At 38.4% G+C, this 144,179-nt stretch overlaps 3 protein-coding genes across 3 annotated transcripts; 1 reads left to right on the forward strand and 2 right to left on the reverse strand.

Annotated features, from left to right (window-relative positions):
* Positions 1-8,829: 8,829 nt before the first annotated feature.
* On the forward strand, positions 8,830-22,146 carry LOC134851349 (stabilizer of axonemal microtubules 3-like). Its single transcript, XM_063867394.1, has 7 exons — positions 8,830-8,946; positions 9,967-10,076; positions 12,658-12,843; positions 15,059-15,229; positions 16,506-16,726; positions 16,865-16,981; positions 21,628-22,146. The coding sequence occupies exons 2-7, from the start codon at positions 9,981-9,983 to the stop codon at positions 21,818-21,820; spliced, it is 984 nt and encodes a 327-aa protein (XP_063723464.1). The 5' UTR covers positions 8,830-8,946; positions 9,967-9,980; the 3' UTR covers positions 21,821-22,146.
* A 5,596-nt stretch (positions 22,147-27,742) lies between these two features.
* LOC134851357 (HEAT repeat-containing protein 4-like) lies at positions 27,743-31,311 on the reverse strand. The gene has a single exon (XM_063867407.1). The coding sequence runs from the start codon at positions 31,038-31,040 to the stop codon at positions 27,777-27,779; it is 3,264 nt and encodes a 1,087-aa protein (XP_063723477.1). The 5' UTR covers positions 31,041-31,311; the 3' UTR covers positions 27,743-27,776.
* Positions 31,312-40,166: 8,855 nt separating this feature from the next.
* On the reverse strand, positions 40,167-66,717 carry LOC134851363 (protein TBATA-like). Its single transcript, XM_063867418.1, has 7 exons — positions 66,150-66,717; positions 44,739-44,908; positions 44,428-44,476; positions 42,258-42,374; positions 41,759-41,904; positions 40,660-40,741; positions 40,167-40,352 (listed from the first exon to the last, which is right to left on the reverse strand). Exons 1-7 carry the CDS (start codon positions 66,385-66,387, stop codon positions 40,279-40,281), a joined length of 876 nt encoding a protein of 291 aa, XP_063723488.1. The 5' UTR covers positions 66,388-66,717; the 3' UTR covers positions 40,167-40,278.
* Positions 66,718-144,179: the final 77,462 nt, after the last annotated feature.

The raw sequence follows: 144,179 nt of genomic DNA on the forward strand, positions 1-144,179 counted from the left end.
ATTTTCTGTAATAATCAGAACTGAAACTTAAGCATAAGCCAAAACTGATTCAAGTTTTGGGACCGTTTGATTTTAAAGGATTGTGAAGACTTCATGAGCTTCAAGCATTTGAGAAGCTATTGTCTACATCAAAATTTAAAAAAAAAAAGCTTGAAGCAAAGTTTCTTTGGCTGCAGGGGCGGATCCAGGGGCGGATCTAGGATTTTCTCGAGGGGGGGGGGGGGGGGGGGGCAAACTTGCAAAAAATTTGGTCGACCTTTTTTTTAGGTCGAACAGATTGATTTTCTGAGCTCTCCCAAAGCAGTAAAAAGACCCTGTTTTGGCCAAATTTTCTGCGCCGCAGGCAATTTTTTTGAAAAAACAGGTCAAAAAAGCCGTTTTTGGGCACTTTTTGGAAAATTTTGACAAAAAAAAACGCGTTTTTTTGGCGCGCGCTCCCCCTCAAAATTAGTATAAATTGGCACCAAAGGCGCCTTTGGAAAAATTTTAGGGTCGGTCGGCCAAAAATGGATTTCTGAAAAGGTACCAAAGGGGGGACCCTTTGGGTCGGCAGGGGGTCGAATCCCTGAGGGGGAGGGCGTAAGCCCCCCTTCGCCCCCCCCCCTAAATCCGCCACTGTTTGGCTGTTTTCTTTTTCGGTCCACATTACACAAGCATCAATTTAATGGTGTAACGAGGAATTATACATGTATGAAGATCAAATATGTTTGACCTAATTAGTCTGCGTGAAAATTTTTGTATCAATCGGTAAAACCTCACAAGTGGGGGAGAGGAAAAAAGCCGTTTCTTTCATTTTTTTTAGTTTCACAGATGCGGAACTGAAAATGAAAAAGAAGTAGAAAAAAATCCTGATTACTTTTCCCGGTTATTTTGGTTGTTTTCAAATTGATTTCAACAATTCACCTGTACTTGTATTTAACGCGCAATTTTTTAGTCAAATAGGTCAATAATATCTTCTCAATTTATTCATTGAGTAACTGCTGTTAGCGCTTTTATCAACATTGAATTTTTGACAAATTTCTAAAATGATTGCAGCAGTTTTAATTTCAATTGTCTTGTTTGCGAATTCGTTTTCCTTTGATGATTTGGAGGCCAAACAGGAACAAAAAAGAGACCAAGCTGGTTGCATGGCTTGTCAAGTTGGGATGGGATTAGCACTTCGTCTGATCACCTCTTCTTCTTATTTCCTTTTGCCAAAATTATCTCATTATTGTGAAGCGGTCACGAACAAGGACGCCAAGAAACTATGTCTTCAATTCGCAGAAGAATTCGGAGATTCCTTCTTGGAGATTGTCGAAGCCATGCTAGACCCGGATACTTTTTGCGGTGCTGTTGGCGCTTGCCAGAATAAATAGTTGTTATTTAGTGATAGAACTAGTTTATAATTCTTATTCTAAAATCTTGTTTTTTTTAGGAACTAGAACCGCTTGGAACACAGCATACTGCAAAGTGCTTTTGTGTCATTCAAAAATAGTTGTAAACAGAGTTTCGTAGTCTTTCAAGTTTTTGGGGTGCTTTTCTGAGGTTAAAGAGGGTGTATTCTGAGGTTGTATTCTGCGATGAAATTGTCTTTATAATTAAAAAAGAAATTGTTGGCTCTTTTTCCTTCCCCCCCCCCCCCCCACCTCACACAAGCATCAATTGGCTCTTTTTCCTTCCCCCCCCCACCTGCAAAATTTTATTTGAAAAATTATGTTCACTTTGTTCGATTGTTATGAAAATTAGCATACGGACTAACTAAGTGATGACAAACATTTTTGGTCTTCATAATTAACCTTGTAAAGCCACCCGGTACACCATAAAATTCATGTTCGTGTGAGGTGGGGGGAAAAGGAAAAAGAGCCAAAATAAGGCTTTATGTAAAATTGTTGTATAAATCAAAGTGCTGTTGTAATTTTATGGTCTATGGGATGGTTTTACAAGATTGATTATGAAAGATCAAATATGTTTGCCATGGTCTAATTAGTCTGCATGTCAATTTTCAAGACAATTGGACAATGTGAACATTAATTTGAATTATAAAAATTTGCAGGTGGGGGGAAAAGGAAAAAGAGCCAAATTGTTCAATTGGAAACACCCTTTCAATAAGAATAAACCTGTTTAGAACGTTTGCATAAAGTTTTTCATGATAAGGTGATCAAAGGGCCCAATTTTTAAAATGATTATGGTCCCTTAGTCATTACAGATTGAAATGGACGCAAAAGCGCCCAATTAATTAATAGCCCAATACTTAAAAAATTGGGCTTGAATTACTGTTTAATTTGGTCAATTCAAACTAAATTTAGAAAACCGAATAATTCTAAGTCACTAGCCGGATAAAACGAAGACCAAAAATGAGGCACAAATTGCTAAAAATTGAGCTCATTGAGCTCTTTTGGTTCCACCCCCCTTGTAAAATTACAAAACAAAGCTGTTCATAAAATGATCACACGGCAATTTGCATGTTAGAAATGTTATAGAAATTTGTTCACCTGTTCACGCTGACACGTTTTAATGCAGTTTATAACATCAAAAGTCATTTTAAATAGACTTTCATTTAATGGATTTCAGAAAAAATTAAAGGGGGGACTGGAAAAGAGCCCAGTTTCAAAACTGGCAATTGCACCAAACATTACGAGGGCAAACTGTGCAATTTGTGAATTGTAAGCGGATTCCGTAACAGGCAAAAATCAGATTAGTCGCGGAATCCGCAACATTGCTATTTTTCTTTAATCTTCCCTGCTGTTTTGGATTCCACGGACAAACACTGTAGCTTAAACACTGTTGCTTGAAATCGCTCCAAAACAGGCAACTTTGCAGAATCCACAACAAATTGTGTGGAATGCAGAACCAGTTTGCGGATTCCATGAACAACTAAAAATTGCGTTATTGTTTAAATTTAATAAATTGAACACTCTAATCGGAAATTTAAAACTAGCCACCTGATGCAAGTGTGAGTCGAGCAAAGTTTTTCATTATTACAATCAATTAAATGATACATTGATATGATAATTATAAACAGACTGGCATTTCATATAAAATCAAAAAATGTTTCTGAAACGTTTTTCGATAGATTGCCGTAAAAGGATTGTCACTGAAAATAAATAAGATAAGATCTTCTCGAAAAGTAAGGTTTTTTATGTAAAAATGTTGTATAAATTAAAGTGCTGTTGGTTATATTTGCTTTTTTTGCTTCAATTCAATTTCAAATCTAAAAATTAAAAATTTGGATATAACAGCCGCTGAATCTTTCTTGGAAAATTATTTTCATGGTTTTTAGTTATCATCAATTGTGTTGTTTTCGTATTTGATTCAGATAAAAATGATAGTAGGCTTTGTTTTTTATTTTTCCAGAGTTGGCAGACTAGTTTTCAATCAAGAAGTAATGTGACTTGTAGAGCTTTAAAGTATTTCAGTTTAAAATCAGAAGAGTAGTCAAATTTTATTCTGTCAGCGTATGTCTTAAATGCTCAATTTCTACATTTTTTTGGCAATTTTTTTTTAAAAAGGCGGTATAGTGTGAATGGCTTATGACTACAGCGTCTAATGACATTGGTCGGTTTGTAATTACCAGCGGTTTCTTTATCATTTGGAAGTCTTGGACTCTGCGGGCATCTTTCTTAACAGATTTGTGACTGCGCCTTAAAAAGTATGGAATTGATCAAGAGTTATTCCAAAGTATTTTAATCGTCAATTTCAAAAATATCTAGTATAATGTTCTGGTATCGTGGCTTTTAATTTGGCGTTTTCCAATGGATACAAGTATTACAATTTTTTTTTTGAATTTTGGAAAGTGTCCTACAATGTAAAAGAGACAAACTTTGACAAGATTGGTGTAATAGCTTTAAACGGTTTTCAAGCTGTTACCATCGCAAAAGAGTAGTGTTTTGTCTGCATGTTTTCTCAAATTACACGTTTCCGCTAAAGGTACTTCCATCTTTAGGAACTCAGGCTGGAAGATTGGAGGGTTGGAAGCTCCGAATGGCTTATTTGCTCTAAGGTTGGTTAGTGCTCTTCAACGTTTATCTTTACTTACAAAACAGATATTAAATTTCTTTTTTGTTGTTGTTTTTTCGAGATTGTGTAATTGCTGGTTCAGCAAACACCGTTACTGGTATCTTTTTTTCTTAACGGAAAACTAGTGATTCAGTAGATTTGTCATCTTGAAGTTGTATGTTACCCTTTTCTCAAAAGAATATTTGAGGAGTGAGATTTCTTAAGAAGTATTGTTTTTTAACTTTCGTTGTCAGTTATAGTTATCTACATCTGTCACTCAGTTGTTTTTTCGGTTCAAAATTTACGTTATATTATAGCAACGTTTGTTTAACTTTTGTTTCGTTGTTACTAACAAAAACTGTTTTCAATAGTGCACGCGTTGCATCATAGCTGACACATTTTTCAGGGCTATTTTCCTGTAAACCTTAAAGTTTAAGGGAAATTTTATTATGTATCAGAATTTTTTGTTAATTTTTATATTAAAAAGCGTCAAAACTGTATCCAAAATTCCTAATTCAAATTAAATTATATGGTTGCCCGGACTGAATAGGCAAATCATGTTCTTCGATAATTCAGTTTCTGTTCTGTTCTGTTGGCAAGGTTTGGATTATAGGAAGAACCTAGAGAAACTGACCTTCATGTCTCGTGCGTAAATTCTGTCCTATTGCTGTCATGCTTTTAAAATCTTTTAAAATGATGCATTGATATGATAAAATAAAACATACTTGCGCTTCATATAAAATTGAAATTTTTCAAAATGTTTTTGGATAGATTGCCGTGAAAAGATCTTTACTGAAAATAAACAATATGGGATCTTCACATAGCATAAAGTAATTTTTACATAGATTTCTTTTTATAAATTTTAGCGATGTTGGTCATGTTTGCTTTTACTGTTTCAATTCATTTTGCAAAAAAAAGATAAAAATTTGGATATAACAACCGCTGAATCTTTCTTGGAAAATTATTCTCATGGTTTTTAGTTCTCATCAATTGTGTTGTTTTCGTATTTGATTCAGATAAAATTGATAGTAGGCTTTGTTTTTTATTTTTCCAGAGTTGACGGACTAGTTTTCAATCAAGAAGTAAGGTGACTTGTTGAACTTAGTATAGACTTGTTATAGAAAAAACTTTGAAATCGAGCATCAAAAAAGGTTTATAGAAAAAACTTTGAAATCAAGCATCAAAAAATTATTTGAATAGTCTGTTCTGATGTGGTAGTAAGCTTTTCAAAAAATTGTTCAGCTTGGAGTTGAAATATGTACTATTTTAATCTATCATTGTTTTCAGATGCGTTGGTGTTGATTTTTTGGTCATTTTTATATTGAAAAGCGTCAAAACTGTATCGAAGACTTTACTTCGTCAGTATTCTAAGAAAGTGTAGACTACTAAAAGAACAATGTATACATTTTATGATTTCCCAAACTGAATAAAAAAGCTTGTTCTTCGTAATTTTGTTTCTGTTCTGTTCTGTTGGTTATATTTGGAATTGAGGTACAATTAAGAAAAGTTGATATTTCGGTGCCTCAAACTCTACCCAATTGCTTTCATGTTTTTGGTTGAATTGGACCAAATATGCTCAAGTTTAGGGTTCAAAATTTTTGGATTGAGCATCATGTATTTTCCTCTTTTTTGTTTGTCAATGCTGATCTATCCTACCGGCAAGCGACAAAATGATCCTTATTTAGATTTCATCAGTAGTTTCCTTTCCGGTCATTGAACCATGACTCGTTTTCTGTGCTCTACTTATGTTTCTATTATGCTCGAACTATGTTTTGACTGTCTGTGCTCAACCTATTTTTCGACTGTGCTGTACTTATGTTTCCACTAGGCTCGACCTATGTTTCGACTGTGCTCTACTTACGTTTCGACTGTGCTTGAAATATGTTTCGATTGTGCTCTACTTATGTTTCGACTCTGCTCGACCTATGTTTTGACTGTGCTTTACCTATGTTTCGACTGTGCTCTACTTATGTTTCGATTGTGCTCAGCCTATGTTTCGACTGTCTGTGTTCGACCTATGTTTCGACTGTCTGTGTTCGACCTATGTTTCGACTGTGCTCTACTTATGTTTCAACTAGGCTCGACCTACGTTTGGACTGTGTTCTTCTTATGTTTCGATTGTGCTTGAAATATGTTTCGACTGAGCTCTACTTTTGTTTCGACTGCGCTCGACCTATGTTTCGACTGTCTGTGCTCGACTTGTTTTTCGACTTTGCTCTACTTATGTTTCCATTAGGTTCGACCTATATTTCGACTGTGCTCTACTTATGTTTCGACTGTGCTTGAAATAAATTTCGACTATATTCTAGTTATGTTTCGATTATGCTTTACTTATGTTTCGACTGTTATTTACTTATGTTTCGACTATGATCGACCTGTGTTTCAATTACGCTCGACGTATGTTTCGACTGTGCTTGACCTATGTTTCGTCTGTGCTTTACTTATTTTTTGACTGTGCTCGACCTATGTTTCGACTGTGCTTGATCTATGTTTCGACTGTGCTCTACTTATGTTTCGACTGCGCTCGACCTATGTTTCGACTGTCTGTGCTCGACCTATGGTTCGACTGTGCTCTACTTATGTTTCCACTAGGCTCGACCTATGTTTCGACTGTGCTCTACTTATATTTCGACTGTGCTTGAAATTTGTTTCGATTGTGCTCTACTTTTGTTTCAACTGCGCTCGACCTATGTTTCGACTGTCTGTGCTCGACCTATGTTTCGACTGTGCTCTATTTATGTTTCCACTAGGCTCGACCTATGTTTCGACTGTGCTTGAATTTTGTTTCGACTGTGCTCTACTTTTGTTTCGACTCTGCTCGACCTATTTTTCGACTGTGCTTCACCTATGTTTCCACTAGGCTCGGCCTTTGTTTCGACTGTTTTCTACTCCTGTTTCCACTAGGCTCGACCTATATTTCGACTGTGCGACTGTGCTCAAATTATGTTGCGACTGTGCTTGAAATATGTTTCGATTGTGCTCTACTTATGTTTCGATTATGCTCTTCTTATGTTTCGACTGTGCTCTACTTATGTTCCGACTCTGCTCGACCTATGATGTTTCAATTAAGCTTGACCTATGTTTCGACTGTGCTCGACCTAAGTTTCGACTGTGCTCTACATATGGTTCGACTCTGCTCGACCTATCTTTCGACTGTGCTTGACCTATGTTTCGACTGAGCTCTACTTATGTTTCGACTGTACTCGACCTTTGTTTCGACTGTCTGTGCTCGACCTATGTTTCGACTGTGTTCTACTTATGTTTCCACTAGGCTCGACCTATGTTTAGACTGTGTTCTTCTTATGTTCCGACTGTGCTTGAAATTTGTTTCAACTGTGCTCTACTTATGCTTCGATTATGCTCGTTCTATGTTTCGACTGTGCTCGACCTATACTTCGACTGGGCTCTACTTATGTTTCGACTCTGCTCGACCTATGTTTCGACTGTCTGTGCTCGACCTGTTTTTCGACTGTGCTCTACTTATGTTTCCACTAGGTTCGACCAATGTTTCGACTGTGTTCTACTTATGTTTCGACTGTGCTTGAAATTTTTTTCGACTGTGCTCTACTTATGTTTCGATTATGCTCTACTTATGTTTCAACTGTGCTTTACTTATGTTTCGACTCTGGTCGACCTGTGTTTCAATTATGCTCGAACTATTTTTCGACTGTGCTTGACCTATGTTTCGACTGTGCTCTACTTATGTTTTGACTGTGCTTGGCCTATGTTTCGACTGTCTGCGCTCAACCTATGCTTCGACTGTGCTCTACTTATGTTTCGACTGTGCTTTACTTGTGTTTCGACTCCGCTCGACCTGTGTTTCAATTGTGCTCGAACTATGTTTCGACTGTGCTTGACTTATGTTTCGACTCTGCTCTACTTATGTTTCGACTGTGCTTGACCTATGTTTCGACTGTGCTTGACCGATGTTTCGACTGTGCTCTACGTATGTTTCGACTGTGCTCGTTCTATGTTTCGACTGTCTGTGCTCGACCTATGTTTCACTGTGCTTGACCTATATTTCCACTAGGCTCGGCCTTTGTTTCGACTGTGCTCATCTTATGTTTCGACTCTGCTCTACTTATTTTTCGACTGTGCTCGATCTATGTTTCGACTGTGCTTTACCAATGTTTCGACTGTGCTCTACTTATGTTTCGACTCTGCTCGATCTATGTTTAGACTGTGCTTGACCTATCTTTCGACTGTGCTCTACTTATGTTTCGACTCTGCTCGATTTAAAATTGCTTCTCGACCGTAGAACTTCAGAGGCAAAACTGCACGTGCTCGTTTTTCAAAGTCGAAACATAAGCCGACACCTCGACCAGGGAGGGTGCAAACTTCATTGTAGGGTACGAGACGTCGCGATATCGGGCAAAATGATTTGAAATTTTTGATTTGAAACCTGTTTGCGGCTCTTTTTCCTTCCCCCCCCCCACCTGCAAATTTTTATATTTGAAGTTACTGTTCACTTTGTTCAATTGTTATAAAAATTGACAGGCAGCCTAATTAGGCCATGACATACATATTTGGTCTTCATAATTTACCTTGTAAAACCACTCGTTAGACCATAAAATTCATGTTTAAATGAGGTGGGGGGGGGGGAAAGAAAAAGAGCCCTGTTTGCTTTTGAATACTGTTTGCGTCAAAAAATGACTTCTCGTTGCTGTTTTCAAAAATTTTTCTACGGACAATACTTTTACTTGCAGAAAATTCGCAGGTTGGGGAAAGACAAAAATAGCCAAACATTTTTCTCTCAGAAAAAAAACGGTACACTTTCATGCTGAGAGCACATCTGTAAAATCTGATATTATTGAAAGCAGCATTACGTTATTTTTCAACGTTGATTATGTACACACCATTTAAACACAATTACAAAATCTCAACCTTTTATGCATGTAAAAAAGCTCACGTGCGTTTGAAGATATATTTTTCATTTTATTTTTCGTTTCGTGTATTTTTGTCAGCAATCAGGTAAATATATTAATTTTTTTATGTTTTTCAAATTTCTGGTAATTCCACAATTTTGTGGTATTCCCATTCACAGTAGAAAAGTTAATTTTCTGCTAAATTATTTACACCAGCTCATGCGCAAAAATGGTTAAGAAAATTTAAAGTTCTTTTCCTAACTCCCCGCCCCTACCTTTCATTTTCAATTATGAAAACTTACTCTAGCATTGTCATAACGTAACGGGATATGGCAAGGTGAACAAATTAAACTACTGTGATCATATAACTTGTAAAACAACTATAAAAAGTAGAAATTATTTTGATTGGTGGACAACAAATAGAAAAGGGCCAAGATTAATTGTAATTTGTATTTTTCTGGCTCTTTTCCAGTCCCCCCCCCCCTGGTTTTTGCTGAAATTCAATGTTTGAAAGTCTATTTAAAATAATTTTTCATGCTATAAACTGCATTTAAACATGTCAGCGTGAACAGGCGAACAAATTCTTACAACGTTTCCTACATGCAAAATGCCGTGAAAACAACTTTTGAACAGCCGAATTTGTAATTTTACGAGAAGAGGGGGGGGGGGGGGGTGGTAAACTGGAAACGAGCCCTTTTTCTAGCCAGCAGTAATTGTTGCAACTAAGAAAGCAAGAAAGAAAAAAAGAAAGAAAGAAAGAAAGAACGTGTTTCTCCAATAATAATTTTGTCGCAACGTATGTATAATATAACAAACTTGGAGAGTACAGACAACGAGATCTTCGGATCCACCGGCTCTTTTCCAGCTTCCCCCCCTTTCAAAATAACGAGTTTTATGTTGGTTTTACGTGTTATTACGGCTAAATGCGTGATGTTACGCTGTAAAGTATGAAGAACAAATCTGTTCAGAATTGTCGATTTGTTCACCACGCCAAATTTCATTGCATTGTGACAACGTTAAATAGACTTTTCAAAATTGAGTTTGAAAGGGGGGGAACTGGAAAAGAGCCGATCCACCAAGTGTCTGCCACTATAGGAAGATTATAAATGAAAAGTTTTGTTTTAAGAGACAGTAGAGAAGATGGCACCCGAGAGGAGATTCGACACTTGGCAGACTAGCAGTGGGCGGGGATTGGAGTACCGTCCTGGCGACTACTTCCCCGACCAGGGGTACAGGGTATGCACTTATCACTGTCACCGCCAGGGGCGGATTTAGGGGGGGGGGGGGGTTGGGGCGGACGCCTTCACTTCAGGGATTCGACCCTCTGCCGACCCAAAGGGTCCCCCCTTTGTACTATTTTGAGATATCCATTTGTGGTGACGGACCCTAAAAATTCTTTAACGGTGCCTTTGCGCCAATATATACTTACTTTGAGGGGGTGCACGCGCCAAAAAAACGCAATTTTGTTGGTCAAAAATTTCTTAAAAGTGCCGAAGAAAACTTTTTTGAAAGTCCAACCCCCAATCCCCCCCCCCCTCGAGAAAATCCTAGATCCGCACCTGGTCACCGCGATCAGTCAGTAATTAAGGGTATTCCCCATAATACCCCCTTACTCGTTGATTTTAACGTTATGGTGAAGGGGCAATATTATGCTGAGAAAGATTTTGTCAATGAACCAGTTTTTAATAACCTTTTCGGATTTTCAGCGTTCTCCCACCTCTTATGTAAAAAATTACTCGTTAATTTTTGGACTCTTTCCCAGTTATCTATTACATTTTTTGGCTCTTTTCCAGTTCCCCCCCCCCCCCTTTCAAATTCAATTTTGAAAAGCTTAATTAACGTTGTCATAATGCAATGAAATTTGGCGTGGTGAACAAATCGACAACTGTGAACAGATTTGTTCTTCATACTTTACAGCGTAACATCACGCATTTAGCCGTAATAACACGTAAAACAAAAATAAAACCGGTATTTTGAAAAAGGGGGGGGGGAAACTGGAAAAGAGCCCATTTTTTTCGGAATTCAATATATAAAAGTCTGTTTTAAAGGAAATTTTATAATAAAAACAGCATTAAAACGTGTAAACACGACCAGGTGAACCAATTTTAACATTACTTACATGCAAAATGCCGTTTGAACAGCTTTTATTTGTAATTTTTAGACTGGATTTTTTATATATCAATAGACCCTATCGAAAACTGGGCTCGTTTCCAGTGCCCCCAGCTCAACACTCACAACACTCGTCGATTTTTGTTTTAATGCAAATTACATGTTTTCAATTCTTATATTAATGGCGAAATGGCTTTTTCTCAAATTGAATTCAAAATCAGGTCCGAGTGTAAAACCGAATCAATTGGACAGCGAACGTTGAGTTTGAAATAAAAAACTCATACCGCAAACTATGTTGCCTTAAATTATGTTTTGTTAACCTTTGCTAACTTAAATTAATTGAACTTGAAACAAAGATATTTGGTTGTTATGCAAGTGACACAGACATTTCCGAATAAAAAAAAAGAAAAAAAACTAATTTGTAACCCCCCACTCCCAAGAAAAAAAAAATTAAGGATTAGTGTCTTTTTGGTGGGTGGTATCATTTGTGAACTGTACGATTGCGTATAAACTTAGTGATTTAGGCATAATCGACAATTTTTGTCTCCAAAATTTAAAAAAAATCAAGAAAAAACGAAAAAAAAAAATTTTCTATTTTTTTGCCCAATAAATTTAATATTTTTTACAGATTTTTTCCTTCTTCCTTATAAGTAACTTTCCATAGACTAAAACCAGGTTTTTTATCCTTTTAGTAAAATAAACTTAAAGGTTACTTATAATCTTGATAATCTCTAATCAGTTTTTTCGACACCTGGAATTTTATTTGGTAAATTATTAGTGTTTTTCGAATCACGACTGAAAAGACTTTAACATGATATATCACTGAACCATTTCCAATGATGTTTTGTGGTGACTTATTTTAGAGGAAAACAAAAAAAGAAAAGGAATGAGGTTGGCCGGTTACTGTTTAAGTAGCGCAGAATGTTCCGATCCGACCTTAGTCTTAAAAAATACGAAAAAGAAAAAAGTTTTTTTTTTCAAATTAGATTAGTTTTTTCTTTTGGTTTAGTAAATAAATCTGAAGTAAAACTAGATTTTAGACATACTTAGAATCCACAGTAAAACAGGCAAATTGGACAACAGTTTTTTCTAGAAAAATGACAAGAAAACACTTTTTTTTAAAACATTGAACTTCTTCCAAATTTTTTTTGCCAAATTTTTTGAAATTTGGATCACCAAAAATGTGCTAAAATTTTTTCAAAAAACTTGAATCCTTTGCGTAAATTTAAGTTTTCAGGGCTAAAATTAAACAAAAATAAGATATCGTTAGCCTGCTCGTTTGCTTTATTTGCTCGAAATCGATCTAAAATTCAAAAATTAAAATTTTAAACCAGTTTATCTCAATACTGGGATACGTTTTTGGAAGTTTTTTAAGATTGTTTGAATCAAGGCTAAAAAATTCTCAATTTGGTAAATCAGACGAACAATTTCGATGATAATTTTTGGTACCTGATTTTGCGTGGAAAACCAAAATTAAGAAAAAAACTAAACACATCTGAATACAAAGTTCCTCTTCATTTTTAATGACCGAAACAAAAACTAAAAACTAAAATTCCTCTCAATTTTCATTAGTCGGAACATTGAATAATGCTTTCTTCAAACTAAGAAGCGTAACCCATACTACTTTTATTGCAAGTACAATAATTGCAAAAATAACCACCTCATAGATACGGGTAAGTACTCTAAAAAGAACTGTTTTTTTTTCCAGGAGACCCGTCCAGATCCTCTGCCTCCTTCACTGCACCGAGACCTGCCAGAGATGATCAACCCATACGAGACCACAACTGGGTCCACACATGACATGAAGCACGGGGGAGGGACCCTGGCCAACGAGAGGTACCAGAGGGCGGGAGCCAACTGGAACGTGCACTACGGAAAAGAACACATTAGACAGGTATGAAACTTTCATAGATTGAAAATAATCAACTAAAATGGATTTTTTTGATTTGACAAAAAATAAGACTTTAATCCAATTATAATCCATTATAATCAATTTTTTTTTATTCTTATAGAGACTGACAACCAAATACGGGTAGATGACTAAAATGGACAGAAAAAAAAACAAATGTGATTTTACTTCCAAATTTTTGTTGATTTTCCAAACTAACTTGACTTAACTTATGGCGATCGACCAAATCGCAGCTAGTTAGAAAAAGGGGTCTTTCTGAATGAGGTTAAGACTTTCCTATTCTGATTCAACAGACAAAGTTTCTTTCACTCGTAAATAAGTTTATTATTTCAAATATAGGAGACACACATCAAATATGAAATATGATAGTGATAGTGGTGGTGATGGTGATTTTCGCTTGGCTTATATACCGTACATTGTCATACTTTCAACATTCCATCTGTTGGTTCAACCAATCAGAAAGAGACAACATATGTCGTAATCTTTGCTTTTGGTGATATTTTATCAACTGAGCAAACAGATAACTTCAAGCTAGCATATGGTAAAAGGTTAAGAAAAGTGTTTCTGATTTCAATTCAGAACATGCAACCATCTTATATGGTGATTGTTAAACGGCGATGCCAGTTGATAAAAAAAATTTAAAGTCATAATAAATGATTTAAAAAACATCAAAAAATTTTAATTGAGTTTGCGTAAAGTTTTTTGTTTCTGATTTTGACAGTTTGCTCGTAAATTTTGGCTTGTAGTATAGCCGGTCGATGAAGGGCTGCTTATTTTGTAGTCGCTTTGTAGGATTGCGCCTTGTAGAAAAGGTGCATGTAGCGTAGAGCAGTTATTTGTACAGTTGCGATACGTTGCGGCCAAAATCACAGCTGGATTTTTTTTTAAAATATAACATCAAATTCATTTTTTCAAATTTGGTTTGGCAAATATACTTATCGGTGATACTGGACTCTAGTTGTAGAAGCATACTTTGTAGGGTGGCGGTGGCCAAATCACAGTTGGATATAAATGAATACAAAGTTAAGAAAATAAAGGGACGGAAGTTAACAGATAATCTTGAAGCTAAAAGTTTCCTTCCACCTTGGTTTTTAGGCTCAAATATTTTTTGCTGAGATCCTTTTTTTACCCGGAGAGCTGTTATGGTTTTTTGCGTTTGGTTGATATAATTTAAGTAATTTATATAATTCTTTTGCACTTGATCCGAGTAGGAGTCAAGGATTGGAGTTTGCATTTGGGCGGTTATAAAGGCTGCTGGAACATAAATGTGTTGATGGGGGAGTTGTGGATTAACCAGACGGTAGGCACCGTTATCGTTTTGGTAAGGTTGATAGATTTCTATCTTAAATCGGTTAATAAAGGGAGAGAGTGCATATTTTAAACTGGTATCAAAGTTTGGCGGTTTCTGGGGTTGAGGTTTTGTTCCTTTTTGACTTGGATCGCGATTTTGTTTCAAGTTCTAGAGAATTTCCTGATTGGTGAGCTACTATAGTTTCAGAAGCTAGGTGTTCCCGAATTGACGAAGAAGGGAGAATTTTGAAAGGTCGGATAATAGCTGGTCTTTTTTGAATGCCATTAGAGTGTTTCACTTTTGGGATTGTAGAACTGGTATTCTATTGTGGCTAAGTAATCGGGTTGATTATTCAGGGAGGCTTTTCCATAGTGTCAATTAAAGACAAAAGGTTTTCGAAAACAAGCAAGTCTTCTTCAAGTGGAGTCTGAAGAAGATCAGCGGGTATATCCTAAAACGTAAAAGAAATTAGATGTGATAGTGATAGTGATAGTGATGGTGATGGTGATTTTCGCTTGGCTTATATACCGTACTTTTTCATATTTTCAACATTCCATCTGTTGGTTAAACCAATCAGTAAGAGACAACATATGTCGTAATGTTTGTTTTTGCTGATTTTTTATCAACCGAGCAAACACATAACTTCAAGCTAGCACATGGTAAAAGTTTAAGAATTGTGTTTTTGATTTCAATTCAGAAAATTGAATCAATAATGAAGTAAGTTTTTTTCATATTTTTCATACAAATCATTCATACGAAACATATTGAAACAATAATTTTCCCCATTTGCGGATCTCAGGTTGTCACTTTATTCTATAACAACATTATCTATTATGTATGGATGACCAAATTTCAAAATCAGTTTCTGAATTAATAAAGAATTCCAAAAAAAATGTGTTTCAACTTCAGCTGGAGGAGCGCCGGTGGCGTCCAGAGTTGACGATGAAGAACCAGTCGAGTGAGATGCGGGACAAGTACAGAGGCGACACAGGCACCAAAGACGTAGACTTCGAGGACACTACCAAAATAGGACCTCAGGGTTTCCTACTGGAGAACCACCACAAAGAAGGACCCTCAAAGGTAGGGCAAAAACCAAAGAACACAGGTCAAGTGTTTTTGTGTTTATAATTTCAGGTGGCTTATTGAGAGAGCAACTATTCTCAATAGGCAGTTATAACCAAGAGAATAATCAAAAGAATACATCTTCAGTGTTTTTTTTCTTCCGATTGAATTAGATGTAAGAACGTTGACTTCAAAATTTGTCTTCATTCAGTTCATTATTGATTCTAGACCAAATTTTGACTAACTTGTCAAAAAAGGAACGTAGAAAGGCGTAAAACTTCTAGATAATGACTTTTTGGTTTGACTTTAAATTTGAGCTCACTGTCAATTCTCAACCAAAATCCAACAACCATCACAGAGGCTTGGCAAAAAAAATTGCAAAACAACCATCACAGGGGCTTGGCAAAAAAAATTGCAAAACAACCATCACAGGGGTTTGGCAAAAAAAAACTGCAAAACAACCATCACAGGGGCTTGGCCAAAAAAATTGCAAAACAATCATCACAGGGGCTTGGCAAAAAAAAACTGCAAAACAACCATCACAGGGGCTTGGCAAAAAAAATTGCAAAACAACCATCACAGAGGCTTGGAAAAAAATGCAAAACAACCATCACAGGGGCTTGGAAAAAAAACTGCAAAACAACCATCACATGGGCTTGGAAAAAAAAATGCAAAACAACCATCACAGGGGCGGCTTGGCAAAAAAAATTGCAAAACAACCATTACAGGGGCTTGGCAAAAAAATTGCAAAACAACCATCACAGGGGCTTGGCAAAAAAATTGCAAAACAAAATTGCAAAACAATTGTTGGAAACGGGCCAGAAAAAAAATCAAAATTTTATACGTTCATTGGCCGCAGCCGATCCTAGCAGTTCGATTTATTTGACTTTTGCTTGGAAGGGCTTGCTTGGCTGTCCGGATTTGCTCAGCCCTGCTGAAGTCACGCTCCCTCTGCGGGGTTTGTAGGTGAAAGGTGTGAACTCTTTTGAAAGTCAGGCCCGGGCCCTGCCTGGCTCGTTGCTGATCCAGCCCGGGCCCGGTTCCTGATCGGAACTTAGCCAAATTTAATCGAACACGGTTAAGTCTTATCTCAACTTGGCCTAATGTTTAAACCGCACTCGATGATAAATGCTCATCTCTTGCGCTACCACATTATTTGAATTTAAGTTTCATAAGAACTAGTAGTGATTTATCATTTTTAGAGAAATTATGAAATATATGTCTTAACTATTTTTATTTCAAAGGACAATTTATAACCAAAAAAAGTCATTTTTAGTTTCATTGTTTGTTTTAGACTGGTCAGGCATCGTCGACAAATCCAGAGCTATCGGGTCAGCCGTTCTACGTGAAGGACCAAGGGATGTTGCGGGAACTAGATCCCTACATGAGCACAACGTACAAAGACCACAGGGCCTGGGACGACATGGAGCTCACTCGGTACCCGAAGAAAGACCAGGCAACTTTCTGGGCATGCGAGGAGTACCCCAAGGCGTGGGGACACGGACCCCAGTCTAAGTAAATAGAAAAAGGGTGTTTTGTTCAGATTCAAAAAATTTCTTTATTTACAATTGTTTTGAATCTAATATAAAAATAACAACACTGAAGCAATGAAAAACTTAAAAACTAGGAAAATTTCAAACTCTGTATGTTTAGTCCTCTACCAAAACAGACAGTTCCGAGGGAGAGACCTCCGATGAGAGACGCCACCTTCTTCAAGTCCCAAACCAGAATACCCTTCTGGCCCAAGAGCGCAAAGCCAGTACCTAACGGGTGAGCAAACTAATACAGCTTTTATATCCTTCTGGTTTTTTTTAAACAAAATGAACTAATGTGCTAACTAAACTAAGCATATGAAATAAACAAGACTGCTCGTACATCAGGGCAAAGCCCTGAATGTCCCGACTAACCCTTTACTCATATCGAATAATTTTTGGAAAAAAAATAATGAAAACCTATAAAATTTGGAAATTATCAAAGTGTGAAATGTTGAGTTGGATGAAAACAATACGATCGACCAGCTTGCCTCAATTCAATTTGGAACAATTTTGTTGAGCGTGATAATTAGCCACGCATAGATAATTCGCGTTACGCTCTCAGCAATATGAATAAATTCTTCAAAGCGCGCAAATTTAGTCCAGAACATTGCCAATTTGGCAATTTTCAAACCCCCAGAATTTTATGAAAAATAATTGGAGGTGAAGTATCTTTTTAAATTTGAACTGAAGAAATTGATATCTTCAATGAGGCATAAAAAATTTTTGTTGAAAACTATTTTTTCGATCGGCGAAAACCGTCTGAATAAAAAAAAAACCACACCGAGCAAAAATGTTCTGTTTTCTTCGAAAGTCGGAACAACAAGACTGATCGTATTGGGGCGTAGCCATGATTTTTGACTGCCTTTTAAGGTCTATTGAGTAAGATTCGCTGTAAAAAAATGATAACATGTTCAAAAAAGTGATGAAAAAACTTATCAAGTGATGAAAAAAATGAAGCTTAGACTTATTTGAAACCAACCCCCAACACGTTATCTACACTACAAAGTCATATATTTTGCATAACGAAAAGCGTTAAAAAGACAAAATAGCATGCCTATAAATTGAAACATTTGCTAGGACAAATTAAATCTCCACTTAATAGCACGAAATATATCGCGAGTTAATTGCCCCAAATTTGCACACTTGAAATATTTTTCTAACTTGAGCTCACAATAACAATACCTTTTGAAAGATAAAAAACAATCTGTCAAAAATGGTTAGTTAAAACGTCGAAATTTGTCTGAAGAAAAAAAACCATCTCAAATACAAATATTCCGTTACTTTCGTTACAAAAGTCGGAAAGTTCCTTCAACCAATTTGGAACAATTTCTAAAACGAATTAAATCTCCGCTTACGCGTTAATAGCGCGAAATATATCGCGCAATAATTGTCTCAAATTAGTCAAAATTGCAATTTTAAAACGACCATAACTTAAGAAAAAATATCACAGATAAAATATCGTTTCAAGTTCAAGCTCATGACAACAAAACGGTTTCAAGGCCATAAAAAAAATCCTTCAAAAATGACTAGTTAAAAATTCGGAATTTGTCTGAAGAAGAAAATACCCACCCCGAGCACAAATAATCCGTTACTGTCATTACGAGAGTCGGAGCAATAAGAAAGTAGTTCAAGCTCATGACAACAATACCTTTTCAATGCCGTGAAAAAATTCCATCAAAATTGGCTAGTTGAAAATTCGAAATTGGTCTGAAGGAAAAAATACCCACACCAAGCACAAATATTCCGTTACTTTCGTTGCGAAAATCGGAGCAATGAGAAAGTAAAAAAGAGAGCTCAATTAAAATGTGTGTTATATTTAATTTACAGCGATAACATTGATTTCGCTCACTCTGATGGAGATCGCTAGCAAATGTTAAGGTCGTGGACGACCTGTTGGAAACAGTAATTGAATAAACAAAATAAACAATCGCAATCTTCTATGCTAATCTCTTCGACACTTGTCATCAAAATTGATTTTTCCAAACAAAAATTCAATAAAGCGTCTATATTCTTCTTTTGTTATTTACCTATAATTTTCCTTGACACTTTTCATCCAAAATTGTTTTTTTTTTAGATTAAAAAGTCAATAGTTGAATGCTCATTTGACCGAACTTACTAACCGATGATTTTTCTTTCGTTGGCACCTTTAACAGGCCGGTAGCTAAGGGTGACTACTCAAAGCAGTGATATGACACGACTAGTGTAACTATATCTGCATATCATATTTCTTGATCCATGACGTATTCGAATTTATTATTTCTTTATTTTAAAAATTTTAGACATTGAATCGGTAGAATAAACGAATAGACTAAAACGCTAGCTGTGATTTTCTTTGACCGCAATCATTGATCGCAATTTAAGAGGAACTTAGCATAGCTGTAAGGCATTCACCTTGAAATCATCCGATCGTGTTTTCGATCCCATTCCTTGGCAATGATAGTTGGTGAGGATGAGCTCTAACTTGACCTCTAGCTTCATACTTACCATAGCTTGACCAATTAGTTAGGACCATAGTACCACCTGAAAGTTCTAGATGCAAAGAAAACGGCCTTGAGTCGCAAACATAGAGCTTCGCTCAACAAAATAACGCAGTCTTGGATGAAGGGAGGTAATAAAAGTGGACTGTTAAGCTCCTCTGCGATTTGCAGGAGCCATATTATTATGTATATATTCTTGAGTTAGTTCCAGGAAAAAATTATACCGGTTGAACGCATGGTCAATGAAGCTAGTCATAATTGAGACTACTCTAAAAATCTTTGAACTTGATTTATTTCCCATGACATTTTTTTTGGAACTATGAAAAAGCATCTTTATGCAATGAGCCATAGGGTAATCCAAACTACCTACAGAGTTAAAGACTCCAAGAAGCTTTCAAGTCTGGTTATAAAAGAAGCTCAAATGGATTTTGGGTCAACTAAGCAGGAAATCTGCATTGATTTTGGATACATCAGCCAGATGACCCGGGGCTCAATGCATAAATTCGTTCTATCTCTGAATTCCAGAGCCGCAATTTTTTAATTCGATTTTTTTGCTACCAGGCTATCCTTTTTCAATTAGCAATCGCTCCTGAAATAGACCCTGTATGGAAAGATGTTTCCAGTCGAATAATGGATTTTGCATATTTCAAAAAGACTTATGAGAAGTAAAACAAATTGAGTTTACACTTTGAAATGGATGAAAAATGGCGTACCAACGCACTGTTTAAGAAGAAAAATTACCGTGTAGAGTTGCATGAATAATCAGAACAGAGTGGAAAAGCCATTTAGACTTTCTGTAGCAGCAGCCATAGCCATGCAATTCAGGGAAGTTATATAGGTATTCTTATACATAAGTCTACCCTTCTCGATTCTGATCAGACTCAACTCCCTAAAAATTGTCGCAGCCGTCCCGTTGCTGGGATAATCAGATTTCCAAAAACAGGGGAATATACCGCCCGCATTATTATACTTATCTATGTTGATAATGACAAAATACACAGACCAAGTCACATATATATCCAACTTCAATCTCCTAGTTCAGTCAATTTTTTATGAAGAATTGACATCTATTTATTAGATTTTCCTATAACTCGGAAGACTAATAAATTTTTTACTCTGAACTTCTTTTTAAGTTTTATGTTTTGTTTTCCTATTTCGTTTTGATTATTTATTCTTCTTTAAAATGTCCGAGTTTGATTAATTTACTTGAAGCTATGGCTGACATGGAATCAATACCTGTGACAACCCAACAACAAATTACTCAGGCCGCTGAGAAATTTTTCCTAGAGTAAAAACAACATGATCAAATCAGCGAAACTTGGATATTTAAAAGCAAAAACTAACACTAACCCGAACTTTTTCGCAAAAAAGGTTCTCTGTTATAATTGGAAAAGCTCGGATTATTAATTTGGTAAAGTTTGGTAAAAAGATAATTCTTAAAATGTTTTCTAAAAACTTTACCTACCCCCGCCTTCTGAAAACTTCATAACTGCCCTGATGACAAAAAAAAATTTTTTTTCACGCATCAAAAAATACATTGCGCTTAACTTAAAATTTGATTTTCAGACGTCGGCCAAATTCCATAACTTGAGTAAGAGTTTCGATTCAGCATTTGAGTAGGAGTTTCGATGTCAATTTGTTTTTTTTTTGCTGTCAGATAGTCAGCAATAATTTTATGGCTCTTGCTTAAAAAGTTTTAAGCATTCTTTTAATGTCTCTCACGCCAAAAGTGTAAAGCCATTCATCAAGAAAGCAGGCAAATTTTTGCATCATAACTTAATACCCTTGAAATTTCAGAAAGCTTGTTTTCAGCAGAAGACTTTATTAGCGGTTTTACTATCCAATTGATTATAAAAAGACCAATTCACCTTTATTTTAAACACTTAATTTTAAAGTAAAAGAGTTTCGCTGATGTCAGAATCAGTCTGGAACTGTTCAAGTTTTTCCGAGAGATCCTCAAGTTCCTATTCGTTCCCGACGATCAGGACTCGCTTCGAGGAATCCTTCTGAAAGTGTTCGTTGTGCTAATAATCTTGCCTGTCTTTGCCACTTACGAGTTCTTCCGAAGCACCAAAATTAGCCGCCATCCTTCAGACTTCTTGGTACAAGAAATCAAATCATCGAGCAGATATAAATTGTTATTTACTATCGGACCAAGAAAAGTCTAATCTGTTTATTATTTTTTAACAGCTCATTGATTATATAGATAACCTAAATAATTAACTAATTACGTTTGTTTCTGATAAAAAAAGATAGTTGTATGTTCAACTTTAAATCGTTTGAAAGTTAAGTTGAGTACGTATTCACCTGATTGTAATACTTGGAAGCACGTCCAAACTGTAGATTTGAAACCGGACTCTATTTTTGTCTACTGTGTGACTTTTTGTTTGTTTGTTTTGTTCAGATCGTACAAATCGGAGACTCAGAGCCAGTTCGTGACGCCCTTGGAGGAGAGGATGAGGGATGCCACCATCTGTCCAGTTGAGACTCCCTACACCTTCCACGAACCCCCTCCCGAGGACCTTAACCTGCCACAACATTACGACACCAGTTACAAGTTCTATGGGAGCGAGGAAAAAGTACAGGTCACCACCTAGTCGAAAGAGAAGAAGTAACTAATACTAGAAGAGCGAATCAAAAAAACTTTATGCGTAACACCAGAAATTATCTCGCGGACCACCCAAAATTTAGTTGCAGAACACCCAGAATTTACTTGCAGAACACCAAAAAGTCTATTTGCTTGCAGTCATGGTAAAATCATTAAAGAAGAAGTTTCGTGAGAATATAAGCATTCTCTTGTTTTGCTCCAGCTGGAGTTCAAAGCTTATATAATAGTGCTATGAAATGAATATTTTATTGAGATTTTGATGAGTTAAAATTAAAATTTAATCAAAATCCACAAAATGAGATTTAATTCGTGCAAGTTTTCGATAAATTGAAGAAGGAATAATTGCCCTGCAAATACGACAAATGGAAAAATTACGACCAAGTTCATAACAAAAAAACACAAAATTGAAGTATTGGATTTAAAATCATTTAGTTGCTTGTTTTGTTTCGACTCAGGGGCGGATCTAGGATTTTCTCGAGGGGGAGGGATTTTCAAAAAGAAATCGAAAATTTTGACGACCTTTTTTTTTAGGTCGACCAAATTGATTTTTTGAGCTCTCCCAAAGCACTGTTTTGCCCCTATTTAGGCAAAATTTCTGCGCCGCATGCAAATTTTGAAAAAAAAAACAGTCAAAAAAGGCGTTTTTAGGCACTTTTTGGAAAATTTTGACCAAAAAACTGCGTTTTTTCGGCGCGCGCTCCACCCTCAAAATTAGTAAATATTGGCGCCAAAGGCGCCTTTAGAAAAATTTTAGGGTCGGTCGGCCAAATGTGGATTTCTTAAAAAGTACCAAAGGGGGGACCCTTTGGGTCGGCAGGGCGTTGAATCCCTGAAGAGGAAGCATCCGCCCCCCCCCCCCCCCTAAATCCGCCCTTGTTTCGACTGCAAAGTATTAGGGTGTCTGAGTTTTTGAGCACTTTTAATACTGATTTGTTTAGTATTTTAATGTTTTTTCAAGGTCGAGAAAAACTGGTTCGAATTTTTTGATTTTAAGACGAACTTAAAATGAAAAATCCCTCCTTATCAAGGATTGTCTCAGTAATCAAATGAAACTTGACCAAGTTTTACAATATTCAAAACTATTGAAAATGAAGAAGTTTCTATCAAGGAAATATATCATTTAGGGAAACTCAAATCAAAGTCAAAGGCTAGCGATAAATTACTTGGTAAAATGAAAAAATACTAAGAACAGCGGAATGCCTTCGAAGCAACTAGTGACAGCCAGAGCGGAAACATTTTGATCATTGCAAAAATTATTGACAGTTGGTTTGCGTACAAAAAGTTGTCAGACACCAAGAAGCACTCACAGAAACAGCGCACCTAACCCAACCAAAAACACTATGAACTGAAAGTTCTAGCAGCGGTTTGAAATAATCTTATTAGGAGGTGCATATTAGTTGCCTAAATTTTGTTTTTTTTTTTAAATTTAGCACTTGATGTCATATGAGCTGACAGGGAAAATCCTGAACTTTTTCATCTGAAAAAAAAATTGAAACGTTACCCCTGCACACTCAAGCTTGATAAAGCTTAGCATTCAACGGATTTATTACTTGTTTTGACAGGGAAATTATCTCAGGACACAGGCAAATTTGGGATACGAAAAAATGTACAAGTTCGAAAAGATGATGTGTTTCAAACGAAAAAAAGAAAAAATGATTAAAATCTTTCAGAAAAAATGTGCGCTAAAAACCCAAAAAAATCTAATTAAATACTTTTAAAAAATAAAGAAAATTCATAAACATAAAAAAGGTTCGGGTTGAAAATTTCAAAGTAAGGCTAAAATTATTTCCTGGAACAAAGCAACCAGCATGTTTTACAGAAAAAAGAGGATACGAAAAGGCCCTATTGGTTGCTGCTATAAATTAAGACAGCTCGGTCAATAGACGACCGTTTCAGGAACACAAAATACAAACATTCTTTTTGTCCAAAAATTGTCAGCAAGAAAGATTCAAAGACATCGCAGCCAAGTCAAATTTGCAAAATAGAAATTTCTGGATATTTAGGAATTTTTTTCAACTTTTATTTGACACTTTGAAACAAGACGCTGTTCCATCATCTTGAATCAATTTCAACCGAACCTGCTCAAACTAAAGCTCACCAAATTACCCAAAATAACTTCACTCATTTTTAGTATTAAAAACAAATGATCTAGAAACTATGCATCTAAAAAAAAGAAAATTAACTGCAAAAAAAAATGTTTCAATTTTAACCGAAAGTTTCCGAGAATACAAAAATAAGGAAGCGAAAAACTAACTATCTCTACCCTCTTGCAAACAACGAAAACAATTTTTTATTAATTTGCTGAATTTGTTTGTTAAATCATTTAAGAGCTCTTTTTCTTTTCCCCCCACCTGCGAATTTTGTTAATTAAAATTACAAATCACATTGTCCGATTGTTACGAAAATTGATTTGCAGACTATTTAGACCATGACAAACATCTTTGGTCCTCAAAATCAACCTTGTAAAACCACTCGTTACACTATAAATTTGATGTTCGTGTGAGGCAGGGTGAAAGGAAAAAGAGCCAATTTAAGCAAAGGGGATATTAAAGCCGGTAATTTGTCAAAAAAACTTTTCATAAAATCTACATCCTAATGTCGGATGAAACTGAAATTCATGTTATTCAACGTTCTAACCTTAAGAAGAACATTCAAATACGCAATGAAAAAAATTGAACAAAATAGAAATAAGCTGTCAACAATCAAACCGAAAACAACAAAGTCGAAAAATTATAGATTCACAAAGATACTTCATTAAAAAATTTCAAATGAAAATATCAGACAAACACTCTTAAGGGATTAATAGACCACTGAGCAAAAAAGGACGCATATATTGCATGAATATGACGTGTGCGTGTATATGATGCATGCATATGACGTATGCAGTCAACATTTCATTCAAAAAATTGGATATAATACCAAAGAAAGTTAATCAAAAAAGCCAACCTCTTCCAGCGCCAAAATTTTACCAAAATTTATCAACTCTCAACAGGCTCCCAAAACGGATACCTAAAACACAGTTACTACACACTACACTATTCATGGTGTAATTGAAAAAATATCAAAAAAAAAATTGATTTTGTTAACATACTTTTTCTTTTCAATTTATCAATTATTTAGCTCAATCGAGCATTAATTATTTATTATACGTACTTATATGACTAGCAAAAGTCTGTAATATTTTATTAAAACACGCGTGTTCAGTATCGATGCAATATTTGTATCGGTGCAATATATTGAAAACTAGGGCAATAATGGAAAAAACACTATTGCAATATTTGAAGAACTAGTACAATGTTTGAAACAATAGTGCAGTATTTAAGTACTGCACTGGTGGTTCAAATATTGCACTATTTTTTCCAATATGAAATTGAAACACAGTGCAATATTTTTCATAAATCAATCAAGCAAAACAATCTTGAAATTTTTATCCCTGCATTTACAAAATGCTTATAATTTTTATCCTACAAAAACATATACAATTTTTCAGAACTTTGTCTCAGTATGAGCACTTTTGTGTGATCTTCTAAAAAAAGCTGATGATAGTTGAACTTGGCCATTTGACAAAAACCCCATTTTTCCCCTAGATCCATTTTTTTTACCAAACTTCCACCACGTAGCGCTACAAACAACAAACACATGTAAAATCAATTCACCTATGATATTGAAGATTTCCTCGATATGGAAAAATAATTTCAGATAATTTTGAGAAGTATTTTTTTCAGGTGAAGAAATTGGTTTTCCGAACTGTTCCAACTCATTTGAACATTTGCTTAGCTTCCAAAAACGGGATGGAGGTTTCCCCATTTTCTGCCTTCAAATGATTGCCGCCATATACCGAAAACGCTAGTAGAAAACCGACTTTATCTATTCCACCTCGCTACCTCTGATGTGATTCAGTTTTACTATTCAGGGTTGAGAAATCTCACAGATAATTAGCATTTATAGATTATTTGAATTTAATGATTCATGACTCATTTCGAACTATGAACAAAAACTATAAGTTTTTGTATATGTCTGGATTTTTTCTTATTTTACAGGTTGAATTTTGTGGCTTGAGTTTTTCGCCAGAATAAAATAGATCTTTTTTTTCGATTTTGTCTCATTTGTGTTTAATTGAGCACACAAGTGATATGAAAATACTTCCCTGAAATTTGGTTTTTTATGCATTTTTTGCAGCATGGTACAGAAATGCTCATCACACAATTGCCAGGTATTGAAATTGAATCATAAGAATTTTTTCCATCCACTCGGTGTATGGAATTGTATGATAAAAATATTTCTTGCATCATTTTGTATAATAACATTTTTCTGCATATAAATCAACCTGGGTTGCTTGCTCATTACTCAAAATGTCATGAAATTCAAATGAAGGAGAAGAAAAGAGCCTAGGTACAGCAATTCATCCCAAGGTACGAAAAAAGCAATTGTTTATGCGACGGGAAAATTGCGACATATTTTTCAAAAAAAAAACAGAATAAAAAATACACAATTGCGACAAGATGCCAACAGCTTGCAAAATTGAACCTAATTTGAGTTCAAAAAAACCAAGTTTTTTTGGTCGAAAACGTGGAAACTCGATGAAATTATTGAAAATGAAAATTGAGAGGAAATAAAAAGCTACGTTAAAACCAACCATATGGAAATCATTGAAAAATATGTAAAACTGGCTTGAACTTTTGCTTGCAATTGATTTTGCAAGTAGCAAATGTGTTAACAAGTTGTAGGAGCAAATTTATTGCATGATCGATTTTAATGATCAAACGAAATAATGACTTTTCGCAAGGAAGATGAAAATTTTATAACAGTAACAAATATTTTGAAAATTTCGGCAGCTATTTACAGATTAGCAAGCTTTATTTGGTGATAGCGTCTGCAGATGGTAATATAATTAGATCAAGAGCAGCCAGTTGCGGTGCAAAGACCTAACAAAATGTTTACAACCTTTTTTTTCAATTTCTGTCCATAGTGACGCAAGGAAGTACAGAAAAATTTAAAACGGCAGTAAATTAGGAACACCCAAAAACATTTGCCGTAGATAAATGAATAGCATGATAAGAAATAATCAAAAAATATCTAAGTTTTTAAATTTTTTTCCATGGAAGCACTACTTAAAGTGCCTCAATTTGTTTACCGGGAACAAAAAGTAAATTTTCCACGGCCTAAATAAAAGTGTTTCCTAATTCAACTCTTGGCTCGCTTTGCATGCTACTGAAAAAAATGTGTTTTTTAAAATTCATCTGAACCAAGACTGAAAAGTGAAAGGGCTTTACTATGGTATATTGCTCAGTCTATTCTGATTATTGTTTGCAGTACATGCTTTCGTGTGGAAAAAAGTAAAAGCAGATAAAAAGTAAACACAAACTAAAACGCACCCAAAAACAATTTCCTCCCCATTTTCAGTGGTGGGAACAGTTATACTATCTACTATCTGATACTGGGTGAATGACAAGAAAAGGGGTCTGATCTAGACAGCGAACTTGATAGCAAACAAAACAAACAAAATGAAGTCATTTTGGTGGGCACTTGAACGCAAAATGCGGTAAGCGAATAATTGTTTCATAGCTTGCTTGCTTTCAAAAGGAATGAAAATAAGACTGCTGTAAATAGTGATTCAATATTCGGCTAATAATTTTTATTAATTGCATGCCATGCCCCTGCGATTTTTGCGTTTTTGGCTCTCATAATTGCCTATTGCCTGTCTGGAGCAGACCCGTCTCCTTGTCAATTGCCTGATACTCAAACAAAAACTGTTCATATTATGAGCCTATAGTTAAGAATTGATAATGCTTTGAAATTACTGGAGGCTTCAGTTGAACAAATTTTTCCAGACTTGCCTTTTTACTATGATGGAACATCAAACTTTTAAAAGAAAGTTTCAGAAAACTTTGAATTAATTTAGGTAAAATAGAAGTAAGAAGAAAGGATTTTTTATAAATTTATTTTCATTCAGTTTTGGTATCTTTATCTTGTTGATCCTTGTTTGAACTTGCTCGAGACAGTGCTAGACTTCGAAAGAAATCTGGTTTTGGAGGACCATTGGAGGATGTGGTTCTGGACGGAGCTCCTTGAGATGTAGTCTTCCCACTTAGAGTGGCTTCTTCTCTGTATTTCAGGGATCCCGAATTAGACTGTGCATCTTGAAGTCTTAGTTTGAGTTCGTCATTATCCATGACGTCATCATCGTCTTCACCTGAATCGTAATCTGATTCGCTGACGACTGATTCCCTCTCGTCAGCTTCTTCTTCAACCAATTCTAGATCTTCGACATCCTCGTCAGGGCCTTTGTCAAGTTCGAATTCTCCTTGAATTTCAGTTTTATTTTGGCCATTTATTGAGGTTCCTGGGTTCAAAGCGGCGCCGAGACTCGAGCCCAAATCTTGGAAACTCTTGTCCTCTTTTGAACTCTGCTGACTTTTTTCAACTTCTTCGATCCCATCAGAACGAACTCCTTGAGCTCCGTCCTGACCCTTGAAGAGCATTTTATCATGGCATGTTTTAAGTTGGTCGTCTTCTTCTAAGACGGTTATCAATTTGATGATATTTTCTTTTGTCGATTGCTTTCGGATTTCCTCTTTCAGCGTTCGGATCATTTCAAGGTCACCCGAAGGGTCATCGCCAAGCCACTCAATCACAGCTTTCAGCTCATCGATCACATTTTGATCCTTCAAACTCAGAAGTCTTTCCTGGATGACGTTGATAACTTCGCCATTTCTGATGTTCAATTTAATGATGGCTCGAGCAGCCGAAATTACAACATTTATATCATTCGCCCACCGCACACACCATAAAATAATTGAGGCTAACTGAGCATTCGACTTACCGATATGCGCTAATGCATCTATGGCTGCAGATTTGACCTTGTCACTTGGGTCAAATTGAGCCGAATGCTCAAGAGTGCTGAGTATCCTTTTTTCTCTTAACATCAAGCCACTAGCTGTGTTGCAAGCTGCGACTCTTACGCTTATGTAGTCGTGCTTAAAACACTTCAGGAAATGCGGCAGCAGTTTTTCTGTCATTATCCCTAATTGACCGGTTCTAACAACAGCGTCTAGAATTGTATCTCGGTCAGTTTCTTTGTACAGTGACATTAGCTTGTTATGAACGTGGGTTCCGAGATGCAACTTACCAATAGCAACGGCCGCTTCGGAACGAACGTTTTGGTCAATGTCATGCCACATTAAGTGAACAAGTTTTCGGGTTATGTCTTTATTCGGCGGACCTCGCAAACTTGGTAGAATTTTACACGCCAGAAAGCGGTACTTCCAACTAGTACTGTTTAACTGTTCGCCTATTAGACAGTGTATAACTCGTGTGCTGTCGCTTAATTTAGCCAGAGAAGAAATGCATAGATCCATTTCGGATTTTTCAGACGCCTGAAGCATACACTCGATGAACACATTCGCGATCTTTGAATTAACATAACCGGAGTAAGTAAGCACCAACGCAGCGATTATTTTCTCTTCAAACGTGGCACTAACTTTGTGCAAATGATCGGCGACAATTTCGTGACTCTTTTCAGAACATTTATCTTGGATCATAAGCGTCAGAGCTGCGCCAAAGCGAACGTATCCTAGCTCATCACTAAGACAGTTTTCGACAAGTTCTAAAATGCTTTCAGGGAGGAATCCTTGATCTTCGCTTTCGATCACAAAACCGTCTCCATTGATTCCGGCGATTCCTGATACTTTTTCCAACCTGTACACACTTGCTTGAGCGCAGACTCCTAAAGCTTCCAGTCTAACTCGACTGTCCAAGCTTTTCAGTTTCTCGAAAATATCGCCGACGTCAGAATTATGCCACAGAGAACCAATTTTGTGAAGTTTCAGCCACCTTTGAACTATTAGTTTTCGATGCTGACCTTCATCATCCAAAGCTACTAACTGATCATCATTGTTGACAGGTTCTAGTTCAGTTTCATCGGCCGCTTTCATTTTCCTTTTGTCCAGTTTCGGTTGAGGTACTTCCTTCCAGCGCGGTTTTTTACCCTTAGTTTGACCAATTGGACTTGTTTCGACTTCAGGATAGATTTCTGTTTTCTTGACAGTATACGTATTTCCGGTATCCAAAAAGACTTCATCGCTAGTTTCAGTTAGAAACACTACTTTGGCACCGTCAACTATTTCGTTCACGTATTTGTGCTCACTTCTATTATGACTCATTAACTGTTTCGCCTTCTTTTTTCGGTTGATTGCGTTGCTCGTAGTTTCAGTGTGGCTAGAAGGTCGCTCTATCATTGCGGTTCGATTCTCGGTCTGGGCAACAATTCTTTTAACCTCTTCATTTTCGTCAGCAAAATTTTGTTTATAATAAAGAGATTTAAACTTCTTCGACAAATTTTCATTGATCGGGTCTCCGGATAAAGTGGTGGGAGTGCGTTTTACCTTAATTTGTTCCAAAAATTTTTGAGAAGTCGGTTCACCAGATACGCTTTCATCGTCCACCGTCAAATCTTCCTGCTCTTTAAATCCAACTTTACGCTCCTCCAAAAACTCTTTCAAGTGCTCTTTTTGCTTCGCAGAGTCGACATGATTCGTGACAATCCATCTAGCTGTGTTTTTGCTCACCCGCGTCAAAATGTATTCATCCCAAGTCATTGTTTTCTTCTTTTTTTCGATATCTTTGAAAATTTTGCTCTGAGTGGCAATATCTTTTTTAAATCCTGTGGATTTATCCAACTTTGAGAGTGGCGGCTTACCAGAAGTACTTCCTGATTGAAATAGACTTTCAGTACCAGGTTTTGGCTTTTCTTCGGAAACTTTTTCTAAAAATTTCACTTTTTGTTTCTTTGCTTCGTGTTTTTGACTTGATGTTATAGCATGGCAGTTTCCATGCGTTTTGACGTTCGCTTCAACGGAGTACATTCGGCCTTGCTCGACCGACGAATCGGTTTTCACGACCCGTTTTTCTTTCAATTCGGGAATTTGATTCGTTCGGTATAACTCGTCAAGCACAATTTTCTTTGCGAGGTCAAATGTTATCGCTTCCTTTCCGCGAGTTTTGACAACATCGAAATCAAAACTCATATCAAAACACGCTTGTTTGATATACTCGTCTCTGATTTTGTGACGGCCTTCGAATAAGTCGACAAACTTCGGCACTTTCTTCAGCATTTCCATAGTCTCTTCGACTGTTTTCAACTCGTCTTTCGTCGGCCCGACAGTCACCCGGGACGCCGTCGGATAAAAAGTCGGGACGGGCTGAGCCATTGCTTTGTTTTATGAGAATTATAATACCCAATCAGCGAAGCAAAATTACAATTTAAACATGCTAGCTAGCTGCTATGCTTGAATTTGAATTGACCAGTATTACGGTTGTTTTGAGGCTTGTTTAACAATGAAAATACGAAAATGTTTGAGAATTATAATACCCAATCAGCGAAGCAAAATTACAATTTAAACATGCTAGCTAGCTGCTATGCTTGAATTTGAATTGACCAGTATTACGGTTGTTTTGAGGCTTGTTTAACAATGAAAATACGAAAATGTTTGAGAGTTAAACCAAAAACGCTCGTGCAAAATAACGGCTCCGCAGCAAGATTGTATATTTTTAATGTGATTTGAAATTAATGTTTTCTAATTCCGCCTAAACTTACACATGCATGATATTTTTTGATGCTCATCAGTGTTTATTAAAGATTCGTATCCTGCTAAACGGGGAAAGGGGTTTTCTATTTTAACTGCCAATTTTTTTACGCAGAGGCGAAGCGCAGCTTCGCACTACTTGCGATAAAACTCAAACACAAGAAAGACACAAGTAAAAAAAAAATCAAACATTGAAAAAACATAAGGTGGACCAAGAAGTGCTATACTGGTGCCACACGAAAAACGAGATTTCAAAAATTGACTTTGCCCATAACCTTAGTTGTTTCTCTACTAAAAAAAGTGATAAGAGTAAAATATTTCCAGATAATCAACTTTCCCAGGAAGATAAGATTTCTCTTACAAAAATTAAGGCTTCGCCGCTTCCGCAGGAACAATTGTCGCAGCCAGATCTTTCAATTGAATTTTTCATCTTAGATTTAAATGTGTAAATTTTAAGAAAGCTCAAAAAATTTTCTAAAAAACGGTCCAAAGACTTTCCAAAATTCATCTTTTTTCCTGCAAGAAGCAGGTTTTCGCCGCTTAAACAAAGAAAATTCCCAAAAACCGGGTTTTTCGGTTGAACACAACCTGAGAATTGACTCGATAGTTTTCACATAAAGTCAAAAATTTTCCAAAAAACTGTCAAATTTGTTTCAATTGAAGTTCATAGCTTTTTCTCAAACAAACTGGGCATAACCAATTACATAGGTAGGTTTTCAACAACCTGTTTGACAAAATTGAAGTCAGTAGAAAAAACGTTATTAACCGAAGTATAATATAAAGACAAAACAGCATTTTTATATCTTATAGTTCTCTGTGAAATGCAATACTTGCATTAAGGACAAATCTTTGCATTCAAATCACCTGTGCTATCCTGCCACTTAACCAATGCGTTCCATTATTTTAACACACTTGGTTGCTCTGATTTTTACAGAACACTTAAAAAAATATATTGAAGTTTTGTGCATTTGTGGAAAATTGTTTATTATATAAACTTATACAACTTTTGGTAAGTTGGAAGTGTATGACATTGTACTATAACCACTTTTGGTCACCCCTGGAATGCATAAAAATGCGCAATGAGATTCCCATAGGCTTTAAACGCATCGAGCTTAGTTTTGGACAAAAAATCAATTGCACCAAAACTCAAAAACAATTGCATCATCAGAAATCTTTATTTTCGATAAATAATTTGACAAATTAAAAATTTATACAAGCACCGCCACCGCAGCCTTCTGATCGATGAAAGCCTCAATATAGGAAGCTTTGAAATCGCGCAATTTTCGAAAGTACCTGTTTCAAAAAAAAACATGCAGATTGTAGCACATCTACAAATTGTTCAAAATTTTCAATACTTTCAACGCCATAGAAACTTGAATCTGATTTTTCATTTGCGTAGAGCTATATTTTATCTCTAACAACTTTCTTTTAGGTAAAAAAGATCGACAATTAGCTTGTCACAGCTTAAAAATTGAGAAAAAGTTAGAAAAAGCAAAACAAAAATCTTTTTCCATATTTCCAACTTTTAAACTTCAATTCCATTTGTCGTCTGTTTTCTAACGTTTGTTTTTGTTAATACACGGTTTGCATTTTAAAAGCGGGAGCTGAAACATTACTGAAGATTAAAAACACTTCTAATTACAATGAAACTCCAAATTGGAAATAACATCATTCCAAAACGTTTCTGATAAATTCTTCCTGGGAAATAAACAAGCTATAAAAAAAAGCAGAACAAGCCTCTAAAATAATTTTCAATGTGGAAGCGAATCACTGGAAATGTAATGTCAATCAAGACCCACTTGTCCGGTTTTTTTTTAAAAAAAGGACGGGCTAGAGGGTGGAAATGACCCCTTGTATAGCTTTATTGTGAAAAAAAATATATTTGAATGCCGGCGATTTTGGGATACACATGAAAGAAGTCATGAATCTCGCGGAGCCGGCAAACCCGCGCGCATTGGAGATGCAAGTCTTCAAAACCGAATTCTCATCAAAGGGTCTTTCAGTTGACTTGTTTCTGGGGAGCAGTCGGCCAACCAAATGACTTCCAAACTTCGACCAAAGAAGATGCACTATAATTGAGAACTGTCAATTGAAAGCAAAATTACACAGGGGCGAAATGGAGTTTCGCATCACTTGCGATACAACACAATCATAAAAAAGCATCAACCGAAAAAAAAGAAAGAAAAATGAAAAAACTAAGTGAACCAAAATTTTCGTATGTCTCGATGAAGGACACCTAGGGCTCAGCTAAAGCTGGAGGTACTTTTTAAAAAATTTTTGAATTTTTTATACTGATGCGGGATGAAATTCGTAACTTCAAAAATTAGACTTTGTCCAAAACCTTAGTTGTTTCCCAACTAAAGTGAGAAGAGTGAAATGTTTTGGAATTTTCCTAACGACCTAGCATTTCCGTACAAAAAGTTAAGGAGTAGCCGGTTTTCTCCGGGCAAATTTGCGCAAACTTTTTACTGCTAAAGCAGGTGGTGGTGGCCGGTAAAGTAGGGAAGATTCCCAAAACCGTAGTTAAACCTAACCTGAGAATTGGCAAGTAATTTTCGAGGCGATTTAAAAAAATCCAAAAAACAATGCAGTTTTTAAAAAATTACACTTTTTTAAAAGGTATGACTTTTTTCCAGCAGAAACTGGCGTAGCAAATTCTGAAGTTAAGCTTCCAACAACCTGCTGAACGATTAAATCTATCATAATTGTTTTGGCAGGATAGTTATCGAGAAGAGAGCAAAAACCGGTCAACAAATCAGAGAGTTGGAATTTCCGAGAAGCATAACTTTTTGTTTTCGAAAAATTGGCCGTAGCCGCTTAAGTAGAAGAGATTTTCACCCAATCTATTATTTCGATTGACTTCAAAGGTGTGGCCGGGCAGTTCTCGAGAAAGTCAAAAAGTTTCAAAAAACGGTCGAACAATCAAAATTGTGACATTTACGGGGGCTATAATTTGTTTTGTGTAGAAAACTAGGGCGTAGTAGCATACGTAAAAGAGCTTCACACAGCCCGTTCGTTAGGTTGAACCCAAAATTTTAGCTATAGAAGGGTATTTTTTGATTGAGTTCAACAAATTTTGAAAGGAAAACGCTCAAAAATCAAAAAGAAAATGACTTTTTCGAGGACTATATAATTTTTTGTGTAGAAAACTGTGAATGGCACTACTAATGCAGGAGAGCGTCACAAAACCCGTTATCTCCATTGAACCGGAAAATGGGGTTCGGGAGGTTGATTTTGAGGAAAAATTTGAAAACGATTTAAAAAGCGGTCAAAAAAGTTAAAAACTTGATTATTCCGGGGTTCATAATTTTATGTGCAAAAAAATGTGGGCACAACTGCTTGTTGAGGGAAGGTCTCCAATTCCATTCTATTCATTGAAACCTAAATATCAGAATTGATAGATTAGTTTTACAGAAAACGAAAAAATTATACATCGGTCAAATCTTCCACCAACAGACGTTTTCGAAGGCTGTAGACAAAAAGGGAACGCAAATGTATACCAAGAGAGTATGCAGGCACACAAAAATGTAGGCGGTCTTGCTATGTATACCCTTTTGTGATTTTCAGTGGAAAAGCTACTAGGAGAAAATACTTTTTTTTGCAAAAAGTATTAAAATTTTCCAAAGCGTCTAAATAGAAAAACCCTTATTTTCATAATCCCTATTTTTTTCGAATGTTAATTTCAGGCAAACAAGCCAAGCAGCAAATTGAAAATCAAATTACAAAATGGACAAAACTTACGAAGCGGAAACAAGGCCGCGGAAACAATTTTTGAGCAGACACCAGTTGAGCCGAAAAAAAACTTACTATGAAAAAACTTTAAAAAGTTTTAAGTCACCCCTGAGACTACCCTGTAGTAAATATTAATAAGCCAGTAGTTAAATTTGAATTGGTTGCTGCAGAAATGAATGCAGCAGTAATGATTCAACAGATTTTGTTTAACCAGTTGTTAACAAGAAAAAAGTCTAAATTCCAGTTTGATAACGCTTGCTTATCGCAAGCGTAATAAAGACCCAACTTAATCACGCGTTTGTACTGCCATAGACTTGTATTTGTAATCTGATCTGAACTGTCATTGGAGAACTGGTATTACACAGCGGCGAAGCTGCGCGTCGCAAATACAAGTGAGGAAAAAGCAAAAAACAACGCCCTAAACAGGCAAAAAAAAATTGAAATAAGGAGAAGATTATAAATACACTTTGAAAAAAATGTTTGTTGAGACTAGTAATATCACGTTCTCACATCTGCTCCACAACCGCTTGTAATGTTACTGACAGTAGCCACCAGTAAGGCAGCTACAGTTTCCATATAAATAGCCAAGGCTGTCTAGCAAAATTTTGCTAAATTGAGAAATTACTGATTTGTTCTCGTAATTTTTAGACGGAGCCGAGCAATCATCATTGCTTTTTCTAGGAAACTGTTAACTGTAGCTGAACACTGGTTGAACTCTCAAGAAAAACGACAAAAAATCCAACAAAAATAAACAAAAAAAAAGAGAAAACCTCTACAAAAATTGCGCAAATGAAAACAAGAATGTGCTGTGATTCACGTGTTTACTCAAGCTATTCAAAAACATCAAAAAATTCTTTCACACTATACTGAAAACAAATGAGCATTTTTTCGACAAAGGACTTGTAGTATTTCACAAAAGCTGCTTGTCTAACATAGGAGCAATAATTGAAAAAATTTTATTATTTGACCAATTTTTCGAAGGGTCCATCCTCTGGTACTAATTGACATTATGCACTAGGGGCCCAGCTGAAAGCTGGAGAGACCTGTTTGATTATTTTAATATTGATTATTTTAAAATTGTTTTAAAATTTCAGGTTTCTCAAGTCGACAGCGCCCTTCCTACGCAAAAAAAGTGAGAGATGCTTATGCATTCATTGGTAACGCTTTGGTAAAAAGTTTTCATGAGGGAACTTTTCAAGTCCATAGGTGTTTCCCTAGACAATAGGGGCCAAGCTGGAAGCTGGAGAGACCATTTTGGTTATTTCAGAAAAAAACGTTATACAAATTTTTGATGAAATCGAATTAGCTAGCGCTTTCTGTTTTATTGAAAAAACGAGTTTGAAAAAATGTGGGTGGGGGGGTGTAAGGTTAGCGAAATCGCAGATTGATTTCGGATGAGTTTTGTAAACTAATGTAGCAAGGTAATTGTGTGCATCAATCTGCCAGAATTGTTATACAATTCTGCCCAGGGAGCGGGACGAGGACCTGGATGCACTTTGCTCCCCACCCTTCTCACAAATGCAACACTCAAAAACTGGAAGTTTCTGATCAGTCATATAATTAGCGGAAATTTCCCAGTTGTGAGAAGGGCCCCTAGCGGGTATGCTTGCTGGCAAAGACAACATGGTGGAATTCAAGAAAGCACCTGCGACGTAAATCCCAGAAGAAAAAGGTGTTTCTGTGTCGTTGTTGATCAAACAAACTCACGATAGAATCAATTCCGATTGTTATGATAAAATTCCAGTGAAAGTTACTGGCCGTAAGGCATTAAACAATATCCAAGCATACTGGAAAAAAGTGCAAAAAGCACATGACCATCAATGATACTTAAGTGAGCCTTAAGTGAAATTTGGGATTCATCGAACAGAACAAATACTTCATAGAACAGATACTTTCATGATATTATCAATGTAGAGAAAAATTGAAATCACTCAGGATTTGGTGAGGAATGTACCTGATCTAGAGAAAAACAACAAACTGAATATGTCTTTACAAATCTATTTATTACCATCAATGATAAACATAACGTAAATAATTTAAAAATCATGGAAACATTGAAATCTTCCTTCGAAGATTGAAATCACTCAGGATTCGGTGAGGAATGTACCTGATGTAGAGAAAAACAACAAACTGAATATGTCTTTACAAATCTATTTATGACCATCAATGACTAACATAACGTAAATAATTTAAAAATCATGGAAACATTGAAATCTTCCTTCGAAGATTGAAATCACTCAGGATTCGGTGAGGAATGTACCTGATGTAGAGAAAAACAACAAACTGAATATGTAATTACAAATCTATTCATGACCATCAATGATTAACATAACGTAAATAATTTAAAAATCATGGAAACATTGAAATCTTCCTTCGAAGATTGAAATCACTCAGGATTTGGTGAGAAATGTACCTGATGTAGAGAAAAACAACAAACTGACCATGTCTTTACAAATCTATTCATGACCATCAATGATTAACATAACGTAAATAATTTAAAAATCATGGAAACATTGAAATCTTCCTTCGAAGATTGAAATCACTCGGGATTCGGCGAGGAACGTACCTGATGTAGAGAAAAACAACAAACTGAACATGTCTTTACAAATCTATTAATGACAATCATTGATTAACATAACGTAAATAATTTAAAAATCATGGAAATATTGAAATCTTCCTTCGAAGATTGAGATCACTCAGGATTCGGTGAGGAATGTACCTGATGTAGAGAAAAACAACAAACTGAACATGTCTTTACAAATCTATTAATGACCATCATTGATTAACATAACGTAAATAATATAAAAATCATGGAAACATTGAAATCTTCCTTCGAAGATTGAAATCACTCAGGATTCGGCGAGGAACGTACCTGATGTAGAGAAAAACAACAAACTGAACATGTCTTTACAAATCTATTCATGACCATCAATGATTAACATAACGTAAATAATTTAAAAATTATGGAAACATTGAAATCTTCCTTCCTGACGTTTGTGTCGTCTTCTTCACACAGAGCTTCTTCTAACCTGCTCTGGATAGACGAGAATACATTGTCAACAACTTTTTGAGTGTTGTCAATTTCTTTCTGAGCCATTTTTCTGAAAGTGTGACAAGATACAGAATAAGACTATTTAGATTTGCTGTAAACCCACAATGTAATGCAATTAAACCGAGCCTTTCACAGTGCGACAAGACAACCGTAATATGAATTTAACGGGCCTTTCACAGAGCGACAAGGCATACCGTACTAAAATTAAACGAGCCTTTCACAGTGCGACAAGGCAACCGTAATGTGAATTAAACGGGCCTTTCACAGTGCGACAAGGCAAACCGTATCAATCATGGTTACATGCTAAATATATTTAAAATAAAATCATATGCACAATGCTTCAACAATGTGAATAATTATTCAGTAGAATTAAGTGAAATGTGTGTTTCACAAACCAGCTAACATTAATGAAATAAAGTATTTTTCATTTTTCTAACGAGTCTTTAATTTTCGAATTAATTAAGTTTTGTCCAAGCATTGCAAATATGACTATAATATGTTGACTATAACTGACATCACAAAAACGTTCTGGAACAAACCGACCTGATTAAAGAGAACTAGCGTAACTCGTGCAACTTCTCGTTGGACTTCTTCGAACCATACAAAAAAACTCAACAAAAAGCCAATAGCACCAAGCAAAAGCGAGAAAACGTAAGCATAGCGGATTCCATTGTCTAAAAAATACACACAATAAGCATATTGAATCTTTGTTCCAGTGCCAAAAAACTTTAAAAAAAACTTTTCCGAAGTGTACAGCTCTTCCCCGAGACAAATTAAGGACCAGCCGCTTGGGCAGAAGAGTTTCCTACAACCTGGTCTATCGATTAAACCCTTAATCCCAAATCTGGATGGGTAGTTTTTGAAGAAATCGAAAAAGTTTGAAAAAATGACCTAAAAACCGAAAAATTGACTATTCCTAAGTGTATAGCTCTTCCCCTAGACAAATTAGGGACGAGCCGTTTGTGTAGGGGGGTTCCTACAACCTGGTCTATCGATTAAACCCTTAATCCCAAATCTGGACGGGTAGTTTTTGAGGAAATCGGAAAGTTTTGAAAAAAGGACAAAAAAGTGACTTTTCATAAGTCTAAAGCTCTTCCCCTAGGCAAGTTAAGGACCAGCCGCTTGTGCGGGGGAGTTTCCTACAACCTGGTCTATCGATTAAACCCTTAATTCCAAATCTGGATGGGTAGTTTTTGAGGAAATCGATAATTTCCGAAAAAATAGGCAAAAAAATCAAAACATTGACTTTTCCTAAGTCTATAGCTCTTCCCCTAAGCAAATTAGGGACCAGCCGCTTGTGCATGGTAGTTTCCTACAACCTGGTCTATCGATTAAACCCTTAATCCCAAATCTGGACGGGTAGTTTTTGAGGAAATCGAAAATTTCCGAAAAAATGGGCAAAAAGTGAAAAAAGTACCGAGTTGTGAAGCTTTTCTAAGACCGTAGGGGGTGGGGTAGGGTAAAAATTGCCCTAAATTTTATGCAGGCAGGTAGGTGAAAAGCTACTGAATCCATTGGTACCACTTTTATGAGAATCTGACGGGTAGTTTTTTTGGGAAAGCGAATTTTTCGAAAAAGCGTCAAAAAAAAAAAAAAAACCAGATCTCATCTGGAAAAAAAAAACGTTTTCATAATACCTGTTTAATAAATCAAACAGGAATTTCAAGTCACAAAACGCTGGAACATTTGCAGACAATTGTGTCGTTGAAAATTTGCAGACATTTGTGTCGTTTGTGACAGTCTTATTTAATTTAGACGTTTGTGACAGTCTTATTTAATTTCTAAATTTGTTTTCAAAGAGTCTACAAGCTATTTTTTTAATCTTTGGAAAATACGGTTTTTTACTGTTTTTACAAAGCTCGAAAAACAAGTTGTTTTTTTTCTAAGTGAATCCAAAATTTTTCCGAACTTGTATTTCTTCGGTTCTGTCCGAAAATTCTATACACGACACTCAACATAAAAACGAATCTCAATCTAAAATTAATTCATCGTCAATGATTTCAAACATTATTAGGTCAAGTGATTTCTTTTTCCAACTGATTTCCGCTTCTAAAGCTGTTACTTCAAGTGTTGCTCAATTTACTGGTTCGCAGTCCTTCGACCCATTTCCTGTTCGACTACACGTCGCACCATGTCAGCCGCAGTCCTTTTTTCTAAAACAACCCAAAGGAGATAAAACAAAAAAAGCAAGAATTTGAAAAGATGTCACCTCTTGCGCAACCAAATCAGATAAATTTAGTGGGAAATACTCTTCACTTGCATATTTCTGTTCACAGGAAACTTTTTACTAGAGTTAAAGGAGAAAGGAAAATTAATTTTTTGGCATTCATTTTTCAAAAAAATTCGATCTATCTCGAATTGCAAATGAGAAGTCCATGTTTATCAGACATTGGTACTCGATATACGTTAGGACTTTCAATTCCCTTAACTACAAACAAGAAATTTAAAATGAAAAATCACCAGCTTCTGTAGCACTGCAGAGCCAAGTTTGGATTGCTGTGATAGAGGCGGTCCCAAGTTCCTGACTCAAAAGTTCCATAACCTAAGACACGACATGATAGAAACAGATTCAAGGTTAAATGACACGATAGAAACAGATTCAAGAGTCAAGACAAAAAATTATTGGAGAGGCGATGGTGAAGTAGTCATGTTCTCCAATTTCAGTCGAAGGTCGTTGGTTGGAGGCCCACCATGATCCCTGCTCGTTGTCGAAATCAATTTTGACAAATCACTAGTTTTTTAATCATCTTTCTCTGGTAATGGGATCATCAGCATTTCGTACTGCTTTTAATGACATAAATATAATCCGGGAACTTTGCCATCAACTGTCCTTTTTCTGAATGGTTTAAGCCGGTACTTTTTATATCGCTACTCAAACCTTTAAATAAACAAATTTAAAAAATTGCTTTCATGCTAGTAATTAGACAAGCACAACGTTTTCAAACAAATTTTAACGCAGTGCCAAGCCTGAAAGAACGTCATTAGACCAAAATGTCCAATTTCAAAAGTCTTTTCAAGGGTCGTTTTTCAATAATGCTTCATCCTGCACTCTCTTCTGCATTCAAATATGAACTTTCTTAATTTTCTTTAGAAATTTGGGCGATATGTTACAATATGTGGTAATTTTCAGTGTAGTGCATGTATTAAGTTAGAGAACTATAATGCATAATATAGTCATTTTATTTTCAATCAATTATACTACTACTAAGATAGTTTTTATAAATACATTACTCTGCCGGATGAAATGCTATTCAAAAATTTAAAATTTACACTTCTTTTGCCAAAAAACTTGGCTTTTGAAACAAATTATAAACAATGTGCGAAGTATAACAAAAAGCGATCCAGCTATTCAAATTGAACCTACCACCTATTCTAATATATCACCGAAATTTGAACTAGAAATTTCAAGTAAATCAATTGGCACTCTAATACAGATTTTATTAATTTGAGAAACTACGGATTCGTTCTCGCATTTCTTAGGCGGAGCCAATCTAAAATCATTGCTTTTTTCTAGCAGAAAAATAGTACTCCTCATTGCAGATAGAATAATAGTACTTACCAGCGCTTCACTGTCCATTCCGAATTCCTTCTGAGTGTCAATCAATCCCAGTTGACTGGATAGAGTTCCTCTTCCGGCGACTCCGTCTGAGACTCTGGGTGCCATACGGCTCGCTTTTTTGACTTGAGTCGGCTCGTTCAATCTCCCTGCGAATTAAAATAGAAACATGAAGTAATTGAACGTTTTTCAAGACCCAAGAGACATTCCAGTAGAGAATACATCTTTAAACACAGCCTACTTCTTCTATAACTCAAATTAGAATTTTTTTTAAACTTAGAAATGTTGTGTCTGAATAATTGTGTTAATTGATTATAATTTATAAAAAGACTATTTCGACTTTTCAAGTAAAGTTTTTTACACATTAGAGAAACTTAGATTAAAAAAGCTTTCACCAAACGCATTTTCATTTGGCTCGCTTGATTACGAAACATCGCGAAGCAAGAATTTTCTCCATTTAAATTTGAGCAGGGTGATGATCCAAACGGTAGATATTTCTAACCGGTTTGTCGAGAGTGGCTCTTGGGATTCCCTCTGGCTTGAGACTGCGACACGTGATCATCTTTGTCCAGGGTTCTCTGGGTCAGTCTGGACAGCTCTGATCTCCAACCAGTGACATCTAAACAGCGCAACGTTGGCTACCAAAATCTAGCGGACTTTGAATTTTTTAAACACAATTCTGAAGCTAACTAACCTTGATGATATTCTACCCAGTTTTTTTTTCGATTTTTGCAACATTATTACACCGAGGCGAAGCTGTGCTTCGCAAACACTTGCTTGCGAAAACGCGACAAAAGGCAGCTTTACAAAGTGAAAAAGAAAAATTGAAATAAGCCTCGGACCAGTAAAACTTTGCTACGTATCGGATTCGAACCTGCGACTTTGAGAATTGGTTTCTCACGCCCTGCACGCTCGGCCACGAACTCTTAACAATCCACAAACACTAGTCACGAAGAAAGCAGCTACATATGTACATATGCCAAAGCAGCTACAACTGCCAATGCTATGCAGCAAAATTGGCAACAAACACAAATAGACAATCTGGTTGTAATAATTTGGAATATAACAAACTAAGGGCATCCACGCTAACTTAGCATGCTACAAATTAAAAGCCAAATTATACATAAATTAAACTTTTCGAAAGTATTGACAAAATCGAGTTTTTTGTTTTGATATTTGAAGCAAAAAGCTTTTTTCGGTTCATTTGAACTATGAGAACTGCATCAACAGTTTTAACTTATAATTAATTAAATGCATAATTAATCAAATGTCAAAGCACATGCTATCAAAAAGATGTAAAGGTGCCCCAAAAGTGGCACCAATATTTGCGACTAAGAGAAAAAAATCGTACTTTACACTACCTCGCTAAAGTTCGCACGTGTAAAAAACAAAGAAGGATAGCCGGTTACTGTGCAAGCAGCACAAAATGCTCCGACCATAGTCTTAAAATGTTCATAATTTTTTTTCTTCAATTTAGTGTCTTTTCTTTTCAGCGTGGTTTAATAACAGGAGGTGAATGAAAAACTAGATAATAGGCATAATCGACTGTCATAGTAAAATATGCAAATTAAAAACAAATTTTGCAGAAAAATGACTAGAAAAAGAACACAAAAAATGTTAAAAAATAAAAAAAAAAATCCAATTTTTTTTCTAGTTTTTTGACCTTCTGGAGTTTCTGATTCCAAAGAGGCGCCTAAAATACTCAAAACTAACGCTATTCGAGTAAAACTGGGTATTCATGTTTTAAATTAAGCTATTGTAAGCTTTTTAGCCATTAAAACAAGCTATTATATGCCTGCTCCCTCGCTTTATTCGCTCGAATTAAGAAAAACGGAAAAATTCAAACCATTTTTTCTCGACACTGGGGAAATTTGTTTGAATTTTTTTGAGTCGTTCGAATCACGGCTGTAAAGGCTTCAAAATTACAGACCACTCAACTCTCTCTCTCTCTCTCTCTCTCTCTGATGATTGTGGTAGCTGATTTTGCGTGGAAGACAAAAAAGAAAAAACTAAAACACATCTGAATTTAAATCATCTCCCAACTTTTCAAATAGTCGGAACAAAAATTTGGGTTAAACTGGTACCAACCGGTAAATGAACATACCTTTAGAAGTCTATAATGCAAAACCGGCAGTGTTTTTATTTGTTTTTAAATCAAAGTTTGACACTCAACAACAAACTGAGAAAATTTTCACATTAGATTTTAGATTATTTACATCTCGCCAAACAGTGACTGAAAACTTTGAAACAACTTTTTTTCAATTTCGAATTCAGCTAAAATTTATGCAGTTCAATTCCAGATGTTCTAAAAATCACAAAACTTCTGAACTTTTGGCTATTCTAATACTTATTATTCTATTCCCGAAGAACTAAGTATTTTATTTTTCACTGTGTCTTGCTTTGCTTCAATGCAACCAAGAAAACATAGGAATATTCTCTAATTTTAAGAAAAAATACAACACAAATTAACAAAAAAAACATGTGCAAAAATATATGTTCTACTTTTGATTATATTGCCAAGGTAACTGTGGTCGGTAAATTTTTGCAAGATTTACTGTTGTTTTTTAGCAAAAAAAAAACTGTTTTTGCGAATGTTATGAGCTGCTTGCAATGGAACCGGCTGTTTTCATTTCTTGTGAATATATTGTACATTCCTAATGATCGCTGTCTACCTTGCGTGTTGAACTTCATCTGATCTCTTTGTGTTGATGGTAGGATGATTTCCTGGATCAATCAAACTTTCAACTCCTGGATCAATTAAACCATAGATACGCTCTTCAATGGCACACGCAAGGAAAAATTTTAAATGTTTTTTCTAATGAGTTGGTGATTTTTTTCTCCGTCAAACAGCAGCTCTCCAAAGAATTCGTTAAGATCAAAATGACAAAAAGTATTTGCGTATATCTATGATATCTTTGTTCAAAAATCCAAAGCCCCCTAAATTGAAGATGCGGAGCCCGAGGTTTGATTGATCTTATAAGGATTCCTTAGGGTTCTTGAGTCTGAGTGCGATGTCCATGTGGTTGATGCTGCTCCTCCCGTTGAAGTACTCTTTGGCCCTCTCAGGGGTAGAGATGCTCCTGTTGTACAGACTGTTCTGCTGGGGAAGAGGGATGTCGTCGATCACGTGGCAGATTGGGTTGTCCAGCAAACCTAAATTTGAAAAAATTGAGACGAAATTGCGAAACAATCTGTTCAACAAAGAAATGGGATGTAAGTTGAAGTTCTACACAGAGGCGAAGCTGATCTTCGCACCACTTTCGACACAAAGGAAAAAAGTTTAAAAAAAAAAAAAAAAAACTAGATCTATTAAATGAATAAAGCTAGTTTTGAAACAAACACATGCCAAGACAATAGAATGTGTAATAGGCATCATAAGATAATGTACCCAGCGTTAACAAAGCCAAAAATTCCTCGTCAGAAACCTTTTCAGAAGTCGAAAAAAAAAACAACAAGACTTCAAACTTCATAAAAGTTAATAAGTCTACCTCACCCTCAAAACACTTTATTTGCTCGTCAAATGAAAAATTATGAGCCAACTAAACCGATATAATATAGGCCGAAAGCTATTAAGCCCAAAAAAATGAAAATAAAAAACAGCCGAAAAAAAATTTAAGACTAATAAAAAGTTGTAAAAACCGACACGCACACAAAACATTTTTGGCTCGTCGATAGATGCAATCAGTAATTACCACCAGAGTTGCAAAAACCATACCTACGCCTCGCCCATTTCCTTCTGAATTTATGAATCTTTTACCCTTTCACCACTTGCACAGATTTTCAATTTAGTGCAGTTTTTTTGTGCGTGGTGTGACAAAACGATCAAAGGAAAGCATACAGCTTGGGTATATTCGACAAAATAGGCAAAAAGGGCTGCATTTAAATTTTTTCCCTTGTCAGCTCTACAAAAACATCGAATTATAATAGTAACAGTAAAAGATAAAAATACTTATAATAAAAGCTATAATGGTAAATAATAGTAAAAGTAATAATAAGTAATAGTAAAATTTGGCATTTTTTAATAGTAATATTATAAAAGTAGTAGTAACAATATTTATAAAATTAATAATTATAGTAATAATAATAACTAGCACAGTAAATTTTTGAAGACTCTTTCTGCAACAAACTTCGAACCATCATTAAAATAGTCATAGTAAAAATAATTATACTAGAGTAAATCTTAAGTTTTACGGCTTATCTTTTTGTAATATACCTGTTCGCTCGCCTTACTTGCTCGAAATTGTAGTGAAACTCCGAAGTTTTTTATTGTCGTTCGGAATCAAGGCTACAAGGGCTTTGATATGATATATCATTCCAACCATCCCCATGATTTTATGTGGTGACTGCTTTTGGTTGAAATTCTATATTGAGGTAACTGCTTTCTGGCTGTGGTAACTGCTTTCACTTTATTCGCTCGAAATTAGACCAAAAATCAAAAATTCAAGAGGTTTTCTCCCAAAAGTGAAAACAAAATTTGGCATTTTTTTAATGTAGTTTAATGTAATTCCAAAAATTATTTGTGGCACCTAATTTTGCGAGAAAAACAAAAAAAACTAAAACACAACCAAATACAAAGTTGCTCTCCATTTTCAATGGTCGGCGTAAAAAATATATCTACAAAACCAATTTTTGTAAAGGATGTTCAATTTGAGAACAAAAACATTCCAAGAAACACAATCGATAAATCGTTAAATTAGAATTCGTAAGAGAATTTTCTCGAATCTAGTTCTATTTGAAAAAATCATTTTAAGAAACAATCGACAGCGTTATGAAAGCATTCAGAAAATTTCATCGGCCGCCACTTGAGCCGACAAAACGTGGGTAGAAAATAATTCGACCGAAAACAAAATTACAGCAAAATATTTTGAGCTACAAAGTTGTGCAACTCTAAGATACTCCCCGCCCTGAAACACACAAAAGGTTGAAAAACTATTTTAGCCCTTATAACGACAAACTTACGCTCTGAGTTAGTACCGTGTTGGTTAACTCATAGAGTAATTTCGGATAGGGTACACCGTCTGCTCGTCACGCTATCTTATTTTCGGCCGGATAGATTCGTGCAACTTCTTAGTCTAATACCGATCCTAATCTTACTCTTATACTATCTAGTCTCAGGTTGTTTAACTAGTCTCTGCTAGGCTCAATAGATCTAGGGTATACTGGTTTATTGCGGCTGCTGAAGTGCTCGGGAGAGTCCAACTAATTTCTAAGTTAAATTCAAATCTCTCTGGTGCTGAAATTACAAGTAACTTCAGCACTTACAAATAAGTGGGTTGTTAGTTAGATGGATCATGATTGGTTAATATTAAATACTTTACATTGGTAAAATATCTAAATTATCCAATCATAAAATGTAGTTTAGATCAGGTTCCACCCATCCGGGTTTTACAGAGTTTTTTAGAATAGTTCTTCTGCAATTCGAAGGATGGATGATGGAAGTTGGTGTTTGGCGAACATCTTATTTCTTCTGTTTCCTTTTTGTTAAAGAAGTTCCAGGAAGCTGGAGTTAGAGACATAAGACGTTGTGTCTTCTAGTGACAACGACTAAGTCTTCGCAACAAACTCAAATCTGATTTCAGAATGGTTGGCTATGTCAGGTTTTTCTGTTCTGCGTGGAGAACTTCTTTTGTGTCTGGTCTAGTTTGGGAATGGCGTGGAGATTGTGCGTGGAGGGGATGCCTGGTTACTCGGATCTGTACGTATACTTGAACATCGAGGTGGTCATTGGTCTAGTTCAATGAAGTCCTTTTCTGCGAAGTCAAGTCGTACTCTAAATCCTTTGAGTTGTGATTGTGAGTGGCATATCGATTGTGGTTGGTCATTCTCTCTCGAGTGTAGTGGGGTCGTTTTGTCTTTAGATGTTCGTCCTTGGTGTTGTATTCTGATCTATGTATTGCATAATGTAATTTACATTTTATAAAACATTTATTAGTTTAATATTTTTTAATTATGATTTTAGTTAGTTGTTTTCACAAAAGCTTTTTGTTTTAGTTCGGTTATTTTGAAGAGTTACTCACACTTGAGTAGCTCTTATTAAAAATAGAGGTGTGGTCACAAAGCGTGGATGTAGCGCGGTGGGTTAGGCCGGCTATAGAGCATGCTCAGGACGTCCTTCCTGGTGGGTTAGGCCAGGAGTGGGAGTATGATTTCATGCGATTTTTGTGAGGGGTCCTGTTATGTGACAACGTTTTATGTTGGGTTTGTTGTGGTTTTTCTTATGTTTTGTTGGTTGTGTCCTTTTTTCAAATATCAAATTGTTTGTGGTATGGGTTTGTCTTTCGACTTTTTTGTGTTTTATTATTTCTTTCTTAGACTTTATAATAGTCTTCAAAAGAATAAATTATCCAGTTTTAAACTGGGTTAATCCGGTTTGGGTACCGTTGGTTTCCTTTTCTTAGTCATGCTGTTATTCTATGATTTGTGGTATTTAGTAAGCTGCGTTGGTTAGTTTTGTTTAGTATATGATTCCTTTCCAACCGGGTTAAAGGAAAGTTTGAAACATGTTATTATATGTTAGAGTTGTTGAGTGTGAAAACTTGAAACTGAAATTCATTATTTTAAACAATTCTTCGTGGGCGAGCTGTGCGAGTGTGGATAGAATTTCTGTGCGAATGAATGAAAATATCAAAAGGTTAGTACTGCAATTGCATTTTATTAATTTACTGCATAGTATTTGGAAATTTACTGCTAGTTATGGGGGAATTTTAAGTTACAAATTTTCATCATAATTAAATTTACTGCTTGTGGGGAAAATTTTAGAAATGAATTTACTGCATTGGTATTAAATTTATAAATTTATAAGTGTAAGAGATTAATAGAATTGTTGAAGTCTGTTTGATGAAATTTGCGATCTTTATTTGTTTTTTGTGGTTTTTGTAGGTGATCGTCGGATGAAGGCTAAAAATCTAAGGAAAACATGGATAAAGTATGGTGAGTTTTTTAATATTTCAATTAGTTAGTTATATTCATTTAATTCATACTTACCTGTTAGTCGTCGGGGAAAAAACCGTGGGGGAAGATGTCGTGAATTAGTTCTGAAGTTGTTAGTAGTTTAGCTAAGATGCGGATGATATTTTTAGTCTGAAGCAGTGGCCAAAGCAATTGAAGTGCCTTAATAGTGGTTAGTTCTTCAGTGCCAACTGCAAACTCATAAGGTGTGTTTTGGATTAGATTATATAATTTGTGATTGAATTTAGTGTTGTGGATGAATTCTAAAATTGGGATTTCTATGGGTTGTACAAACTCGTGCGGGAGAAGGAAGGGTCGGGATTCTTCGGCGTTGAAGGTCTTGGTGATGGGACAGAAGATGTACATTTGGGTTATGGGGTCATAATTACGAAGAATACCATGAAGGTTAGTATCTTTAATACAGTATGTGAAATTTAGGAAAAATGGTGAAGTGTATTTGGAATTAATGAATTGAAAACGATGGTGTGGTTGTCTAGAGGGTGTGTGTAGGTCAAAGTGATTTTGGATGAAGCGATAATAACTATATGTGTGGGTTTGTTTAGTGCGCAACATAATATCGTGTGAGCAGTGTAAATCTCTTTCGTGTGGTGCAAGGAAATGAAAGGTTAGTGAAAATATTTGGAAGCGTTCTTTAAAACTTTCGTATGCTTGTGTGTCTGTTAGTGCTTCTGAAATAATGTGATCAAACTTTCGGTCGAAGATGTTTAGTGTAAATATATATGGTGTCTTGATGAAAAATTTCTCAGTAATTTGTGGATTAGCGAAGCGATCGTCGTCTAAGAATTGATCTTGGTTAGCTCTGATGATGTTGTGATCATAGTATTCGAGTGTATATTCGTTAGCTCTAGGTGCAGTGTGTGTTTTTAGTGATTTTTTATATCCAACGTAAGTAAATTGTCTAGCGGTTAGTGGTGTAGTGAGTCGATATAGCATGTCCGTATTTCGCTCTATATCGATGTGAGTGTTAGATAAAGGTAAGCAAAGAGGGTTAGTAAAATGATAATATGAGGTCCAAGAGAGAGTGGGCATTAAAACGTATTCATCTACAAAGTTGCGTGTTTCGTTAGTGTCGTGGGGGGTGTTTAAGGTGTATTGTGGGAATGAGGGTAAGGTGATGGCTAAAAATTCTTTTGTGTTAGTATGCTTGGGATGGTTGATGTATTCACGGGCTGTTCCTGGTTTTGCTGGGAAAGGATGGTTGGGGAACTTTCTTTTAAAAGTGCGGTAAGCTCTATTAGTGTTGAGTGAAGATTCAGTTGATGTGGATGATGGTGCTAATGATTCAGTATAATTTGAAGAGGGTGTAGGGGTAGGGGGGTTGGATGAATTTATTGTGGAGATTTGGTTTATGGTTGGGGTATTAAGGTGGTAGGGTTGTTGTTGAAGGGTAATAAAATTATCTAGCTCTGGGGAGATTCGGGGGGTGTCTGGAGAATGAGATGATTGGTCAGAATGGTATGAGGAGTAGGTTGGGGTAACTTGGGAAGCATAAGAGGGTGTGGGGGTGATTGGGTCAGGGTTATTGGATAATATGGGTTGAAAAGGGGGTTGAGAAAAATTAGAAGAGTTATGAAAATTATTGGATGGGGATGGTTCTGAGTCGGCAAATTCATCGGGGGTTTCAATATTCGGGTTATTGAGTTGTGAGATGGAATATAAAACTGAGATGTGTGAATTAGTGTCGGAATTCATGCCTGATGTTACATTACTAGATGGAAAATCGGGTGGCGGAAAAGCAAAAAGTGGTATTATTGGGATTGGAGAGGTAAGATTGGTTGGGTGGGAATTTGATCGGTGTAGTGATCCAAGTTGGCGGCTCATCGTGGGCTAAAAAAATGATTATTTTGAGACTGAAAAGCGGTGGTATGGGGTTGTTCAATAATTTGTTCATAAGTATTATCATCTTGTGACTGGTGTGTCATTATATGTTGAATGGGACTTTGTGATGTGGTGAGTCGAAAATTTGGATTATGTGTGATGGCTAAGTTTCGAAAATTTCGTGGGACTAGGGATAGTGGATGGTTATTTGGTAGGGGTGGTAATTGTGGTGCCGTTGGCGTTATGTCTACATTGTTATGTTCTTCGTCGTATGTATTTTGTCGTGTTGTTATTTTTGTGTTATATTCCTTTATTTGTGCGTCTAAAAGAATTTTGTTTATAGATGTAGAAAAGATTCCAAAAAATCCTGCAAAGAGTATGCGTGCTACACTTGCTTGTCGATTGACCTGTGTGTGTATAGCACATGTGTTGTAGATTCCTTTTAAAAGTGAGAAAAGAAATCCAATAAAGTTAAACATTGCGTATAAAATAGTCAATTTTTCTAAGATGTAGTAGGGCCATCCTAGAAAATCGAGGATCTCATTTTTGAGTGTAACAAAGCTAAAAATGTTAATTGGTGATATATCTTGGGGACGGTATTTTTCACCGTTTAGATATATATAATCTTTAATGTCTTTAAAATATCCGCTATAGTCTTGCGTGTAGATATCGGCAAATCCTGCGGTTTCTGCAAGTTTGCGTAAATTTTGATCTATTGATTGTCTTTGTATAGTGTCCATTTGTGTTAATAATTCTTGGAATTGTTGTGTTCTAATGTGATGTTGAATATCTGATTTTGAATAGATTCCTATTGATTGTAAGTCTATATTTGGGTTTCGAGCAATAGCGCGAATGCTTTCTGGTGAAAATTTTTTGAGTGATTGCATTAATGTGGGATATGGAGTGAGAAGATAATATTTATTTTCATCAGGGTTTAGTTGTACTACATTGTGGCTGTTTTCTGATCCACATGGGACTGCGGTATCCCAGAAATAGGTTCTTCGTGAAAGTGTATCCACGAAATGTACTTTATTCTTATAAAAGATAGGGATTCTTTTATAACATCGTTTATCTTCAAAAACGTATAATGGTGATACTTTTTTAGTACAAGTATAAAACCATAAGATGTTTCCTTCATAGTCTAAAAAATTTGATCTATTTCCAGATAATAAGTATCCTGCATAGGGTATTTTTAATACTGCTAGTGCAAGTGATTGTAATATTTGTGTTCGTTCTAATTCGCATAGGTGGTGTAGTGTTTCTAATTCGGAGAGTGACATTTCTTGAAAAATTCGGCTAATTGTATAATCTAGTTTCATATCTAAATGAATATCATAGTGGATATTACCGAAATATGTAGTATTCATTAGTGATAATTCTTGTAAGCGTGTGCTTCTGGTGTCATGGGGTTTTAGATGTCCACCAGGTTGTCCGTTGCTTTTTTCAAAATTAACTGGTATATAGGATGTTCCTTCGTTTAGAGGATGACCTGTGGCATATGGGTCGATTTTTACTTTTCCAGTGGTCATGTCGAATCCTTTTTCGTATTCAACTAATATTTCAGAATATTGTGTTCTGTGAAGTGGATTCCTGTATTTACATGCAAGTTCTGTTTCTTGATATATTTGGAAACGTGTCAATTTGTTTTCTATATTGTCTATGTTTCTAAAATTAGAACTTAGTTTTCGTGATGGATGGACTTGTTCATATGGAATTGATTGTATAAAATATTTTTCGTGAAATTTTATCATACGAGCGTGTATTTTTGCTACTTGAAATGTTGTACATGTATCTTCGGGGAACCAAACAATTGTTGCTTGTGTTCTCGTTGTAGGGTCGCAATAACCTTGATCATTTTTACAAGGTAATCGGATTCCTTGATAGATCATTGTATTATCTGATAAATCTCGTGTTAGTTGTATTTTTTCGAGTTGTATTTTCCAATCAAAAAACATTATTTCTTGGTATCCTTTATTTTTTGTGTCTGCTTTGCAGTTTGATGGGTCATTTATACCAATGTGTGGTATCCAATGTTTATCGTGTAGGTCATAGGTTAATCGTCCGTGTGCGCCGTTATACGGGTATTTTTCGTCTAGTTTTATATGTCCTTGGTGTCTTTCAAGTTGTGATTGATGTACAGAGTCTGGAAAAACTTGAAAATTAACTAACTTTCTAGCGGAGTTTTTATTTTGTGTGATGTTTAGTCTAAGTAATTCATTTTTACAATCGTCGGGATTGAGATGTAAAAGACGTTCTATATTACTTTGATAGAATGATTCATGGTCAAGTCGGTTTTTGTTTCCATTCGAGACTTGTGAACAATGTACTTTCTTTTCGGAAAATGTTGCTGTGAATTTATAACCTGTAACTGTTGTTGCTCGGGCTTTTGAATAGAGTGTTGCTATTACATCTGTGGTTTCTATAGCTTGTGGTTCTGTTTCACATTGTGATACTTGATTTATTGCATATTTATGTAGTGTTTTTTGTTCATTTTCTTCACAATCGTAATGTGTTACTAGTAAATCTTGTGGTCCTGTACGAGGGGAAGGGTTTATGTTTTGATTTGAGATTACTAGAAAAAGGAGTTGGAGAAAAATTAATAATTTTAGAATATACATGTGTATGATAATCCTGAGTATGGATTATAAAATGTAATGTAGCCAATTGTGTTTTTGGTATATCTGTCGTATTTGTATATTACTTCAGTAGTTATAAACGGTGGTGGTAGTGATTGAGCTGTTATGTTAGGTGGGTTTAATGGGTAGGGATGTTGGGTAATATTATTTAACTTAACTGTGATTTCAAACTTTAATTGTAAACTGTTTTGTTGGAGTATTTGAATATTGTGATCACGGATATCGTTGTGAATATCTTGGCGATATTGTAATCGATTAAGTGCCCAGTTATGAAGGCGGTTACTTTCTTGATGTTGTCCAAATAGTGGTGGAGGTGCTGTAAATGTATTCCAATCTAGTCTTAAAGGAATATTTATTGATGATTGTTCTCGATATCTGGCGTCGAGATTATTTGGAAAATTTAAGTTAAAGGGTGGTGGTGAAAACTGGCTTATTGATGGTGTTGATGGTAGTGATAATGTTTCTGGAAGTGATGAGGATGTTGTTGTATCCGTAGAAATATCTATGGGGTCATTGACTAAATTTGGTTCACCTTGTGTAAATGAATGTGTAGTCCAATATGGGAATCGTGATGTTTGGTTTGGGGGGTTAAAGGGATTTTCACGTATTTGTTCAGATGTTGGTGTTGAACCTAAGTAATCTGATGGTAGGCTTGAGGTGCTACGTTGTGAAAGAAGCGTAGGGGTTTCTGGTAATATACCAATGGGGTTTTCTGGAGTGTTTTGTGATGGGGATTGAGGTATATCAAAATGAACTCGGGGAGTTTGAAAATTTCTGTTTCGTCGAGGATGTATAATTTGTCTATTTATTTCGACTGTATTTTGGTTTTGACTAGAATTTTTTATTCTACTTAGTTCTTGTGGTAGTGTTGGATATAGGTTATATGTTGGTTCGCTTAAAGGTGCTTGTCGTTGAACTGGTTCTAGTGGTTCTGATAAACGAGCATGTCGTTCTTCAAAAGTGTATGGATTGTCTTGAAAAGAAATTCGTGTAGATGTTTGAGGATTTTGAGTAGTTGAAGGTGGTGTTTGGTTATCTTGGGATGATGTCGGTGAAGACTGATTCTGTGACTGTTGGGTAGCAATTTTTGATGGTTTTTTGAATTATTACTTTAGTGAGAAATTTTGTGTTTATTATAATATTCTTCCAAAAAAAGAATTAGAAGGATTGTTGCTAGGGCAAATGTGAGGATTGCTTTCTTTATATATTTACATATTGTCAAAATGAGGGATGATAAGAATGCTATGAAAATTACAAACAATAAAAAAATATCGGTTCTACTGAAAATTGTTCGTATCATTTAGACAAGTTGTATAAATCGTACCTGTGGATATAATCAAGGGTTTTGGAAAGTTGGAGGAATAGTTCGAGAATAGTGTAGAAAATTAAAAAAATGTTACAAAAAATGATTAGGATTATTAGAAAAGATTCAAGTATATCAAAAAGAAATATTATAAAGGTTTCAAGTATTGTAAAAAAATGTTTAAGATTTATGAGTATTTGAGTAACTGATTGAGAGAAGAGCATTTAAGAAATGATCTCTTGGTCGAATATTTTTTGCTGTTTGAGGCGATTTTCTAGTGTGGTCGGATTATTTATTAGTTTTTTGACAAGTGGGTTGAGTTTTGTAAAAAATTGTTGGGGGCAATTTTTATGGTGACTGGGAGGTCGTCTTTTTCTTTATTTTTGTTTGTCAAATGATCCGGGGTATGGTGAGATTTTTATACTTTAGGCTAATTAAAATGTTCATTTTGTTACTTTAGGCTAAGTTAACAAATTTGCTTTGGGGGTATTCGTGGTCTGAGTTGGGGAAATATTGTTGATCTTTGGGTTATTAGATAAGGGAGGGGTACGGTATTATGGTGATATTTATTTTAGTTGTCAAGTTGGAGTGGTTTGCTTATTTTTGACCTGGAGGTCGTAAAGTTATAGTTATAGATGTGCCTGGAGTTCTATATGATTCGTCTAATTGGTCTTAGTTTGAGTTAGAGAAAGTGACGGATTGGATGAATCCTATTGGTCTATTTTGAACTAGAATTATTACGTACTTGTCAGCATGTTATTTTGAAAAATGTAAATGAAAAATGTTTCGAAGGTTTCAAGATAGTGAAGTATAATGTTGAAATTACTTTTGAAATTCCACTTTCTTTAAAATTTTAGATTGGGGGATGAATATTTTATAGTTTTTACGTGGTTGATTTCGGAGTCTTGTTGTTTTTCTATTTTCTGATTTGTCGATTTGTTCTTGGGGTATTATTTGTTCGGTCATTTTTCTATTTTTTCTTTGTTTTGGTGATTCTTTATGGTTTTGTGTATTGATTTTGGTGGCGATTGGTTTTGTGTTTTGATTTTCGGTGGGGTTATCATTTTGTTCTGTGTTTTTCAGATGTGGTTCATTTTGAATGATTTTTAATCCTGTGAAAGAATATAATTGAGTTAATTCGCGGAGTGCGTATTCTTTTGGGTAATAAGGTAATAGGTTGTTTCGATGTTGAACGATTTCTTTTTTGTTTGAGTCGGTAATTTTATATGTGACATCAGTGGGTTTTGCAATTATTTGGTATGGTCCTTTTCGAAGGGGTTGTAATTTTTTAGAAATTCCTTTTTGTGTATTAAAATTAGGTATTAAAACAAATGTTCCAATTTTTAATTCGGAGGCTGGTGTAAAACGTGAATTGATTTGTTCATTAATGTTTTGTCTTTGTAATAACTTTTTTGTTATTTTTTGATAAATTTCATTGTGTTTTTTATCTCTATTTAGAATCCATTCGGTGTGTGTACCGGAGGCTAGTTTAAGAATTTGTGGGTGATGAAAATGATCTTCATCGTGTGTATGTAAAGGTAGGTTATAACAAATTGAGTCTTTATTTGGTTGACAATAACCTTGTGCGTTTTTATGAGAATTCGCTGTAAACATTATTGGTTTGCGTGGCTTTTGGTTAAAAACCATTTCGTATGGTGACATTCCTAAAGTTGTCGTAATTTGTGAATTATATGCTAAGGGAAATAATTTTACATCTGCTGACCATTCGGTATATTTTGTATCATTTCCGTTGATGATACATCTAAGATATTCTTGTAATGAACGGTTCATACCTTCGACTAAGCCGTTTGTCCAAGGTGCATGAGATGTACGTGGTTTGTGTTTAATGTTATATAAATGACATAGTGTGATAATTTCATTATTTATGAATTCTGTACCGTTGTCTGTAACTAAAATTTCTGGTAGTCCGAATTTTGCTATCCAGTGTTCATAGAGTGTTGTGTAAGCGTAATAAGCGTTACAATGTGGTACTGGGTTAATTGCTACATAATGTGTAAATGCGTCAACAATTACCATAATGTAGGAGTTTCCTTCTGATGAGGGTGAAATTGGTCCCTTAGTATCAAATGAGATACGATGATTAAAGTACAAACTTTGTCCTTTAAAATCTTGTTTTTGTGCTATTTGTTTTTGATTTGGGTAAGGTTTATTTAGTTGACATACTATACAGTCATTGCATAGTACTTTTATCCAAATTGGTGCATTTGGGAAATAAAAGTTTTGTATAAAATTTGAATATGTTTTCTCTGATCCAGAGTGTCCTTTAATATTTTGTGTATGTGAAATATTAAAAGCTATAAGAATCATACTTAAAGGGAGACATGGAACTGTAGATTCATTTAATTTATATTCTAGAAGGTCTGTGTTTTCGTTAATTGTTGTATTATTGAATTTTCGAAAATATCGGAGGAGTGTTTTATTTCCTAAAATGGTTGAATCTGCTTTGATAGGTTTAGTTTTATATTTGTGCCATGATTTCAGTTGTCGAATTACTGGGTCAAGGTTTTGATATTGTTTCAGTGTTGAAATTGTAATTGTTTCTGTTGGGGGGAGAAAAATGTTTTCGATTTCTAATGTAGATAAGGGTATTGTATCAAGTGGGTCATGGAGGTCAAAAACTTGATTTATTGTGTATTTTGAATCATTTGTTTGTGGTCCTGATAAATTTATTTTATCAGTTAAATCTTCTTTTTCAATTAGTGGAAAATGGTCTTTCTTAGGCGGGTGTTGTTTTGTTCGTTTTTGTTGGGTGTTATTTTTTAACCATTGAGAATATGGGATTGGTTTGAAAGTTGATGTTCCAAGTAAATCAACTTCATAATGATTATTTTGACAATCTAAATAAAGTGGGAAATGTTGTAAATTATTTATTTGTGATTGTTCAATATCAGTTTTTACTGCATATTTGCATTCCAATCGGGGTGATGTTTCGTTTTCTGCAAGGTAGAATTTTATATTTTTGGGTATTTCAACTGTTGTTTTTCGTGTAAGTAATTCAGGTGGTGTATTTCGACTTAAGGTGTCTGGTAATGCAAGATTTTTTCCTGCAGTCCAAACTATATGTAAGTTTGGAAATTTCATTAGAATTAGTTGAAATCTATAAACTCGGTGGTTTGGATTAGACTTTTGTGTAAAAAGAAAGATGATTGGTTTATGGTCTGTGAATAGAACTGTGGGATGTTTTGATCCAAGTATCAGAAATTCATAGTCTGTCAGTGTATATATTATGGCTGTACATTCTCTCATTAGAGTTGAGAGTCGTAGCTCTGCTTGAGTGAATAATCGAGAATTTGCTGATATGAGGTTCATTTTATTTGTACCATTATGTGATTGTAATAGTGCTGCACCGATGCCAAAGTTCGAAGCATCGCACATTGCATAAAATGGTTGATTTGAATCTGGAATTGTGTTTGAAATTTGTTCAGTTAAAAGTTTCTTTACTTCTTCAAATCGTGTTTGATGTTCTGTGTTCCATTCAAAATTATTTTGTTGTCTAAGGATGTTATAAAATGGTCGTAGATATAATTGCATTTTATAAACATATTTACTTAAAAAGTTTAACATTCCAAGAAATTCTTGGATTTTCTTTTTATTTGTTGGTGGTTGAAGTTTTTGAATAGCGTCAATGCGTGATTTCAATGGAGTGATTGTTTTTCTTTCTATATTATGTCCTAAGAATTTAACTCTTGTCAAAAAGAAGTGTGATTTATCGGGGGCGGCCTTCAGATTTTCGTTCTGAAGTATTTGGTGATATTTTTCTAAAACATTGAACATCTCGTCTTTTGTTTGTGATTGCATAAAAACATCGTCTAAATAGGTGATTGCGTTTTTCTTGAGTATTAGTGGTCTAAAAATTTTGCTCATAAAAGCTGAAAATGCTGCTGGTCCTATGGATATTCCATAGAATAAGCGGTTGAATTCATATTGTTGGTTTCCGATAACAAATTGTGTTAAACGTCGTGATTGTTCATCTAGTGGCATTTGATTGTATGCACTATTCATATCGGCGGTTGTAAAGTATTTGCCGTTTATTTTTGTTAAAATAACTTGTATTGGTTCAATGGGCCAATTACATTTTGATTCATCTATAAGTGAATTGAGGTATCTAGCATCGAGAACGATTTTTAATGATTCTCCTTTAGCTAGAATGATAACGGGGTTGATAAATGTGTTGCCTTTTGGTTGTTCTTCTTTGTTTACTGGTGATATAATGTTGTATTGTTCTAAAATATCGAGTAATCTGTTTACTTTATCATGTAAGTGAATTGGTACTTTACTTGCTCTCTGTTTTTTGAAAACTGCGTCTGGTTTTAACGGGAGATGTAGTGATGAACTGATTTTTCCAACATCGAATTTTGATGTTGCGTAGACTGATGAATATTTACTTAGCTGTTTGGCTAATTTTTCGAATTCGTCTTGTGTTATTTGTGAATGATGGAAATTAAACATTGTTAAAAATTTTTGTTGGTCCTCTGTGTAGTTACTTATGTTGAATGTAGGTTTGAAATATGGAGTTTTTGTGAAATAATCCGTATTTCTGTTTTCGTTACTTATTATATTATTTATAGATAATTCTTCATTAAGAATTGTAGATTGGCAAATATCTAGTAATTGGAGTATATTATTTACGCGATAGGCTTTTTCGTGTATTGGTGATATTGTAGCGTTGGTTTCACAATATCCTAAAAGTCCTAAAAGTAATGTTACTTGGTAAGGTGTGTTGTTATAGACATGTAAGGAAATGATATCGGAATTCGAATTTTTCAAATATTTTATGGATGAGATTGTGATTTTGAAAAATTTGTGAATAGGTTTGAATTCAAATTCTGACATATAAAATTTTTGTCTGTTTTGTTCTTTATCATATTGGTGAACTTGTTTGATTGAAAAATTATAGATATTTCCTGATAGTGGTTTTAGGTGTTTTCTTTGTTGGTTAAATATCGGGTAGAATTTTGAAAAGAATGGTGGTTGTTTATTTAATCTTTGAAAAAATGTTAAGGATGTTTCTTTTGTTTTTGTATATTTATCTTTGATTAATATTTTACTATTTAGTATGTTAATTGTTGGTATATACTTCGAAATAAATGGTATTCCAATGATATTATATTTAATGTCAGTGATATGGAATATTTGTTTAAATGGCTTATTTAAAATTTTGCTTTGTTCCATTGTTCTGGTGGGGAGGAGAAATAATTGGATTTTTCCGTAGTTTATCAATGTTGATCCTTGTGCTGTTGCTAGTTTGCTGGAGGTTTCAAGAGGTGTTAGCTTTGGGTGTAAAGTTTTTATTTCATTCCATGTGGGGATGTTTATTATGTTTGATTCTGCTCCTGAATCAATTAAAAAATCTATTTCAAGATCTGGTGGTTGAAATTCTTTATTTCTTGGGCTTTCTAAGAGAAATGGTATTGTCCAAATTTTTTCTTTGGGTTGTTCTTTTTGTATATTTTGATAAATATGGTTTGTATTCAAGCATTTTGTTTTGGTATTTTTATTGGTTTGATCTGTAGTGTTAATCTCATTTGTTTCTGGCGTCGTTGGTGTGGAATTTATGGGTGTAGTGTAATAATTTTGAAGAAATTCTGATTGATTTTCATATATGTGTGATGAAAAGGGTTGTTCATATATGACAGATTCATAGTCATTTTCGACTTTTATCATATTGATAGAAAGAGTGTTTTCAGTATCACTTTCTGAATCTGATGATGTACAGTTTATTTGATTGAGTTGTAACGTATCAGTTACTGTGTCATCAATACCTGGAGGGTCTGATGTTGTTTCTGGGTTAGACTGTACTTGATTGATTTGTCTTTGATGTTTAGGTGTACTACTTCTGTGGCGATTATTAGAATTATTATAGTTATTATTATTCCGGTGTGGTGATTGGGAATAATTTCTATAACGATTATTATAACTTGAGTGTCGATTTTGTGAATTATTTCGCGATCTGTTTTGGTAATTATTGTTTGGTCTGTTATAGTTCGATCTATTATATGAGTTATTCCTTGATTGACTGTTCGGGTAATTCTGGTTTCGGTTGTTTGAATAACTTCTATTTCGATTATAGGAGTAGTTTCTATTCCTATTGTATGATGAATTTCGTGATTGGTTGTTTGGATAGTAGTTATTTCTTGATTGGGAATTAGATCTAGAAACAAATCGTTGTGTATTTGAATTTGATCTGGAGTAGTTATTTCGACTATTTGGTCTATTGTAGTGATTTTGTGATGAATTATTCGTGTTTCTTCGTTCTGGTGATCTTCCTCTATAACTTGAGTTATATGGTGATTGATTTCTTGTATAATTTGTATTGTTCGGGAGTGGTTTTCCTGAACTGTTGTTGCTGTAGACTGTTTTGTTCGGTAGATTTTGATCTTTTTTCATGTATTGATAGAATGATTTATTTGGTTCTTTATATTTTTGAGGTTTATTTTGATTGTCTTGCTGTTTTTGTCTACATTCGGAAATACTATGTCCGTATCGTCGGCAATAATTACACCATTTTTTGAAAGATGGTTTGCCTTTAAAGTTTGGGTTCTTTTCATAAATATTGAGTATTTCAGTGATTTTTTCAACGAGGTCTGTCTCTGATTCCTGTATATTATTAATATTAGTGGGAGTCGTTTCAATTCTGTTAACGTATTGTAGTTTCAGATTTTCCGTTTCTTCTAGTTTCATCGTGATTTCTGCTTGTTCTAATTTGTCTACTAGTTTTCGAAAATCTAAATCGGGTTCTCGAATTGAAGAAGGATGGGATGCTCTCTTTTTTATTGCTATTTTCCTTAATTGTGGTGTTAAGGTCATCATTAAGATTTCTGTCATCTTTGTGTTTTTATAGTCATGTGTATTTAATGAATATGCTTTTCGAACTAGTGTTTCGATTCGTACTGCTATTTGCTTGATGGTTTCGTTTGGTAATCTGCGAATTTCATTACATAAAACTCTTTGTTGTTGTTTGTTTCTTTCGGAGTCAAACATTTTTGAAAATTCCTGTGTAAACCTTTTCCAGTTTGATTTTATTTCTAGAGGTAGTACTGAAAACCATTTTTGGGCTGCGCCATCTAAGGTTGTTTGTATTAACGCTGTGCGTCGATGTATCCAGTTTTGATGTAGTGGCGTATTAATTGGTTCAGGTCCAATATTTAAAATCAGGTTTGCTGTTACTGCATTTAAATAATCTTCTACAGAGTATTCAGGGTCTGTTCCTGTGAAAACCATTAAAGGTTTGTTTGATGTTATTGATGATCCACCCATAAGGTATGGATTCATTGTCATTTGTAATGATTCTGCTGCATTTGGCATTTGAGAAAAATTTGAAAGTTGGTTTCTTGTTATTTCATGTTGTTGGAGATAATATGGGAGTGGTATTTCATTTTGCATTTGTGATGCTTGATACGAGTGTGCAGTCATTGGATTTTGTTGTTGAATTGGTTGAAAAGATTGTGTATTAATTAGATTTTGTTGTTGAATTGGTTGTTGATGTTGTGCATCTATTGGTTGTGGAGAAAAATTTCTATGATTTGTACGTGTTTTCTGTATTCCTTGTCTACGATATTCTTGAGTATTTGGTGCAAATATATCTGGTTGTAAGAAATCATCATCTGAGGATAAATAATCCATTTGATAAGATGTCTGTTTTTTATTTTTATTTTGTTGAAAAAATGGGTAATTTTCACTGTGATCCTGTGGAGGATTTGTTTGGAAATTTATTGAATTAGGTTGGGTCATTGGGTTATCCCAATTTCGAGATCTTGTATATTGGTTAAAATTTCTTTGTGGTTGATTATATGTTTTTGATGGATGTGTATAATTATAATTATGGTCTGTAAAGTTGTTTCTAGTGAATGTTTTGCGTGTTTTTGATGGTATTGTCATGGGTCTGTATGTTTGGTAATCCATATGTGAATATTTAGGGGCAACCGAAGGTTTAACGGTTGATTGTAAGGTTACCTGTGTTTGTGAAGGATTTGTATTTCTTGGTGTTGTTAAATTTGGGCGTATTGGTGAAATACTTTGTTGTGTAGTTGTTGTGTGTACAATTTCTTCATTTATGAAGTGTGATGGTGTCTGGATATCTTGTTGAGTAAGATTCCTAGTTCCATTGAGGTTTTCATTGTGTATAACTGTAGAGTTTAAACTATTATTTTGTGTATCGGGCAAAAATGTATTATAGTTTAATGGTGTTGCATCAATGGTTAATGGTATTACTTTTACATAATCTCTTATGTAAGATATCGTACTTATTGCTTGACTTGAGATTGATTGTGGGAAGCTTATAAATGCTGGATGAGACCATTCGGGGTCCCAAACATAATCTGATTGTTCTGTGATAGCGGTATCATCGTTCGAGTTTTGGGGTCTAAAATTTTTTCTTGCTTGTGCAATTAAATCAATATTGTGTGTGAAATAATCTATTATGAACCATGCCAAAATTTTTTGTAGATCGTGTTTTGTATGTTGTGAAACGTCGTCTTTCGTGAAATTTTCTTTAATGATGTTTAAATAACTAGAGAGTAGTGTGATTTCATGTCGTACTCTTAAATGTTTAGATGTTTCTGTCGGTGAGACATTTGTTATTGGGATTTCGTTTTCTAATATCGAAATATAACTATATATTATTGCGAAAACTTCATTGGTGAATATGGAGTTTGCTCTTTGTGAGTTATGATATTGGATGCTTTTTATATATTCTGAAAAAAACTTTTGAGAATTCTAAATCAAGATCGTCTGTTTGAATTGTATATTTTCTATTATTATGGTTTGGTGAGGTGAATTCTATGGAGTAGATTCCATACTGTTGTGTTATGTTGCATATATCTTTTAAGTAGTGGTCTATGATTTGTCTTTTGATTTTTATATCGGGGAACTCTGTTTTACATGGACTGATTCCGGGTTCAAATAAATTTACGAGTAAATTTTGACAAAATATGTGTTGTCCTCTATCAGTATCTGCATCTACTATAAAAGGAAAGATTTCATCATCATCTGGAGTTTCTTCACCTGGAGTGTGCGTTGAGCTCATTTTTTCGTTCGATGACTGTTAATATGTAATTATTAATGTGTCGAATTGGTTGATTCCAATTGTATAAATGTACTGGTTTGTGTTTGTACTGCTTTTTTATTCTTCTTTTTCCTCTTTGTGATGAATTTGAAGTTGTTTCTGAGTCAGAGAAATATAATTGATCGTGAATTGGGCAATTTTTATCTATTGATTCTTTTAGTTTGTAAAGTTCGTCTAAACTGTTGGTTTCTGATTCTGAAAATGCGTTTCGATTTTTTGAAAATCTTTTTCGTGTTATTTGTCTTTGTTTAGTTATTATTTTTCTCTTTAGTGTTTGTCGTTTTGTTCGAATGTATCCAACTGTTTGTGTATGAGGTGTGATTACAAGGTCGTATTTTTTGTTATCTATTTCACAATTGTGTAAAACGATTGTCTGTTTATTTCCTAGGTTTTTAAATGACATAAGGTTTAGAATGACGGATGCAAAGGGTTGTTAAATGGTTTCTATTTTCTTAAACTGTTAGTTCTTACGATTTTTTGGTTAGCTTAACCTGGGTCTGTTTGTTCAGGGTTGGAGAGAAAAGTATATCGATTCCGAAGAATGATTTTTTACTTTCTCGTGGCTAGTATAAGTTAAGGTGTTAACTTACTTAATCTTACTTAGGGGTAGTGATTGTGTTCAAGGGTTGGAGAATAGTAAATCGATCCACAAGGTTCAGGTATAATTAGAACGCGAGTAGTTCGTTAGATACTATTTTAAACTTACTAAGTCTAAGATTTATCCTGGGTCTGGTAAGAGGGGGGGTCAAGTGAAGGATGAATAACCGAAGTTCTTCACTGTTTATCCTAATTTGAATGATTAGTTTTGTTTAAAAATTTCTATTAGTCTTAGGTCTTTAGAAAGGGTTGGGTAGTGAATCGACGTTTGAGGTCGTTAGACACTAATTAAGTGGGTGGGGGAGAACAAAGTTGTTCTGTTTGATCCAAGGATAAGCCTTGATGATCAAATTTGAAATTTAATTAAGTAGAAAATGATTTAAGATCCAAGGATAAGCCTTGATGATCTGGTTTTAAAATTAAGTGAATTTAAGTTTTAATAAATTTTTAAATGTGTGTAAAGGAAAGATTTAGTGTTTTGATGATATTAGTGGGTTTATGATTGCTGTTATGTTTTAGATGATGGAGCTGGAACAACAGGGTGATTTATGATTACTAACCATTTATTGTCATGCTACTAATTTTTATTTTTTATTTTTCAATAAATATTTTTCAAACATGTTTTGTATATTACTGCAGAGTTTTAGGAAAACGATCTTAGATCTTTTTATCAATCGTTATTGTATATTAATAATTTTGTTTAGCGCCTGAAATGATTTTGAAGATTAACTTCAAGGTTTTATGTTTGCAAATGAAAATCTAAATTCATTGCCAGTAGTATTCTAAATATAAAAACTTGTTCTGGTTTTTGCCTAACTATCATATAGCTATATGGCAAGTTTCTACTTTGTCGTATGTCGTCTCTGGTTCGAGGTCTTCTTCCAATTCCGGGTAGTTCTGTTATGGTTCGGAATATTGGCTCTGATCTATTGAGTCGGAGAGACATTTCGATTAAATTATTGTCGTATAACATTTTGTAAATGTTTTTGTCTAATTTCTAATCTATTTTGGTTAATTCTAAGCTATTAAGGTCTTGTTCGAGACTTATGGTCGCACCAGATGAGTTAGTACCGTGTTGGTTAACTCATAGAGTAATTTCGGATAGGGTACACCGTCTGCTCGTCACGCTATCTTATTTTCGGCCGGATAGATTCGTGCAACTTCTTAGTCTAATACCGATCCTAATCTTACTCTTATACTATCTAGTCTCAGGTTGTTTAACTAGTCTCTGCTAGGCTCAATAGATCTAGGGTATACTGGTTTATTGCGGCTGCTGAAGTGCTCGGGAGAGTCCAACTAATTTCTAAGTTAAATTCAAATCTCTCTGGTGCTGAAATTACAAGTAACTTCAGCACTTACAAATAAGTGGGTTGTTAGTTAGATGGATCATGATTGGTTAATATTAAATACTTTACATTGGTAAAATATCTAAATTATCCAATCATAAAATGTAGTTTAGATCAGGTTCCAGCTCGCTTGCCGAAACTATTTAAGCCCAAAAACTTTTGAGCGAAAAAAAAACAATTAAAAAAGAAATTGCAAAAAAAAGAAATGAACCAAACTCAGAGGTCTCATTATTACTTATCGCAGGAAAGATTCCTAGCGCTTTTCATTTCTAGCAAACTTCGCAACACGATAAAGGCTTGATTTGTAAATAAGGATGAAAAAACTGCTTATAAACTGATAACGCCGAAATTGTGTTAATCGAGACATTTGAATTAACACTAACGTCTCCAAATGTAGGAACATTGTCTCGAGCGCCTCTTAAGCCGACAAAACGAGGAAACGATTACTTATTACTGCTTTTTATATTAGTAAAAATTGGTTTGCTTGGTCCATGACTTCGCGGTGACACTGAAATTTTGCTATATGAAACTCAAATGAACCAATGCAAGTTAAGGAAGCCACGAACAAGTTCTCAAACCTCAATTTGAAAATTTGATAGAGAATGTGTGACTCAATTTGACTTGCCGTTCGAATTCTCACCTTTCATGTGTCGAACTCGGAACGGATGAGGCGCATGTCTCTTTACAAACTGGCTATAGTTCAGCACTGGTGCCATTGCCCCAGATGTCACTGAGGGTTCCTTCTGGGCGTCCTTCTGGTTGTAAATCTGGTCATAGTGCGTTTGAGAGCTAAACTTGCTGCTAGTCGTCCCGCCATCTGGACCAATCAGAACCAGAGACTTGTTCGGGTACTCCACATCTCTTAAGGACGCATCCATTTTAAATGTTATCTTCTGTCGATTGTACTTTAGCTCTTTCTTGAGTTTTTCTTGTAAGTTGAATTTCAAAATACTTTAAATTTCAGATTGAAGTCTGATTTATACACAATAAGTTGATTAAAAATTCCCTGAATTACAGGACCAATTGCAAAATTTGTCTTTTAGTTTAAGCAATCAGGTAAAAAAAGCAAGGTTAGGAATTTTTTATTGGAACTATTTGAGACTTAGCTTGTTTAACAGCAGCATAATCCAATGAAGCACGTGAGTCTATTAAACTGTTCTATGTGTGCAGCTGATAAATTTTTAAATACACGATATCGTTTTAACAGATTGAAGCTTGCAACTATACATAATTTATACGTCAAAAATCGCTTCAAAGTAAAGAACTTAAGCATATTAGTTCATAAATTTATTTTTTTTTGCTACAAAACATGGGGAAGACGTTTGGACAGCAGATATGGGCAATTCCGGCCCAGAAACGCACATATCTGCTGTTCAAACGTCTGCCTCATCATTTTCGCGCGTTTATTTAAATTAGTTTTGCAAACATTTCCGCAAAAAATAACAACGAAACCCAATAGAATGAAGCAGGAGTGAATCTACGGTTTTTTGAAGACGGCGTATTTAGAAAAAGTCAAAAATTTCCGCGCTCCAATAACACTATAAAGCGCGGATTTCGTAAAAAAATGATTCGCAAACTTTTGAAAAACACGCCAAAAGGCTCGGTTTTGACCAACGATTGCGTTTCTCCGACTCGCTATCCCCCTCAACCTTACTAAATGGTCTAAGATCAGAAAAGGTCCGAGAACAGAAAAAAAATTACTTTAATATGCTAATCGGTACAAACAAGTATTAGAATATTCAATATTACCCAAAAATGAATAGTTTATGCATGCGTAAATTAATTATTTTAATCTTTTTTTTATCATTTTGAAATTCAATAAGAACGTTAACCGAAATACTCAGTTAATTGCAAAACTTTCATTTCTTTGGTAGTATTGATGTTTCTAATAATTGTTTTTATCGATTAACCCGTATATATTTGCGGATTTAGGGGGGGGGGGGGGGGGGGGGGCTTAGGCAAAAAACAGCCTTTTTGCCTGTCTTTTTCAACATTTTGGCAGCGGCGCTGAAATTCTGGTCAAAATGGGGTTCTATGGTGATTTCGGAGATAAAAGAGCTCAGAAAATCAATTTGGTCGACCCAAAAAATAGTCGACAAAATTTCGAAATTTTTTGAACTAGATTAGTACTAAAGAAATCTAGTACCCCTCGAGAAAATCGAAAATCCTAGATCCGCCCCTCTCTCAGACCATTCTGCTCATTAACTGGCCACCAGTAAAATAGTACCAAAGGAGGGCAAATTTAGTGGCGAGTAAAAAAACAGCTGTTTTACATAAAAGTTGGCTAAAAACCTAAAATTTTATTCAAAAACTTTCAGAAAAATTTCGACAATTTTTCATGTTTAATTTTCTTATTTTATTACAAGGAGCTTAAAAGGGTGATAAAGATGTTTCAAAAATTTATCGTTAGACTTCAATTGCTACAAAAAACAACAAAAACTAAATAAAAGAATTAGGAAAATAAGCCCACATAATTGAAGCCCACCGACATCAGTGCCGACAATCTACCAAAAACTACGAAAAATACAACTCCTTACGTAAATGGCACATATTTCACTAATACAGTAACCATTCTATTAAATAGCAATACAGCGGTACAATAACCATGTATGTAGCAGGTATGAAAAATACTGATTACCATTTGACCCTTCTGTTTACGGGAAAAAATCTAGTACCCGATTGCAATATCCTTGCATATCGCAAAGGTCAAAAACCTCAGACTGAATTGGACTTATAATTGAAATTGCTGGATTCAGAAGAAAAGTAATGCTTTAAAGAAATTAGATTCATTGTTTCAGAAAAAAGACAGACAACTCTCACACCTCTAGTTTTCCCAAAAACAAAATCCAGATTTTTAGAAGAGATCCGGATGGGACTCGATCCTTAGAAATATCTTCCGAAGGTGTGTGCTTACTTCTAGACCAGTTGAGAAGTGCGTGGAGGTTATTGAGGTTCCATATTAAAGCAAGGAAAAAATCATTCAGATTTGTACAAAAAGTTGTTTGCCGGAAAGAATCTAGTTTCTTATTACGTAATTACCTTAAAAAAGATCAAAAATGAAATTAGGAACAAAATCTGTTTCGGAGAAAAAAATGTAGTAAATTGTAAATTCAAGTCTCTATGTCTTTGTTATATGTTTCAGTTCAACGGCATTTATTAGTATCCAACAGTTGTCAGTTCGAATTGTTTGTCCAGTCTAATTGGATTATTTTCTACTTGTTGCAGACACGGATGGCATTGTACAAAGTATTCAAAAATGATCCAAAGACAAGAACGGACACACCGGTGAATGAGACTTTCTGAAATGTGGTTCTGTACCAAAATCTGCCGGGAGTCTGAGCATGCCATCTCTGAAGCTCCTTCAGTCTCTTGAACTGTTTGAACGCAAAAGTGTTCGGCTCTCGTGCAGCAGTTTTCGCCACGCCAGAGGCCGCCCGTTTTGCAACAACTAGTGAGCTGGCTCTAATAACATTCATGTCTTAAATAATAAAACAAATATAACTTTTCGAAATGAGGAAAAAAAGGTAAACTAGCGTGTAACGCACCTCCGGTGCTTCGAACTTTTAACTGCTCATAAAAACCACTTATATTGGAAATAAGATCTGCATCATTTGAGTGTACTCTGACAGTACCAAATTACAGGCTTCATAAGTTTAAACTTTGTAAGGTTTTTTATTCAAGTTTTTTTTAATTCAAAATTTGAAAAACCATAAAATTTTGTCGATTTTAATATATGTTCTTTGAAAAAAAAACTAAAATGAACTAAGAAACGTCATATCTCGGAAACAAAAACAATTGAACAGTGGCATTTGAACGCAAGATTAGCATTTCCTGAGATTACTTTTACAGTACCCCACTACAACGTTGGGAAATTCAAATTTGAGAAACTTCAAACGTAAGTTTTATAAAAAAAAGATATTTTTTGAAAAAAAAAAACAGATAAAACGTCACATCTCGAAAACTACCACGACTTGAGCACGTCTTCTTTGAAAGCAATATACGCAATCCTTGACCAAAAGGAATTGGTCATTCCTAATTGGACACCGAATTCGCAGCCCCTGATATTTCTCTGAGAGCCCCCAAATACAGGTTAGGAAGTCCAAATTATTGAAAAAATCACCAAAAACGTCATATCTGAAAACTATCAAGATTTGAGGACTCATTTTTGGAGGCAAAACTCACAACCCCTGAGAGCACTGTAACAGAGAATCATTATAATGATGAGATCTTCAATTTTTTTGAATTTTTTTATATCAAATTTCTCTGAAACATTTTGAAAAGTTTTGGAATTTTTCAAAATCTAAGTTTTTTTTGGAAATTTTTGAAAAAAGCATAAAAACGTCATATCTCGAAAACTACAAGTATTTGAGAAGTGAGATATGGAGGCAAGATTGGTAACCCCTGAGTAAAGTCTGACAGCACCCAATAACAGGTTTCGGAATTTCAATATTTGTAAATTGTTTTCTAAATTGAGTTTTCTGAATTTTTTTTAAAAAACACAAAAATCGTCGTATCTCGTACACTAAAAGATTTGGGCATTCACAATTAAAGGCTAATATCTCAACCTCTGTAGGAATCCTGGCGGCATCCACTATTGGGCTGCTTATTTTAAACTCGGTGAAAAAAAATCACCGAATTCAAAGAGGAAAATCGGAAAAAAATCTTAGCCATTGCAATATACGATATAACGTAAACGTGCAAAAACTCTTTTGTTAAACATGCAAAAACATTACGTTGAAAAAGCTTTAACATGGCGAGATAGTGAAGCCCGCATTTAAATATATAATAGATACCAACCAGACAAGAACCAGTCAAAATCTTCCGGCCAAATTTGTTCTGACTTTTCCGCCTGATTTCTACCTAAGAAAAACATTGGCGACTGATAAAACCGTAATCAAGTCTTTCCCATTCTTGCACAACAGCTTTTCGCGTACTTCCTATTATGTTTCAGCATCCTACTACACAGAGAGGAAGCGGAGCTTCGCACCAATTGCGATACAAACTTTTACACAATTACTAATAAATTTCAGAAAGTGATAAAAAAGGATAGACTTCTTCGATCTTAGATAATAGATCTTATGCACATTCTACAGTCATAGTAAAATACGCCAAATGGAAAAAAATTTTAGTAGAAAAATGACAAAAAAAACAAATCGTAAAAAAAACTTATGTGAAACTAAGTTTTGACCAGGGATGTCGAATACTCGGATTTTTTGATATTCGTTATTCGCCGCGGCCCAACTATTCGATATTCGACTTCGGCCGAATAGTGCCCTTACTATTCGGATTCGGCTTCGGCTTCGGCCAAATGTTACTACTCGAACAACTATTCGGATATTTGGTTATTTTCCCAAAAAACTTAGCATAAAAGTTTGATACAACAAATTCTATAAAAAGTATTGAACATAGCATTTTTCAAGTAGAATTGGGACTTGCGTAATAATGTAAAAATCGCGGGAGTGAGTAAATGTGAAACTAAGTTTTGACGGCTTAGAATACGTATAAATAAGCAATTGTTAGCCTGTACGATCACCTTTTTAGATGCTTTTTAGACGTTTTTAGCCCTTTGTGAGATCGAAGCTGTGACAAAAACCTAAAAGGGTGAAGCAAACACAATCTGACAAAGGCGTTGAGAAGGCCCGAAAGTATCTGAACACAAGGATGAGGTCTACTGGGGGGCAGCCCGCCAGGCTTTAAGGGTTGGCGAAAGTGCATAAAGTGAATACCCCATTAAGACCGGACCTCTCCTTGCCTGGTAGCCCTTTGTGCCATTCTGCCAGATTGGCACAGCGCAACCTTCCGGCGGGACAGAAAAAGACGACTAAAGGCCTTAGTAACAAAGAAGTGCTGCGAAGGAGGGTTGAAGTATTCCGGAAGTTTAAATTTTAAAAATTTCGATTGACGGGCAAGTATTTCTCAGAAATACAAAAAGACGGCCATTTTGACGAAAAAGAACGAAAAAACAGAACAACGACAAATATAGTGAAAAAAGGTTGTGCGGGAAAACGAGAAAAACGGAGCCTCTTATCGAGGCAATAAAACACGATAAGATCCTTAGCAGTGAAAACTATTAAAGGAAGCTTCAGTGGGAAAGGAATATTCCGCGGAACCCTCCCGTGCCACAAATTGGGAGAGATAAGAACGTTATCTCGAGAAGATTACGGGAGCGGAGGCTTGGTCCCCCAGAGATTATTATATGTTGAAGGACTGCAGTAAACTAACTTTTTAGCTACTCTGATGCCATAGATTTTTGAATTAACACCGGTATTATTTGATATTTTAGAATATGAGTAGCTAAAAAAAGGAAAGGGTCAATCCATCTCCAATGGATTTAATATAGAACTGTCACACAAAATCATAATAAAATAGGGTATTCGAGCCGTGTTTTTAATAGCAATCACGTAGTCTGAGGATCCGAGACTCAGCTATGTGGTTGTGTTCGCATGTAAACGAAAGCTGATCAAAAGTCGTTTGACTGATGGCCTAAAAATAGTAACTTTTTACTTAGCCCTAAGCAGACCAGAAAATCAACTGGCATGGTCGAGACGGTGAAAAACGAGTAGGATTAAGGTAACTGACGCCTGCCAGTCGTTAATAGGTACTTTTTCTACGCTCCGTCGCTGTGTAGTATTTGGGCGAATGTTACATAGACGTTTTTATGGCGCTCCTGGGTGGGCTTGTCGAAGGCATAAGACCATCATGATCAGCAAGCGTTTCAGCGACGAACCCTCCGCTCCGGGCGTATGCCCGAGTTAGAGGCGTGAATGACCGTTATTGTACTAGGGGGAAGGTGCGTACCCTCCGCCTTGTACTATTTTGCTTTTTAACTTAGTTAACACCGAAAATTCCGGGGGCCGGAGGGTTAGGTGGGAAGTCATGAGCCCGCTTGTCCCAAGGTCCCGGGACCAAAAACAATTAAAGAGAAAGCGTAAAGCCAAACAAAAATAGAGTATAACCAAGAAAAAGCCAAAAATAAATTTATTTGAAAACAAAAAAGTTCAAAAAAAACACAGTAAACAGTAAAAAAATCCAAACAAGATTAAAAACAGTACAAAACATAAAGTGACAGTTTATATGCTATTTCCGGACGAGATGTGATCTGACCTTCCTATTTGTTGTTGTTTCAGATTGATTTATATCATTTCTGATAGAAAGTTTGTGTGTTTTGGTGAAGGGTTGGATACCCTCCCTTGAGAGTAATGTGAGTATTTAAGCACGTTAATGGTGATTTTGCCGGTGGCCGGAGGGTAGAGTGGCAAGCTGACCTACGTGTTCCACACTCAACAAGGACATCGGGGACAACATCCACAACGACTGTTGGGTATCGTTGAAAGAATTTTGGTATCATTCGGGTACTATTTCATCAAAACTTAAGTGGTGGGGGGCAAGATTGGCGTGGTCCGATTGTACCCTCCATCGATTACAAATTTCCGAGTTAAGGGTCTTAATTCGGGTATTTTGGTGCAAAGGAGGGTATAGCACTATTCATTAACGACTACTAATAGGTTATTATCCTTATTATATATTACTTATCTCCTAATAAGACTCACGAAACACCCAAATCTTGTCGAAAAGTACTGATTTTCGACAAACTATAGACCCCCAAATTTTTGGATATCCGAGCTTTTCCGAACAGCAAAAAGCTTTTATATAGGAAGTAGCTACGTAGTTCGATCCCCCTGACTAAAGAAACCGCGTGAGAAAAGACTCAGTAGAAGTTGGAAAAATTGAAAATTTTTCGATCAAAATTTCGATAATTTTCTGAATTTTGTCAATCTGTTTTGGGGATCGAACTTTTGAGTTTTTAGAGTTAGAGCAATAAAATTTTTTGTGTTAGGAGCGTGCTAGCATAACGTGCTCGGCTGCCAGAAAAATTCTTGAGTAACCCTCCCATTAGCTCCGTGGATAGAGCTAACGACTTAAGGATTGGAATAGGAAGGAATCGAAGGGTCCAAATTTGATAGTTATTGGCCAAATTTTTGTCTCCAAACCATTTTTGGTCCGTTTTTTTTTGCATTATTCCAGTGCCGTACAGGGCTACTACGCTCGTTTCAATTATTTTTAGGGACTTTCAATATGAATTGCGGAAAAAGTTTCTCAGAACCTATGTAGGTGGTGAAAAAAGGCCATTTGCACAAACACGTTTTTGGCAGTTTCTCAAAGACTAGCTATTCGATCGGGATAATTTTGTTACCATAAGTCGACGTTTTGGACCACTTCTCCGGACCGCAACCGTTTTTGGGTTGATAATCTCGGAAAAGAAATTTTTTTTAGAATTTGTTGGTTCGGAGGGTCCAAATTATAGGTAACCCTCCGAGTGGCAGAAAATTTTATCAAATCACCTTTTTATCCTACTGGGAAGGTTGACCGTGTCAAATAACCTATTTTTAAGTCAGGTGGACTATTTTTGGAGACTTTACCGCGGTAAAATAACCCGTTTTCTTGATTTTTGCGGAACCCTCCGGAGTAACCCTCCGGAGTGACTTAAGCCCTTTAGCAACCCTCCTTAGTGGAATTTTTTTTTCGGGATCCTCCGAAGAAGTTAAAACAAACCCCCATAAAGCTTTTAGCTTGTTTTGACGCTTTTTGAAGCTAGTGGAAGACCCCTCTAAGTGAGGTTAAAAATTTTGAAAGTTTTGGAAGAACCCTCCGAGGTAACCCTCCGGAGCATATTAGGCCTCTAACTGACCCTCCTTAGTGAGCGAAGAGGAACACTCCGAAGTCACTTGGGTGGCTAAGGTACCCTCCGAGGTAACCCTTCGAAGTAGGCTAAGTGTCTTAACAACCCTCCGAATTAACCCTCGGGAGAGACTTAAACCTCTTAACAACCCTCCTTGTTGAAACTTGAGGAAACCTTCTGTGGCAATTTGGGAAACGGAAAATATCCATTTAATTGGGACCATATTAGGATATTAGGCGTGCTTATTAGGATCATAGGAGCCCATTTTGACCCGGAAATTCGTGATCAACTTTGGATTCTCGATCGGGTGTATCAGAAGTACCCGAATCAAAGATTTTTTTTGTTTGTGATTTTGGTTGTGTGGTTGCCTTGAGCTACTTAATAGGAAAGCTCGGGCAATCCGGGAACACATAGAAGAAGACCTCGATGAGTGTATTAGGCAGATACACACTCACTTGAGAAGAAAAGTGTTCCCTGCTCTCGTGCACTTGGAGCGTTCCGGGTGTGGGGGAGCTTTTTCATAGACTTTAGAAATTTTCGATCAGAGGTTGCTTTGAGCTACTTAGTAGGACAGCTCGGGCAATCGCAGGACACCTAAAAAAAGACCACGGTGGGTGTATTAGGCAAATACCTATTCACTTGAGAAGACTGTGTCCTGCGCTTCGTTCTTTCGGATTGTTCCGATTCAGGGAAGTCTTTTTCTTTAAGACTAAGTTTTATTGATCTGTTTCTGAATCATCACTGCTTTTTACCAAAGATTGTTTGATTTTAACAAAGCAGTGACTTGATAAGAGTGTGGTGGTAAATTGATACTGACGAAAGGTCGCTGTCACCTGTAAGACATTCTTATCTGATTATCAATTGTGTTTTGTGTATTGATTATATCTTGTGAAAATTTTGTGATACTGTTATACTATACAACGGGGTTGAGTTAGCACTGTAGCAATACTGAGTAGGCCCTGTGTGTAACATTAGCTGAGTCACTAGTATTGTCATTAAGAAATCTAAGAGACATTTTGATACTAACGGAATTGAGTAGGCAGCGTTAAGTAATTTAACTTGATCCTGTTTGCGGTACGTGTGCATCGCCATTAAATTATACGAATATTATGATTTGTTACAAATTATGCAGCGCAGGGACTCGTTAGGATCGACTACTAAGATTCCCAGGCTAAGCAAGGGAAGCACGCAAAAATTTAAAACTAGGCGTAGCCAATCCTCGTTTAGCAGCGCTTCCGACGTGTTTGCTGAAAACGAATCGACTAAAGGTCAACCTGATCTTTCAGTGAGCGAAATGAAACTAAGGAGTGAGAAAAAATCTCGATGGCGATCAAGGGCGGAGCGCTGAGGCCGGACCCGCAAGCGAAACGCTTGTGGACCCCTTTGACGAAGGGGAACGGACGCTTATTCGACCCGACTTTGAGCCGAGCGAGGACATCGAGCGGGAGGAAGTTGAGAGGACGCAGGAGACCTCGGAGCGTTCCGAGGTCGAGCCGCGAGAGGAAGTGTTATTTAGGGGAATGTCCAAATCGGAGACCAAGAGTCATAGTTGCAGGAGAGAATTTCACATCCAGCTAATACCTACTCATCTCTGGCCAAGCAGAGCAACAACACGATGATGTCGAGTATAAGCCCGAGTGAAGAACAACCGGGTTCGAAGGCCAAGAAGAGCTGGAAGTCTTTGTACGATGAGCGCATGGCGTCACTACGAACTGAAGGTTTATCTTCCAGTTATGACCACCCGGAGATAACCCATCCGGATGTGAACTTCACACCGTCCCCAAGGAACGACATGAGCAGGAAGGCGTCGTCCGCCTCGCCGACCAGGCCCATGTCAGATGGGATAACGATGGGAGCGTCATCAACGTTCGACAGATTGATGACGTCGATGAGCAAGCAAAAAGGCGGTGCGTCATCAAGTACCAAGCTGCAGTCGCAGTTGACCTCATCTTCTTTGGGACTAACCCCGCCATATGGGGCAACTGGCGATATAAGTGACATGTTCGCTGGCGTAATGAATGGTCTGGATGAACTGAGACGGGACATGACTAAGAGAAAAGATCAAGTTGACGAGAGAGCTCACCAGGGTCGAGAGAATTTGAGAGACGAACTAACGCACGTCAAGTCGCAGGCGAGGGTTGATCAAGCTCAATTGATTCGCAACACCGATCAATGCCTGGCGGAGAGCCTGGCACAGGTAAACAAGGAGTCAGAGGAAAGAGAAGCTACGATGACCAGAGAGAACGAGCGATTGTTGAACGATCATGATAATACCTACGCCCATACGATGACTAGCCTGGAAAAAAGGTTAGATGCCAAATCTGATTTAATGATGCGGAAGCTTGACGCGATCTTGAATGGGAGCAGTTGGGAGGAGCGTTCCAACCCAAGGGAGCGCTCACGCCATGCGAATGATGAAGATGGTACGGGCAGTTATACCAGGGGCCCAGCAAATCTCAAGAACGAACTACGAACCTAGGAATAGGGAGCGACCAAGGGCAGCCCCGTCGAGGCCTGGCTGGACGAATCCGGTCCCGCCGGAGGCAGATGCCACTCCAGAGACAAGGTTGCCAACTGTGCCACAAGTCAGTTCAGTGCCAGATCTGACTACAGTCTCACAGGACACAACGATGTATGCCTCCATGTTTGAGCCTCTGAATAAATCTCTCGAGACATTCATCACTAAACTCTCGAAGTCAAACGAGAGAGGAGAGAGGTGAAGAAGGACACTGAAAAAGCCGAAGTCATACAAAGACGAGTCAGACGGCTGTATTGATACTTGGATGGAAGTGATGAAGTTGCACTTTGAGGAAGAGAGTCTCTCCAAGAAACAAGAGTGCAGCGCGCTAACAAGCAACCTGGAGGGTACTGCACTAAACTGTGTAATGGCGAAAAGAACCAATGAGAGAGACAGCGCTCGCAAGATATTCGACATCCTGCTGAACCGTTTCGGCTCTGGAGTACAAGGGCACCAGGCTATGGTGAAGTTCGAAAAGAGGCGTCAAAGAGATGACGAATCCATAGACAAATTCTTGGACGACCTTGAATTGCTTAGGAGGAGATGCAATCCCGATGAGAGAATATCCGAGCGAAACTTGGCGATTGCTTCGAAGTTCATGGACGGAGTAAAGAGTGAGGATTTGAAAACAATATTGGCCACACACTTCACCCTGTCACTTGACCAGGTACCCAACCCCGATGATTTGAGTATGAAGTCACGCGAGTATTTACTCGTAAGACCGAGGGCGCAAAACCGTTGCAGCAATTATGGTAACTACAGCGGGACAAACACTGGTGTGAACTCCAGTTGGTACAAACCTCGCGATGACATGGATAAGAGGAGGTCTTGTGCGAATTGTGGTTCGATGTACCATCACGTTTCCGCGTGTTCTGCATACAAACAGAACATGAAGGCAATAGGCTACTTTCTCGACAACGTCGACGCGACCGACGAGGATTAGGAGGAGTGCGTCAGAGGGCTCATCAAGAAATATGGTCCGAGGTGCTTCTTCTGTAATTTGGAAGGACACTTCAAGTCGGATTGCACTCAGTATTGCACTCAGGCGCTTTCGGGTGTCAAGGCCAGTCGAGCACGTCTGATGAACGAGGCCGAGTCTCGGAGAAAGGAGACTACACCGAGCACCTTTACGAATAAGAAGGTAAAAACACTGCATGACGAGGTGGTAGCCTCGAACCTGGAGGCAGAGTCGGCGAGCTCACTCAAGGTGGATTACGGTCTGGCGGCAAGGACATCGGTCTGGCGGCAAGGAGCTAGCCACGAAAGAAGTGGAGCAATGGGTAAGGTCGGAGCTGGAGAGCACAGATCTTCGGGAAAATTTTAATATTCTGGGTAAAACGACGGAAAAAAAAGACAAAGAGGAGCCCAGGAAGCAGGGACTAAAACTGAACGTTATATCTGGTAGAATTTTTGGCATGACGAAGGAGGGGACGAAGATAATGTCCATTATCTCAGTCGCAGGGCACCAGGAGGTCAAGAACTTGAGTGAACCATCCGAGATTACACTAGTCCACCTATACATTTATGCAGACTACCTGAAGGAGAAAGATCCCAAACTGGACTCCAGGGCAGTGCGAGCGCTGCTCACAACAGGAGGTCCCAGGCTGATGAAAGTGGATGGACATTATATCGAAGTCCATGGCCCATACCCGATTCTAATGAATGTGGATGGCATCAATATCTACACAAAAGCTCACGTAACTGATGCGAACGATCAGATTGGCCGGATATACATTGGTATAGAGGAGCTGAAGGTTAGACGAATCGGACACAACGCCATGCTCGAACAAGATGCGGTGCACATAGGTTGCGAGGCCGATCTAGCCGCACACGTGCTGGACGTGCAAGGCAGACAACTTTCAGTAAAGGGACTGCTAGACACGGGAGCAGTGGTTAGTGTCATGCCAGTCAAAACTTGGACCGACATGGGTTTCGAGAGGTCGGATCTAATACCGACAAACATCAGGTTGGCAGCTGCCAATCAGGGAGCGATCTATGTGACTGGACGAACCCCGATCATTTCACTGCAGCTCGGAGGAAGACATCTTTGGATGAGCTTCCTAGTAGTGGAGAATTTGGACGAATCCGATCAGTTCATCTTAGGAAGGGACTTCCTACGCAACTTTGATGTCACGATCGATCTCAATGACGGGTTGATTAGGATCATGGATCCTGAGAGAAAGTATGAAAAGAAACCCCTCAATAAGATCTTAATTAACCAGGCCAAGGTGCCGATTTTTCTGGATCGAAAAGTTAGATTGAAACCAAACCGAGCCGTAATAGCGACGTTTAGTATGAGTAACTTGAATGAACTCAGCAATGACAGACAGGTGTGTCTGGTACCAAATCTAAACAATAAAAGCTCGGCTATTTTAGGAAGAAGCTTCTCACTCACTCAGAGCGGACTGTGTGTGAGTTTGTTGTTGAACACAGAAGCAACAACAGTGACAATACAGAGGGGAAAGAAACTTGGCTATGCCTTGCCTCTGAACACAGACTTTCAGAGTGTGGAGAACTTGAAAAAATTCGATGTAACTAAATGTCCCTTGCATGCGAACCAAGAAGGTATATTGAAGAGAGTAAATGAATTGAAATCTTCTAGGAAATTGTTTTCAATGAAGTCGGAAACAGATGATGGGCTGTCTTGTTGTTCCATCTTTCCCGAGAGGCCGACAGAAACAGAGTTAACAGCGAATAAACCGGTCTTACCTGAGATAGAATATTTGAAGGGTAAAATATCAGACAAAGAACTAGATTCGCTCAGGTGCTAAGTCGGAACGCAGACGTTTTTTCGAAACAAAAGGCCGACATAGGTTGCTGTAATTTTGTAGAACACGAGATTGAGATAGAAGAGGGCTCGGTACCTCATAGGGAAGGAGCGAGAAGAATGACCCCTCACAAGTCAGAAGCGTGCAGGAATGAAATCGAGATGTTAATGGAGTATGACATGATCGAGCCGTCGAAGTCCCCGTGGGCTTGTGGCGTGGTCATGGCGAAGAAGAAAGGGGGGCAACTCAGGTTTTGTTGTGATTTCCGTTATCTGAACGCAGTGACTATAAAGGACGCATACCCGATTTCCCGCATCGATGAGAGCCTATCCAAGCTGGGAGACGCGAAGTTCTTCACGACGTTAGATTTGGGCTCTGCGTTCTGGCAAGTGCCACTCCGAAAGCAAGATCGTGAAAAAACAGGCTTCGCGTGCGAGCTGGGATTGTTCCAGTGGAAGAGGATGCCGTTCGGATTGTGCAACGCGACGGCCAAATTCAAGCGACTGATGGCCCAGGCACTCACGAGCATGACTAAGAAATACGGGAATCTCATCATGTGTTATGTCGATGATGCCGTGATTGCAACATCAACCTTAGAGGACCACATAGAGAGGTTGGATGAGATGTTTACTTGCATGAAGCAGGCGGGCCTGAAATGTACACCCTCTAAGTGTGAAATCCTCAGAGACTCCATAAAGTATCTGGGCCGCCTGGTGGAGAAGCATGGAGTGAGACCAGATCCTGAAGCGGTCGAAGCGGTATTGACCTGGAAGGCACCTAAAACAGATACACAACTGATGAGTTTTTTGGGATTTGCTAATTATTATCGAGAATTTATCAAGGGGTACGCTGACAAAATATACCCCATGCAGCGGTTGATGAGAAACGAGGGCAAAAAGTTCACTTGGACTGATGAGGCACAAGTTTCATTTGAGAACATCAAACGTTAACTTTGCGAGGCACCGGTCCTCGGCATGCCAACAGAGAAGGGGATGTTCGTGCTGGACACGGATGCATCAGTGGTTGCGATATCGAACATACTTCACCAGGAGCAGAAGTGGAACGGGAGAACGGTTCTCCGTCCGATAGCCTACGGGAGTAAGGTCCTGAGTGATACTTAGATGAAGTACGGCGCACCAAAAGCGGAGATGTTCGCGGTAATCACTTTCGTGGAAAAATACAGGGCCTACTTGAGGAGTGCTCCCTTCAAGTTACGTGTGGATAATCGTGCCCTTGCCTGGCTGAAAACCTATTCGATGGACCAAAGTTATATTGGTCGTTGGATCGTGCGCCTAGATGGATACCACATGATCATAGAGCACCGTACCCGTGACAAGCACCAGAACGCAGATAGCCTCAGTAAAAAGACAGAATTTTATGAACGCCTCGACGAGAAGCAGGCTAACCAATCGGAAATCAAAGACGGGTTTTCATTTCTGGACAAGGAAACCTACGACAAACTGCCACTTACTAGGTGGTTAGACAAGTCAAGGCATCCTATACCCGGACACCCTGACCTTCCAGTGGAGACGGCCGCGGAGATAAAGTTTTTAGCCAGGGGCGAGCCCGTTCCGCTGGATCTGCTAGTCCGATCCATTTTGGTACAGCAAGAACCTACCAGGCTGGGTATAAACAGCATAGCTCTATTGAACAGGACGGTGAACTTGGCGCCGGACGACATGGGGAAGCTCCGTGACTTGTTGGACAGGGAAGTGGATAGGCATGATCGCGAGTGGATGGAGACCATGCAGCGGTTGACTGTCACTGAGAAAACAGAGAAGAGGCTAGTGTCCATTCGCAGCCGAGGTGTTGAATGGGATTGCAGGTCGATAGTCAACCAGCTGGTGAGCTCAATGCCGAAGGAGGTCTTCTTGAGAATTTCGTTCACTGAACATGGGACACTGAATCAGACCCAAGCCACTGAAGAAGTCAGGATCAAGTCGATATCTAGCTTCGCGAGGAAAGTGCATTTCACGGATGCAAGAGAAGAATACGAGCCGAGCCCAGATTGTTCGTCCGGGGACGAGACAATGTCCGGGGAGTCTGATACCTTCGAGCCCGTCAAGGACGACTTGCTGAGGAGTCTGACACTTTTGAGCCCGTACAGGACGACTTGTCCGGGGAGAGGTTGTTTAGACAACTGAGGGATAGAATTTTGTCCGGGGAGTCGGATTCGAGGCAACCGAGGGACAGAGTTTTGTTCGGGGAGTCGAGAAACATCTCAGACAACTTGGAATATGGTGTTGGGGAATCAGTCGGCTCAAGGGTTGACTCGAGGCCCCAGTCCTGGGACAACACATCTGAAACAACTTCCAATTCCGATATATCGGAGATCGCGATCCACTCCTTGTTGGTAGACCGAGAAATGGATCAGGATCCAGACAGGGACATGTACACCTCAGATGAAGAGGGCAATGTGGTAGATAATGCCGCCGATGAGCTCGAGCTGATAGCAGTCTCGAAACGCCCAACCAGATTGCTGCCACATGGTACGGTCGTCCGTACCAATCTGGAACCACCTGTGCAGGAGGCGATGCCTTTGAAGAAGATATGGTGTGTCAAGTTGATGGACGATGCTCATGCTCCGGAGATATTGAGCGGGCAATTAAACGTGATAAAGACGTATCTGAAAGCCAGATACCGGCTGTCGGATCTCCTAAGGGCTCAACGAAATGACAGAATGACGAGCAATCTGAAGAGATGGATCGAGAATGGAGCACCTGACAAAGGAGATTTGGAGGAGGACAGCTACAAGATTTTGAAGCAGTTTAACATGAAGAGAAAAGACCTACTGTACCTGAATAAAGACGGAATCGTAGCCTGTAAACAAAAAGAAGAGGACAAGGTCCTTTACAAGTACAATTCGATAGTGTTGCCACAGTTGTACCAGACTGAATTGCTCTTTCGTTCACATGATCAAATGGGCCATCAAGGAGTGGACAAAGTGTACAACAGGATACAAAAACGATTCGAATGGCCGGGATTGAAGAAGGCTTGTGAGAAGTGGATTGCCGCATGCCTGTCATGTCAACAGGCGAAGGATCCCAGGAAACTAAGGTTCCCCCTACAGTCGATAGAGTCGTCGGGATTCAACGAAGTGGTGCAAATTGATCATCAGAAGATCTGCATGACAGCATCGGTGGAAGAAACATGCGATCATTTGATAAACATGTGGATAGCGAGGCATGGCTGCCCCATCACATTCCAATCGGACAATGACAAAGCATTCGTGGGTGATCTCACGAAGGAGTTAATGAAAAGGTCAAGTAGCGTAGGCCCACTCGACCACTTATCACCCGAAAACGAATGGCCTAGTCGAGAGCCAAAATTGCACACTGGTATCCATGCTGAGAGTCTATTGCTCACGCTACATGGATGACTGGGACAAGCACTTTCCGCAAGTGATGGGTGCTTACAACAGCACGGAGCATTCCACCACGGGAATAAGTCCGCACATGATGCTAACGGGTCACGAAAAAGCGCTTCCGTTGACGTTTTTCTACCCTGAATATGAAGGGAAGAGAACAGCACCGCAAACGTACGTGCGGGATGTCATTAGAAGACAGCAGGACCTCAATGAATTATGCAGGAGGAACACGCAACAGGCGCAAATTAGACAAAAAAGGAGGTTTGATAAAAGGACAACCGATGCATAAGCCTACTCAGTTGGCGACTACGTCTGGGTGTTCCAGGAAGTAGTTCCACCAAAAGGAACCAAGAAATTATTAAAGAAATGGCGTGGTCCATTTCAGATAACTGAGGTGCACCAAGGAGGTCATTTTTATCGATTGAGCACTGGAAGAGCAGCTCATTACGAAAACATCAAACCACACAATGCCTCGTCAGAGGACTGGTGCATCCCAGCGGACATGCAAGAGGGAGACTATTTGATAGTGGATCCTGCTTGTGAGGTGAATTAAAGGGGTACTCGCGACAAAAACGACGGGAATGAGGTGGTGGATGATTGCGACCTACCACTGGACCTGAAGTTGACCGAGCGAGTAGAGGTGGACGATGAAACTGTACCTTATGCCGAGGAAGACTGGGACTGCCCGGAACAAATCGAAATTGACAAAGGAATACAGCCTGACTTTCCTCTTACCATAGAAACACGCCAGAGCAAGAGAGGAAAAAACAAGAAGAAATACAATCCATACGGCGAGGATTTCGTCGTAGACAGGATAGTTGTAAGTGATATGATGGACTCGCTGGTAGGACTGGACGAAGTGGCGGTGCTCGAAGAAATCGACTTGGTGAATGACATGGATCAGGACTGGATCGACGATCGATCAGAACCGGAAGTGGAGTTCAAACCAGAAGCGGAACAGATTCATGAGCAAGAACTAACGACATTTCGGGTGCTCGAATGGCTCCATGATCTGCCAACAGACCCAAGAGAGACAATCCTGACGATTCAGGACGTCGATAAAGACGGCATCAAATACGTCAGTCATGACAATACCGAGTCCAACTGGGTCGCGCCAGATGGTCCTCTACGTGTTCCACAATCCAACCTCGATCTCTTAGACTTTGGGCGATCGACGGGGACGTCGATGGATATTTTTGTCCGGGGAGTGGGGGTAAGACTCACCCACACCAAAAATCTGATGTTAAAAAAATCGAAATTGGCAAGAGAAACCGGAGAACTAGAGACAGAGGGCGAGAATGCTAAAAAAAACCACCTTTTGGACGAATTTTTGAATCATATTTTGACCTGCCGAACCATTATTCAAACAATATCGTCATAACGGACAGCGATTTTATTCACGGAACGCACATGCGCTATAGCGATAACCGCGGACGTAAGCTTCAAAACAGCACTAGCGGCTGATTTCAAAAGAGAGTATAAGAACATCGAATTTTTATGGAAACAGAGGCCTGGTGTGGGAGGAATGATTGCGCTGCCCCCTGTTGCATCACAGATACCAGGGAAATATTTGTGTTTCCTGGTTACTAAGGCCACTGATAGGCAACACGTAGATCCAGAGAGTTTGGTATTGGCCTTGACTCGACTTAGGGATTTTCTGGTTGAGAGAGGAGTGGCCTCTCTCTCGTTACCAGTTTATGATCCTAATAGGGGAAAGCTACATCCGAGAGAGTTGTACGCCCTTGTACATGTGATAATTTCAGAAACTGGCATAGAGGTTTACTTACATAAAAAACACTATCTGAGCATATGCTAGGAATTACATTCGGCAATAAGTGGTTTTTATTTAGTTCACTTGATAAGAATTAGGGTCAAGTTTTAGATTAGGATTAAGTTTTAGGTACAATATAAGGGATTATGTTTGTATGTGATAGTGTAGATGTGTGATGTTTATGTGTTATGTTATTGTTATGATATGTTTTATGTTTTGTGTCATAAAAGACCTAGAATACTCCAGGTAGTCAAGGTGACAGCGCTCATTTGTGCTACCTTGACAAAGATACAGGTGGACGATCCACCTTGGTGCTAAATTTTTAAGTCAGAATTGAGAAGAGAATTTCCTTGAAGAGTCTTAAAGATTTGAATGATGTTTTATCCAAAAATGATGGTTTTAAGTCGCGACTTGTTTTTTAGATCTTGATTGATCAGAAATTGTTTATTGAATTCAGTGAATCAAACGACCCGGAAGAAACTACACGATAACAAGAATCAACACGATAAGAAATGGGTGACACGAATGAACTAATGTAATTCCTCTCAGCGAGTCTAGGAGCGGCTCTAGACGAGATCTATCAGCGGCTGATCGATTGTGACTTTACACGAGAAGACCCGGGGCTGGTGATGTTTGTGGTCGCGCTCCTCAATGCGTTAGGACGAGAGGGTCGAGGGAATCGCCCTACAGAAGTGGTGTTGATGTTGGCCTTCGGTGAGTCAGGGACCGCCGAGAGAGGTCGAAACCGACTGATGAGATGGCGGCGTGGAGAAATGTCTGGCCACGACCTGGCTCGTGAGCCAGGACTTAGGTGAACAGAGGGACCACCGGCTAGGTGAGATGCCCTTGCCGATCCAACCTGCGCAGCCATTCATCGGAGCGAAAAGACAACGTGATGGGCAAGGCCCGTCACATTCAGTCGACTCTCCAACAGCCGCTCCTCCTCCGAAGAGAGTGAGGGTGAGCGAAATAGAGATCCAGACGTCGGAGACGATTGAGACGTTGGAGAAGAAAGAGAGAGATCAGAGCAAGCTGTGCGCCAAACTCCAGGAGTATAGGGCGATAGCTCGAGAAAGAGACGAATGGAAAAAGAAGTACGAGGATCTGCAGGTGGCCTACAAGGAGGATGAAATAAAGCACCTGACGGAGCTGTATATGGCAAAGGTGTGCCAAGTGTCACAGGAGGTTCTGGCGACGATGAAGTCCTCGGAGGGATCCAGGGACACACGCCCCAAAACAAGAGTACAGGAGCTGTGTACATCGAGAGGGACCGAGGCTCCTCAGCAGACACAACAGTCTGCTCCCAGTCAGAGGAACACGATACCAGACCCTTCTGACACCTATCTCGCTCCCCACTTCCAAGAATCATTCAACCAAGTGGCCAGAGCAACAATGGATGAGATTAACAGAACCACTGGGCGGAGATTGGGTAGGATCGTCCCTTCCCAACGTCGTGATCATTCACCCAACAGTTCGGAGCGAGCGTCCCGCACGGTAACGTCCTCGGGGACTGTGCATGGCGGAACCTTTCAAAAGTCTCGCGTGGTAGACATTAGAAAGAATCTGATGGCACGTCACCAGTTCACGCAAGTGGCCGCGGAGCATCCTCGAGCCTGCCTGAATGACATGAGCTGCAACCCCGCTACGAGCGACCAGGTAATTCCCCCAGGGAATCGCCACTTGATCATAGGAGACAGTTTGATGAGGGATCTGAATGAGATCTTCGTCTATGGTCAGACTACCGCTCTGTCCTTTGGAGCAGCCTCAGTGGCTCAGGTCATCAAGATGATGGAGTTCCAGAGCAAAGATTACCTGGATACGCTGGTAATAATGCTGGGAACCAACGACGTCTCGAGAGCCCCAGTGACTCCGGAGAGCAAGTGGGAGCCTCTATTGGTCTGCCTCCTGAACGAACTAAAAGAGAAGTATAGGCCCAGGCTTGTGGTGCTGTGCACGATACCACAGAACCCGATGTTGGGCACCGTAGTGGCAGATTTTACGAATGGCAACGTGACCCGGTGGAACGAAATGACCCGCAGTCTGGTGAGAAACAACCCTGGCGAGCTGCGACTTCTGGATCTCGAGAACATGTTGCGCATGATTGATCACATCGCGCTCACCCGAGATGGGATACATTTCAACACTCAACGAGGGAGACACTGGATCAATGACGTATTTCAGACGCAGTTGAGGGAAGTGGAGCAGGAGTCGAGGGCGACCAGTTCACTGGCTTGGACCAGTTCGACCGGAGGAGGTAGAATAAGGGGAAGCGTGCCCGAATCCCTTGTCAACCGCCTAGGGCCCCTGGCAACGGAGACGGCTACAGCTGCACCCATCACTCCGAGCTCAAACGTAAGAGAGTGGCTAGGGACTGCTCCTCCTCCCAGAGCACAACCGCTGGAAAGCCGACTTGGGAGATCGGTTGATCAGAACAGGAATAACTCCCAGACCGTGTCTAGGAGGAATGACCCGCCCGCTACGGCAAACCCTGCTTCAGCAGCAGGACCGTCGACAAGCGCCGTGCCGGCGGAGGGAGTTGAACCAAGCAGCGTGCTGCTTTGGAACCCTCCAGACCCTAGTCATTGGGAACAGTACATGACGGACATGTCATCGAAGTTGAACATGAATACCTTGACGTGTCGGGAGGACGCAATGAGAATGATCGGCGGAGAAGGACCCACAGTGTCGCGACTATATCGAATACCAGGCGTGGATTGGCTGCTAGCAGAGCAGGAGCAGTTCAGCTCCACGACTACGCTCCAGCATGCAGACCTGAACGGATTGCCTCAGGACAATACCTTTGGACCTCTGAATACCCGGTCTCTTACGGACGTCCGCCAGAGAGCCAGGGAACTGACGCCACCTGCTCGTAAGGGCAAGTTTCAGACAGATAGCAAGCCTAACAACAAGCATCACATGATGTACAGGCAGTTTGCTAAACCACCAGGTCAGACGCCTGGCGAATATTCAAGAGACTACCCCCGAGCGACCACGGTGGATGGGGATGACAGGAAATACGAGGAACTGAAGGCCCCAGTTGGTGACGGCCTGTTTGTCGCCTATGATCCCTTGGATATGAAAGCGGCCAAGTACCTGATAGTGGCGAGTTCGGATTATCTCTACACGCCCCGTTTTCTCTTTTGGCCCGACGTGATTTTCTTGACGGCGCATAAATTGGACTGGGGACAGTCAATAGGCATGATGATAAGTGTGCGAAGGGTGGTCAGCATGGAACCGCAGGTGATAGTGGTTGCAGGCTCGAATGATCATCTGCAAAGCAGGGGTTTGTTGTAACGCTGACGGATGGGTCGATCCCGAGCAATGAGGTCATAGGAGAGGCGATAATGACATTGCTCTCGGCGATGGCTGAGGTAGAAACAACAGAAAAACAACGTTTCACCCAAAATGTAGTAAAGGTGGTCTTTGTGTTGTGACCAGGGTACGCTGCATTGCCAGAACCCCTTCAGTTTGTGTACACGATGGTCACAACGATAGCGGACGGACGGTTCAACGTAATAATTCCTGCCCCGAACAGAATGGTAGACCCTAACAATTATTACGTATCCCGATCTGAGCTTCCTGCCGTTTGGGCTGATATTTCCAATGCCATACAGGGACTCAAAGATTGTAGCACAACTCTGTTGGTGTTAGATGAGGTTCTGGGGTTGTAGCTGTCCAACTTCGCCAGGTTGCTGAAGTTAAGACCAGGTGTGGATGACGATCATCTGTTAGTACAACAGGTGGCTGACGATCTCTGGTTCAGACAGATGGATCACGCAGAGAATGAGCAGGGAAGGACAGTCAGGAAAAACATGACATCAGCGGAAGAAGATCTCATGGCAATGGCTTTGCGCACGAAGCCGCACAACAACTTATGGTTGTACTTGTCACCAAGACTGTGCACCTTGGGAGAGGACGCGTTCGAGCATGCGCCGGCAGTGATCAAAGAGATACACGCGTATCTGAAGAACTTGTTTGATGCCCGGGAGTTAGCCGGGGGTATGATGTTGAAATTGATGCAGGATGTCAACACGATGTCGTTGGAAAAGTTCCAAGCTGACGTGCTGGCCACGAGGGCACAATATGAACGATCAGATGCTATCTTGGATGGAATGGGAGTGGGATGGACGCCATCCTTCCTGTCGACGTGCTATCCGAGGGCATCTCGGAACCTGATCGCGAGCTTCGTCAAGGATATCAGGAAGCTGTCAATTGGCCTGATATTAGCTCTGTACGTGACATTTGGTCATGAGAATTTCGTGAAGGGGCCGGCGAACCTCTTCACCCAAGCGTTGGCAGATTTGAGATTGGATGGACTCCTGACTGTGATTGCCATGACCTACGGTCGGCTGGGTGATTTGCCTGTGCTGTTGCGTTACCCCAAACAACTCCAGGGAGCAAGTCGTGAGTTCAACGCGCAGTTGAAAACCGCCTCGCTCAGGAAAATGAAAGACTGGAGGACTCTCCTGCTCCAATATCTCTTGCAACAGAACAGAAGTGTCACAGGAGAAGATAAGGTGGCGACGGATGCGGGTGAGTGTAAGCAGTATTGTGGCACGCCCTTGCTGACAGATTTGGCTGTCATGATGCGGATCGATCCGTTGGCTCTGATTCACGGACTGCGGGAATTCGTCACGGTAGTGTATGGACCGGTGATGTCTTTCGTGTTCCCGGACGTGCAAGTCAAGGCATACAGGAATTCTGTGTTGTATGTCAACCTGGTCTCAGTCGTAGATTGTTCCGTGCTGAATTGGGTAGAGCAGAGGGAGCTGAGAGGGCTGGTCAGTGACGATAGGCTGTTCGGAAGAATAGCGGAGCCGGGTTGGGTGTTGATGGATTTCATCAACAACTTCAATTGCCGAATGGGCCGCGAAGACCTTTCCCACATCCAGTTTAACCCGAAGCTTTGGAATCTGAGACCAGTAGTGAAAGATTCAGGAGCGGTAATGAGAGTCCCACTTTTGCCAGAGGCCTACTCACACGTGAAAGAGAACCAGCAAGCGTGGCTTTCCGGGTCCAGGCCGTTGCCGGGCCAATGCCCCCGATACGCACCGATAAGGAGGATGTTGTTGGGAGTCACATCTCCCGTCATTGCCCCTCGCATCGGAGCAGCTCGTGATGCAGAGAGGAGAATGCTGAAGTGGAGTGATGGGATGGAGCCGCGCTTCATCAGTTGGAACGTTGCAGCCGCGCACACATTTGACTTCACATTTCCTGATGCTTGGAGCAGGAAAAAGATCAAAGCACCACCTTCCAGGAGACCAGAGGTCTCGGCTGAGATGTGGAACAAGGTGTATGCTCCCACAGATGACTTTTCAAGACTGAGGTGGTCAGGAGAAGTTAAAGTAGTGACGCTGGAAGTGGCAAAGGAGTGCAGAGGAGGCTCATACATAACGATAGAGGACCTGGCACCGCATGGCGAGGAGTCCGTAGAATTCCTCGTGAATGATGAATTGTTCTATCACGCAGGAGACCTGACCGTACCGGCGGGGCCGGACTCGGGCATAGACACACGACAAGGCCCTTCAGGACCTAAGCCAAAACCTGATGCGGATGACGATGAATTGATGGATCAGGACGATGACGACATCGGGGGAAAGACAGAAAGCCGGGTGAGACGGATCTAGGAGCGTTGGAGAGAGACTTGCTGGAGTACCGATTAAGGGAAGACGACGACGGGGAAGTCGATGGGAGTCTGTTGCTGATGACGCCATCGTCTTCCATGTCCCCTACAAAGGAGGCGTCGGCCGACTTATCCCCGATGGACCCAACAAGTGCCGAATTAGGGATCCACAAAGATTGCTCCATGAGTCACCGAGGAGGAGAAAAATTGAAGAGTCAATTAGGGTATCCTTCCTGAGTACGCTACCGGAAGAGGAATGGGAGAGATACCAAAGTGAACTAGAAAGCAAGACAGGGGCAACCTGGAACCGAGTGAACTTCATGGAAAGGTCATGGGACGGGATACGACGATATGGGACGCAGTCTATAATGAAGGTGGGATTGAACCAACCCATTATGCGTGAGGTCCTGGAGAAAATAATGAACTCCACAGAGTCTGATGTTCTGACCGAGTCAGTTACAGAGGACAGTGCCGATGATCAGCAGGTCACGAAGAAATTACCCGTCAGACGAGCCAGAAAAGGGCTGAAGCGACTGAAAGGGAAGACAGGAAGTCGAGCCATGAACCAGAGGGTGGTGAACTCAAAAGCCAGAGCAGTGGTGGCCTCTTTGACGAGCGCAGGTCGTTCAGGCGAGAGCGGGCAAGGAGATATTGCGACGCTGACCGGGGGAGAAAAAGAGAACCTGATACCCCCTATGCTCTTGGCATGTCTGACCACAACAGCCACGAAATCAAAGAAGACTGCACGAAACCTAGCAGACACTAAGCTAGAGATGGAGATCAACAGTCAGTGTGGATCTGGAGGAATTGATGATTACAGGCCCTTGCGAACCAACATGGCCAAGATGAAACTGGAGGGACAACTCGACGTGGTCGAGTACAGTCGAGTCACTGTGCCGGAATCGGTCCACATGGGAGATCCAGCAGGGGGTTATGTGGAGATGTTGAAGGCGAGGAACTCCGCGAGAGGGCACCTGATGGCTTGGAGCGAGAAGCGAGCCATGCAGGAATATCTGAAAGGGCTTACGGAGAATTCTAACTTAAATCGGAAAGAATACGGCACGGTAATGTCCTCGGAGGCGAACGAAATCGGGCGGGAAAAACTACTGGAAATCTCTTGGAGGGCGGCCCTCCAAAGATACTTCGACGAGACGAAGCATGCACCTGCGACGGTGGCAGCGTACCTGGCTCACCCGTGCACGAGAACTGACCTGCAAGTACGGTTGGCTTGGTGCTTGATGGGCATCAAGAAGGCGGAATATGAAGCCAGTAATGATTTGAAATCAAAGGAACAGGAGCTGGAGTTGATGGAAGCCCTGCGAGCGTTGATTTCAAAAGACGATTCTGCGATAGCCTGGACTAAGCGTAAGGATGCCCTGTGCTTTGTAAGGTTCGTGGTAGATCGTATCCCCACTCCTGTTTTGGGAGAATGCATAAAGATCATTCGGCAAAAGGGAGTTGACTGCGAAAGAAACTTCCTCAGGGCACTCCTAGAACTATATCAGGATATGCCGTTGGTTGTACCAAATAGGGAGTCGAACGACATGGAGAGCTATCGCAAGTTGGAAGAAGTAAGAAGGTATTCCAACAAAGGATTGAAAGTGAGCCGGGAGTTGATTGAAACAATCAGGGCACAAAAAGACTTTGCAACACTAGGGAAACTGAAGTCGTTCCAATATGTGTCTGGCATACCGGGGATGGCGTATAATCCCTTCGTGAATGAAGAAGCCAGGGTAGCATACTTCGACTATGAGCAAGTCGCAGTGCTCAATTTCTGGGTCGAAAGGATTAAGGAAACTGGAATGCTGATGGTGGAACAACCCAAGCTGGGAATTATTTTGGAAGAACGAGTGGTCGAACCCTCGGTTCCCGAGCTGAAGGGGCAAGTGAGTTTTGATTGTGGTTCTTGGGACGGTCCCTTGAAAACCAGCCTAGTAACCATGTGGGAGCTCATGAAGCCTTCTTGGTGTCCCCATCCTAACGCCGGTTTAATCTGGGACATGACGGCGGATATCACGTTAGACCTGGATGATGACGCGAGTCTACACGATCTGGCCATGATACACCATCTGCTGGCCATGAGGATGACGAAGCGAAAGCGCAACCCATCCACGGAGCCATCCGAGGAAAGTCCATCGAGCAATTGGTTGAGGCAAGGCACCTGTTAAGCTCAACATAGTGGGATGGAAGGACATGTTTGCAACTTGGGACACTGCCTAATTACGCTGAGTGAGCAGCATCAACAATTGGCACGATTGTACGGAAGATTGAGCATGTCGGATAAGAGTGGAATGGAGTTGATCGCGGACTGTCATGGGGTGACGGATCTAAACATGACCACAGCCTTGAGATTTTGTAGCATGAAGAGCTCGATAGAATCGCTTGAGCGCCTGCAGTGTGCCCATGAGCTAGTCACGTCCCTCAGCGTGGAAGAATTCCCTGGAGCATTGCAGACAGAGCAGAAAATTGGAGGCTGGCGAGAAGCGCTTTAAAATGAAATGAATCTGAAAGATAGTGAGGCCTATCATAGACCTACTGGTTCAAAATATCTGGTGGGTTCAAGCTCCGCAACATATTGCAATAGTAGTTATCCTACACACATGGTGGTGATAGATGCGAGGACGCAGCAGGTGTTGATTGACCAACTTTTTTCTGTGCCAAAGTGCGTGAGGTTGGCCAGAATGTCGGAGAGGTCATATGATTTGTTGGCGGAGATCTTTTGGGCAGTCCCGAAGAGATCTGAAGGCGATGTGCAAGACGTAGTGGGTGAAGAGTTCATGAGGTTGAACGAAGGTAATGTGAGCGAGTTCCAGAAGCAGAAAGCGAGTGGAGCGTTACCCACTGAATTCGCCACCATAGAAGAGAAAGACGATTTGCACAGAATTGTGATGGAGGTGGAACCGTTGCTGGGAGCCTCAGGGTATAGGACCCGAAGGAACATATTGAGGACCCATGGGGAGTATCCTTGTCACTGCTTGGCGCAGACGTTATGGTACCCCAAACGCGGGAATCTGATGCTAGTATGGGACGTGGAGGAGTTATACTCTACGGGGTTGCCCGATCAGAATCAACAGGTGTCAATCGTGGTGGTTAGTGCCATGCTGGCAGTTAGGTGGTTGGAAGCTAACGCGGACACAAGTGAACAGGAGACGGCCGTGCCGACTCCTGAGCAGCTGAGCAACGTAAAGATGAGCCGCAAATTGGATCTTTTTAGAACCACCTGCAAGGTTCTGAGAATACCCAAAGCCATTGAAAGAATATGGCCAAGGCAAAGGTTGATGCATTGGTTCCGTGCAGTGATGACGTCATGGATGTATGAACGCGCGAAGCGTCACATGTCGAGGAACACGGAAGCCTATCAATCTTTCGAGCTAGATATAGGACCGAGAGCCTATAAGAGAGCATTCCTGAGGCACAGAAACGCGGTCACCACGGCGGTGAAGCGAGTAGCTGGAGCGCCTTGTGTAACTGAAGATGAGAAGAAAGAGGTCTTAAGAGCTGACCTAGAGAGAAATGTGAGCCTGTGTCTTCACAACAGCTTTTGCAGGAACCGGGAGCAAAAGGTGAATGTGGACTTGCTACCTTGTTGCAAACCGAGGCTTTTGGAACAGGAGAGTTGGGGCACGGCCCGCAACTCCATGGATATGTCGGAAAAACGATTAGAAGACAGTGAAGCTGAAGATCAGGATGGAGAAGCAATGGAATGAAGATGATGGAGCGAAGAGGAGAAGTGAAAACGTGAACAAGAAAGGAAGAGAAGGAGAGAAAACTTGATTGTCTTTGTGTGTAGAAACTTGAACTAATCAACCAAGTTTGATTATTGAACTTGTTAAACTTTTTGTTTTGATCTTGTTTGGTCAGACCAAACTTTGAAAATTGTTGCAATTGTTAAAATTGTTAAAATTGTTGATTTTAGTTATGACTATTTATATATATATACATGGAGAACATAGGTGAGTATATTTACCTATTTAAACACGACTGAAGTTTTTAACCTGTGTAAGACACAATTTCACTGTGTGGCGACATGGTAAGTTTGGGTAAACTTGCTCGGAAAGGGTGAATAACTCAATAACTTTCCTAGCCACAGAGTTTCTTAGTTTTAATATCAAATAGGAGAGCATAAATAATTGATTATACTTGGTGAGTGACGTTAAGGTAATTTTAACGGGTGCGTGGCCGTGCCACGTCCCAACTTTTTAATCACAAAGAGCGAAAAAAAGTTTTATGGCAAGATGACGTGAGTAGTCAGAAAAGAAATTTTATCTAGAACACTCCTCATGGTGCAATTTTTGTGAAAATGTTGGAAGACAGTGAGAGGTAGTACAATGCCATTTGTGACACGTAGTGAGTTGAGGTGGAGTAGATAAACATTTTCTTATGCGATTTGTAAGATTGATTATAGAGAACTGGAACACTACTTGACGATAACCCGGTGTTATGCGATCAATAGGGACATTGATGGGGACTTGTCCGGGGAGTATGTGCCATTCTGCCAGATTGGCACAGCGCAACATTCCGGCGGGACAGAAAAAGACGACTAAAGGCCTTAGTAACAAAGAAGTGCTGCAAAGGAGGGTTGAAATATTCTGGAAGTTTAACTGAATTCAAAGAGGAAAATCGGAAAAAAATCTTAGCCATTGCAATATCGATATAGCTTAAACGTGCAAAAACACTTTTGTTAAACCTGCAAAAACCTTACGTTGAAAAAGCTATAACATGGCGAGATAGTGAAGCCCGCATTTAAATATATAATAGATACCAACCAGACAAGAACCAGTTAAAATCTTCCGGCCAAAAATTGTTCTGACTTTTCCGCCTGAGTTCTACCTAAGAAAAACACTGGCGGCTGATAATACCGTAATCAAGTCTTTCCCATTCTTGCACAACAGCTTTTCGCGTACTTCCTATTATGTTTCAGCATCCTACTACACAGAGAGGAAGCGGAGCTTCGCACCAATTGCGATACAAACTTTTACACAAAAATTAACAAATTTAAGAAAGTGATAAAAAAGGATAGACCTCTTCGATCTTAGATAATAGATCTTATGCACATTCTACAGTCATAGAAAAATACGCCAAATGGAAAAAAATTTTAGTAGAAAAATGACAAAAAAAAACAAATCGTAAAAAAAACTTATGTGAAACTAAGTTTTGGCGGCTTAGAATACGTATAAATAAGCTATTGTTAGCCTGTACGATCACCTTTTAGATGCTTTTTAGACGTTTTTAGCCCTTTGTGAGATCGAAGCTGTGACAAAAACCTAAAAGGGTGAAGCAAACACAATCTGACAAAGGCGTTGAGAAGGCCCGAAAGTATCTGAACACAAGGATGAGGTCTACTGGGGGGCAGCCCGCCAGGCTTTAAGGGTTGGCGAAAGTGCATAAAGTGAATACCCCATTAAGACCGGACCTCTCCTTGCCTGGTAGCCCTTTGTGCCGTTCTGCCAGATTGGCACAGCGCAACCTTCCGGTGGGACAGAAAAAGACGACTAAAGGCCTTAGTAACAAAGAAGTGCTGCGAAGGAGGGTTGAAATATTCCGGAAGTTTAAATTTTTAAAATTTCGATTGACGGGCAAGTATTTCTCAGAAATACAAGAAGACGGCCATTTTGACGAAAAAGAACAAAAAAACAAAACAACGACAAATATAGTGAAAAACGGTCGTGCGGGAAAACGAGAAAAACGGAGCCTCTTATCGTGGCAATAACACACGATAAGATCCTTAGCAGTGAAAACTATTGGAAAAGGAAGCTTCAGTGGGAAAGGAATATTCCGCGGAACCCTCCCGTGCCACAAATTGGGAGAGATAAGAACGTTATCTCGAGAAGATTACGGGAGCGGAGGCTTGGTCCCCCAGAGATTTTTATATGTTGAAGGACTGCAGTAAACTAACTTTTTAGCTACTCTGATGCCATAGATTTTTGAATTAACACCGGTATTATTTGATATTTTAGAATATGAGTAGCTAGAAAAAGGAAAGGGTCAATCCATCTCCAATGGATTTAATATAGAACTGTCACACAAAATCATAATAAAATAGGGTATTCGAGCCGTGTTTTTAATAGCAATCACGTAGTCTGAGGATCCGAGACTCAGCTATGTGGTTGTGTTCGCATGTAAACGAAAGCTGATCAAAAGTCGTTTGACTGATGGCCTAAAAATAGTAACTTTTTACTTAGCCCTAAGCAGACCAGAAAATCAACTGGCATGGTCGAGACGGTGAAAAACGAGTAGGATTAAGGTAACTGACGCCTGCCAGTCGTTAATGGGTACTTTTTTTACGCTCCGTCACTGTGTAGTATTTGGGCGAATGTTACCTTTATTATAACTTAAACAAGGTTCTTGCAAAATTTTTTGAGAAAATTGAGGGCGCAAACATCGAAACCAACTCACTAGATGCGAGAGAAATCTTAGAGAGCACTAATCTTAAGCCCAATGAAAATTTGATATCTCTAGATGTGAAGAGTTTGTACACAAATGTTGCACTGAAAGAAGCAATAGACATAGCTCTGAGAAAACTATATGAGCAAGATGAACCACCATCAATTGCTAGGAAAACCATGAAGAGACTGTTGAACATGGCAGTTAGTCATGTCCAATTCAAGTGCAATGAAACATGGTACGTTCAGAAAGATGGTTTGGCAATGGGGGCATGTCTTGCCGTTATTTTAGCAAATCTTTGGCTGAAGCAGTACGAAACTGCACTATCGAGGGATATTCCCGAAATGTTTTTGCCCGAGAAAGATCTTAACGGAATATGTCCCGAGTGCAATAAAAAAGTCACGTACAGGTCAAAAAGTGTAGAATGTGAATGCTGTTTGAACTGGTATCACGTAAAATGCGGTGATATATCAGATGATGAGTATCGAAATATAAGTGAAACCGTCTGGTACTGTAGAAAATGCATCGCAATAAGAGAGAAAAATAAGTCAGTGCAACAGGCTAAGTTATTTCTCCGTTACGTTGACGATATAGTGAGAACAGTGGAGGGTGATCCTGAAAAAGTGCTACGGGCTGCAAACTTACTACATCCAAATTTACAAGTCACAATAGAGACACCAAACACCAACGGAAATTTGGCATTTTTGAATTTACAAATTAGTATTGACAAAAGCAGGAAAATTAGCAGTGGGTGGTATCAAAAACCAATAGATACAGGTACCATACTAAATTTTAGAAGCTGCGCCCTCCTTCAGTACAAGAGAAGTTTGATTGAGGAACTGTTCACCGGGTTTTCCGCAGTAAGTCAACATGGGAAGAATATGATAAAGCTATGAAAATCAATCGTGAGCAGTGGTTGGATAACCAATATCCGGAAAGTTGGTCGTCGCGGGTTGCATCACATGCCCTTGAAAAGATCATCAGCGAGGGCAAAAACAAAAAGAACATGGCTGAGAAAAAGAAGCCCTGGGATTATAGCAGTAATTCACCACCCATCTTGATGGTCCAATATAGGGGGAATCACACTCAGACATTAGCAAAAAAAAGTGCGCGAAATCACCAATGCGCTGATAATATTCACAACGAGGAAAATGAAAACTTGTATGCCACCTCTAAAATCCTCCTTTTCCAGTGAACTGAAATCAAAACGGTGTACAGACTTGAACGTTGTGGGTGCAAATCCATCTATGTTGGCCAGACGGTCCGACATCTCACCACAAGGATTGAGGAACACCGAAAAGAGGATACCCCAGTTGGACAGCATATAAGGCAGTGTGGTAGTGAGAGTGGTAAGTCTGAGTTTAATTGGAAAATAATCGACCAGGCGTCCAGCAGCATCAAGTTACTTACATTAGAGGCGCTGCACATTAGGAAAGAGAGACCGGCAATTAACACATGCGACGAGTTTAGAAGTAGGGAGCTGACACTAAGGCTATAGTTCCAGAATCGGAAAATTCTGGCTAAATTAACAAAGTTTTGAAACAACTTACATGTTAGCATAAAAATTAGCGACAAAACGAAATTGTGAAAAAAAAAGGATGAACACTCTCAGAAACTTGTGACAAAATCTTTAAAGTTGTTACATAATAGTTGTTACATAATTTCAGTGATATTTATAAAGTTTTGATTGGTTGAATTTTTTTTAAATTTTGAACTAATCTAAATTGATTGGTTGATTTTTTTTTAAATTTTAACTAATATAGAATTTTTAAAACCTGAAGATGCACAAAAATGTGCGAAAACGTTTGTTTGAATTTACTCAAAATTTTTAGATCGATATTAGACCAAAAATTAAACATTTAAAGCCAGTTTTTCTAGACACAGAAAAAAAATTTAAACTTTTTTTTATGTCGTTCGAATCACAACTGAAAGGGCTAGAAAATGTTATATCACTCGATCTATTTCCATAAGTTTCTGGAGCACCTAATTTTGCGTGGAAATTAAAAAAACAACTAAATCACAAAAAACGTCATATCTTGAAAACTACGAAACTTTGAGCAGATATCTTTGGAGGCCAATTTCGCAACCCCTGAGAGCACCGTAACAGAGACTTAATATAATGATGGGATCATCAAATTTTTGTTAAAAATGTTAAAAAACGTCAAATCTCGAAAACTACAAGGAATTTGAGAAGTGAAATCTGGAGGTAAGATTGGTAACCCCTGAGTAAAGTCTGACAGCACCGATAACAGGTTTCGGAATTTCAACTTTTGTAAATTGTTTTCATTATTGAGTTTTCGGAATTTTTTTTAAAAAACACAAAAATTGTCGTATCTCGTACACTAAAAAATTTGGGCATTCATAATTGAAAGCTAATATCTCATCCTCTGTAGGAATCCTGGCGGCATCCAATATTGGGCTGCCTATTTTAAACTTGGTGAAAAAAAACACAAAATTCAAAGTGGAAAATCGGAAAAAAATCTTAGCCATTGCAATATACGATATAGTTTAAACGTGCAAAAACTCTTTTGTTAAACATGCAAAAACATTACGTTGAAAAAGCTTTAACATGGCGAGATAGTGAAGCCCGCATTTAAATATATAATAGATACCAACCAGACAAGAACCAGTCAAAATCTTCCGGCCAAAAATTGTTCTGACTTTTCCGCCTGAGTCCTACCTAAGAAAAACATTGGCGACTGATAATACCGTAATCAAGTCTTTCCCATTCTTGCACAACAGCTTTTCGCGTACTTCCTATTATGTTTCAGCATCCTACTACACAGAGAGGAAGCGGAGGTTCGCAACAATTGCGATACAAACTTTTACACGAAAACTAACAAATTTAAGAAAGTGATAAAAAAAAAAAGATAGGCCTCTTCGATGTTAGATAATAGATCTTATGCACATTCTACAGTCATAGTAAAATACGCCGAATGAAAAACAATTTTAGTAGAAAAATGACAATAAAAAACAAATCGTACAAAAAACTTATGTCAAACTAAGTTTTGACGGCTTAGAATACGTATAAATAAGCTATTGTTAGCCTGCACGATCACCTTTTTAGATCAAATTTAGAGCAAAAAATAATTTTTAAAGCCAGTTTTTCTAGACACAGAAAAAAATTTTAAATTTTTTTTATGTCGTTCGAATCACAACTGAAAGGGCTAGAAAATGTTATATCACTCGATCTATTTCCATAAGTTTCTGGAGCACCTAATTTTGCGGTGGAATTTAAAAAAAACAACTAAATCACAAAAAACGTCATATCTTGAAAACTACGAAACTTTGAGCAGATATCTTTGGAGGCCAATTTCGCAACCCCTGAGAGCACCGTAACAGAGACTTAATATTATGATGGGATCATCAAATTTTTGTTAAAAATGTTAAAAAACGTCAAATCTCGAAAACTACAAGGAATTTGAGAAGTCATATTTAGAAGCAAAACTTTGCATTTCCTGGGAGAACCCTGACAGAGCCTCCCTATAGAGATGGAAACCTCAAATTTTGTGAAATTTTTTTTATCTAAGTTCTTTGAAAAAAATAGAATAATCATATCTCACAAACTATGAGGATTTGAGCTGTCATATTGCGCCAGTCGGTCATATTTGGAAGTTTGACCTTGAGCTGAACGTTTAATCTTGACTTTGGGGAAAAAGTTGAGTTAAGGAGAGTTTTTAGGTTGATCCATCTGAAATGGATCAAAGGTTCACTGTCCGATAAAAACTAACGGTATACGTAATATTCCGACCCTGTTTGTAACGGCGTTTGTGTGTTTTGGGTAATTTGAGATCTGAGAATGAGAGCAGCCTTATTTCTAGAGTGGGTGGTTTCATAGTAGCCTTTAAGCTGTAACATGTTTTGTAGTCTCATGTCGCAAGTGAACCGATTTGGCTCCGACCACTTGAGGTAGAAAAACACAAGATATAGTGTCTCTGACTCTTGAGCCAATGGTTATAGGGCCTATTTTTCTTAAACTCAATTGTGACTTAAATAGACGACTGTTTCATAGTGTTTTTATGGTCCTCCTGGGTGTTTCTACGGCATCAAGACTACGGGATCGAACCCACGTGACACAGCTCCGGGCTACATGCCCATTCTAGGGTGCTGGTGGTACGGTTCAACGGGAACGTGTCCACCTTCTGGTTGTACCGTAATATCTTTTTAAGAACACTCGACAAAAATTCCCGGTGCGCTTTTCGAAACGAGGCCTAGCTAACCGAGTAATGGGAGCCACTAGGGGGACGAAAAACGAGTAAAAGACAAAAAATGAAACAAGAAAAAATGAAAAAGAAAACGAAAGGAACAAAAACCGGTAAAAGATTCAAAAAGGACTGTGGCTTTGGTTTTCAGATGAGATGGATCAAACCTTTACACTAATTAAAATAGTATACCCATACTGTTTTCAATTAAGACCAATCATCTCGATCAAATCAGCAACGTTGAACAGGTGCCCGAGCTAGGGTCATTCAAAGGGTTTTCAGATAGCGTTGCAAACTCAGAAGATCACTGGGAGACTTGACTGGATTAGGTGACGGGGCAAGTTAGAACTTGGCTGTCAGGACTGGGAACTGAGAGACAGAGGAAACGCGACTGGGAAAGGACTACTAGTAGCGTGATCAAAGCAGCACAGCAGTGAGAAGGGATCACAAGGGTGTTCTGCTTGGTCAAACGGGTATCGTTAAAATCCTTTTTATACTTTAGGAGATAAGTGTAAAAGTGATAATGCGAGTCCCCACTGTTTAGAGGAAACTTTTTTGCTTGACCAGAGCTTGGAAACAGGTTCTACGGACTTTCTCTCGAGAGATTTAGCACCCATCGCGCTTAGGGTAACTTTCGGCCTCAGTGGTGGGCTAGATAGGGGGGAGGTTAGCAGGGGTGCTGGTTAAGATAGAGGTTAGTGGTTGAAAATTGTAAAAAAGTAGGCTTTCTTAAAGTAACTAAAAAAACGGATATCGTCGATTTAGTTACATTAGAACAACCTAGTTACAGACTAACAACAAGAGTAACAACGCAAAGATACTCGATAGTAAACACGAATTAAGGTAGGTAACCTGGTCGAACCGAGTGGGGGGATCAAAAATAGACTGTTTTTGGAACCCAAAAGGTGAAAACCTCATAAGACTGCTAGTAGGGGTGAGGAAAAAAGCGTGACAGTCAGGTACATGACATTTTTTTAACGAAAGACGACAATTGTCGCCATTGCATTTTCGGTATACAATTTTTTCTTGGTTTTATTACTTTTCTCATTTGGTTTTTACAGTTTTTGGGCTTGACTTTTACTAAATTTTAGTGAAACAGCAATCATAAAACAAATTTAAACACAAGTTGTATTTCGACCTGCATTGAATCCAGGAAATAAAGGTAATTTTCAGGGGACTCAGAAAAATTTGGTGAAGAGAATTGGGTTTTGGGAAAGTTTCACACGAGTACTAGAGGTGGTACTGGGATAGTGGATTGGAAATTTCAACACTCGAGCTAAGGGGCAGAGAAATTCTTCACACGAAGCACCAGAAGTGGTACTGGGTGATGAACGAAGAGAACAAACACTTGAGCTACAGCAGTGGAAAAGGTAAAAGAGTCTTTGTGGCAGTCCTGGGATAGTGATCGCAGGGTCCCAACAATTCAGTACTAGGATAACGATCTAAGGGTACCAACACTTGATCGAAGCGTCCCAGGACTTTCTCGAAAGGTCCCAAGACTTTCTCGAAGGGTCCCAAAACTTTCTCGAAGGGTCCCAAAACTTTCTCGAAGGGTCCCAAGATTTTCTCGAAGGGTCCCAAGACTTTCTCGAAGGGTCGCAAAACTTTCTCGAATGGTCCCAAGATTTTCTCGAAGGGTCCCAAGATTTTCTCGGAGGGTCCCAAGACTTTCTCGAAGGGTCCTAACACTTGAGCGAAGGGTCCCAACACTTGAGCGAAGTCCCAAGACTTTCTCGAAGGGTCCCAAGACTTTCTCGAAGGGTCCCAAGACTTCACCGAAGGGTCATAACACTTGAACGAAGGGTCCCAAAACCTTAGCGAAGGGTTCCAACACTTGAGCAAAGGCTCCCAACACTTGAGCGAAGGTTCCCAACACTTGAGCGAAGGGTCCCAAGACTTTCTCGAAGGGTCCCAAGGCATTCTCGAAGGGTCCCAAGACTTCACCGAAGGGTCCCAACACTTGAGCGAAGGGTCCCAACACTTGAGCGAAAGGTCCCAACATTTAAACGAAGGGTCCCAACAATTGAGCGAAGGGTCCCAACGCTTGAGCGAAGGGTCCCAAGACTTTCTCGAAGGGTCTCAAGACTTTCTCGGAGGGTCCCAAGACTTTACTGAAGGGTCACAACACTTAAGTAAAGTATCCCAAAAATGCATTTAAGGTTTCTTATTTTTTAGCGCAACAGTTTTGACCAGTTTTTATGAACAATGTACGTGTTTTTTTTCTTACATTTAGATTAGATTTTACAAAAGGAATTTGTACTTATTAGAATTCTCAAAAAAAGAAGTGTGCATATCTGGTTTCCGAGACGCCAGATTATAGCATAGATGGAGCGGAGGAAAAGACGACGGAATCAACACCTATAGTGAATGAGAAGGAACAAGGAACGAAGACAATTGAGTTCTCACCTATAGGCAATGGAGATGAGACTACTAACAACACACCGGAAACGATAAAGGACGATACACAAACTAAGAGATTGTCGTTCACAGAGAGTTTTGCGGCGATGCTCGGAATGAAACCGAGAGAAAAAGAAGAAGTAGTATCAGCGACCGAAAAAGGCAAAAATTTTGGCACGGTTTCCACGATAACGACGGAAACTAACCAGGATAAGGAGCAAGTCACGCAGAAAACAGTGGGTAACCAAGAGAAGCGGGTGACAAAGTCAAGAGCACCTTCGGTTGCGCTGGGAGACTTGATGACAAAGTTTGAACAGATAGACAAAAAACTAAAGTGAAGCGATGAGGAATACCAGGATTTGAAAAAGAACTTCGACACATCAAGAATGAGAACCTAGATAACTACTATGTCCTGGTGAGGGCCACTGAAGAAAAGCTACAACAGATGGCGAACAAAGTGGAGGCGAGCGACAGGGACGAGAGAAAAATGTCAAAAAAAACTTGCAGTAAATGAAAAAACGATATGATACAGTGAATTAAAAGTTGTGGAATCTAGCGACCAGATGGACAAAGTGAGCAGGAACCGAGCAGAAAGTTCTTGTGCCATACAATCCAAGTTGAATGCATTCATGAGAACCTCTGTAGCCCATATCTGAAAGGGCTTACTGAGAATTCTAACTTAAATCGGAAAGAATACGGCACGGTAATGTCCTCGGAGGCGAACGAAATCGGGCGGGAAAAACTACTGGAAATCTCTTGGAGGGCGGTCCTCCAAAGATACTTCGACGAGACGAAGCATGCACCTTCGACGGTGGCAGCGTACCTGGCTCACCCGTGCACGAGAACTGACCTGCAAGTACGGTTGGCTTGGTGCTTGATGGGCATCAAGAAGGCGGAATATGAAGCCAGTAATGATTTGAAATCAAAGGAACAGGAGGTGGAGTTGATGGAAGCCCTGCGAGCGTTGATTTCAAAAGACGATTCTGCGATAGCCTGGGCTAAGCGTAAGGATGCCTTGTGCTTTGTAAGGTTCGTGGTAGATCGTATCCCCACTCCTGTTTTGGGAGAATGCATAAAGATCATTCGGCAAAAGGGAGTTGACTGCGAAAGAAACTTCCTCAGGGCACTCCTAGAACTATATCAGGATATGCCATTGGTTGTACCAAATAGGGAGTCGAACGACATGGAGAGCTATCGCAAGTTGGAAGAAGTAAGAAGGTATTCCAACAAAGGATTGAAAGTGAGCCGGGAGTTGATTGAAACAGTCAGGGCACAAAAAGACTTTGCAACACTAGGGAAACTGAAGTCGTTCCAATATGTGTCTGGCATACCGGGGATGGCGTATAATCCCTTCGTGAATGAAGAAGCCAGGGAAGCATACTTCGACTATGAGCAAGTCGCAGTGCTCAATTTCTGGGTCGAAAGGATTAAGGAAACTGGAATGCTGATGGTGGAACAACCCAAGCTGGGAATTATTTTGGAAGAACGAGTGGTCGAACCCTCGGTTCCCGAGCTGAAGGGGCAAGTGAGTTTTGATTGTGGTTCTTGGGACGGTCCCTTGAACACCAGCCTAGTAACCATGTGGGAGCTCATGAAGCCTTTTTGGTGTCCCCACCCTAACGCCGGTTTAATCTGGGACATGACGGCGGACATCACGTTAGACCTGGATGATGACGCGAGTCTACACGATCTGGCCATGATACACCATCTGCTGGCCATGAGGATGACGAAGCGAAAGCGCAACCCATCCACGGAGCCATCCGAGGAAAGTCCATCGAGCAATTGGTTGAGGCAAGGCACCTGTTAAGCTCAACATAGTGGGATGGAAGGACATGTTTGCAACTTGGGACACTGCCTAATTACGCTGAGTGAGCAGCATCAACAATTGGCACGATTGTACGGAAGATTGAGCATGTCGGATAAGAGTGGCATGGAGTTGATCGCGGACTGTCATGGGGTGACGGATCTAAACATGACCACAGCCTTGAGATTTTGTAGCATGACGAGCTCGATAGAATCGCTTGAGCGCCTGCAATGTGCCCATGAGCTAGTCACGTCCCTCAGCGTGGAAGAATTCCCTGGAGCATTGCAGACAGAGCAGAAGATTGGAGGCTGGCGAGAAGCGCTTTAAAATGAAATGAATCTGAAAGATAGTGAGGCCTATCATAGACCTACTGGTTCAAAATATCTGGTGGGTTCAAGCTCCGCAACATATTGCAATAGTAGTTATCCTACACACATGGTGGTGATAGATGCGAGGACGCAGCAGGTGTTGATTGACCAACTTTTTTCTGTGCCAAAGTGCGTGAGGTTGGCCAGAATGTCGGAGAGGTCATATGATTTGTTGGCGGAGATCTTTTGGGCAGTCCCGAAGAGATCTGAAGGCGATTTGCAAGACGTAGTGGGTGAAGAGATCATGAGGTTGAACGAAGGTAATGTGAGCGAGTTCCAGAAGCAGAAAGCGAGTGGAGTGTTACCCACTGAATTCGCCACCATAGAAGAGAAAGACGATTTGCACAGAATTATGATGGAGGTGGAACCGTTGCTGGGAGCCTCAGGGTATAGGACCCGAAGGAACATATTGAGGACTCATGGGGAGTATCCTTGTCACTGCTTGGCGCAGACGTTATGGTACCCCAAACGCGGGAATCTGATGCTAGTATGGGACGTGGAGGAGTTATACTCTACGGGGTTGCCCGATCAGAATCAACAGGTGTCAATCGTGGTGGTTAGTGCCATGCTGGCAGTTAGGTGGTTGGAAGCTAACGCGGACAAAGTGAACAGGAGACGGCCGTGCCGACTCCTGAGCAGCTGAGCAACGTAAAGATGAGCCGCAAATTGGATCTTTTTAGAACCACCTGCAAGGTTCTGAGAATACCCAAACCCATTGAAAGAATATGGTCAAGGCAAAGGTTGATGCCTTGGTTCCGTGCAGTGATGACGTCATGGATGTATGAACGCACGAAGCGTCACATGTCGAGGAACACGGAAGCCTATCAATCTTTCCAGCTAGATATAGGACCGAGAGCCTATAAGAGAGCATTCCTGAGGCACAGAAACGCGGTCACCACGGCGGTGAAGCGAGTAGCTGGAGCGCCTTGTGTAACTGAAGATGAGAAGAAAGAGGTCTTAAGAGCTGACCTAGAGAGAAATGTGAGCCTGTGTCTTCACAACAGCTTTTGCAGGAACCGGGAGCAAAAGGTGAATGTGGACTTGCTACCTTGTTGCAAACAGAGGCTTTTGGAACAGGAGAGTTGGGGCACGGCCCGCAACTCCATGGACATGTTGGAAAAACACCTAGAAGACAGTGAAGCTGAAGATCAGGATGGAGAAGCAATGGAATGAAGATGATGGAGCGAAGAGGAGAAGTGAAAACGTGAACAAGAAAGGAAGAGAAGGAGAGAAAACTTGATTGTCTTTGTGTGTAGAAACTTGAACTTATCAACCAAGTTTGATTATTGAACTTGTTAAACTTTTTGTTTTGATCTTGTTTGGTCAGACCAAACTTTGAAAATTGTTGCAATTGTTAAAATTGTTAAAATTGTTGATTTTAGTTATGACTATTTATATATATATACATGAAGAACATAGGTGAGTATATTTACCTATTTAAACACGACTGAAGTTTTTAACCTGTGTAAGACACAATTTCACTGTGTGGCGACATGGTAAGTTTGGGTAAACTTGCTCGGAAAGGGTGAATAACTCAATAACTTTCCTAGCCACAGAGTTTCTTAGTTTTAATATCAAATAGGAGAGCATAAATAATTGATTATACTTGGTGAGTGACGTTAAGGTAATTTTCACGGGTGCGTGGCCGTGCCACGTCCCAACTTTTTAATCACGAAGAGCGAAAAAAAGTTTTATGGCAAGATGTCGTGAGTAGTCAGAAAAGAAATTTTATCTAGAACACTCCTCATGGTGCAAATTTTGTGAAAATGTTGGAAGGCAGTGAGATGTAGTACAATGCCATTTGTGACACGTAGTGAGTTGAGGTGGAGAAGATAAACTTCATTTTCGTATGCGATTTATGAGATTGATTATAGAGAACTGGAACACTACTTGACGATAACCCGGTGTTATGCGATCAATAGGGACATTGATGGGGACTTGTCCGGGAAGTATGTGCCATTCTGCCAGATTGGCACAGCGCAACATTCCGGCGGGACAGAAAAAGACGACTAAAGGCCTTAGTAACAAAGAAGTGCTGCAAAGGAGGGTTGAAATATTCTGGAAGTTTAACTGAATTCAAAGAGGAAAATCGGAAAAAAATCTTAGCCATTGCAATATCGATATAGCTTAAACGTGCAAAAACACTTTTGTTAAACATGCAAAACCTTACGTTGAAAAAGCTTTAACATGGCGAGATAGTGAAGCCCGCATTTAATTATATAATAGATACCAACCAGACAAGAACCAGTCAAAATCTTCCGGCCAAAAATTGTTCTGACTTTTCCGCCTGAGTTCTACCTAAGAAAAACACTGGCGGCTGATAATACCGTAATCAAGTCTTTCCCATTCTTGCACAACAGCTTTTCGCGTACTTCCTATTATGTTTCAGCATCCTACTACACAGAGAGGAAGCGGAGCTTCGCACCAATTGCGATACAAACTTTTACACAAAAATTAACAAATTTAAGAAAGTGATAAAAAAGGATAGACCTCTTCGATCTTAGATAATAGATCTTATGCACATTCTACAGTCATAGAAAAATACGCCAAATGGAAAAAAATTTTAGTAGAAAAATGACAAAAAAAAAACAAATCGTAAAAAAAACTTATGTGAAACTAAGTTTTGGCGGCTTAGAATACGTATAAATAAGCTATTGTTAGCCTGTACGATCACCTTTTAGATGCTTTTTAGACGTTTTTAGCCCTTTGTGAGATCGAAGCTGTGACAAAAACCTAAAAGGGTGAAGCAAACACAATCTGACAAAGGCGTTGAGAAGGCCCGAAAGTATCTGAACACAAGGATGAGGTCTACTGGGGGGCAGCCCGCCAGGCTTTAAGGGTTGGCGAAAGTGCATAAAGTGAATACCCCATTAAGACCGGACCTCTCCTTGCCTGGTAGCCCTTTGTGCCGTTCTGCCAGATTGGCACAGCGCAACCTTCCGGTGGGACAGAAAAAGACGACTAAAGGCCTTAGTAACAAAGAAGTGCTGCGAAGGAGGGTTGAAATATTCCGGAAGTTTAAATTTTTAAAATTTCGATTGACGGGCAAGTATTTCTCAGAAATACAAGAAGACGGCCATTTTGACGAAAAAGAACAAAAAAACAAAACAACGACAAATATAGTGAAAAACGGTCGTGCGGGAAAACGAGAAAAACGGAGCCTCTTATCGTGGCAATAACACACGATAAGATCCTTAGCAGTGAAAACTATTGGAAAAGGAAGCTTCAGTGGGAAAGGAATATTCCGCGGAACCCTCCCGTGCCACAAATTGGGAGAGATAAGAACGTTATCTCGAGAAGATTACGGGAGCGGAGGCTTGGTCCCCCAGAGATTGTTATATGTTGAAGGACTGCAGTAAACTAACTTTTTAGCTACTCTGATGCCATAGATTTTTGAATTAACACCGGTATTATTTGATATTTTAGAATATGAGTAGCTAGAAAAAGGAAAGGGTCAATCCATCTCCAATGGATTTAATATAGAACTGTCACACAAAATCATAATAAAATAGGGTATTCGAGCCGTGTTTTTAATAGCAATCACGTAGTCTGAGGATCCGAGACTCAGCTATGTGGTTGTGTTCGCATGTAAACGAAAGCTGATCAAAAGTCGTTTGACTGATGGCCTAAAAATAGTAACTTTTTAATTAGCCCTAAACAGACCAGAAAATCAACTGGCATGGTCGAGACGGTGAAAAACGAGTAGGATTAAGGTAAATGACGCCTCCCAGTCGTTAATAGGTACTTTTTCTACGCTCCGTCGCTGTGTAGTATTTGGGCGAATGTTACACTTATTATAACTTAAACAAGGTTCTTGCAAAATTTTTTGAGAAAATTGAGGGCGCAAACATCGAAACCAACTCACTAGATGCGAGAGAAATCTGAGAGAGCACTAATCTTAAACCCAATGAAAATTTGATATCTCTAGATGTGAAGAGTTTGTACACAAATGTTGCACTGAAAGAAGCAATAGACATAGCTCTGAGAAAACTATATGAGCAAGATGAACCACCATCAATTGCTAGGAAAACCATGAAGAGACTGTTGAACATGGCAGTTAGTCAAGTCCAATTCAAGTGCAATGAAACATGGTACGTTCAGAAAGATGGTTTGGCAATGGGGGCATGTCTTGCCGTTATTTTAGCAAATCTTTGGCTGAAGCAGTACGAAACTGCACTATCGAGGGATATTCCCGAAATGTTTTTGCCCGAGAAAGATCTTAACGGAATATGTCCCGAGTGCAATAAAAAAGTCACGTACAGGTCAAAAAGTGTAGAATGTGAATGCTGTTTGAACTGGTATCACGTAAAATGCGGTGATATATCAGATGATGAGTATCGAAATGAAAGTGAAACCATCTGGTACTGTAGAAAATGCATCGCAATAAGAGAGAAAAATAAGTCAGTGCAACAGGCTAAGTTATTTCTCCGTTACGTTGACGATATAGTGAGAACAGTGGAGGGTGATCCTGAAAAAGTGCTACGGGCTGCAAACTTACTACATCCAAATTTACAAGTCACAATAGAGACACCAAACACCACCAACGGAAATTTGGCATTTTTGAATTTACAAATTAGTATTGACAAAAGCAGGAAAATTAGCAGTGGGTGGTATCAAAAACCAACAGATACAGGTACCATACTAAATTTTAGAAGCTGCGCCCTCCTTCAGTACAAGAGAAGTTTGATTGAGGAACTGTTCACCGGGTTTTCCGCAGTAAGTCAACATGGGAAGAATATGATAAAGCTATGAAAAACAACCGTGAGCAGTGGTTGGATAACCAATATCCGGAAAGTTGGTCGTCGCGGGTTGCATCACATGCCCTTGAAAAGATCATCAGCGAGGGCAAAAACAAAAAGAACATGGCTGAGAAAAAGAAGCCCTGTGATTATAGCAGTGATTCACCACCCATCTTGATGGTCCAATATAGGGGGAATCACAGTCAGACATTAGCAAAAAAAGTGCGCGAAATCACCAATGCGCTGATAATATTCACAACGAGGAAAATGAAAACTTGTATGCCACCTCTAAAATCCTCCTTTTCCAGTGAACTGAAATAAAAACGGTGTACAGACTTGAACGTTGTGGGTGCAAATCCATCTATGTTGGCCAGACGGTCCGACATCTCACCACAAGGATTGAGGAACACCGAAAAGAGGATACCCCAGTTGGACAGCATATAAGGCAGTGTGGTAGTGAGAGTGGTAAGTCTGAGTTTAATTGAAAAATAATCGACCAGGCGTCCAGCAGCATCAAGTTACTTACATTAGAGGCGCTGCACATTAGGAAAGAGAGACCGGAAATTAACACATGCGACGAGTTTAGAAGTAGGGAGCTGACACTAAGGCTATAGTTCCAGAATCGAAAAATTCTGGCTAAAACAACAAAATTTTCAAACAACTTACATGTTAGCATAAAAATTAGCGACAAAACGAATTTGTGAAAAAAAAGGATGAACACTCTCAGAAACTTGTGACAAAATCTTAAAGTTGTTACATAATAGTTGTTACATAATTTCAGTGATATTTATAAAGTTTTGATTGGTTGATTTTTTTTCTAAATTTTGAACTAATGATGTGTATGACACTTTTTATGATCTTTGATCATTTTGGACAGATAGTTTAGAATTTTTAAAACCTGAAGATGCACAAACATGTGCAAAAATGTTTGTTTGAATTTACAATTTTAACGCATTCTCAAAATTTTTAGATCGATATTAGACCAAAAATTAAACATTTAAAGCCAGTTTTTCTAGACACAGAAAAAAAATTTGAACTTTTTTTATGTCGTTCGAATCACAACTGAAAGGGCTAGAAAATGTTATATCACTCGATCTATTTCCATAAGTTTCTGGAGCACCTAATTTTGCGTGGAAATTAAAAAAACAACTAAATCACAAAAAACGTCATATCTTGAAAACTACGAAACTTTGAGCAGATATCTTTGGAGGCCAATTTCGCAACCCCTGAGAGCACCGTAACAGAGACTTAATATGATGATGGGATCATCAAATTTTTGTTAAAAATGTTAAAAAACGTCAAATCTCGAAAACTCCAAGGAATTTGAGAAGTGAAATCTGGAGGTAAGATTGGTAACCCCTGAGTAAAGTCTGACAGCACCAATAACAGGTTTCGGAATTTCAATTTTTGTAAATTGTTTTCTAAATTGAGTTTTCTGAATTTTTTTTTAAAAACACAAAAATCGTCGTATCTCGTACACTAAAAGATTTGGGCATTCACAATTAAAGGCTAATATCTCAACCTCTGTAGGAATCCTGGCGGCATCCACTATTGGGCTGCTTATTTTAAACTCGGTGAAAAAAATCACCGAATTCAAAGAGGAAAATCGGAAAAAAATCTTAGCCATTGCAATATACGATATAGTTTAAACGTGCAAAAACTCTTTTGTTAAACATGCAAAAACATTACGTTGAAAAAGCTTTAACATGGCGAGGTAGTGAAGCCCGCATTTAAATATATAATAGATACCAACCAGACAAGAACCAGTCAAAATCTTCCGGCCAAAAATGGTTCTGACTTTTCCGCCTGAGTTCTACCTAAGAAAAACATTGGCGACTGATAATACCGTAATCAAGGCTTTCCCATTCTTGCACAACAGCTTTTCGCGTACTTCCTATTATGTTTCAGCATCCTACTACACAGAGAGGAAGCGGAGGTTCGCAACAATTGCGATACAAACTTTTACACGAAAACTAACAAATTTAAGAAAGTGATAAAAAAAAGATAGGCCTCTTCGATGTTAGATAATAGATCTTATGCATATTCTACAGTCATAGTAAAATACGCCGAATGAAAAACAATTTTAGTAGAAAAATGACAATAAAAAACAAATCGTACAAAAAACTTATGTCAAACTAAGTTTTGACGGCTTAGAATACGTATAAATAAGCTATTGTTAGCCTGCACGATCACCTTTTTAGATCAAATTTAGAGCAAAAATTAATTTTTAAAGCCAGTTTTTCTAGACACAGAAAAAAATTTTAAACTTTTTTTATGTCGTTCGAATCACAACTGAAAGGGCTAGAAAATGTTATATCACTCGATCTATTTCCATAAGTTTCTGGAGCACCTAATTTTGCGGTGGAATTTAAAAAAACAGCTAAATCACAAAAAACGTCATATCTTGAAAACTACGAAACTTTGAGCAGAAATCTTTGGAGGCCAATTTCGCAACCCCTGAGAGCACCGTAACAGAGACTTAATATAATGATGGGATCATCAAATTTTTGTTAAAAATGTTAAAAAACGTCAAATCTCGAAAACCACAAGGAATTTTTTGAGAAGTCATATTTAGAAACAAAACTTTGCACTTCCTGGGAGAACCCTGACAGAGCCTCCCTATAGAGATGGAAACCTCAAATTTTGTGAAATTTTTTTTATCTAAGTTCTTCGAAAAAAATAGAATAATCATATCTCACAAACTATGAGGATTTGAGCTGTCATATTGCGCCAGTCGGTCATATTTGGAAGTTTGACCTTGAGCTGAACGTTTAATCATGATTTTGGGGAAAAAGTTGAGTTAAGGAGAGTTTTTAGGTTGATCCATCTGAAATGGATCAAAGGTTCACTGTCCAATAAAAACTAACGGTATACGTAATGTTCCGACCCTGTTTGTAACGGCGTTTGTGTGTTTTGGGTAATTTGAGATCTGAGCATGAGAGCAGCCTTATTTCTAGAGTGGGTGGTTTCATAGTAGCCTTTAAGCTGTAACATGTTTTGTAGTCTCATGTCGCAAGTGAACCGATTTGGCTCCGACCACTTGAGGTAGAAAAACACAAGAGATAGTGTCTCTGACTCTTGAGCCAATGGTTATAGGGCCTATTTTTCTTAAACTCAATTGTGACTTAAATAGACGACTGTTTCATAGTGTTTTTATGGTCCTCCTGGGTGTTTCTACGGCATCAAGACTACGGGATCGAACCCACGTGACACAGCTCCGGGCTACATGCCCATTCTAGGGTGCTGGTGGTACGGTTCAACGGGAACGTGTCCACCTTCTGGTTGTACCGTGATATCTTTTTAAGAACACTCGACAAAAATTTCCGGTGCGCTTTTCGAAACGAGGCCTAGCTAACCGAGTAATGGGAGCCACTAGGGGGACGAAAAACGAGTAAAAGACAAAAAATGAAACAAGAAAAAATGAAAAAGAAAACGAAAGGAACAAAAACCGGTAAAAGATTCAAAAAGGACTGTGGCTTTGGTTTTCAGATGAGATGGATCAAACCTTTACACTAATTAAAATAGTATACCCATACTGTTTTCAATTAAGACCAATCATCTCGATCAAATCAGCAACGTTGAACAGGTGCCCGAGCTAGGGTCATTCAAAGGGTTTTCAGATAGCGTTGCAAACTCAGAAGATCACTGGGAGACTTGACTGGATTAGGTGACGGGGCAAGTTAGAACTTGGCTGTCAGGACTGGGAACTGAGAGACAGAGGAAACGCGACTGGGAAAGGACTACTAGTAGCGTGATCAAAGCAGCACAGCAGTGAGAAGGGATCACAAGGGTGTTCTGCTTGGTCAAACGGGTATCGTTAAAATCCTTTTTATACTTTAGGAGATAAGTGTAAAAGTGATAATGCGAGTCCCCACTGTTTAGAGGAAACTTTTTTGCTTGACCAGAGCTTGGAAACAGGTTCTACGGACTTTCTCTCGAGAGATTTAGCACGCATCGCGCTTAGGGTAACTTTCGGCCTCAGTGGTGGGCTAGATAGGGGGGAGGTTAGCAGGGGTGCTGGTTAAGATAGAGGTTAGTGGTTGAAAATTGTAAAAAAGTAGGCTTTCTTAAAGTAACTAAAAAAACGGATATCGTCGATTTAGTTACATTAGAACAACCTAGTTACAGACTAACAACAAGAGTAACAACGCAAAGATACTCGATAGTAAACACGAATTAAGGTAGGTAACCTGGTCGAACCGAGTGGGGGGATCAGAAATAAACTGTTTTTGGAACCCAAAAGGTGAAAACCTCATAAGACTGCTAGTAGGGGTGAGGAAAAAAGCGTGACAGTCAGGTACATGACATTTTTTTAACGAAAGACGACAATTGTTGCCATTGCATTTTCGGTATACTATTTTTTCTTGGTTTTAATACTTTTCTCATTTGGTTTTTACAGTTTTTGGGCTTGACTTTTACTAAATTTTAGTGAAACAGCAATCATAAAACAAATTTAAACACAAGTTGTATTTCGACCTGCATTGAATCCAGGAAATAAAGGTAATTTTCAGGGGACTCAGAAAAATTTGGTGAAGAGAATTGGGTTTTGGGAAAGTTTCACACGAGTACTAGAGGTGGTACTGGGATAGTGGATTGGAAATTTCAACACTCGTGCTAAGGGGCAGAGAAATTCTTCACACGAAGCACCAGAAGTGGTACTGGGAGATGAACGAAGAGAACAAACACTTGAGCTACAGCAGTGGAAAAGGTAAAAGAGTCTTTGTGGCAGTCCTGGGATAGTGATCGCAGGGTCCCAACACTTCAGTACTAGGATAACGATCTAAGGGTACCAACACTTGATCGAAGCGTCCCAGGACTTTCTCGAAAGGTCCCAAGACTTTCTCGAAGGGTCCCAAAACTTTCTCGAAGGGTCCAAAGACTTCACCGAAGGGTCCGAAGACTTTCTCGAAGGGTCCCAAGACTTTCTCGAAGGGTCCCAAAACTTTCTCGAATGGTCCCAAGACTTACTCGAAGAGTCCCAAGATTTTCTCGGAGGGTCCCAAGACTTTCTCGAAGGGTCCTAACACTTGAGCGAAGGGTCCCAACACTTGAGCGAAGTCCCAAGACTTTCTCGAAGGGTCCCAAGATTTTTTCGAAGGGTCCCAAGACTTCACCGAAGGGTCATAACACTTGAACGAAGGGTCCCAAAACCTTAGCGAAGGGTCCCAACACTTGAGCAAAGGCTCCCAACACTTGAGCGAAGGGTGCCAAGACTTTCTCGAAGGGTCTCAAGACTTTCTCGAAGGGTCACAAGACTTCACTGAAGGGTCATAACACTTAAGCGAAGGGTCTTAACACTTGAGCGAAAGGTCCCAACACTTGAGCGAAGGTTCCCAACACTTGAGCGAAGGGTCCCAAGACTTTCTCGAAGGGTCCCAAGGCATTCTCGAAGGGTCCCAAGACTTCACCGAAGGGTCCCAACACTTGAGCGAAGGGTCCCAACACTTGAGCGAAAGGTCCGAACATTTAAGCGAAGGGTCCCATTAATTGAGCGAAGGGTCCCAACGCTTGAGCGAAGGGTCCCAAGACTTTCTCGAAGGGTCCCAAGACTTTCTCGAAGGGTCCCAAGACTTTACTGAAGGGTCACAACACTTAAGTAAAGTATCCCAAAAATGGATTTAAGGTTTCTTATTTTTTAGCGCAACAGTTTTGACCAGTTTTTATGAACAATGTACGTGTTTTTTTTTCTTACATTTAGATTAGATTTTACAAAAGGAACTTGTACTTATTAGAATTCTCAAAAAAAGAAGTGTGCATATCTGGTTTCCGAGACGCCAGATCATAGCATAGATGGAGCGGAGGAAAAGACGACGGAATCAACACCTATAGTGAATGAGAAGGAACAGGGAACGAAGACAATTGAGTTCTCACCTATAGGCAATGGAGATGAGACTACTAACAACACACCGGAAACGATAAAGGACGATACACAAACTAAGAGATCGTCGTTCACAGAGAGTTTCGCGGCGATGCTCGGAATGAAACCGAGAGAAAAAGAAGAAGTAGTATCAGCGACCGAAAAAGGCAAAACTTTTGGCACGGTTTCCACGATAACGACGGAAACTAACCAGGATAAGGAGCAAGTCACGCAGAAAACAGTGGGTAACCAAGAGAAGCGGGTGACAAAGTCAAGAGCACCTTCGGTTGCGCTGGGAGACTTGATGACAAAGTTTGAACAGATAGACAAAAAACTAAAGTGAAGCGATGAGGAATACCAGGATTTGAAAAAGAACTTCGACACATCAAGAATGAGAACCTAGATAACTACTATGTCCTGGTGAGGGCCACTGAAGAAAAGCTACAACAGATGGCGAACAAAGTGGAAGCGAGCGACAGGGCCGAGAGAAAAATGTCAAAAAAAACATGCAGTAAATGAAAAAACGATATGATACGGTGAATGAAAAGTTGTGGAATCTAGCGACCAGATGGACAAAGTGAGCAGGAACCGAGCAGAAAGTTCTTGTGCCATACAATCCAAGTTGGATGCATTCATGAGAACCTCTGTAGCCCAAGATAAGTCGGCGATAGACAAGCAACCAAGAGTGGATTTTGTAGAACCGCAACGCAAGAAAAGAGAAACTACATCATTACCACGGTTTGACAACAGCATAGATTCAGGAGTAACCAGGACTGCTATGAAAGTGGGAGCCTCAAACTCGACGAGGACACCTGCGGATACACGTGCACCTACGGGTGAACCACCATATGCCATGGCATGGGCGAGTACCTGGGAAAAGATGAACAGCACACTTGAAGCTTTCGCCACAAGGAACACAAACTCAAGTGACAGAGGAAATGATAAATCCAGAAAAACCTTCAAGAAACCGAAGGAACTCAAAGACGATTCAGATGGTTGTATTGACACCTGGGTTGAGGTAAGTGGACTACATCTAGAGCAAGACAACTTGAATAATGAGAGGTAGGCCTGCACAGCAAAATTAAGCAGTCTAGAGGGCACAGCACTAAAGTTCGCGGTAACCAAGAAAAAAGAGGAGCGTGATACCGCAGATAAAATCTATGAAATATTGTTGAACGGATTTGGATCAGGCATGAAGGGTCATCAGGCAATGATGAGATTTGAAAAACGAAGACAAAGAGATGACGAATCGATTGACCGATTTCTGGATGATTTTGAGAGCTTGAGGAGAAGATGCGATCCAGAGGAATCGACTAACAGAGAAAACTTTAGCATCGCTTCAAAGTTTATCGACGGGGTGAAAAGTGACGACTTGAGATCGATGGTGGCAACGTTTTACACACTGTCGAAAGATAAGGCACCAACCCCAGAGGAGATGAGACAGAGCTCAAGAGAGTATATGTTAATGAAACCAAAGAAGTACTCGTCTTCGGAAAGCAAAAAACAGACAAAAGGGAGGCCAACAAGAAAGGTTAACATAGTATACGCCAAGAGATGACATGGATAAACGAAGGTCGCGTGCGAATTGTGGCTCGGCAGATCACCATGTAGCGGATTGCACCACATACAAACAAGGTATGAAAAGCTTGAGATATGCGCCTTACGAATAAAACATGAGTCAAATGGAAGAACACAAGTTTTACAGTGGCTTTTTAATCAAAATAGGCGCAAAATGTTTTTTCTGCAATCAAGAGGGCCACTTTAGGATAAATCGTCCCCTGTTTTGGGAAGCAATGAAGAATCAGAGTCACCCAAAACACAAGTTGGCACTTGCTGCGGAGCAAAACACCAGGAAATGACAAGTTAAGAGTGATTTGCAGAACAAAGAGGCAGGAGTAATTGCATCACCATGAAGCTGGTGACCGGAAAACCATTTGGTATCACGAAGATGGGAGCGAGAATTATCTCAATAATCACGGTGGGCAGTCACGAAATAACGAGGAGCCTGAGTCAGCCGAGCGACCAAACACTTATGGACATTGACGTGTATGCGGATTATTTAGGTACAATAAGCGCAAAAACCCCTTCTAGAGCCCTAAGGGCATTACTCATGAGAGGTGGTGGTGAATCAATCAGGATAGACAGCAGATACACGGAAACCTGTGGTCCACATGAGGTCATGTTGAACTTAGATAGAATTAACATCTACACAAAGACGATGATAACATGCGACGAAGATCTAGCCGGTCAGAACTATGTTGGTTGAGAAGAACTCAAAGTGCGAGCGATCAATAGGGCACTGCGCTATGTTGGAAGAAGATGCGATGCATCTGGGAACGGAAGCAGACGTATCTGCACATGTGCTGGATAAAAGCGGGAAGAAGACCCAACTGCCAGGGTTGTTGGACAAAGGGGCCGTCTTGAGGGTAATACCAATCGAAATCTGGGGAAAGAAGGGATTTGACAAAGATGACTTGATAGATTCCAGAAATTGGCTGTCAGCGGCAAACAAGGGGGCGCTGCGGGTTCTAGGCAGAACAACAATACTAGTCCTAAACCTAGGGGAGCGCAATTTATGGATGAGATTCCTGGTGGTGGCGAATCTAGATGAGTCTGACCGACTCATTTTAGGCACAGATTTCATCAGGAATTTCGATGAAACGATTGATTTTAACAATGCGATGTTCAGCATTTGAAACCCGGAAAGGAAGTACCTAATTAAACCGGTAAAGATGATAAGGGCATATGAAAATAAGGTTCCAGTAGTCTTGAATAGAAGGCTAAGGTTGAAAGCGAAGGAGGCTGCAATAGTAAATTTGAGGATGAAGAATTACAATGAACTAAGTAACAATAAACAAGTTTGTGTAATACCGAATCTAAATAGCCAAAGTGCTGCTATTTTAGGAAGATCCTTCTCGACAACCCTGCGTCAGTGTCTTGATGAATACTCTTGACATACCAATCACAATCCAGAAGGGTGAGGAAACTGGGATAAGCACTGCCTGTGAAAACTAGATATAAAATGACTGAAACGTGAAAAAAATGAAGTTCTTGCTGCCCGAATCATAGGAACTGCCCGAATTTGTATCTTGAGAAGATTAAAGAAAATAAAACATTCATTAAGTCTTGTGAAGTCGCTTAAGTCAGAACCAGACGATGGACTTTTGAGCTGTTCGAATTTTCCAGAAAGACCGAGAGGGAAATGGATAAAGCTGTATTACCAGAAATCGAACACTTTAGGGGAAAGGTAATAGACGAACAGCTCGAAGCCATCAAGAATGAGCTAGATAGGAATCAGGACGCTTTTTCAAGACATAAGGCAGACATCCCATTGGACATGAAATAGAGCTAGAGGAGTCGGCGGTATCGCACAGGGAGGGGGCGAGGCGTATAACCCCAAACAAATCTGATGCATGTAGAAAAGAGATAGAGACCCTACTAGAGTAAGATGTGATAGAACCATCCAAATCACCGTGGGCGCGTGGAGTAGTGATGGCTAAAAAGAAAAGAGACCAACTTAGGTTTTGTTATGACTTCCGATATCTGAACTCCGTCACGGTGAAGGATGCCTATCCCATACCTACGATAGATGAGATTCTTTCAAAATTAGGAGATACAATCTTTTTTTACAACTCTTGATCTAGGGTCAGCTTTGTGGCAGGTACCAATAAGGAAACAAGACAAGGACAAAGGGGATTTGCTTCGGAGCTGGGATTGTTCCAATGAAAAAAGATGCCCTTCGGACTTTGCGATGCGATAGCCACGTTCCAGCGACTGATGGCAAAAGCATTGACCAGCGTGACGAAGAAATATGGCAACTTTGTAATGTGTTACGTGGATGACGTGGTGATTGCAACACCTGCCCTGGAGAATCACATCGAACGACTGGATAAGGTATTCGCATGCATGAAGAGAGCTGGATTGAAAAGCAAGCCCTCGAAGTGTGAGATTCTGAAGGACTAGATAAAATACCTGGGGAGGATGGTAGACAAACATGGCATCCGACCAGACCCAGACGCGTTAGAGGCAGTACTGACTTGGAAATCGCCAAAAACTGAGAACCAGTTGATGAGATTTTTGGGTTTTGCCAAATACTACAGGGATTTCATCAAGGGCTATGCGGATAAAGTATATCCAATGCAACAACTCATGAGGCACAAGGGCAAGAAGTTGATGTGGAATAACGCGGTAGAGAAGTCATTTCAAAGAATAAATAGGCATGCCAACAGAGAAATGGATGCATCGGTGGTAGCGATCTGCGGCATACTCCATCAAGAACAGGAGTGGAACGAGAGAACAGTCGTGAGACCAATAGCCTACGGGAGTAATGTCTTGAGCGACACGGAGATGATGTATGGGGCACCCAAAGCGGAAATGTTCGCGGGTGTCACATTTGTGGAAAAGTACAGGGCATATCTAGGCAGCGAGCCCTTCAAGTTACCGGTCGACAACAGGGCACTCAGTTGGTTGAAGACATACTCAACGGACCAGAGCTACATCAGGAGATGGATAGTGCAGTTGGACGGGTAAAACAGGATCATTGAACATAGGACGAGGGACAAACACCAAAATGCCAAAAGCTTGAGCAAGAGGACGGAATTTTACGAGCGACAGGAGCAAAGAGAGACTGATAGGCCGGAGAACAAAGATGGCTTTTCGTTTATAGATAAGAAAACGTATGATAGCTTACCCTCACAAGATGGCTCGACAAGTCAGGCAAACCGATAGAAGATCATCCCGAATTACCCACTGAACATCAAGGAAAAGCAAAACTGGAGAGAAGTTCTGGGATGCCGATGGAAACAATGCTCAAGTCTAAGATAGTAAGGGAGACTCTGAAGGCAAAAGTTTACGACCTCGACGAAAAGGAGACAGGAAAGGTGACAGTAGTACAGGATTTGATGAGACTATTTGAGAAGCTGGCTGACGACAAACCCGTGGTCTCGAGCAGTAGAAATGACGGACCGCAAGTCACCATAATGAAAAGGGAAGAAGCACGTGATGTGAACTCGAAGAAAGCCAGGGAACCAGAGAACAAGGAGGTTGTACGATCACTAGTTGAGAGAATCCCGGAAAACATACTCAGGCGAACAACGCTTCGAAAGAAGAGAGTGTCGTTTAAGGAGGAAGTTGAACATCTCGGACTAGATCAAAAGTCCGGGGAGTGGCAACCACCAGAGAGAGATAGTAAGGAGGAAAAATTGTCCGGGGAGTCAGAAGAATGGGACGAAAGTTCAGAGGAGAGTGATGATTAACAAGATAATCTCTGCATGATACTACTGAAGAAAAAAGAGGTATCACGACAGGGAATTGCAAACTGATCATTCGTCAGGTACATATAACCTGGAGTATAATGACGTGAATGGAGGGGAAGAACTGGAGATGATAGCAGTGTCATAAAAACCTTTTAGGGAACTATCTTGCAATTCAAATATAAAGACGAATCTGGAACCGGAGAGCGACAGGGAAGTCTTGAGAAGGATAGTATGCGTTAAGCTTAAGGACGACATCCTCAATCCAGGGGAACTGAACGGACAAATGATGGCACTGAAGGAGCACGTCAAAGCGAGGTACCGGCTATCGGATCTGATACGAGCCCAGAAGAACGAAGAACGACAAAATGATGAATAATCTCTCAAAATGGACACGGACGGGAGAAAAAGAGAAATGAGAACCGGAGGAGGATCCTGAGCCAGTTCTACAAAGAACGGAAGTACTAGCTCTACCACACAGCTGATGGCGCGGTAGCCTGCAGGAGGAAAGACGAAGAGAAGATACAACACAAGAATAACCTCACCATAATACCACAGCTATATCAAACAGAAGTGTTGTTCAGATCGCACGACCAGATGGGGTATCAGGGGATAGATAAGGTGCAACAAAGAACACCGGTTTGACTGACTAGCGTTGAGGAAGGCTTGTGAAAGATGGGTGAACCCATGTTTCTCGTATCTACGGGTGAAAGATCCCAGGAAAATGAAATTCCTTCTCAAATCCGTAGAAAGCTCAGAATCAACGAGGTTGTGCAGGTAGACCATCAAAAGATCTGCATGACAGATTCGGGGTATAACCAGATATTGGTAGTTATTGATCATTTTACTAAATTGGCAGAAGCAGTACCATGTCAGACAGCCGCGGCGGAGGAAAATTGTGATCACTTGATAACGCACTGGATTTCACGGTATGGCTGTCCGATGACCTTCCAATCTGATAACGGGAAAGCCTTTGTTGGGGACCTGACAAAAGATCTCATGAAGAGATCCCACATTGCACAGGCACACTCGACGACATACCATCCACAAACGAATGGACCAGAGGAGAGGCCGAACAGAACGCTAGTGAATACGCTCAGGGTAAATTGCTCGAGGTACATCACAGACTGGGACAAATATCTGCCGCAAGTGGTAGGGGCGTACAAAAGCACGCAGCATTCAACAGCGGGGATCAGTCCCTTCATGGTGTTGACAGGCAGAGACAGAGCGATGCCCTTGATTTTCTTCTATCCGGAATATGAAGGACAGAAGACATCGTCTCAGGATATGTGGAGGAAGCTGTTAGAAGAAAACAAGAGTTGAATGAGCTATGTAGAAGGAGTACATCACAAGCACAGATGAGACAGCGGAGGAAGTATGATGAAAAGATACTTCAGGTAAAGCCATATGCTGTGGGACAATATGTACGGGTGTTCCAGAATGTCATACCTCCAAAAGAGACAAAAAAGCTACTAAAGAAATGGAGAGGGCCGTTCATGATAACGGAAGTGCACCAGCAGGGTCTGTTCTATCGCTTGAGCACAGGGCGTGCGGCACACTACGAAAATCAGAAACCTCACGTCCCATCACCGGAAGACTGAAGCGTACCACAGAACATGGAAGGACTCGAGTATCTACTGGTGGAGCCATCATTTTAGAAAACTGAGAAAGGCACCAGGGAGAGGAACGATGGCAACGAGAACATGAATATGGATGACAACGAAATTATAGAAGCAGACTCGGACGGAAGATCTTTCGCAGAAGAGGATTGGAATGATCCAGAGCAAGATGATGTGCCAAAATGGACAGAACCAGATATGCCCATGACGACGGAAAGAGGACAGGCATGAGGTACAACAGGTATGGCGACGACTTCTTGATCGACAAGATACGGCCTGAAGAGCTAGGCGAGGAACTGGTGAACGTGGGCGAGCTGAGTGTCGATGAGGAGTGGCAGACCTTCGACGACAATGAGCACTCCTTGCAGGAGGATGACACCACGCCAGCGATTGCCGTAGACGAAGTACTGAGCAACTTACTTATTTGTTATTACGTAACAAGAAGTATAATTAAGCAACCGTTTACTGCCAACGAAGAGATACTGAGAGTATAAAGAAGCAATTAGTTGGAACAGGTATTCTCGTACTTAATGTGGTCAAACAATTCAATTTTAAGCGTAAGGCTCAAGTTGTACGAAAAGTTACTAGACGGGTTGGGTTTACCAAAATTTTATGCTTACTACAGCTTACTGCATTCAAAATTGTGACCTAGACCTAAAGGTGATTATCCCAAAAACAAATTAGCCATATCTGTCCAGGTTATTGGGTACTAGGAAGCTCCTTGATGGTAAAGGTGGCCATTCTCAGATTGGCTGATATAAGATAATTTCTTCTGAAATCTGCCTTAACCCATGTCTTGATCTGCATCGTGCTCACAGCCACTACCGTGTTAAAAAGTCACTGGACCCATCTTCGTCCAGCAGATTTTCAACTATAACTACTTCAAAATCGAAATTATTAGCATCCTAATTATAAAAATGTCATTTATTTGTCATGCAAGTGTAAATCGGAGGCGATATGTTAGAAGCAATTAAATGTCCCATGGGGTCTTTTTTCGCATCTCATCCTTATGCTAATAATACTTTACTGTTTCCGGTTTTTGAGCACTCAAGAACTCGCTAATATTCTCCTTCGCTCAATATTTTGACTAAAACGTCAGACTAAAACAATCTAATTTGAAATTTTCCAGTCCAAAAAAAAAGAATCCGCGAGACTAGGAGTTTGTGAAAAAACAGAAATTTCAAATCAGCCAGAACTACCCAGTTTGATTTTTATCTCTCGTACGTCAGGTTAACAATCAATTTGAAGCTTCATCGCAACTTCAGCTCACAAATGAATTCTTTCTCACTTGATTGACACTCACCTGAGTTTCCATGCGATGAGTTAACAAAGTTTCCTGTTGTTGAGTACTCGAGAAATTGCTAATAGCGCCCGTTGGAATAGCTGGAACGGTTTTTGTCCGCGATAGTTTCTTTCTGGTTAGGAGTTTGAAGTCTATAACCAATCTAAAGTTGATTCTCCTTCGCTCATTATTCTGAATAAAAGGTCTATTTTCATTCCAAGGGTGGCTAACCAAGTGCTTTTCACATAGGGAAAAAGTCCGAATCAAGGAACCGAAGTATTTGGGGTTCTAAGCTTTAGCCACCCTTAACTAGGCTTACATTTTAATGAATTTTGTTCCCTTTCCCCCGCTTGTTAATTGTAGCTCTAATCGTGGGATTTTTTCCGGGAACCGTAATCGCTTTGGCGGCGGAGTCCCAGGTGTCCGTATTTTGCTTGCCTTCGTCAAGTCAGCTCTAGTATCAGTCCTGTGATTTTCTTGAAGTTAGCTTTCTTAGTTCCATTTGGGAGCGGGGACGAAAGCAGTTCGTGTACCCCCTCTAGGTATGGAATTATTTTTTCCAACAGAAATTTTTCTGAATCTACTCTTTTTGATTGCTTACTGTGTATCTGGTTGGCTTTGGTTGTAGCTGTTGCATCATGCGCTGAAAACAAAAAGAACGCCTTAACAAGAATTAAATATTTGAAACGTTCCATAAAATACTAGCCCTGCTTATATCTTATATCTGCCCTTATTCGGCAGCATTGGACTTAAGTTTGAAACCAAATCAAAAATCGTATTCACTAATAACTAAAAGTAAAAACTGATCCTGGATCACACAATTCTTGGATCTAAATTGAAATCTTTCAGTCCAAAAATAAGAATCCACGAGACTAAGAATTTGTGGAAAAATAGAATTTCCAAATCAGCCAGAGAAACCCGGTTTGACCTCCATACAAAATAAAAATAGTTATCGTACGATTCCATGCAAGAAAATGCTTGTCATACAAATATTTACAAGCAAAGCACTCAATGAAGAAAATTTCCATTCATAAAAATTGTTTGATACCCATTTTTTTTCATCGAATTTTGTTTTCTCAGAAATATTTCAGAAAAATTCTTGACCTGTTTATATGCTATTAAATCGGTTTAGTATAAATTAGAACATATTGGTCTTCAAAACTGTCGTTTTTTGGTGCAAAAAATTTATATTACAATTTTTGAAAATTGTATAATACCGATTTTTTCCATAAAATTTTTTTTCTCAGAAATGTTTTAAATTTTTTTAGGTTATGTTTTTGTAATAATAAATGGGCTTTTAATTGAATAAAACCATATTGGTTATCAAATTAACTTTTTGAAGCAAATAATGCTTAATTTATATCAACTGGGTCTCGCTATTTATAATTTAACTAAAAATTTTTCTTGTGACAAAATGAAACTGTTTGTTAATCCGAATTGTGAAGAAATCGTGAAACAATTTATGCTTGGAGTGTTTTTGTCAAACTAAAGTTCATACCGAAAAAAAACTGTCAAATGGGGGTGATCTTTATCTGGCTATCCGGATTCACGGGCGAGTTGCGCACACCACGGTACTGTCCTGACTTCCCTGGTGTTTCAGATAGTCAATTTTTTATATGAATCTTAATCTTGTAAAAACAAATCTCTATTCTTACTAAACTCTTACATCATATATGAATCAATTCAAATACTAATATGAAATTTATAAGATTCTTATAAGACTTTAAATTGCTGTTCAAGTTTTTTAGTCGTGTATGTGCATTTCCATTAATGGCTTTTTTGCTTGTAATAATAATGATGTAATGCTTTCTTGAAGTTGAAGAAGAATGGATTTGCGGATCTCGACTTTGAAAAGGCGTCTTCATTTTTTTCTCAGTAAATTGTAGTATGAGGCAACCCTTCCCCTGGTGTTGTTTCCTACCAGGAAAAATTTTCTTCAGTCTCAATTTTGAAAAGAGAACTGACAAGAAATAAAATAACACTGTTTCGAACCTCTAAAGTTTTCTGTAATTTTATCCTATATTGTGCGACTGGTGCGTTGGTCTGGGCTAAGACTTAGATTTTTTTCATATATATTTTTTTGTCCACAATTACACAGTCGGAAAAAACTCTCATGCCAATTTTTGCAGCTAAAACTTATTACCATACAATTTGCTTGAATAGAAAAAATATTTATCATGCAATTCCATTGAATGGAAAAAATGCTAGTCATAACAAATGCTTTGTTTTTAGCAATATTTACGTTGTCTGGGAATCCAAGACCCAGCTATGAGGCTATTTTTGCATGTAAACGAAAGCTGATCAAAAGTTGTTTGGCTGATGCCCTAGAAACGGTAACATAATGGTTAGCCCTTAAGCACGTCACAAAATCAAATGACTAGGTGAAAAACGAACCGAATTAAGGCAATTGACGTCAGCCAGTCATCAAGAGGCCGTTTTCTACGCTCCCTCACTGTGTAATTTCTGGGCGAATGACACATAGACGTTCCTATGCCCGAGTTAGAGACTTTAATGTCCTACATTGTATCAGACGGAAGGTTCGGCCTCTACTAATAGTACAATTTAGCTTTTTAATCTTTTTAAGACCGAAAACCTAATTAAGGGGTCTAAGCCTTTTTGTCCGCGATAGTTTCTTTCTGGTTAGGAGTTTGAAGTCTATAACCAATCTAAAGTTGATTCTCCTTCGCTCATTATTTTGAATAAAAGGTCTATTTTCATTCCAAGGGTGGCTAACCAAGTGCTTTTCACATAGGGAAAAAGTCCGAATCAAGGAACCGAAGTATTTGGGGTTCTAAGCTTTAGCTACCCTTAACTAGGCTTACACTTTAGTGAATTTTGTTCCCTTTCCCCCGCTTGTTAATTGTAGCTCTAATCGGGGGATTTTTTCCGGGAACCGTAATCGCTTTGGCGGCGGAGTCCCAGGTGTCCGTATTTTTGCTTGCCTTCGTCAAGTCAGCTCTAGTATCATTCCTGTGATTTTCTTGAAGTTAGCTTTCTTAGTTCCATTTGGGAGCGGGGGCTTAAGCAGATCGTGTACCCCCCTCTAGGTGTGGAATTACTTTTTACAGCTGAAATTTTTCTGAATCTACTCTTTTTGATTGCTTACTATGTATATAGTTGGCTTTGGTTTGGCTGTTGCGACATGAGCTAAAACAAAAAAAGCCTTAACAAGAATTAAATTTTTGAAATTTTCCATTAAAAAACTAGCCCTGCTTATATCTTATATCTGCCCTTATTCGGCAGCATTGGACTAAAGTTTAAAACCAAATCAAAAATCGTATTCACTAATAACTAAAACTAAAAACTGATCCTGGATCACACAAAAAAATCTTGGATCTAAATTGAAATCTTCCAGTCCAAAAATAAGAATCCACGAGACTAAGAGTTTGTGGAAAAATAGAATTTCCAAATCAGCCAGAGCAACCCGGTTTGACCTGCATACAAAATTTTAAATTTTTTTACAAGCACTCAATGAAGAAAATTTCCATTCATAAAAATTGTATGATACCCATTTTTTTCCATCGGTTTTTGTTTTCTCAGAATAGCTTAAGAAAAATCCGTGAACTGTTTATATACAATTGAATCGGTTCAATAAAAATTAGAACATATTGGTCATCAAAATGATTGTTTTTTGGGTGCAAATAGGCTTATCTTACGATTTTTGAAAATTGTACAATACCCACTTTTTTGCAAAAAAAAAAACATTTTTCTCAGAAATGTTTCATATTTTTTTAGGTTATTATATGTTTTAATAAAGGGGTTTTTAATTAATTAAAATCATATTGCTTATCATATTAACTTTTTGAAGCAGATAATGATTAATTTATATCAACTGGATCTCGCTATTTATAATTTAACTAAAAATTTTACTTGTGACAAAATGAAACTGTTTGTTAATCCGAATTGTGAAGAAATCGTGAAAAATTTATGCTTGGAGTGTTTTTTGTCATACTAAAAATCATACCGAAAAAACTGTCAAATGGGGTGATCTTTATCTGGCTATCCGGATTCGCGGGCAAATTGCGCGCACCACGGTACTGTCCTGACTTCCCTGGTGTTTCTAAAAGTCAATTTTTTATATGAATCTTAATCTTGTAAAAATAAATCTCAATTTTTACTAAACTCTTACATCATATATGAATCAATTCAAATACTAATATGAAATTTATGAGATTCTAATAAGACTTTAAATTGCTGTTCAAGTTTTTTAGTCGTACATGTGCATTTCCATACATTGCTTTTTTGCTTGTAATAATAATGATGTAATGCTTTCTTGAAGTTGAAGAAGAATAGGATTTGCGGATCTCGACTTTGAAAAGGCGTCTTCATTTTTTTCTCAGTAAATTGTAGTATGAGGCAACCCTTCCCCTGGTGTTGTTTCCTACCAGGAAAAATTTTCTTCAGTCTCAATTTTGAAAAGAGAACTGACAAGAAATAAAATAACACTGTTTCGAACCTCTAAAGTTTTTTGTAGTTTTATCCTATATTGTGCGACTGGTGCGTTGGTCTGGGCTAAGACTTAGATTTTTTTCATATATATTTTTTTGTCCACGATTACAAAATCGGAAAAAACTCTCATGCAAAATTTCCAGCTAAAACTTATTACTATACAATTTGCTTGAATAGAAAAAATATTTATCATACAATTCCGTTGAATGGAAAAAATGCTAGTCATAGCAAATGCTTTGTTTTTAGCAATACTCACGTTGTCTGGGAATCCGAAACCCAGCTATGAGGCTATTTTTGCATGTAAACGAAAGCTGATCAAAAATTGTCTGGCTGATGCCCTAGAAACGGTAACATGATGGTTAGCCCTTAAGCACGCCACAAACTCAAATGACTAGGTAAAAAACGAACCGAATTAAGGCAATTGACGTCAGCCAGTCATCAAGAAGCTTTTTCCTACGCTCCCTCACTGTGTAATTTCTGTGCGAATGACACATAGACGTTTCTATGCCCGAGTTAGAGGCTTCATTGTCCTGTATTGTATCAGACGGAAGGTTCGGCCTCTACTAATAGTACAATTTAGCTTTTTAATCTTTTTAAGACCAAAAACCTAATTAAGGGGTCGGAGGCTTTTTGTCCGCGATAGTTTCTTTCTGGTTAGGAGTTTGAAGTCTATAACCAATCTAAAATTGATTCGCCTTCGCTCATTATTTTGAATAAAAAGTCTATTTTCATTCCAAGGGTGGCTAACCAAGTGCTTTTTACATAGGGAAAAAAGTCCGAGTCAAGGAACCGAAATGTTTGGGGTTCTAAACTTTCGCCACATTTAACTAGACTTACATTTTAATGAAATTTGTTCCCTTTCCCCCGTTTGTTAATTGTAGCTCTAATTGGGGGATTTTTTTCCCGGAACCGTAATCGCTTTGGCGGCGAAGTCCCAGGTGTCCGTATTTTTGCTTGCTTTTGTCAACTCAGCTCTAGTATCAGTCCTGTGATTTTCTTGAAGTTAGCTTTCTTAGTTCCATTTGGGAGCGGGGGCTAAAGCAGATCGTGTACCCCCCTCTAGGTGTGGAATTACTTTTTACAGCTGAAATTTTTCTGAATCTACTCTTTTTGATTGCTTACTATGTATCTAGTTGGCTTTGGTTGTAGATGTTACGACATGCGCTAAAACAAAAAAAGCCTTAACAAGATTTAAATTTTTGAAACTTTCCATAAAAAACTAGCCCTGCTTATATCTTATATCTGCCCTTATTCGGCAGCATTGGACTAAAGTTTAAAACCAAATCAAAAATTGTATTCACTAATAACTAAAAGTAAAAACTGATCCCGGATCACACAATTCTTGGATCTAAATTGAAATCTTTCAGTCCAAAAATAAGAATCCACGAGACTAAGAATTTGTGGAAAAATAGAATTTCCAAATCAGCCAGAGAAACCCGGTTTGACCTCCATACAAAATAAAAATAGTTATCGTACGATACTATGCAAAAAACGCTTGTCACTCAACTAGATACAAGCACTCAATGAAGAAAATTTCTTTTCATAAAAATTGTATGATACCCATTTTTTTCCATCGAATTTTGTTTTCTCAGAAAAGCTTTAGAAAAATCGGTGACATGTTTATATACAATTGAATCGGTTCAATAAAAATGGTCGGTTTTTGGGTGCAAAAAGGCTTATCTTACGATTTTTGAAAATTGTTCAATACCCACTTTTTTGCAAGAAAAAAAAACATTTTTCTCAGAAATGTTTCAAAATTTTTTTTAGGTTAATATATGTATTAATAAATGGGTTTTTAATAAATTAAAATCATATTAACTTTTACAACAAAAAAGTACAAAAAACATTAAAAAACGCCCGAAAAAAAACAAAAATATTAAATAAAAACACAATGTTAATCAAGATATGCCCACATGACTGTACACAAGATGGAAATTTGATTCTGGTATGCAAAAATTCAAGGCAAGACAAGACATAACCGATCTCGAAATTTAGAGAACATATTCAAGTGATTTGTCAAGAAAAAAAAACCAACTTGCAAAATTGAGAATTTCCACACATATGGAAATCAAAAGTAAACTGACTGTTTCAATGTAGATGGATTTTGCGATCACTGGAAAACGGTCTTTGATGCTCTTAAATACTTTTAACACTTCTGTTCTTGCCAGGTAACTCGACTCTCTTGATGATGACATTGAAAGGGGGAAAAGTCGAGAAATGGATGAATTGAGACGGGAATATTATCGCGAGAATAGAAAATCGATACAAAATCGAAGAGATGTGAAAACAAACGCAACAAATAAGAGTCATATCCGAACCAACTTTACCTACAAAAGACCTCTCTATAATGAATTTTAATTGGAAAAAAAAAGAGCCGGAACTGTTTATGGATATGTTCAGTGTAACTAGGTGTTCCAGATAAACTGAAAGCAAAAGTTATCATTTTCTTCCAAATTTCAAAAACACCGAAGTTGGAAAAAATGACATCGGAGAATTTATATGCAAAAGTAAGCAATTGAAACTGATCTTCTGAAGCATCGCCAGAGAATGCCATTTTCTAGCTTTAAACTATAAAAAGGTTCTGTAATAGATCCACTCTTCAATTTCCATATGGAACTTGGTTTACAGTGTACAAAAGCTTACCGCTTTGTACAGAATTCTCCTCAAAAATGCTTCAACAACTTCGTTCAGTCTGTTGTTGATGCTAGAAGGGAAGGAGATGAGAAGCCTAGCCCGGAGTTGTTGCACAGAAAACACAACTTTTAGGTACTGCATCATACGATTACCAGATAGTAGATAGATCGAGACAAACGATCACGAAATATTCAAAAGGCGAGAAAACTCACAAAAAAAATTAATGGACCACTAAGCAAATGATTGAACACTTGGTAAGATTTGTACGAGATTCAAATACTAAAGTTAACAATTGAGCAAAGAGAACCGATAATTTTCGGAATTTTAATTTACAAAGCTGAGAATTTTAGAGTCTTACTACAATTTTTCTGACAAGTTTTCTGATCTAAATAAAATGAAAAAAAAAAATGGAAGTGGGAACGGATTTACTGTATTTAGCTCTGGCTAGGGTAAAGTTATATGTTTGTGTTCGTCCGAAGAAAAAAGGAGATCAAATGATTGCAGAGATTCATTAAAGCAATTCCGAGGATAATTTTTTCCCACGAATTTGTTTTAGCGTTCACAACATTTCAAGAACAAATCAGAAGTACGGAGATGTTATGTTTATGTAGCGGGACTTATTATTGTTGCTATGACAAAAAATCAGACAAGATGAAGTTTAGCAGCATAGGATTGGTTAAAAGAGCTCTAGAGGACTCCAGAGACGGACCGATGGCAAATTAGAAGTTAGTACTTGACGAAACAATTGTTGTGACATCAACAAACAGAGGATTGAGAACTATCAATCATATGGCTGGTACATACGAGCAAATGAAGAAGGAATTGAGTTACTTTTAACCGAAACGACAAAATCAGGATGACGGAATACCCACAAAAACTTTGAACTTGTAAATAATTGATAGCGTAGCTGCATTCATTGTAGTATTGAATAACTACTTGTAAGCTTGGGGTAAAATGATTAACAAATCAGTGATTTAAATTTTTCATCATTTTGACGTAATTTTTTTTCAAAAACTTGATTTTTTCTCATTGTTTTCGTTAGGTTTTAGTTTACGTTTAGGTAGTTTTCTCATAGTTTCAAAAGTAATGAACAGTAGTCAAAACATCTAAATCGTAGAAGTTACAGAGGAAACGCATGTATTGGCAATTTTGCGCGTCAAAAAAATTGGGCGACAAAAACATTTTGAAATTTAGCACCTTACTATCTGAAACCTATCTTGAAATAATGGGAAACCTACTCCCTTTCTTATATCATTGCATGTCTATTATTAATCTAATATATGGAGAAATCTATACACTATCTTAATACACGGGAATTTCGCGCTCTTAGAATATTTTCTCAAACTTACCATCTGAAACTTGATAAGACACATCCTAACACCTTGGGAAACCTAGAACCTATCTTGATACACTAGGAAACCTATTCCCTATTTTAAATCGCAGGTGAGTGACCGGATGCAGTTTTCCTATCTTAAAACATGGGGTCAACCACCATCCCCCTAACTCTCCTTAATCTTCCACTACTGATGTGTCAAGAGACAAGCTCCAGAGCTGTTTACTGACATCAAAGCAGATTTTTCCCGACGTCAAGACAGAGTCTAGAAGCGTTTCAACAGACAGGGCTAGAAATGTTTCCCGACACCAGACAGGCTTTTGCTGACATCAGGACAGGTTTTCCCGGCATCAATATGGGGTCCACAGAAAAGGCCAGAGTTAGGGTCTAGAGCTATATCTCGACACCAGGACTGGTTTTTCCCGACATCGAGACTAGGCCCCTAGCACAGAAACGCAGTGTTCAGAGGTGATTTTCGTTAAAGTTACGCAGTACCAGAGGGGACTTTCGGGACACAGATGCAGTGATCAGATGTGAGTTTTGGAACACTGACGCAGTGTTTTGAAGGTGTACCCCTCTTGTTAAACCAAAAATTATAACCCCGTTTTGCTCGCTTAAGTGGTTTCCCTGTTACTTTATGTGGTCTGGTTAGGTATTATTACATAAATTAAGTTGCACATTTTCAGTTACTGGTTTTTTTTCTGTGTGCGTTATTGTAGTTTAACCGACCTACTTAATTTTCAACACCACACCTAAGAAATCTTCAGTTGGTTTGTGTATGTTGTTTATCCTAGCAGCTGGCTCATTACATCATGCGCTTTGCATTTTGCCCCCACCGGCGCAAAAGTGCGTGAAAAAGACTTGCGTCATGAAATCCGTTTTAAGTTTCAACTTCAAAGCTAAAGACTCGCAGCAGACTAATCAGTTCTTTCTGCATCAATTTCCCTCGTGAAAAACCGACCTGGTCATTTGGCACGACGCCATTAAAAACATCATGAGTAAGCATAGCAGTAACATATGCCGTAGACGAAGTACTGAGCATTCACTTATTTGCTATTACGTAACAAGAAGAATAATTGTGCAACCGTTTACTGCCAAAGGAGAGTTACTGGGAGTATGAAGAAGCAATTGGTTGGAACAGGTATTTTGGTACTGAACGTGGTCAAACAAATCATTTCTAAGCGTAAGGCTCAATTTAAAAAAAAATTAATAGACGGGTTGGTTATACCAAAAAATCATGGTTACTACAGACTACTGCATTCAAAATTGTGACCTAAAAAAGGTTATCTCAAAACAAATTAGCCAAATTTGTCCGGGTTAAACGGTACTAGGAAGCTCCTTCATGGTAAGGGGGCATTCTCAGATTGGCTGATCTGAGATAATTTCTTCTGAAATCTGTCTTACCCTATGTCTTGATCGGCATCGTGCTCACAATAACTAGCAAGTTAAAAAGGCACTGGACCCATCTTCGTACAGCAGATCTTTAACTATAATTGCTTCAAAGCCGATATATTTTAGCATCCTAATATTGTCACGCAAGTGTCACTCGGAGGCGGTATTTTAGAAGCAATTAAATGCCCCATGGGGTCTTTTATCGCATCTCATCCTTATGGTAATAATACTTTACTGTTTCCGGTTTTTGAGCACTCGAGAACTCGCTAATATTCTCCTTCGCTCAATATTTTGACTAAAACGTCAGACTAAAACAATCTAATTTGAAATTTTCCAGTCCAAAAAAAAGAACCCGCGAGACTAGGAGTTTGTGAAAAAACAGAAATTTCAAATCAGCCAGAACTACCCAGTTTGATTTTTATCTCTCGTACGTCAGGTTAACTATCAATTTGAAGCTTCATTGCAACTTCAGCTCACAAATGAATTCTTTATCACTTGATTGACATTCACCTGAGTTTCCATGCGATGAGTTAACAAGGTTAAATTGATGATGTCAAAATGGATATTACTGTTAGCGACCTTTTAACCTTAACGTTGCTTATTCAATTAAGTTAATTAGTTAACACCTGTAAAAAGCGCAGCGACTTTAGGCATAGCTCTCGTAGGTCAGGTTTGTTGTTACTGTGAACGTAGTTTTTATTAGATCCAAAATTCTGCGAAATTAATGTCCAGTATTCTTTTCTGTAGTTTTTATGTGGAAAACATTCTTGTCCTTCTCTTCCGAGTGCCAACCAAATTCAACTGTGACTTAACTTCTGGTCGATATCGCCGATCTGAAGTCCATTAAACTTCGCGTTGTCTACTGCTTTTCTCCTCCTCGTTGTAGATCTGTAGGGTTTGTTTGTGACGTTCTTCTTTCTCGGCCCACAAGGGATTGATCATCGGAAGGTTCCACTATTTCTGCGATGGGGTATATCAGTTAGGGTCTTGCCGAAGGGCTATGCACGTCTTCGATATCCACCGAATCTTAAGCAATGCTTGTTAATTGAAACTTTTGTGACCTTTTTCCCAATCAAGTTGGTTCTCATTCGATGCGTTGTTCCAGAAAAACTTTAGGCCTCGTAGGTTCGGCTCGTTTGACTACGCCATGTTAAAAAATTGAATTAGGATAGGTATTTAACCGAATTAAATTAACTTAAACTATGACTAGTCTAGGACGAGATATGTTGAGATCTCCACTATCGAATAGTAGACTTTTAACTAAGACTAGATTAAAAGACTGGGTTAAATAAGACTACGCTAAGGTAATAAGACGGAATTAAAAGTTTCAATTAAGATTAGCTGAATTAACAAGATTGGTTGCAAAAGAAACAATAAATGACTCCAACATCAGCTATGCCAAAAGTCGCTGCGCTTTCGGCAGGTGTTAACTAATTAACAAAATTGAATAAGCAACGTAAAGGTTAAAAGGTCGCTAAAAGTAATATCCCTTCTGACATCATCAATTTAACTTTGTTAACTCATCGCATGGAAACTGGAGAATGTCAATCGAATGGGAAAGAATTCATTTGTGAGTTGAAGTTGCGATGAATCTTCAAGTTACGTATCGAAATAAGGATAAATTTATCGAGTAATTTATGGTTATGCATTTTCAAAAATGGTCAGAATTTTTTCCCGAGACCCCGGAATGGAAATATTTAACAAAATTTGCAGCGCGCAGTTTTTAAGTGTTTTGTGAAGTTTTTAATCGAAAACTTTTTTCATTGCATATTTTTCTCGGTTCGCTCCTGGAAAAATTAGCGGAGTGGTGGTCGACACCTTCGCCATTCTGATTTTAATATATTCAATGAAATCAGTCGGCAATCTACTAACATTGTATAAAAAGAGTTTTTTCTGCTTTTAGAGCTTCTCTAAAGTAAAACCTTCGTTGTGTTATCAAAAGTATGTGGATGCTTTTTAAAAAGTATATCATCCAAGTAAATAAAGAAATGAGTCTAGGTGAACAAATAGTGTCAGATTTTTTTGTCTATATATTGATCGATAACACTGCTTTCGTGATACATAATTTTCAAAGAGAAATAAAATTTAATTATATCAAAAAGGCATTGTGGCGCTCCGGTAAGTGATGGTGCCCAGCAATCAAAAGAATGCTGGTTCAAATCGCACCTTTGCTGCATTTTGTAAGGTGATCTCTTGCAAGTAAGTCATAGCTTAAAGGGACTCGGCAAGTAAGTCATAGCTTAAATTTCATACCTGCTTATCTTAAAGCCGAAGTTACGTCATCATTACGCAATAATTTCTCAACAACGCTTTCAAAATTTTGTTATCTTGAATTACGAAACCAAATATTGGCTGGTTGGAATGTTAATTGTTAAAAAATTTTCCGAGGAGTAAATGTCTCTTTTTTACTCATTCCGTTCACAAAATATTTATTAACATTTTATAAAAATGCAAAAAAAGTAATATCAATTAAATTTTCATTACGAGGCCAAGCTGTGCATTTCGTGAATTGTAAGCGGGTTCCGCAACAAGGACGCTCTCTTTGTTCTTCCTTTGTTCTGTCAATTCCTTTTATCCTTCTGACAAGTTTGTAACATATTTAAAGACTCCTTTCTGGAATCCGGGAAGATACGGTACAAAATTGTGCGGCTATCCAGTGCAGACTTTGACCTCGTAAAGTTGATCGTATTTTTTTGCCATTTTTTTTCTGGAGTATTAAATTTTTTTAAAATCTGTTTTTATAATTTTTTAAACATACTTAAGGTTTTTCCTCTGTGTTTAAATGATTGTGTATAAGTGAAGCAGTGCTACCAATTTAGCTTGTTGGCCGTTTGGCTTGTAGGCCGTTTGGCTTGCAGGCCGTTTGGCCTGTTGACCATGGGTGTTTTTGGCTTTTTGGCTTCTCGGGCATTTAGCTTGTCGGCCGTTTGGCCTGTTGGCCGCTTGGCTTGTTGGCCGTTGTTTTTTTTTTGGCTTTTTGGCTTCTCGGCCATTTGGGTTGTTGGCCGTTTGGCTTGTTGCCCGTTTGGCTTGTTGCCCGTTTGGCTTGTTGGCCGTTTGACTTGTTGGCCGTTTGTCTTGTTGCCTTTTTGGCTTGTCGGCCGTTTGGTTTTATGGCTTTTTGGCTAGTCGGCCGTTTGGCTTGTTGGCCGTTTGGCTTGTTGGCCGTTTGGTTTGTTGGCCATTTGGTTTGTTGGCCGTTTGAATTGTTGCCCATTTGGTTTCTTGCCCATTTGGCTTGTTGGCCTTTTGGCTTGTTTGCCGTTTGGCTTGTTTGACGTTTGGCTTGTTGGACGTTTAGCTTGTTGGCAGTTTGGCTTGTTGGCCGTTTAATCCTGTTGACCGTTTGACTTGTGGGCCTAAAATCGTGTAAAATTTCATATCCAAATTTTAAGCCAAAATGATTGTTTAGTGTGTTAATTTAGTTTCGTTCTTACGCCACGTTGAGTGATATAAAAATTAGAGGAAGTTGTAAAGTCGTAATACAGTCAGTTTTTAAAAGTTATGAAGATAATTTTAGCGTTACGAAAAATCGATTTGAGTTTTTGCTGATTGAATGTTCGCTCAAGGTTGCATGTTTTCCAAAATGTTTTACCGTCCTAGAGTTTCACTTTTTGGACTTTTTTGCAAAATGATTTGAAAAGGTTTTTTAGTGAGCCAAAGGAGCTCGGTTGGTATGATCCATGTGACCGGGTTAAGAAATAATCTTTCTTTTCAAACTTTCCAATTCGCCCCTACTCTCGAGAAAGTCATAGATCCGCCCAGAATCATGATCTCATCCTAAGTTAACTGACGTGACGTGTAGAAATCCGCGGGTGAAATCTGGTTCAAAACCTCTTTTGGCTATCAACCAAAGATATATTCACCAAGCAGATTTTTGGAGATTTTACGCTTCTAAAGTACTAGGTTTCTTTTGATATAAATTTCTCTTCAGTTAACTCGGTAGTTTCAGTGTATTTAATTCTTTATACGCTAAAAAAGCGAATTTCACCGGTTATTGGCAAAAAAAATTTTATGGAAAATATACTGCACCATTTTAATTCTGGTGAAATTCTGAGCAACTTTTGTTCCCTTTACTTTTGCTCTATTTTAACTAATTTGAGAAAAAAACCTTTGAAATTTCAATTTTGGATCGTTGTGTCCGGTCAAAATAAATCAGCACTGTATCTTCCTGCTCCGAAAGGCCATGGATCATAATCGATTATATTGTCATATTATGGTCAGTATCTATAAATATCCAAAATAATTGATTATAATCCATGAAAATTGGACTTTATTTATGTCAAAATAATCCCTTGAAGTTAATTATAATCCTTTAAAAATGGATTATAATGTTTATATTTTTATGCCAACAAAATTCATTATAATCGATTATAATAAATTATTATGAATTTTTTCAAGACGTTTTTCATAAAACGTACAAAAATTTTCAAAGTTATCTCCTTTCTTGTTTAATGCAGTTGCTACCTACGTTTCGTAAAATGTTACAATTCACATTAAAACTTATATGACAAAGCCCGACAAAGTCTTACAATTGTAAAATTTCCAAAAATTTGCGGAAAATTTTTGAAACTTGTTTTAAAGCAAAGATTTTAGTTTTTATATAGTAAAATTGACCTCTTTTGGCTATCAACCAAAAATATATTCCCTTTGCAGATTTTTGGAGTTTTACCCTTAAAAAAAAACTAAAAAAATGTGTACGAGGTTCTTTTGATATAACTTTCGCATCAGTTAACTCGGTAGTTTCTCTGTATGCAATTCTTTATTAAGAAAAAATCGAAATTGACCGGTTATTGGGGAAAAAGTTTTTGAAAAGTATATTGCACTATTTTAATTCTGGTGAAACTTTGAGCAAGTTTTGTTCCCTTGACTTTTTCTAATTTTACCTAATTTGAGCAAAAAATTTTGAAATTTCAATTTTTGTTCGTTGTGTCCGGCTAATTTAAATCAGCACTGTATCTTCCCGCACCGAGCGCCCATGGATCATAATCAATTATATTGTCATAATATGGTCAGTATCTATAAATATACAAAATAATTTATTATAATCCATGAAAATATAGTCCTTTATAATCATTTATAATCCATTAAAAATAGATTCTAATTTTCATATTTTTTATGCCAAAATAATCCATTAAAATTGATTATAATCGATTATAATGGATTTTTTCTAGTCGTTACTCATGGAACTCACAACTTTTTCAAATATATCTCATTTTCCGTTTAGTTCAGTTGCTTTGTACGTTTCATAAAAGGTTACTTTTTACACTAAAACCTACATGTTTTTTTTCTCTTATATATTCTGATTGAACCCTCCTATTTTACTTGCATCCCCCTCCCTCCGTTTACTTCACCGCCCCCTTCCAGTTTAGTTTCACTTCATCCCCCTCCCAGTTTACCTTAACCCCCTCCCTCAATTTACGTTAAACACCCCCCCCCCCCCCAAATTTTTTAACCCCCTCCCCAGTTTATTTTACCCCTCCCCCCCGTTTACCGCCCCCCGCCCCTCATTCAATGATGCAAAACTAATCGAATTTAGTTCTAAAATAAAAATGAATTATAAACGACTATAATGGGTTATAATAGCTTTTTATTTCGAAAGTAATCGATTATGATGGATTATGTTAGCAAAAACAATCGATTTCAGTGCCAAAATAATGGATTATAATTTTTCAAAAATAATCCATTATAATGGCAATATAATCGATTTCTTGGTCTAAATTTTACATCTGTAATGGATTACAATGGATTCTTTTTGTCTCGGGAATCCATTGTAATCGGTTAGAACCCATGAGCGCCTGGTGTGGGTTGAGCTAATTTCAGTACGGCACGTTGTAATTTAAATGTAACACGATTATGATTATTTTGACGCCAATAAAAGACGATTATTTGAAAAAAACTACTCAAAAAAGATTGGAATGACGTCTTAAAGTAGAAATTTGAAGATCAATTTAATTTTGTAACGCATCTCAGATGGCGTCTATTTAATATATGTTGGTGAGAAAAATAACGAAAAAAAACTGAGTTTTTTTCTAAGTTTCTTCTGCATTAACTTGAGTTTCTTCTGCTCATATAATTGAACTATTCCTCAAAAAAAACTCGAATAGAAAACACAAAATTAGTTGTAGAAAGATTTCTCGATGTAACACTTAGTCTTCCTTATCTATATAAACATCCCATTAACAGCAGAGGTACTATTTCAAGGCGTCACATTTGGCTGACAGACCTTAAACTTTTTCCACAGGCGCTAGTATGCACTAATTTTTTTGGTCAAACCTGTTTTAAAAGTGCTCTAAACGTCATTTATAGATTTTTTGTTTAATTTGCTTGCGGTAGAAAAATTTTTTGATAAAAAGGGTCCCTAAATAGTATTTTTGGAGAGCTCGGAAAATCAAATTGATCGACCAAATTGGCCCCCTAGAAAAACTTCTGCGCATGCCACGCCACTGCCATCAGGTATGAGACTCGTATTGTATTTGATATACTTTTTGTTTGGCCTACCAAACAATAATGCAGGAAGCAGCGGTCAATTTGGAAACCTATTAAAGAACTCGAATTCCGAAACAAACGCAAATTAAAGAACTTATGCTCTGATTGAAAAGAAGTAAAATATGTTTTTTTTTCATTATAGCTAATGTCAAATTTCCCTAAAATTTGGACAAAAAAACTGAGAGATGCTTGAAACAGGAGCAACTAAGAGCAGTTTTGCAGAAGACAAAAATCGTTTTGATTCTTCCGTGCTTTCATTTTTTTCGTTGAGCCAAATGATCATCGTGATTGTCCTAAACGCGGCAAAATATCATAAAATTGTGAGAAAAAACTTTGTGAGTTAAAGAATAGATTGGTTTGAATCCCCTTTGATATTTAAATACTTTTTTCCTCAACTTTTGTTCTTTCAGTTTTCTTCACTTATCTGTTTTTTTTTCTGCTATACGGCTAAAATTATCTCACTCTTTTCACTAAGCTTATATTCTGATTGAAAAACAAAATTTTCTTTCGCTATTAATAATTTCAAGTATTGATAATTACCAACAATCGGCTAAGAGCATTATGATCCATTTTTTAAAATAAAAGAAAGATCAGCTTTCGGCGTAAATTAATTTTATAAAACGGAAAAGACCCCGCTGTCAGTATAGAGCAGATCTTATAGTAAAATGTTTTGCATGCACAAGATGATTTTAAAAATCTGGTCAAGTGAATACGACTTACTCAAGGGTTAAAAAAGGGTGCAGTTTGAACTAAAAGATAGAAGATTGTTCACACATGGCAGGAGATTCTAAAGAGTTAATTATTCGCCTGACCGAAAAAAATTGAACCAATTTCCTTTTGTTTCAAAAAAAGTGGACATAGCCACCGTCTAAAGTGGAGTACCCCATCGTCATCGCCTTCCGTTAGTACTTCCCAGTGTGTTAAATTTTGAACTATGGTTGCAATTTACTATAAATTCTTAAATAGAAACAGCGACATCATTTTGGGCGCTAGTGCAAACAACCGATAGTGCGAAATAAATAATTCAAAATTTCTAACAAAAACTAGTTACGCAATTCACCAATTTCATAATTTTAATTGAAGCAGCACACATGCGACCAATTTCATGGAATCGAAAAAATATTTAGTAGCTTCCAGCTATTTCAAAAGCTTGGGATATCTGTACTACTAGCTATATTTTTGAATGTTTCCATTATTTGTTTGTTATTGAATTTATTAATTATGGTATATGTTAGGAATATTCATCAAAAATTTCAAACTGAGTGCCTGGAGATTTGATTGTGGTGAGAAAAAATGCTCTTGGGGTTCTATACCGGCCGGTTTTTCATTAAAACGCAGGTTTTTCAGTAATAGCCAATATAATTTAATCCTACAAAAAATCTGAGTCTGCCCTTAGGAGCGTAAAGGCGTGGTTATTATTATTGAATTGACTTGTGATGTTTTTAAGCCCCATCTACAATTCACATTTAGCGGCTCGAGTCACAATTGAGTTGCAGAAATTTGCATATTTCTAATCATCGTGTTCTCAAATGAAGGAACTTTGGGAAACCAGTGCCCGGAGAGTTACTTATTTTAGCAAAACTATTTCAGGCTGTTTGTCGACTGCTTCATTGATTTAATTTATAAAAAATCATCATTAATTCAGAATCAGTCATAGGCGCAACTTTAGAACTGAGTTGCAAAATCGAAATGAAAAAAATCGAAATTTTCAAATCTTTTTTTTCAACAGCTACCATCAGACAACTTTGACATTTTTACAGCTGATCTGTTTAATGTAACAAATGAGAGCAGGCAAGTTTAAAGTATATATTTTAAATTTCTACTCTTAAATGTCAAACTATTCGATGAGTTAGCAACTACACGTTTCAAAATCTTTTCAGATTCAGTTTATGCTGCACTTTATTCACCTTGCTTCATTGGTTTTATTGTGTACCTCGTTATTGAATTTTTTGGGTAGTTTAATGAAGTTTTTCAAACCATTCTTCGGTTTTGCCTTCAAAGCCGTTTTAAATGCAACAAGACTGCCCTGAGGAACCGAGAATGCATTTTTCTGCCTTTTTCTTCAAAATTCGGAAAAATTGTTTCCTCACTTTGTTCCCCCATAAGAAATATAAAGAACAAGTGATATATTTTGATTCTAGTTACTTGTATTCAAAGCAAATTGCTTGCCTCAATTTAATCTGAAATGGTTTAATTTGCCGCTTAAGCATTAGGAGAACAAAATATGGCGCGCGTTTATTATCCCACATTGAACATTTGTCTTTAAAGTAGTCCTGATTTCAAATCAGTTTAGTTTGGTCAGCAATGGTCGCAGGTAAGATATTTGTTAAATATTGAGCTCCTAACAACAATGTTTATGAGATGGTAAAAAAATACCATCAAAAAGATTCTCTACAAAAAATGATCAATTTGACACTAAAGACTCTGAATGAAAAAATACCCCAAGCTTAAACAGTCCGCGTTTTCGTCGAATGATGAAAAGTTAATATTGTTAAGCAAAGAAGTTTTCGTGTGATTAAAGTCGATTAAAGAAATTGGTCAAAAATTTTCGCATGTTTTTTACGTTCTCACTGCTGTAAAACTAGTGTCACATTTGTTTTATATAAAATTCCGAGGCGACCTCCAGGTGCGTACATTATTGTTTAATTGACTTGCAATGTTTTAAAGCCCCTTTTACAATTCACAAGTACCGGGACGAGTCACGATTGACCTTGTACAACTTAAGTGCGAAATAAATAATTCAAAATTTCTAACAAAAATTAGTTATGCAATTTACAAATTTCATAAATTTAATTGAAGCAGCACACATGCGACCAATTTCTTGGAATCGAAAAAATATTTAGTAGCTTCCAGCTATTTCAAATGCTTGGAATATCTGTACTACTAGCTATATTTTTGAATGTTTCCATTATTTTTTTGTTATTGAATTTATTAACTATGGTATATGTTAGGAATATTCATCAAAAATTTCAAACTGAGTGCCTCGAGATTTGATTGTGGTGAGAAAAAATGCTCCTGGGTTTCTATACCGGCCGGTTTTTCAATGAAACGCAGGTTTTTTAGTAATAGCCAATATAATTTAATCCTACAAAAAATCTGAGTCTGCCCTTAGGTGCGAAAAGGCGTGGTTATTATTATTGAATTGACTTGTGAAGTTTTTAAGCCCCATCTGCAATTCACATTTAGCGGCTCGAGTCACAATTGAGTTGCAGAAATTTGCATATTTCTAATCATTGTGATCTCAAATGAAGGAATTTTGGGAAACAGTGCCCGGAGAGTTACTTTTTTTGCAAAAATATTTCGGGCTATTTGTCGACTGCTTCATTGATTTAATTTATAAAAAATCATCATTAATTCAGAATCAGTCATAGCCGCAACTTTAGAACTGAGTTGCAAAATCGAATTGAAAAATCGAAATTTTCAAATCTTTTTTTTAACAGCTACCATCAGACAACTTTGACATTTTTACAGCTGATCTGTTTAATGTAACAAATGAGAGCAGGCAAGTTTAAAGTATATATTTTAAATTTCTACTTTTAAATGTCAAACTATTCTATGAGTTAGCAACTACACGTTTCAAAATCTTTTCAGATTCAGTTTATGCTGCACTTTTTTCACCTTGCTTCATTGGTTTTATTGTGTACCTCGTTATTGAATTTTTTGGGTAGTTTAATGAAGTTTTTCAAACCATTCTTCGGTTTTGCCTTCAAAGCCGTTTTAAATGCAACAAGACTGCCCTGAG

This window comes from Symsagittifera roscoffensis, chromosome 1 (assembly GCF_963678635.1).
Source record: "Symsagittifera roscoffensis chromosome 1, txSymRosc1.1, whole genome shotgun sequence".
Lineage (NCBI taxonomy): Eukaryota > Metazoa > Xenacoelomorpha > Acoela > Convolutidae > Symsagittifera > Symsagittifera roscoffensis.

What these genes read in the sequence shown, in the direction of transcription:
- LOC134851349 (XM_063867394.1), top strand. Translation starts at nt 9,981, where the DNA reads ATGGCACCCGAGAGGAGATTCGACACTTGGCAGACTAGCAGTGGGCGG. An exon ending in ACAAAGAAGGACCCTCAAAG is followed by an intron (nt 15,230 to 16,505) that starts GTAGGGCAAAAA and finishes TGTTTGTTTTAG; the next exon opens with ACTGGTCAGGCATCGTCGAC. An exon ending in GCAAAGCCAGTACCTAACGG is followed by an intron (nt 16,982 to 21,627) that starts GTGAGCAAACTA and finishes TGTTTTGTTCAG; the next exon opens with ATCGTACAAATCGGAGACTC.
- LOC134851357 (XM_063867407.1), bottom strand. Translation starts at nt 31,040, where the DNA reads ATGGCTCAGCCCGTCCCGACTTTTTATCCGACGGCGTCCCGGGTGACT.
- LOC134851363 (XM_063867418.1), bottom strand. Translation starts at nt 66,387, where the DNA reads ATGGATGCGTCCTTAAGAGATGTGGAGTACCCGAACAAGTCTCTGGTT. An exon ending in CCGAGTTCGACACATGAAAG is followed by an intron (nt 44,909 to 66,149) that starts GTGAGAATTCGA and finishes TTTCAAATTTAG; the next exon opens with GTTTGCTGGACAACCCAATC. An exon ending in GAATGGACAGTGAAGCGCTG is followed by an intron (nt 40,742 to 41,758) that starts GTAAGTACTATT and finishes GTCGTGTCTTAG; the next exon opens with GTTATGGAACTTTTGAGTCA.